Here is a 139,514-nt window from a genome sequence, read left to right as displayed (position 1 = left end):
GGCGTCAGGGCGGGTCACTGGGACTGCTTAGGAGCAGGAGCACAGGTGAGGGGCATGCTGGAGGTGGTGTCACCCATGGTGAGGCACCGGGGCAGGCTCATGTCTGGAGGGCATCTTGGAAGTAAGAGAGGTGGGCTGGGGGTGTGGAGGGCTGGGGAAAGGGCCACGTCGTGGGTCTAGAGGAGAGCCTGGTTAAAGAGCTTCTGGATGGGACATTAGGGGCGGGGCCGTGCGGGCAGCAGTTCAGCCGGCAGAGGGCACAGGCGCGGGTATCTCAGGGTGGGGCCACGGCCTTGCGGGGCGGTGTCTGAGGAAAGGGTTAGAGGGGCGAGAGCTGGAGTAAAACTATGCGGTCATTTTTCCGTGGGTGGAAAACCGGGACAAACAGGCGTGGGTGTGGCCCAGCTCGGGATCAGCTGTTGTGGGCATGGCCAAGCGCAGGGTTGTAGGGCAAGTAACAGGGCAGGGACGGGGCTAGCGCAGCGTGGGAGGTGACAGGTGTGGGTACCCCGGCGTGGTCCTCCCCGGTGTGGGCGTGGCCAGCAAATGCGGTGGGGGCGGGGGAGTGGGCGGGGCATCACTGTGGGTGTGTCCTGACGCTCGTTCCTCCCCGCCCCCCGCAGCACGCTGAGCGCGGACGCGGGCCCCGAGTGCTACGAGCTGCAGGTGTGCGTCAAGGACTACTGCTTCGCGCGCGAGGACCGCACGGTGGGGCTGGCCGTGCTGCAGCTGCGCGAGCTGGCCCAGCGCGGGAGCGCCGCCTGCTGGCTGCCGCTCGGCCGTCGCATCCACATGGACGACACCGGCCTCACGGTGCTGCGAATCCTCTCGCAGCGCAGCAACGACGAGGTGGCCAAAGAGTTCGTGAAACTCAAGTCGGACACGCGCTCAGCCGAGGAGGGTGGTGCCGCGCCTGCGCCTTAGCGCGGGGCGGGCGGCCGAGCGGCACTGCGCCTGCGCGGAGGGCGCTGGGCGGGGAGGGGCTTGCGCCTCGGTGGGACCTCCCCAGGGGCGGGGCTCGGGGGACTACACGCCGAGGGTGGGCTGCGCCTGCGCCCTTGACTGAGCTCTCCCTTTTGGAGAATTAGGAATGGAGGATGCCCCGCCCTCTCGGGAGGCCACGCCCAAGGGCGCGATGAAGGAAGAAGCCACATCCCCAACTTGAGGCCACGCCCCCAGCATCTAGGGGGCATTTTGAGCTGGGATGGGGGAAACCTCGTCCCCATGGAGGAGGCCACATCCCGGGGCTCTGGTACCGGGAGGCATAGCCTCCTGTCCCCTGGAAAAGCCATAAGACGGGACCCAGATCCCTGGGACCCCAGACCAATTGCCAAGTATGGAAATCTCAGCTCCCTCAAGGGGGGGCCCTGGGCAAGGGATAGAGCTCCCTGGAGGGCCCCTCTAGGTGACCTGGGGACTGGAGGGACCAGGATTCTGGTTGGAGGGCCCCGGAATACCGGAGTCCCTTTAGATGTTTGTGCAAAAAATAAATGGGGGGAGGGGGAGGATGGGATTTCAAAAGCACATGCGCCCTTGGGCGCCCAAACCCTGGGGGCCGAGGGGACGGCTCTGGGGCACCCACGCTGCCCCTACTTCCCTTTGGGAGTTTACCTCTCCCTCTCCCCCAACAAACCCAGTCCTCATATCATAGATTTCAACACATCCATTTGACAGATGGCAAAACTGAGGCTCAAAGAGCTGCTTGAGACTTGGCCGAGGTTCCAGGTGCCATACCCTCTATTCCTCTCCCTTAGGCCTGTGTGCCCCATGAAAGGGTGGGCTGAGATCGGGATGACCTGACACAGCTCCCTATTGCTGCTAATTCCCCCTCGGGGGCCTCCTCCAAGGGGTGGGAGTTCCAGGCCAAGACCCCTACTTTGCCTTTCCTTCTCCGGCTGCCAAGCAAGACCCCTGCCCTCAGCCCTTTCTCCTGGCACTCCATGGGGGATGCCATGAGGACCTCCCACCACAAAAGAGAATTTGGGATCCCCTGGTCCCAGGTTTCTCCACCCCTTCTTCCTTTCCCAGAATTTTCCAAGTAGGAAAGAACAGAAGGAGACCAGAAACTCTAGGGGGGAGAGAGAGAATGAGAGAGAGAGAGAGAGAAACCCAAACACAGTGAGAGCTTAGTCTCCAAGATCCTATTTATTGATTCAAACACCCAAGCCACAGGATACCTCAGATGGCCCTCTTGCCTGCTGGAAGCTCTTTCTCCAGTAAGCAAAGTTGCAGTGACTTGGCTGCAGTTAACCTCGTGCACACAGGACCTTAGGGGAAAGTTCAGTGTGGACCATGTTTGCTCTGGGATCTGCTTTTCCACGTGCTTGTATGGCATGCCTTTTTCTGCTGGATTGAGAAAGACAGGATTTTGCTGTGCTAGAGAGAAATGAAAACGGGGTGAGATGAGTACTGGGTTCCTGGAGGATGGAATATCATCAGATGGCGAGGCTGAGGTGAAGAATGAGAGGGAACCACTTACTAGAGAGAAAAGAGCTCCAGGCCTGGGAACAGCACGTGCAAAGGCCAGGAGAGGAGAACTGTTGAAACAAGGAGAAAGGTGGCACAGTTGGAGCTGAGCCAGCAAGGGGGATCATGAGGAGCCTTGGGGTTGGGGAGATCTGCAGAAGCATCAGACCAGGCAGGGCCTTGTACGCTGTCCTGAGGAGTTTCACTTTTATTCTAAGACAGTCGGGGAGCTCCAGGAAATGTTTAAGCTGGGGAGAGATTGGATTCCACCCTGTAAAAGCTGTTTTGTGAAGACTAAAACCAGTGAGGAGGGGTGGGGGTGCTTTGGGGACACTGAAATGGATTATTGGAAAGATTCTGAAGGCTGTATTGAAAAGACACCTGTAACTGTGGACATGGCTATAATCCCAGCATTTTGGGGAGGCCGAGGCTGGTGGATCACTTAAGGTCAGGAGTTTGAGACCAGCCTGGCCAACGTGGTGAAACCCGTCTCTGCTAAAAATACAAAAATTAGCTGGGTGCGGTGGTGCACGCCTGTAGTGCCAGCTACACAGGAGACTGAGGTGGGAGAATTGTTTGAACCCTGGAGGCGGAGGTTGCAGTTAGCCAAGATCACACCACTGCACTCCAGCCTGGGCAACAGAACAATACTCCGTTCCCTCCCCTCTAACCGCCCCCGCAAAAAAAAAAAAATCCTGCGCTTAGATGAGCTCCATGGCTGCTGAGTACAGTTGTCCCAGTTGCACACTGCCCAAGGGTTTGGGATCGCTAGGAGGGCCACGTGCAAATCCTAGACATTGAGCGTTGTATGTTTATGACCTTGGTTTCCTGACATGTGAATGGTCCAAGTGTCTGGAAGAAGTGGTGCCACTTTCTAATTTGCTTGAAGGTGTTGCATGTGCCCTAAATTCAGACAGATGCAGGTAACTGGAGGTTCTGAACCAAAGGTTAAAATGCAAATTCTCTTAAAGGATTGGGAAGCTGTAGCCAGGGATAAGCGTATGTGACTGTTACATGGGCTGAGGAGCAGATGTGAATTTCAGACCATGCCATGCCTGAGGGTGGGGGTTGGGTGGATGGATGATTCAGGGTTGTAACCTGTAGAGCCCAAATGGGAAGTGATCTGTGACCTGTGGTGAGGGTGATCTGGAAGATTTTTGGATGGCTGAAAAGAAATGGGGAAGTTGAGCTGCCTGAGAGAGCCAGGATATTTCCCAAAAGATTCCTTAGGAGTCTTTCTGGTCAAGACCTCCGTGTGTGTGTGTGTGTGTGTGTGTGTGTGTGTTTAGGGTTCCCCAGGAATGGCTCAGGCATGTGAAGGAAACAAGCTTCAGGGAATATTTGTTGAATGAGTTTTCCTGATTCCCAGGCTAGAACTGTTTTTGCAATTTCCACCCTCTTTTCTTTCCCTCCCAGAGAACTCCTATTCATCCTTTGAAACCCATCACGAAAACCCCTCTTGGAGAAAACCCTCCTTCCTTCCCCTCAGGACTTTCCCAGCCTCCGTCCCTCCTCCAGTCCAGCCTGATGCCATGGGACTGGGGTTTCTCTGTTCAGCTCTGTTTCTCCCAGACTGGGGTGTGAGGCCTCTCAGGACCCCCAACTTTACCTAGCACAGGCTGGGCACAGGTGGGTGGCAGGGAGTCTGTGCCTAGTGGAATTATGTGTTGGGGCAGGGTCAGTGCAAGAATACACATCCGCATGCGTGTCTGTCCATGTCTGTCCATACCAACCTTCCCCTTCCACACGGACCTGGGCACATAGGAGGTGTCTGAGCCTGACACATGGGACAGAGAGTGGACACGGCTGAGACACGTACAGAGACAAGACAAGACATCCAGGCGGCTGAAAGCCTTTTGAAATCAGGAAGTTCCTGTATTGGCAGAACAAAGCCCAGAGAGGAGCAGGGCTTTCCCCAACGCCACCCAGCAAGTGGCCACAGAGCCCAGCCTTGGATGACACCTCCAGGATTCTGAACCCTGGACCTCACTTTATGCAAGGAGCTGGCCGCAGATTTCCATGAATCAGGGAAACAGCACAAGAGGGTTGGCCTGTGCCAGGGCAGGGATTAAAGGGGTGACATTGAGGGATGTCTCAGAGTCAAAGTCCCCTGATCAAGGGGAATAGAGAAAGAGACAGAGGGTGAGATCACACCCTGATGAGAATGGACAGAGATATAGAGGTGGAAATATACAGAGAAAGAGAAATGCAGAGACCAGGGCAGGGGGTGTCAGGGGAAGTGAAGAGGGTGTCCTGAAGAAAGAAGGCTCTGTTCATTGTCACCAGTCTGTCCTCGAATGATTTGCATAAAATGAGGAGGTGCCTGGCCATGCCCCCAATTCCTCTCTCAGGCCCCAGAGCCTGAGACCTCACCACGCCCCCATCAGAGATGCAAAAAACTAAACACTCAACTAGAAATCCTTGGGACCTCTCTCGGCTGGGATCTTAGAGCCTTTCTGTCCCCGACCCCTACCCCATGTGCTGTTGATTTTGCAGATGGGGACAACCTGGGGCCTCCCGGAACTCTGCCACCCTGGGGAAGTTGGGGGGAGGGCGTTGGTCCCAGATCACAACCCCGTCTGCTCCCCAGAATCCTTTCCTAAGAATCGTTGAGGACCAAAGTTGTCTTTGCTGACACGTGTTGCTTTTCTCTTTGCCTTTTATTGTTTTAGAGAAAAATCAAGTTGACTGTGTCAAGTAACACCCCACCCCTTACCCCCGTCCAGCCATAGTGGCTCTCTGGAGACACAGGTCGTAGGCGGAGGGTCCCCTGATCATCCCTGACCACACAGCCAGGGGTATTTGACCCCTGTCCACCCCTGTCTCGTGCTCCCTCAGACCCCCACAAACCGGCCAAGCAGTCCGGGGAGGTTTCCCCTCCACACAACTTCTCTTAGCATGTGATTGCAGATGTGAAATCAAAACGTTGTTTGTTTATTGTTTTGTTTGGATTCCACCCCGTCGGTCCGGTGTCTGCACAGATGCCTTCATTTCTCTGTAAATACGTGACTTGGAACAAATGTTTAACACAAACGAGAAGTGGTCATGAATGCATGGTGTTGAGATGTTTTGCACTATTCTGACTTTTTGGTCTCTGTAAAAATATTTTATTAACAGCAGACATTAAAAAAAGAAAAACCACACACAGCCTCCGACACGTGGTCGCCTCCTCGGATTCCTTTATCAGCAAAAACAAACAACAACAACAAAAACTCTCACGTACATTCAGCACCTACTAGACGCAGACTCAGTAGAACACACTGCTTGCCAGTGAATGTGGCTCATCCACGACTGGAGTCATCCCCATTTTTTGTTTGTTTGTTTGTTTTTGAGACGGAGTCTCGCTCTGTCGCCCAGGCTGGAGTGCAGTGGCCGGATCTCAGCTCACTGCAAGCTCCGCCTCCCGGGTTCCCGCCATTCTCCTGCCTCAGCCTCCCGAGTAGCTGGGACTACAGGCGCCCGCCACCTCGCCCGGCTGGTTTTTTGTAGTTTTTAGTAGAGACGGGGTTTCACCGTGTTAGCCAGGATGGTCTCGATCTCCTGACCTCGTGATCCGCCCGTCTCGGCCTCCCAAAGTGCTGGGATTACAGGCTTGAGCCACCGCGCCCGGCCTGAGTCATCCCCCTTTTACAGAGAAGGAAACTGAAGTACGGAGAGATGAGATCTTGCTCAGATCACACAGCCAGGAAGAGATGGAGCTGGGATTTGAACATTTACAACCATTGCTCTTTTTTTTTTTTTTTTTTTCCTTGAGATGGAGTCTCTGTTGCCCAGGCTGGAGTGCAGTGGCACAGTCTCGGCTCACTGCAGCCTCTGCCTCCCAGATTCAAATGATTCTCCTGCCTCAGCCTCCTGAGTAGCTGGGATTGCAGGCGCTCGCCACCTTGCCGGGCTAATTTTTCTATTTTTAGTAGAGACAGGATATCACCATGTCGGCCAGGCTGGTCTCGAACTCCCAACCTCAGGTGATCCACCCCCTCAACCTCCCAAAGTGCTGGGATTACAGGCGTGAGCCACCGTGCCTGGCCATCTGTTGCCCTTAAGGAAGTTAAGATACAAATGCTAGGAATACATGCCGTTGATTCAACCCACATCCCCATGCTTGTTTGGTTTTGTTGGTTTTTTTGGGATTTTCTTGTTTGTCTGTTTTTGAGACAGGGCCTTGCTCTGTCACTCAGGATGGAGTTCGATGTCACAATCTCAACCCATTGCATCCTCGACCTCCCAGACTCAGGCGATCCTCCCACCTCAGCCTGCTAAGTAGTGTGTGCCACCACACCTGGCTAATTTTTGTACTTTTTGTAGAGACAGGATGTCGCCATGTTGCCCAGACTGGTCTTGAGCTCCTGGCTTTAGGCTATCTTCTCACCTCAGCCCTCCAAAGTGCTGAGATTACAGGCGTGTGCCACTGTGCTTGGCCATGTCTGTTTTAAATGTACCAGCTGGGAATCTCATTTCATAAACTCAAATGTGCGATGAATGAAACTCCATTTTCCAACAGCTGAATTTAATTTCTGTTTTGAGTCCCCATCCCACAAGGAAGCAGAAATGGAATCTGATTCAGCCCAGTTTCCTCGGTAAATTCCGCAATTCACCTCCTAATGTCTAGGGTTATTTCTACATTTGAGTGGACAGGACAGGGGCTGCGGGATCCACCACCAGGAGTGGGTTCAGTGAGTGCTTTTGTTTGCAAGTAACAGCCAACAGGACTAAAACTGGGGCCAGAAAGTGGCTTACACCAGGAGTTATCCAGCACACAACAATCCTGCTTCTGAGGGACTTCTTCCCCTCTGAGAAACTTGCACGTGGGGGTGTGGTATCTTCTCAAAGAAGAACAGCATATAGCTGGGAAAACGGGACAAACCACCGCTGTCTGCATCGTGTCCGCAGAGGCAGCCTGCTGGTCTTTGAGTGCCCCTGCTCGTTTTTGCTGCATGAACCAGCCTGCAGGGCTTAGAGACCGAGCTGTTCCTGTACCAAAGTGCATAGGCTACGCGCTGTGACTGATGTGGATCTATTTGCCCCTCGCTACAAAAAGCTTCCAAGTCTTTGATCTTGTGTCCTTTAGTGGGTGGGACCCATCGTGTTACCCATAGGGCTTGGGGACTGAGGCTCAAGACTGCTTGCTGGGAAATGTAACCCCTTTGTTCCAGAAAGGTAGAAGGAGTGGAGAATGGTCATTCGGGCTTAATGTAAAGTTTCTGCAACCCAACCCAATTCCCAGACTCATTTTGGTTACGATCAACACAGGGGTCAACAAAATTTTCTGTAAAGGGCGAGCTAGTAAATAGATTTGCTGTGCGTGCCATGCTGTCTCTGTTGCAACCAACTCGGCCATTGTAGCCATGACAACATGCAAATGATGGGCGTGATTGCATGCCAATAAAACTTTATTTAGAAAATCAAGCAGATATACTCAAACCTTTGGACATGCGTGTTCAGAACAGCACTATTCACAATAGCCAAAAGGTGGAAAAAACTCAAGTGGCTACCAACAAATGAATGAATAAACATAACATGTGGTCTATTCATACAATGAATATGATTCAGTCATAAAAAGGAAGGAAGCAGCTGGGCGTGGTGGCTCACGCCTGTAATTCTAGCACTTTGGGAGGCTGAGGCGAGCGGATCACCTGAAATCAGGAGTTCGACACTAGACTGGCCAACATGGTGAAACCCTGTCTCTACTAAAAATACAAAATTAGCCGGGCATGGTGGCAGGCGCCTGTAATCCTGGCTACTCGGGAGGCTGAGGCTGGAGAATCATTTGGTTTTGGTGCTTCCTGCTTCCTGTCTCTATGTGTTCCCAGAAAGGGGTCCCGATCAAGACTCCAAGAGAGGGATGTTAGATCTTGTGCAAGAAAGAATTCAGGACGAGTCCATAGAGTAAGTGAAAGCAAGTTTATTAGGAAAGTAAAGGAATAAAGAGTGGCTACTCCAGGCCTTTGAGAACCAAAGGAACCAGAGGTACATTTCCCAGCAAGCAGTCTTGAGCCCCAGTCCCCAAGCCCCATGGGTAACACGATGGGTTGCACACATTGAAGGACACAAGATCAAATCATTTGGCAGAGGTTACAGTGAGCCAAGGTTCTGCCGTTGCACTCCAGCCTGGGCGACAAGAGTGAAACTCCGTCTCAAAAAAAAAAAAAAAAAAAAAAAAGGAAGGAAGCACTGATCCATTGATCCATGCTACAACACGACTGAACCCCAAAACCATCATGCTGAGTGAGAGAAGCCAGACACAAAGGCCACATAGTGTGAGATTCCATTGACATGAAATGTCTAGAACAGGCAAATCCGTAAATCAGAGGCGTTTGAACCACAGCAACTCCATCTTGCCTAGCGGCTGGATAAAATGAGGCTGAGACCTACTAGGCTGCATTCCCAGACAGTCAAGGCCTTCTCAGCCACAGGATGAGATGGGGGTCGGCACAAGATAATGACCTTGCTGATAAAACAGGTTGAAGTAAAGAAGCCGGCCTGGCTGGGCGCAGTGGCTCATGCCTGTAATCCCGGCACTTTGGGAGGCCGAGGCTGGCAGATCACAAGGTCAGGAGATCGAGACCATACTGGCTAACATGGTGAAACCCCATCTCTACTAAAAAACACACACACACACAAATTAGCCGGGCGTGGTGGCAGGCGCCTGTGGTCCCACCAGCTACTCAGGAGGCTGAGGCAGGAGAATGGTGTGAACCCAGGTGGCGGAGCTTGCAGTGAGCGGAGATCGCGCCACTGCACTCTAGCCTGGGCGACAGAGCGAGACTCCGTCTCAACAACAACAACAACAAAAGAAGCTGGCCCAAAGCCACCAAAACCAAGAATGGCGACAAGAGTGACCTCTGGTTGTCCTCGCTGCTACACTCCCCCCATCACCATGACAGTTTACAAATACCATGGCAATGTCAGGAAGTTACCCTATTTGGTCTAAAAAGGGGAGGCATGAATAATCCACACTTCGTTTTGGATATCATCAAGAAATAACCATAACAATGGGCAAGCAGCAGCCCTCAGGGCTGACCCCTGTATTGATCATGACCAAAATGAGTCTGGGAATTGGGTTGGGTTGCAGAAACTTTACATTAGGCCTGGATGACCATTCTCCACTCCTTCTACCTTTCTGGAACAAAGGGGTTACATTTCCCAGCAAGCAGCCCTGAGCCTCAGTCCCCAAGCCCATGGGTAACACAATGGGTCCCACGCACTGAAGGATACAGGATCAAAGACTTGGGACCCTTTTGTAGTGAGGGGCAAATAGATCCGCATCAGTCACTCTAATGGCTCTATGGAGTAGCCTTTTTTTTTTTTTTTTTGAGACGGAGTCTCGCTCTGTCGCCTAGGCTGGAGTGCAGTGGCGCAATCTCAGCTCACTGCAAGCTCCGCATCCTGGGTTCATGCCATTCTGCCTCAGCCTTCCAAATAGCTGGGACTGCAGGTGCCCACCACCACGCCCGGCTAATTGTTTGTATTTTCAGTAGAGACAGGATTTCACCTTGTTAGCCAGGATGGTCTCCATCTCCTGAACTTATGATCCGCCTGCCTCAGCCTCCCAAAGTGCTGGGATTACAAGTGTGAGCCACCGCGCCCAGCCTGGAGTAGCCATTCTTTATTCCTTTACTTTCCTAATAAACTTGCTTTCACTTACTCTACGGACTCGCCCTGAATTCTTTCTTGCATGAGATCCAACATCCCTCTCTTGGGGTCTTGATCGGGACCCCTTTCTGGGAACACATAGAGACAGGAAGCAGATTGGTGGTGCCAGGGGCTGGGGGAGAGGGAGTGGGGAGTGACTGCTGATAGAAACGAGATCACCTTTGAGGGGGATGAAAATGTTCTGGAACTTGATAAAGGTGATAGTCGTGCAATATTGCGAATGTGCTAAATGCCACCAAATTGGACGTTTTAATATAGTTAATTTTATGTTGTCTGAATCTTACCTCAATTTAAAATTTTTTTTTTCCAGATTCTTGTTCAGCCAAATAATTTTTGGGGTTTTTGATTTGTTTTAATGCAACCACCAGAGCCGGCGCCAGAGGAAAAGGCAAGTAGGCAAGATAAAAAGGAAACTTTATTACGTAGCCAATGTCAAGAAAGAGGAAGCGAGGTTCACCGGTCTCCGGCTGCGGAGGCCAAGTCGCTTGGGCATTCTCGGACAAGGTTCCTGGGTCCCGCGTATGAGGAGGGGCCGAGGAAGTTTGCGCCACGCGCCTGCCGGGAGCGGCTTTTCTGGGAGTGGGAGGGCAATAGGCGGGACACGGGCGTGTCGGGGGGCGTTCTGTAGGTGCGACCAGGTAAATCTCGGTCTCTTCGGATTGATGTCACCTGGCACATGCTCGATTGATCTGCACCTTCCCGACCGGCTACATTTTTGCACGTGGGAAAAGTTGGTGATGAAGAACCCGGAAGTGCGCCATCTTAGTCACCTTTGTTCTTTGTTTCCCCCTCCCTTCCTCCAGTTTTGTTTGTTTTTGTTTGCTTGCTTGCTTTGAGAGGGAGACTCCTTCTATCACCCAGGCTGGAGCGCAGTGGCATGATCTCCATTCACCGCAACCTCCACCTCCTGGGTTCAAGTGAGTCTCCTGCCTCAGCCTCCCGAGAACCTGTGGTTACAGGCATATGCCACCACACCCAGCTAATTTCTGTACTTTTATTAGAGGCAGGATTTTGCCATGTTGGCCAGGCTGGTTTTGAACTCCTGACCTCAGGTGATCCACCCGCCTCGGCCTCCCAAAGTGCTGGGATTACAAGCATGAGCCACGGTGCCCAGCCTCAAATCTGACTTGTTTTTAAAAAATTTGGGGGAGCTGAGTGCAGTGGCTCATGCCTGTAATCCCAGCACTTCGGGAATCACCAAACATGATGAAACTCCGTCTCTGCTAAAAATACATTAGCCAAGCATGGTGGCAGCATGCCTGTAATCCCAGCTACTTGGGAGGCTGAGGTGCAAAAATGGCTTGAACCCAGGAGGCGGAAGTTGTGGTGAGTTGAGATCATACCACTGCACTCCAGCCTGGGTGACAGAGAGAGACCTCATCGCAAAAAAAAAAAAAAAAAAAAAAAAAAAAAAAAAAAAAAGGCTGGGTGACATGGCTCACGCCTGTAATCCCAGCACTTTGGGAGGCCTAGGCAGATGGATCACCTGAGGTCAGGAGTTTGAGACCAGCCTGGCCAACATGGTGAAACCCCATCTTTACTAAAAATACAAAAACTAGCCAGGTGTGGTGGCACATGCCTGTAATCCCAGCTACTCCGGAGGCTGAGGCAGGAGAATCGCTTGAACCCGGGAGGCAGAGGTTGCAGTGAGCTGAGATCGCACCATTGCACTCCAGCCTGGGTGACAAGAGTGAAACTCTGTCTCAAAAAAAAAAAAAAAAAAAAAAAGGGCCGGGCGCGGTGGCTCACGCCTGTAATCCCAGCACTTTGGGAGGCCGAGGCAGGTGGATCACAAGGTCAGGAGATCGAGACCATCCTGGCTAACACAGTGAAACCTCGTCGCTACTAAAAATACAAAAAATTAGCCAGGCATGGCAGCAGGCGCCTGTAGTCCCAGCTACTAGGGAGGCTGAGGCAGGAGAATGGCGTGAACCCAGGGAGGGGGAGCTTGCAGTGAGCCGAGATTGCGCCACTGTACTCCAGCCTGGGCAACAGAGTGAGACTCCGTCTCAAAAAAAAAAAAGTCCGATGTCAGATTTGGCCCTCATCCACAGTTTGCTAATCCCTGAACTGACCCCATTGTTCTTCAACTTTTTCCCCTGCTTCTCCTCACTTCTCTCAACCTCAGACTAAACTCCTACACTATTCTCATGCCCATCACTATCCTTCACTCTCACCTGAAACACCCCCACCCCAATCACCCTCTCATCCTAACCCCATTTGGCTCTTGCCTTCTTCTCCCTCCACCAGCCAACCTGGCAGAACCTCCTGGGAACTTCAAAAAGAGGCATATTCCATTTCCTGCAGGGTGTAACACAGTTATGTCCTTGATGATCTGTCTGAGATTACATTTCATTATATAATTGGTTATATTGCATGATAATTACTCTGCTCCAAATCCTGCAATTACATGTAATGATGACTGTGATTATGCACCCTACAGTTACACCGTCGTCCCTATCATCATTGTAACATATGCTAATAAACCATTCATGGCAGGTTGACATCAGCATCTGCCCCTGTCCCACCCCATTCCAAAGCCCCAGCTACACGCACAGGTCTCCCTGCAGCTGGGCACACCCAAGGTGTCCACCCAAGTTCAAGTATGGAAAACAAAAGGGACCAGAGTTGTCTTGGTTTTCCTTCCCCTTCACTCTGCCAGCAGCCAGATGTGGAACCAGTTGGGGTTTCAGCATTCCCTTGTTCAGTGACAACCTCGGGGAGCTTTGGAAAGCCACTTCTTCAAGGTCGTCTCTGTAAAACCAGACTCAGTCCTGATCCTTTGTACCCAGAGGTGGCAAACTTTAGCCCCTGGGCCAAATCTGACCCAACTCTGGTTTTTGCAAATAAAGTTTTATTGGCACACAGCCAAGCTCATTCATTTATGTATTGCCTGTGGTTGTTTTTCAGGCTGCAATGGCAGCATTGAGTCATTGTGAATTTCGTGTATCAAACCCCTTTCTGTTGAAAGACCTCAAGTGGTTTCTGTTTTCCCACCTTGATCCATGACTGATACACTGTACTATGATACGTCACTATGTATCACATGACTGATACATCCATAGAGTCAGACACAATGGCAGCCCCTCCAAAGGATACTGTAGCAGTAGGCCTAAATAATGTCCCCCCAGAAATATCTACGTGTGTTGCTCAGAACCTGTGGATGTTACTTTATTTATTTGAGATGGAATTTAGCTCTGGTTGCCCAGGCTGGAGTGCAATGACGCCATCTCAGATCACTGCAAACTCTGCCTCCTGGGCGCAAGTGATTCTCCTACCTCAGCCTCCCAAGTAGCTGGGATTATAGGCGCCTGCCACCTTGCCCAGCTAATTTTTATATTTTTAGTAGAGACGGGGTTTTACCATGTTGGTCAGGCTGATCTTCAACACTTGACCTCAGGTGTTCCACCCGCCTTGGCCTCCCAAAGTGCTGGGATTACAGGCTTGAGCCACCGCGTCTGGCCCTATGGATGTTAGTTTAAATGGCAAAAGGAACTTTGCAGATGCAGATGTGATTATTCTTTTTTTTTTTTTTTTTGGCAGGATCTTGCTCTGCTGCCCAGGCTAGAGTGCAGTGGTGCAATCATAGCTCACTGCGGCCTCGAACTCCTGGGCTCAAGCAATCCTACTGCCCACCACAACCTCTCTCATAGCTGGGACTACAGGCCCGTGCCATCATGCGCAGCCCTGCAGATACGATTAAGTCAAGGATTTTGAGATTATGGAGAGATTATCCTGGATCATCTGAATGGGCTTTAAATGTAATCACAAGTGTCCTTAGAAGAGGGAGGCAAGAAGGTTAGGTGAATACACAGAATTGAAGGGATTGGAGTGGCTCGGATTGACACGAGAAGGGACCACAAGCAAACGATACCAGTGGGGCCTTTCGGCCGGAACCGCCGTCTTCCAGTAATTTGCCCAGATGACAAACACAAAGGGAAAGGAGAGGCACCTGATATATGTTCTCTAGGCTTTTTAGAAAACATGAAGTTGGCCGGGTGCGGTGGCTCAAACCTGTAATCCCAGCACTTTGGGAGGCCGAGACGGGCGGATCACGAGGTCAGGAGATCGAGACCATCCTGGCTAACACGGTGAAACCCCGTCTCTACTAAAAAAAATACAAAAAACTAGCCGGGCGAGGTGGCGGGCGCCTGTAGTCCCAGCTACTCGGGAGGCTGAGGCAGGAGAATGGCGTAAACCCGGGAGGCGGGGCTTGCAGTGAGCTGAGATCCGGCCACTGCACTCCAGCAGGGGCGACAGAACGAGACTCCGCCTCAAAAAAAAAAAAAAGACACACACAAAACAAGAAAACATGAAGTTGTTCCTTAGGCCATGTATATGTGAATCTATAAGAAAGGTGATACTGTAGACATCAAGAGAGTGGGTGATATTCAAAAAGGAATGCCCCGCAAGTGTTACTGTGGCAAAACTGGAGGAGTCTACAGTGTTCCCCACCATGCTGTTGGCATTGTAAACAAACAAGTTAAGGGCAAGATTCTTGCCAAGAGAATTAATGTGCGTATTGAGCACATTAAACACTCTCAAAGAGCCGAGACAGCTTCCTGAAACGCATGAAGGAAAACGATCAGAAAAAGAAAGAAAGCAAAGACCGAGGTACCTGGGTTCAACTGAAGCGCCAGCCTGCTCCACCCAGAGAAGCGCACGGCGTGAAAGCCAGTCGGAAGGAGCCTGAGCTGCTCGAAACTCTTCCCTATGAATTCATGACATAATAGGAGTTAAAATAAATAAATAAATAAAAGGCCAGGCGGGGTGGCTCACGTCTGTAATCCCAGCACTTTGGGAGGCCGAGGCAGGCATATCACAAGGTCAGGAGTTCGAGACCAGCCTGACCAATATGGTAACACCCTGTCTCTACTAAAAGTACAAAAATGAGCCCGGCATGGTGGCCTGCAGTCTCAGCTACTCAGGAGGCTGAGGCCGAAGCAGTGCTTGAACCTGGGAGGTAGAGCTTGCAGTGAGCCAAGATTGTGCCATTGCACTCCAGCCTGGTTGACACAGCGATATTCCGTCTCAAAAACAAATAAATAAATAAATTAAATAAAATAAAATGCCTCTGGACTATGAAAAAGTTTCTCTTCATTGAGTAGAAGTGTGGTGTTCTCCCCCCAAAGAAATATTTAAAGCAAATTTTAATTGTGTCCTAATTCATTATATAATGTCTTCACTATTCAAATTTAATGTATTTCTTGCTGAAAGATGTGAGGTAGCTTTTTATGCAACAAATTACTCAATTGGTTAGAAATTGGCCAGTTATTATGTATGAAATATTTGTACTGGCTTGAAGATAGTCCCTCTAAATCATCAAGGAAGAAATAAAATAATTTACAAAAATAAATGGAACGTAATATATTCCATTACAGTTAAGCTCAAGATCCAGAGTTTGCTTTTGAATTCTAAAAAAATATATTGTTTAAAGCATTAAAAAAAAAATGCCAGTGGGGATGGGGTGCGGTGGCTCATGCTGGTAATCCCAGCACTTTGGGAGGCCAAAGTGGGAAGATCACCTGAGGTCAGGAGTTCAAGACCGGCGTGGCTAAAATAGTGAAACCCCGTCCCTACTAAAAATACACAAATTAGCCAGGCACGGTGGTGGGCGCCTGTAATCCCAGCTACTCAGGAGGCTGAGGCATGACAATCACTTGAACCTGGGAAGCAGAGGTTGCAGTGAGCTGAGATTGTGCCACTGCACTCCAGCCCCAGCCTGGGTGACAGAGCTAGACTCGATCTCAAAAAAAAAAAAAAAAAAAAAAAAAAAAAAAAAGATGCCAGTGGGTTTCAGAAGCCAGAAAAGACAAAGAGAGAGATTCCCCCCAGATCCTCCAGAAGAAACCAACCCTGGCTGGGCGCGGTGGCTCAAGCCTGTAATCCCAGCACTTTGGGAGGCTGAGACAGGCGGATCACGAGGTCAGGAGATCGAGACCATCCTGGCTAACATGGTGAAACCCCATCTCTACTAAAAAATACAAAATCTAGCCGGGCGAGGTGGCGGACGCCTGTAGTCCCAGCTACTCCGGAGGCTGAGGCAGGAGGATGGCGTAAACCCGGGAGGTGGAGCTTGCAGTGAGCTGAGATCCGGCCACTGCACTCCAGCCTGGGCAACACAGTGAGACTCCGTCTCAAAAAAAAAAAAAAAAAAAGAAGAGGAAACCAATCCTGCTGACTTGAATTTATTTTTACTTACTTGTTTTTAGAGACGGGAGCCTCACTGTTACCCAGACTGATCTTGAACTCCTGGGCTCAAGCGATTCTCCTGCCTTGGTCTCCCGAGTAGCTGGGATTACAGGGTAGCTGGGATTACAGGTGTGTGTCACTGCACCCGGCTTGATTTTTTTTTTTTTTTTTTTTTTTGAAAGAGAGAGTCTTGTTCCGTTGCCCAGGCTGGAGTGCAGTGGCCCCGATCTCAGCTCATTGCAACCTCCGCCTCCCGGGTTCAAGCAATTCTCCTGCCTCAGCCTCCTGAGTAGCTGGGATGACAGTGTGCGCCACCATGTGCAGCTAATTTTTGTATTTTCAGTAGAGATGGGATTTCGCCATGTTGGCCAGGCTGGTCTCGAACTGCTGACCTCAAGTGACCCACCCACCTTGGCCTTCCAAAGTGTGGGATTACAGGCGTGAGCCACCGCACCCGGCCTCAGCTTGATTTGACATTAGCCCAGTGAAACTGTCAGAATTCTGGCCTTCAAAACCATACGCTAATTCATTGATGTTGTTTTGAGCGACCAAGTTTGTGGAAATGTGTTAGAGCAGCAACAGGGAACTAATGTAATAGCCAGTGGACCAACTGAAGGGTGTTCCCATGAATAACAATCACTTCACAATTAAAAACAGCATTCATAAAATAAAGGTACCAGGTGCAGTGACTCATGCCTGTAATCCCAGCATTTTGATAAGCCAAGCGGGGAGGATTGCTGGAGCCCAGGAGCTCAAGACCAGCAACATAGCAAGAACCCCATCTCTACAAAAAATAAAAAATTAGCTCGGCATAGTGGCTCATATCTGTAGTCCTGGTTACTTAAGAGGCTGAGGTGGGAAGATCACTTGAGCCTGGGAGGTTGAGGCTGCATGCAGTGAAGTGTGATTGCACCATTGCACTCCAGCCTAGGCAACAGAAGGAGACCCTGTCTCAGAAATAATAATAAAAATTTTACAAAGACGGCCGGGTGCGGTGGCTCATGCCTGTAATCTCAGCACTTTGGGAGGTCAAGGCGGGCGGATCACGAGGTCAGGAGATTGAGACCATCCTGGCTATCACGGTGAAACCCCGTCTCTACTAAAAATACAAAAACAAAATTAGCCTGGTGTGGTGGCGGGTGCCTGTAGTCCCAGCTACTCGGGAGGCTGAGGCAGAAGAATGGCGTGAACCCGGGAGGCAGAGCTTGCAGTGAGCCGAGATTGCGCCACTGCACTCCAGCCTGGGCGACAGAGCGAGACTCTGTCTCAAAAAAAAAAAAATTAAATTAAATTTTACAAAGTCAAGAAGTACACATTGTGTGTGTGTGTGTGTGTGTGTGTGTGTGTGTGTGTGTGTGTATTTAGAAAGCTCCAGAAGGAAGTATGAGGGTCTCCTGAAGGTGCGGAGGTCAAAGGCAACACCAGAGTTAGGTAACTGTGTGGGGGCCTTCAAAATAAAATTCAGTTCCCAGGCACCACCTCCAAGTTAGTTTTGTTTGTTTGTTTTGAGATGGAGTTTTGCTCTTTGTTGCTCAGGCTGGAGGGCAGTGGTGCGATCTTAGCTCACTGCAACCTCCACCTCCCGGGTTCAAGCGATTCTCCTGCCTCAGCCTCCAGAGTAGCTGGGGTTACAGGCATGTGCCACCATGCCCGGCTAATTGTTTTGTATTTTTACTAGAGACGGGGTTTCACCATGATAGCCAGGATGGTCTCGAACTCCTGACCTCAGGTGATCCGCCTGCCTCGGCCTCCCAAAGTGCTGGGATTACGGTTGGGAGCCACCGCGCCTGGCTGCCTCCAAATTCTAACCCTTTAGTCTGTGAGCAGCGCCTGCAAATCTATGCTTTATTCAGATACATTTCATAGAAAAGGAAGCTTCACTTTCGTGCCACAGAGGAGACCTTTCTAAGGACTCATGTCCCCAAGAGGCTGAAAGGAATAGGGTACAGGGATTCTTTTTTTTTATTTTTGATTTTTTTGACACGGTCTCACTCTGTAGCCCAGGCTGGAGTGCAGTGGCACAATCACTGCTCACTGCGGCCTCGACCTCCTGGGCTCCAGCAGTCCTCCTATTTCAGCCTCCTGAGGCTGGGGCCACAGACACGTGACACCACACACTGGCTAAGTTTTTCTATTTTTTTTGTAGAGACAGGGTTTTCCCCAGGCTAGTCTCAAACTCTTGCGGTCAAGTGATCTGCCTGCCTCAACCTCCCAAAGTGCTGGGATCACAAGCATGAGCCACCATACCTGGCCAGGTACCGGAATTCTCAATCTCAGCACTATGAACATTCTGGACTGGAACATTCTGTATGGTGGGGTGACCTGTCCATTGTAGGATATTTAGCTGCATCCTACTGCATAGGATGTACAATGTAGGATGGTGTTAGCATTGTGTAGGATGTTTAGGGGACAAACATCCTGCCAAATGTTCCCAGAAGAACAAAATTGCCCCTGGTTGAGACTCACGGGGTTAAATAAGACTCACGGGGTTAAATAACTTCCCTGCAAAACATGAGAAAAAAATGTTTCACAGAAGGGGCCGGGTGCGGTGGCTGATGCCTGTAATCCCAGCACTTTGGGAGGCCGAAGCGGGAGGAACACCTGAGGTCAGGAGTTTGAGACCAGCCTGGCCAACATGGTGAAACCCTGTTTCTACTAAAAGTACAAAAACTAGCCGGGCATTGTGGCAGGTGTCTGTAATCCCAGCTACTGGGGAGGCTGAGGCAGGAGAATTGTTTGAACCCAGGTTGGGGGTGGAGGTTGCAGTGAGCCGAGATCATGCCACTACACTCCAGCCTGGGTGACAGCGTGAGATGCTGCCTCAAAGAAAAAAAAATGTTTCACAGAAGGGACCGTTTAATAAACATGGATAATTCACTCTGGCCAATAGATGATGAATAGCTAGGATTCAACAAGAAAAAGAAATATGGTAGCCTCTACTGAAACTTGAAGTGCACATCCCAGTTGACTCAGCAATCCCACTTGTCTCGATTTACCCAATTGAAATTTTAAAATCCAGTAGGAAACCAGGAGCCGAGGCTAACGCCTGTAATCCCAGCACTTTGGGAACCAACACAGGTGGATCACTTGTGGTCATGAGTTCAAGACCAGCCTGGCCAACATGGTGAAACCTCATCTCTACTAAAAATACAAAAATTAGCCAGGTGTGATGGCAGGCGCCTGTAATCCATTACTCAGGAGGCTGAGGCAGGAGAATCACTTGAACCAGGCAGGCAGAGGTTGCAGTCAGCCAAGATCGCACCACTGCACTCCAGCCTGGGTGACAGAGTATGACTCCGTCTCAAAAAACAAAACAAACAAACAAACCACAAAAAAACAAAAAATCCAGTAGGAAAGATGTATTGTATAATGCTATTCACTGCAGGAAACAACAGGGAATATTTTCTATAACAATACAAAAAGAGCTGGTAGATGTTAACCCCATTTTGGAAAGGATGTCCACAATAGTTGTTAAATTTAAAAATAAAAGTTGTTTTTTAAAAATTAGGTACAGTTTGATCCCATGCTTAGGAAATAAAAATGCGTTCCATAAAAAATAAAAAGGCAGGTTGCAGCAGTTTCTGTAACATGGACCACCTTTTTTTTCAATGCATCTATATTTATACCATGCAAATGAGGAAGGCTGGAAAGTTTTTGAAAATGTTAGTTGTGGGCCGGACGCGGTGGCTCAAGCCTGTAATCCCACCACTTTGGGAGGCCGAGACGGGCGGATCACGAGGTCAGGAGATCGAGACCATCCTGGCTAACGCGGTGAAACCCCGTCTCTACTAAAAAATACAAAAAACTAGCTGGGCGCGGTGGCGGGTGCCTGTAGTCCCAGCTACTCGGGAGGCTGAGCCAGGAGAATGGCGTGAACCCGGGAGGCGGAGCTTGCAGTGAGCTGAGATCCGGCCACTGCACTCCAGTCCAGGCAACAGAGCGAGACTCCGTCTCAAAAAAAAAAAAAAAAAAAAAAAAAAAAAGAAAATGTGTGATTTACTTCTTGCTTTGTCAGTTTGCTTAGCTGTAGGTTCTGATTGCACACCATCTGTGTTAGCTTTTTTTTTTGTTGTTGTGTTTTGTTTTTTGAGACAGGGTGTTGCTCTGTTGCCCAGGCTGGAGTGCAGTGGCGCGATCTTGGCTCACTGCAACCTCCACCTCCCAGGTTCAAGTGATTCTTCTGCCTCAGCCTCTGAGTAGCCAGGACTACAGGCGCTCACCACCATGCCTGGCTAATTTTTTTACATTTTTAGCAGAGACGGGGGGGGGGGGGGGGTTTCACCAAAATGGTCAGGCTGGTCTCGAACTCCTGACCTCGTGATCCGCCAGCCTCGGCCTCCCAAAGTGCTGGGATTACAGGTGTGAGCCACGGTACCTGGCCTGTATTAGTTTATAAAAGTCTCGGGTATATTCTTGCATACCCTCAGGATGTAACAATCCTGAGGATTTATAAGCATTTGACCCAGAAAATCCAAATGCGATTGGGCATGTTGCAACGCCCAGCCCTCTCTCCCTGGGTTGGGACTGCTCTTTCCCTTCTTGTCTCACTTCCCTACTGGCCCATGGCAAGTTCCTGGGGTCACTGATAACGTAAGTGCCCTTCAATCCTCATCTTGGGGTCTGTTTCGGGGGACCCAAACCATGACAGCCCCTCTCCTCATCTGAAGTCATCTGCGACGATCCTGTGGTTGGTCCAAGATAGAATGAAGTTGGCCACCTGTCCCTGGGCTATTTCAGGGAAGTTTTCTGGTTTTGTTTGTTTTATAGAAACAGGGTCTTGCTCTGTTGCCCAGGCTGGAGTGCAGTGGTGTGATCATGGCTCACTGCAGCCTCAACCTCCTAGACTCAAGAGATACTCCTGTTTCAGCCTCCTGAGTATGAGTAGCCAGATTACAGGTGTGCCCTACCATGTCCAACTAATTTCTCAATTTTTTTGTAGAGATGAGGGTCTCACCCTGTTGCCCAAGCTGGTCTTGAGCTCCTGACCTCAAGCAATCCTCTCGCCTCCTCAGCCTCCCAAAGCATTGGGATTATAGGAGCAAGCCACTTCACCTAGCCTAATCCTTTTTTTTGAGATGGGGTCTCATTCTGTTGCCCAGGTTGGAGTGCAGTGGCAAGATCTCAGCTCACTGCAACCTCCACCTCCCGGGTTCAAGCGATTCTCCTGCCTCAGCCTCCCAAGTAGCTAGGATTACAGGCACCCCCCACTACACTAGGCTAATTTTTGTACTTCTAGTAGAGAGGGGGTTTCACCATGTTGGCCAAGCTGGTCTTGAATTCCTGACCTCAAGTGATCTGCCCACCTTGGCCTCCCAAAGTGCCGGGATTACAGGCACGAGCCACCATGCCAGGCCCCACTAGACAGCTTCCCTACTGCACCTGCCCTGGTTTCCTCCCAAATCTTGTTGGGCAGTCAGGGGTGGGGAATGTGGGCAGTGTTTTGGTGCCAAGCAAAACCCCACAGACTTCTGTGAAAACCAACCAGGAACATTTATTAAAAAAATAAGCAAGTTATCCCCAAGAGGGTGAAGCACCGCTGGCTGGTTCTGACATTCGATTCAGGCTGAAGGCATGGCAACTCCTCCGGCCCTTGCTGGGAAATGTCCTGCCCAGGCCACGGGCGGTGCCCCAGTGCAGCTGGGCCCCCAAAAAGCCCCCAAACACATGATCCCACCAAAGGCTTGAACACAGCAACTTCATCAAGCAGGCAGGGACCACACCTGAGACACAAGGGCAGGGAGGTAAAGCACAGGGGACCGGGGTTGGGCCAGGGACACCCAGTCCCTGTCTCCAACTGGCGCCCCCTCCAGGGGGGCTGACATGTGGTGTGGGGCCACCAGGACCTGTGGTTGCCCCTGGTGGGGGAAGAACTGCCCTCCCTCTTGGGTGGTCGGGGCATGTTGTCTGCACACAGCTCAGATGACCATGGGCACAGGAAGAATCAAACTCAGTCAACCATCCTTCAACCCAACTGGGAGTCTGTGAGGCCTGGCACACAGGTGCTCAGTAATGCTTGTGGCATGAAGTGAAGGAACCCCTCTTGTTCATCTCTGTGCCCTAGCACTTGGCACAGTGCAAAATGCAGATTGAACAACTGTCATCCTCTTTTGTATCACTAGTGCCCAGCACACAGTCAGTGCTCTTGAGGTGTGTGGAAAAGAAGCCAACTAAAGAGAAGTTCCCACACCATCTAGCAGTGAGGGGAAAAAGGAAAAACGTGAAAAGTACCTTGTTCACTCCCATTCCCATCCCACAGCTCAGCTCGCTGCACACAGCAGGTGCTAAGTGTACCGAATCAAGAACTTATCTTTGTGACACGAGTGCCAGGCACACAGTAGGTAATCAATATGTGCTTGAATAAATGGATAGAAGCATCTTATTTATCTCAATATTCCCAGAGCCTGGGCTGGGCGCAGTGAATCATGCCTGTAATCCCAGCACTTTGGGTGGCCGAGGCGGGTGGATCACTTGAGGTCAGGAGTTCGAGACCAGTCTGGCCAACATGGTGAAACCCCGTCTCTACCAAAAATACAAAAATTAGCCAGAAGTGATGGCGCACACCTGTAGTCCCAGCTACTTGGGAGGCTGAGAAACAAGAATTGCTGGAACCTGGGAGGCATAGGCTGCAGCGAGCCAACATCACACCACTGCACTCCAGCCTGGGTGACAGAGTGAGACTCTGCTCTTTAAAAAAAAAAAAAAAAAAAAAAAATCCCAGAGCCTAGAATGGCACCCAATACACAGTAGGCACTCAAGAAATCCTTGAATAAATTTTAAAAATGAATGTGTATCAGTAGTGCCTGATTCTTACTCTGATCAGTAACTGCTTGATGACTGAATCAATCGCTGATGGAGGGAATAATTATCCCTCATTCACTGCCATAACATGGGAACCTGGGATACAGCAGGTACTTAATAAGTGTTGGGCACATGAACAGATGAAGAGGGCTTGGTTCCTCCCAGTTCCCCAGGGCCAAGCCCTGTTGCTGGCATGCAGTAGGCACTCCATTAATGCTGCCTGCGTGCACGTGATTGCTTAGCAAGAGCTGGCTGGACACCACCCCACACGAGAGCCCTCTGTGGCCTGCCAAGGGGTCCAGAGGTGGCCCTGATGTCCTCAGTAAGCACCTGGATCCTGGGCCAGCGATGGCTGCTTTGGCTTTCTGGCTGCCACCCCTCAGAGTTCATCCCGGGCAGCACTGTCCAGTGGGGACTGCAGCACGTCTGAGTTCTTGGCCTCACGGCTCAGTGCCTGCTGCTCCCGCATCTTCTGGGACTTGGCGCGGTCCCAGTCGGTCTTGACGTGCTCGTTGTTCCATACCACTGAGGTCTCAGTGTCACTCACATAGCCATCGTCTCCTGTGTAGTGTGTAGGGTAGATGAGCAGCGGCTCCACGGAGAAGGCATGCAGGTTGCGGAGAGAGAAGTGGGCCTTGTACTCGGACCTGCGGGGAGGAGGAGGGGAGTGAGGGGCAGCAATGGCTTCAGGGGAGGGGACAGCTGGAGGAAAAACTGGAGGTGAAGAAGTCAGCGGGGATAGATTAAGACGTAAGTGTGCAGGGGATACAAATGGAGACAGATCTGGCGAATGGAGGGAGAAGTAGGCAGAAGAAGAGACATCTCCTCGGAGTCTGTGAGTCTCACGCCCCCACCCTCCCAGGACAGACCCACTGTGAGACCCCAGCCCAGCAGCCGCCTGCCCCTCTCACACTGGGTGCTTGTCGAACATGACGGGCAGGAACTCGTCCACAGGCAGCATCTTGGAGAGCGGCTCAGCAGCCAGCAGCTTGCGGGCGCCTTGCAGGGAGATCACGTAGGCCAAGGTCCAGTAGGAGTAGTCGGCCTCCACCAGGTTCCTCACGCGAGGCACAGCCTTCTCAGGGTGCTCCACCTGCATCCGCTTTCGGCCCACGTAGCTGGGGTGCAGGAAGGGGCCTGTCACTCTCCTCCCACCCTCCAGAGGGAGCTTGCCCAGAAAACCAGGGATCTAGTTACCCCGCCAGGCCCTGGGATGGGAGCGCGCTCAGCATGTTTGCGGAGCGCTGTGACTGGGTGGAGCGAATGCAGGAGCCCAGGGGTCTGGGGGTCATGGGGGTCATGGGAATTAGAGTTTTTCCAAAGGGTGTGAGGGAGCCGTGGAGGCTTTGGAGCTGGGGAGAGCAGGATCACGCAGACGTTCTCTGAGGCTGAAGCTGCTCTGAGTTCAGAGGGCAGTGGGGGTGGAGGTGGGTGAGATGCCCTGATGTGGGGAGCAGTCAGGAATGGAGGGGTGCAGTTACTATTCACACGGGGCAGTGTTCCCAGAATGTGGATTAGGGCACTGCACTTGGAAGGGAAAGAAAGATGGAGGAAAGGAGAGGACAAACCAGGCCACCTATAGGAGAGAAGAACGGCTCCAGTGCCGGAAACGTGGTGGTGGTACTCCCATCCCAGGGCTTGTCTAAGACCCAGGCGCCCTGGCCACGCCCCACACTCTTCGGCTACACCTCCAGCTCTGACCACGCCCTCCATGACCACACCCCCATGCTCTTCAGCCTCGCCCACAGGCTGCCCGGTCAAATTTTAGCCACACCCACTTCCACAGGCCTCAGTCAAATCTCTAAGCCCTGACCAAGCCTGCAGGCTGCTGGCCAGGTACCTTGAGTTCTGGGTAATCCTTCTAAGGCCCTTCCCTATATAGTCTACAGCCCTGACAGTGCTCTCAGGCCCAGGGATCACGTGAATCCTCCTGCTACATTTCCAAGAGTTGGCCACGCCCCACGCCTACCATCCTGACCACACCCAGACATACGGCTCTAGGCTCAGCTTCAGCGCTCTGGCCACACCCCTAGGATCCAGTTCCACTCCGCCTCGTAGCCCCACCTCTAAGCCCTGGTCATGTACCTAGGTTCCAGCTCCACGCCACCCTCAAGCCCCGCCTCTAAGCCATGACCCGTCCCCAGGCCCCAGCTTCACCCTGTCCCCAACCCCACCTCTAAGTCCTGGCCTTACCCCAGGCCCCAGCTTCAACCCACCCTCAGATCCCCACTCACATGAGGTCCCAGTCCAGGCCCTCCCGCTCCACATCCCGCATGAGGTTCATCAGGCGTCTCTTGAAGAAGATCTCAAAACGCAGGTCATCCTCAAACACAAGCGATTTCTGCAGTCCCCGGTCCACCACCTGAGAGAGGAAGCCCCGCCAGGTCGCAGGGAGGCCAAGGCCAGGCCTGACCCTAAAGCACAGAGCTCTGCTTTGAGAAGCTCTGAAAGACCAGGAGAGAAGACAGTGCATCTCCCCGCCTCTCCTAGCTCCAGGGACATCTGGACATCCAAACCTCTGCCTTCTGTCACCCATGATGGATCTCCGAAGAGGAAGGCCTCCCAGCCCCTCAAATGTCCACGCCTCATGCACCTCCCACCTTGCAGCCGCATGCCCCCATTTGGCTTCATGTTTGATGATAACAAGTTTTTTTCTTTCTTTTTTTTCCTCTTTTTTGAGACGGATTCTTGTTCTGTTGCCCAGGCTGGAGTGCAGTGGCTCAATCTCGACTGCAACCTCCGCCTCCTGGGTTCAAGTAATTCTCCTGCCTCAGCCTCCTGAGTAGCTGGGATTACAGGCATGTGCCACTACGCCCGGCTTTTACTTTTCTTTTGAGACGCAGTGTCACTCTTGTCGCCCAGGCTGGAGTGCAATGGCATGATCTCAGCTCACTGCAACCTCCGCCTCCTGGGTTCAAGTGATTCTCCCACCTCAGCCTCCTAAGTAGTGGGATTACAGGAGCCCACCACCACACTCAGCTAATTTTAGTATTTTTAGCAGAGTCGAGGTTTCACCATGTTGGCCAGGCTGGTCTTGAACTCCTGACCTCAGGTGATCCACCTGCCTCGGCCTCCCAAAGTGCTCAGACTACAGGCATGAGCCACCACGCCCAGCCATTTTTCTCTTTTTTTCTGAGACACAGTTTTGCTCTGTTGTCCAGGCTAGAGTGCAGTGGCACAATCTTGGCTGAATGCAGCCTTAACTCCTGGGCTCAAGTCACCCTCCCCCTTTAGCCTTCTGAGTAGTCAGGACCACAGGTGTGTGCCACCATGCCTGGCCCTGATGGCCCCAAGTTCGAAGCCCAATCAGACACCCTCCTCCAATCACAGCCTCTCCCTCTGAGGGTGGCTGAGGATGCCTGGGCTGGTGGGGTGCCCCTGGCACTGGGCAGGTGCTGGTTTAAAGTGGCTCTGTGGCCATGACTTCTATTACTAAACGTCAAGCATAGAGACCAGGCTGGGAGTAACGAGGATTTGTTTACAGGTCCCAGGCCCCAGACACTACCTGCCGCTCAAAAGGGCTTACCCCTCCCCCCAGCCTCAGTTTCCACATCTGCGCAATGGAAGGATGGCAGACACACCTGGGGTTGATACAGCTGGTGTGCCGCATCATTCACTAAAGAGACGCCATGGGTCCCATGGCTGAGGCTGGATGCCTGGCCAGGGCTTTGGGGAACTCCTTCAACCCCTTCCCGCTCCAAATCTCAGAGGTGATCTAGAGTCATAACTCTGGCCCTGCCCATCGCTCAGAACACACCTCCTTCCAGATGTTGTAGTGGCTCAGGAAGCAGCCCAGCTCACCCTTGGTGAGGGGCCGGCCGTGGTAGGGGTCCCGGTAGCCGGGCAGCATCTGGATCCCCAGCGCCTCCACCTGGCTGGTGTTCATGGCTCTGGAGGGGAGGAGGAGAGGGTCATGAAGAAGGCTCACCTTGCCTGCCATTCTGCCATCCCCAGCCATTCCACCACCCCCTGCGGCGTTGAGCAGCTGGTGCCCCTCTTGTAGCACTGGCACCCCTCCTGGACACATGGGGTCTCACTCGCCTGCACATGGTATACACTCATGGGCAAACCTGCTCTCCTCCTCTCCTGGGGTCTGACTGACTTACCCCTCCATAGTCCCCACCAGCACGGTCTACACTGGCAGCATGCAAACCTACCCATTCCCCTGGGTCAGGACTCACTTGCCTTCCATGGTCTACAACTGTGAGGATCTGCCCCTTCCCCCGGGTCCCATTCACTTGCCCTCCATGACGCCCACTGATGTGGTCTACACCTGTTTGGACACCACGCCCGCCCCCATCTGAATCACTTGCCGTCTACCAGCGAGGTCTACACCCACATCCACGTGTGGACCCGCTCCCCTACCCCCAGGCCTCGGACTCACTTGCCGTCCACGGCCTCTACCAGCCGGCACTCGATCTCCTGTGCCTGCAGCGCCCGCAGCATGCGCTCCCGCCGGTCCTGCCGCCGCCTCAGGTTGATCATGAAGACCTGCAGCCCGGGGAGCCCCCAGACAGATCAGCCCCTGCAGGCAAGGGCCCTCCACCCCCACCCCGCCTCCAGGGAAGGCCCAGCCCACCTCGTCAAAGCCCATCTTGTCTGGTGTCTTGGTGGGAGCCGAGATGAAGCGGGAGGGCTCCGCTGGCGGGTGCTTCACTGTGGGGCACAGACGTTGAGGAGTCGCTGGGGTGAGGGGCCTCCTACCTTTCTCAATAGGCTTTCCCCACCGGCTCCATGGCTCCCAGTCAGACTAGCTAGGCCCACAAAGTCGACCTGGCTCCGCCCACATCAGTGCTGCTCTCCAGGAGCCCCTCCCATGTCATTGGAACCCTGCACAGCAGCCCAAAGCCCTGGCCACACCCCAGGCTCCAGCTTCGCCCCGCCCCCAGTCCTGCCTCTCAGCCCTGGCCACACCCCAAGTTCCACGTTCACCCCGCCCCCAGCCCCGCTACTCTGCCCTGGCCACGCCCCAGGCCCCAGCCTCACCCCTCAACCTCCCCCGGGCCTTGTCTCTAAACCCTGGCCTTGCCCCAGGCTCCAACTTCACCCTGCCCCTCCCCAGCCCCACCTCTAAGCTCTGGCCACGCCCCAGGCTCCAGCTTCACCATGCACCCCCACCCAGCTCCACCTTTAAACCCTGACCATGCAACAGCTTCGCTCGGACCCCCAACCCCGCTTCTAAGTCCTGGCCATACCGCAGGCCCTAGCTTCACCCTGCCCCAGCCCCGACTCTCAGCCCTGGCCACGCCCCAAGCTCCAGCTTCACTCCGCCCCCAGCCCCGCCTCTAAGCCCAGGCCATGCCCCAGGCTCTAGCTTCACTACGCCCACAGTCCCGCCTCTAAGCCCTGGCCACGCCCCATGCTCCAGCTTCACCTTTAGAGGTGGAGCTGCACCTCTAAGCCCCTGCCAACGCAAAGAACCCCCATTCCTACCTCAGGCCCTTTGCACATGCTTGGTCCCTGCTTGAAATACCCTTCCCTTCCCTGCTCTGTATCCTTACTTTTCAGCTATGATGCCCTGGGCATGGGGGTCACCCTCCCCGCTCCCACCTCCCTAGGCTGAGCTAGGCCTCCTCTGGGCCCCAACAGCACCTGGACTTGCACCACCAAAGCCCCCATCCTTGCTGCCCTAAACCCCTGGCCCTGTGCCTGTCTGTTGTGAGCCCCTTGGGAAGGATACCAGGTATGTCTGCTAACACTGGGCCCCTAGTGCCCAACACAGGGACTTGGCACACAGCAGACACTCAGTAATTGCTTGTAGAATGAACCAAGAAATGATGGCATGCTGTGTATTCTTGACTGGCCTGGGCCTCAGCTTTCCTAAACTATAAAATGGGTCAATAAGCCCCTGAGAGGTTTCACGAAGAGATGTCATGAGATCACGTACTATGTCATGGGGTGAATTATGTCTGCCCAGTGCCAACCACCAGTACCCCAGGGTATGATCCTATTTGGACACAGGGTTGTGAACAGAGGTCGAGTTAAAATGAAGTCATTAGGGTGGGCCCTAATCCATATGGCTTGGGAGGCTGAGGTGGAAGGATTGCCCAGGTGTTCAAGGCTGCACTGAGCTATGATGGTGACACTGCAGCCTGGGTGACAAAGTGAGACACCGTCTCAAAAGAAAAAACAAAATCTCCCCCAAACACAAAGGACAGGGTGCTATTCCATCTTGAGCCACCAGGGGGAGCCGCAGATAGACTCGTTCAGAAATCGGTAAGGCTGGGGAAACGGAGCCCGGGGGCAGAGGCCTCACCCCTCCCACCCAGTCTCCATCTACGCAGTGGTGGGAATGGCAGTGGCGTTGGCAGGGCTTTCTGAACCCAGAGCAGGGCGAGGCCCATATTAGAAATGGCTGAGATGGGAGCACCATCCCAAGGCAACCGCAATTACAGCTCAGCCCTGCGTGCTCCTCCAGTTGTAGAGGGACAGCTGCTGGTTTCATAGCTTATGGATTTTTTTAAATTTTTATTTATTTATTTATTGATACAGGGTCTGGCTCTGCTGCCCAGGCTGGAGTGCAGTGGCGCAATCATGGCTCACTGCAGCTTTGACCTCTTGGGCTCAAGGGATCCTCTTGCCTCAGCCTACCGAGTAGCTGGGACCACAGGTGTGCGCCATCACACCTAGCTATTTTTTTTTTTTTTTTTTTTTTGGTAAAGACAGGGTTTCAACATGTTGCCCATGCTGTTCTCAAACTACTGGGTTCCAGGGATCCGCCCGCCTTGGCCTCCTGAAGAGCTGGGATTATTATTTATTATTATCATTATTTTTGAAGACAGAGACTTACTCTATTGCCCAGGCTGCGGTGCAGTGGCAAGATTATGGCTCACTGCAGCCTGCAGCTCCTGGGCTCAAAGGATTCTCCCACCTCAGCCTCCTGAGTAGCTAGGAATACAAGTATGTGCCACCATATCGGACTAATTTAAAAAAATTTTCTTTTCTTTTTTTTTTGAGACGGAGTTTCACTCTGTTGCCAGGCTGGAGTGCAGTGGCACGATCTCGGCTCACTGCAACCTCCATCTTCTGGGATCAAGTGATTCTCCTGCCTCAGCCTCCCGAGTAGCTGGGACTACAGGCATCCGCCACCACGCCCAGCTAATTTTTTTTTGTATTTTTAGTAGAGACGGGATTTCACCATGTTGGTCAGGATGGTCTCCATCTTTTGACCTTGTGATCCGCCCGTCTCGTCCTCCCAAAGTGCTGGGATTACAGGCATGAGCCACTGCACCCGGCCAAAAATTTTTTATAGAGAGATGGGGTCTCACTATGTTGCCCAGGCTGATCTTGAACTCCTAAGCTCAAGCAATCCTCTCACTTTGGCCTCCCAAAGTGCTGGAATTACAGGTGTGAGTCGCCACGTCCAGCCTATACACGCAGTTCTTTAGTGAAAACTTGCTGTCCTCTCAGTCCTCACATCCTCCGCAGCTCCTGTCAGGGGGAAGGTCCCTTCCTCAGCCTGGTCTCTGAGGCCATCTACCCTGGCCCTGGATACCAGCCCCAGGGGCCCAATGACCTTGCCGGTTCCCTAGGTTCACGTCCCTTCCAGCCTCTCGGTCTTTGCCCACGCTACCACCTCCCGCTGCAATCCCCTTTCTGGTGAACTCCTACTCAGCCTGCCCCTTAATGCCACCTCCTCCAGGAAGCCCACCCGACAACCCCGAGCACGCTGTGTACAGCTGCCTGCAAACCAGCACTCTGTAAGAGCAGAGACAACTCTCTACCTCGTTCACATGTGCCCTTGCACTCAGCACCCCCTACAGGGACTGGCATCAGCCTGGCACTCAGTGCTCACAGGACAGATTCGAGACATCAGTGAAAGGTAGGCAACCTAGCCCCTCCCAGGGCGGTGTGCAGGCAGACTCACCCATGACCTCCAGCTGCACGTGCATGAAGCTCTCAGCCTCATCCTGGAGGGTGCTGTGGGCGCGCAGCGGTACTGGCAGGAAGCCGTACTCCTCCTTGTTGCACACATACATCTGCACCTCTGCAGTGGGCAGGGAAGCAACAGACACATGTAAAAACAGGCCAGGCCCAGTGGCTCATGCCTTCCATCCCTGGGCTTCAGGAGGCCAAGGCAGGAGGATCGCTTCAGATCAGGCATCTGAGACCAGCCTGGACAACAGAGCAAGACCTCATCTCTACAAATAATTTCTTTCTTTTTTTTTTTTTTAGACAGAGTCTCACTCTGTCTCCCAGGATGGAGTACAGTGGCACTCTCTTGGCTTACTGCAACCTCCACCTCCTGGATTCAAGCAATTCTCCTGACTCAGCCTCCCAAATAGCTGGGACTACAGGCTTGTGCCATGCCACCATGCCTGGCTAATTTTTGTATTTTTAGTAGAGACAGGGTTTCACTATGTTGGCCAGGCTAGTCTCAAACTCCTGACCTCAGGTGATCCACCCACCTCGGCCTCCCAAAGTGCTGGGATTACAGGTGTGAGCCACTGTGCCTAGACCAAATAATTTTTTTTTTTTTTGATATGGAGTCTCACTCTGTTGTCCAGGCTGGAATGCAATGTCATGATGTCGGCTCACTGCAACCTCCACCTCCCGGGTTCAAGTGATTCTCCTGCCTCAGCCTCCTAAGTAGCTGGGACTACAGGCACATGCCACCATGCCTGGCTAATTTTTTGTATTTGTAGAGACAGGGTTTCACCGTGTTAGCCAGGATGGTCTCGATCTCCTGACCTCATGATCCACCTGCCTTGGCCTCCCAAAGTGCTGGGATTACAGGTGTGAGCCACCGCGCCTGGCTCTACAAATAATTTTAAAATTAGCTGGGAATGGTGGTACCTGCCTATGGTCCCAGCTACTCAGGAGGCTGTGGCAGGAGGATCACTTGAGCCCAGCAGATTGAGGCTCCCGTGAGCTATGATAGCGCCACTGCACTCCAGCTTGGGCAACAGGGCAAAACCCTGTCTCAAAAACAAACCAAACAAAAAAACAGTAAAAATGCATGTTGAGGCACAAAAAGGAAACAGTTTGACAAAATGTGAGTTAAGTTACTTCCTTCTACATCTATCCTTTTCTGGATGGTTTGAACTTTTTTATGAGTGTGTTATCTTTTTTTTGAGACAGAGTCTGGTTCTGTCACCCAGGCTGGAGTTCAGTGGCACCATCTCGGCTCACTGCAACCTCCGCCTCCAGGGTTCAAGCAATTCTCCTGCCTCAGCCTCCCAAGCAGCTGGGATTACAGGCACTTGACACCACGCCCAGCTAATTTCTGTATTTTTTTTAGTAGAGATGGGTTTTCACCATGTTGGCCAGGCTGGTCTCGAAATCCTGACCTCAAGTGATCCACTGAGACCAGCCGAGTGTGTATCTTTTTTAGACTAAAAAACTCAACGATGCTCTTTTAATTTTATTTTATTGTATTTATTTTTTTTTTGAGACAGAGTCTCGCTCTGTTGCCCAGGCTGGAGTGTAGTGGTGTGATCTTGGTTCACTGCCTCCTGGGTTCAAGCAGTTCTTGTGCCTCAGCCTCCCGAGTAGCTGGGACTACAGGCACTCACCACCACGCCCAGCTAATTTTTGTATTTTTAGTAGAGACGGTTTTCACCATGTTGACCAGGCTGGCCTCAAACTCCTGACCTCATGTGATTCACTCGCCTCACCCTCCCAAATTGGTGGGATTATAGGCGTGAGCCACTCTGCCTGACCAACCAATAGATCTTAAAGAGCTAGGGAATGAAGCTAACCAGTAAAGCCAGGGCTGGAGAGAGACTGGGTCCTGGAGACATTATCTGAACACCTAGATACAGCTGTATCTGAAGTCAGCCCTGCACTGCATTGTTTGTGTTCTGTGAATCTTCAGTGTGCTCTGAACTGGCTTAGCACAAAACCCAAAGAACCAGCCAGATGCCCCTGCAATGGCAGACCTCTCACGTACGTACCTGCCTGCTTGCAGGAGAAGGCGAAGACGATGATGTCGTCAAAGGACCAGGTGTAGTCAGGGTGAGGTGGGTAGAAGGCCAGGTTCCTGGACGCTGCCTTCCGCAGGTCGATCAGGAAGGTTGAGTGCACCATGGGAACTGCAAAGCAGCCCCGGCGGTCTCGCTTGCGGATGGGGATGTAGGCAGGTGTGCGCTTGTAGTAGCCCTGTGGGGAGACAGCGACAGTTTTGCATAGCTGTCTTGGAAGGTGAGGATGGAGGCCCATGATAGCGGGTGGCATGGAACAGGACCAGACGGAGAGCCAGGCACAGCAGTGTGTGCCTGTGGTCCCCCCAGATTCAAGCCCAGTATGGGACCTGTGGCCAGGCCTGGCCAATAAGAAAGAGCCTTGTATCTCCTTCAGTAATGAGTAATTACTCCAGTAATTATCCTTCAGCTTCAGTAATGAGTTCAGAGGTAGTGTAGAGGAGACTAGCGATGGCCCAATCAGAATCGATGACGGCTGGACGCTGCTGAGATCACTCTCAAGCTGTCTGAGAATGAACCCACCCAAAGGATGGAGAAAGACAGTTATCCAAACACCTGGATCAAGCCATGCCTGAAGTCTCATCCTGACACCACCACTTGCTAGCTGTGTGAGTTTAGGCAAGTCACTTCCTCTCTGTTTCTGTTTCCACCTCCGGAATAGCAGGGTGGCGGACAATCAAAGACCCTCTATTCTTCCCTCCCGTCTGGCCTCAGAGGACTGTTTAAAGATTATCATAATGAGTTTTTGTTTCGTTTTGTTTTGTTTTTGAGACCAAGTCTCACTCCATCACCCAGGCTGGAGTGCAGTGGCGCGATCTCAGCTCACTGCAACCTCCGCCTCCTGGGTTCAAGTGAGTCTCATGCTTCAGCCTCCCGAGCAGCTAGGAGGACAGGTGTGTGCCACCGAACCTGACTAATTTCTGTATTTTTTTTTTTTTTTTTTTTAGTAGAGATGGGGTTTCACCATGTTGCCCAGAGTGGTCTCAAACTCCTGAGCTCAGGCAATCCACCTGCCTCAGTCACCCAAAGTGCTGGAATTATAGGTGTGAGCCACCGTGCCCAGTTTCCATGATGATTTTTGTAAAACACACACACAACAAGGTTGTGTGACAGTAAGTTTCACTCTAGCCACAAACTCACCTGCTCAGCCCAGACCCCACAGTCCCCAGGCACTCACTCTACCTGGGAAGTCATTCCACACCAGAAGTTGGAGTACGCAGCCCGGGAATCCAGCATGGGGGCGACCACCGTCTTGTTCTCAGCAATGAGCAGGCTCAGTGTGTCAGGGTTGAGGATCAGGTTGTCCGCGTCTACAAACTGCAAAACACCCCACACAGCATCAGCATGGGCTGCCAGAGTGACTCCAGGTCAGCCTACCACTCAGAACAGCTGGGGCAAAGGCCAGAGCCCTGGGGGTCTGGCAAAGACCTTCTGGAAGCACCCCCACACCGGCTGAAATGAAGCAGGGACCCCATTTGGGGAGCCTGCAGGATCCCCTGGATCATGGAAATAAAGCAAAGGTCTTGGGTTCCTTCAAAGAAAATTCTAGGCACTGTGCTAGCCCTGAGAAGTAAATGAACAACCGGAGCAACAAGGTAGCAAAACATTTTTTTTTTTTTTTTTTTTTGAGACAGAATCTCACTCTGTCGCCCAGGATGGAGTGCAGTGGTGTGGTCTCCGCTCACTGCAACCTCCACCTCCCGGGTTCAAGCGATTCTCCTGTCTCAGCCTCCCGAGTAGCTGCGACTACAGCCGTGCACAATCATATCCGGGTAACTTTTTGTATTTTTAGTAGAGACGGTGTACCGTCAAGTTGGCCAGACTGGTTTTAAACTCCTGACCTATGTGATCTGTCCACCTTGGCCTCCCAAAATGCTAGGATTACAGGTGTGAGCCACCATGTCTGGCCTAGTATTTTGCTTTTTCTTTCTTTTTGTATTTTTTAAAGATGCTATATTTTTTATAGCATCTTGCTCTGTCACTCAGGCTGAAGTGCAATGGTGCAATCGTAGCCCACTGCAGCCTGGAGTTTCTGGGCTCAAGTGATCCTCTCATCTCAGCCTCCCAAGTAGCTGAGAGTACAGGCATGCGTTACCATGCCTAGGTAATTCTTTTATTTTTATTTTTGTAGAGATAGGGTCCCTCTACATTGTCTAGGGTGGTTTTGAACTCCTGGGTTCAAGTGATCCTCCTGTCGCAGCCTACCAAAATGCTGGGATTATAGGTGTGAGCCACTGCACCTGGCCTAAAATTAAAAAAAGAAATACATACATACATATATATAGAGAAAATCACACACAGAAAATGATTAGATCTGGATGTTTCCCCTCTACTAGGATGTAAAGACACAAAAGTCACGCTATATCACAGAACCACTAACATGTTTTTTGGGTTTCTTTTTTTTTTTTTGAGATGGAGTCTTGCTCTGTCTCCCAGGCTGTGGTGCAGTGGCCGGATCTCAGCTCACTGCAAGCTCCGCCTCCCGGGTTTACGCCATTCTCCTGCCTCAGTCTCCCAAGTAGCTGGGACTACAGGCGCCCACCACCTCGCCCGGCTAGTTTTTTGTATTTTTTAGTAGAGACGGGGTTTCACCATATTAGCCAGGATGGTCTCGATCTCCTGACCTCATGATCCGCCCGTCTCGGCCTCCCAAAGTGCTGGGATTACAGGCGTGAGCTACCGCGCCCAACCGGGTTTCTTGTTTTTTTGTTTTTTTTTGAAATGGAGTCTCCTGTTGCACAGGCTGGATGGAGTGCAGTGGCATGATCTCAGCTCACTGCAACTTCCACCTCCCATGTTCAAGCAATTCTCCCTTAGTCTCCCAAGTAGCTGGGATTACAGACACATTCCACCACGCCAGGCTAAGTTTTGTATTTTCTGGTAGAGACGGGGTTTCACCAGGTTGGCCAGGCTGGTTTCGAACTCTTGATTTCAAGTGATACACCTGCCTTGGCCTCCCAAAGTGCTGGGATTACAGGCGTGAGCCACCGCGCCCAGTCTGGATGTTTTTCTTTTACTGCTGGTCCACAGAGATGCTTGCTGTTACCCAGGCAGTATCGTTTAGAATATTGGATCAACTGCCATAAACAACAACAACAACTAGAATTCCAGTATCCCCTGGCAACGTGGGAACACCATTTCCACATGGCGACCTTCAGTTGCAGAGGGGAGTTGGCTGGCTCTTAGGACAAGACCTGTGGTCACGTTACATACCCCATCCGGTCCCTCTGGATATTTGAATCTGTGACCTTTGAATATTAATGCAGAACAAACAGCCAGATCACTGTGGCAGTTCCTCAAAAAGCTAAACATAGAATTACTACATGATCCAGAAATTCCATTCCTAGGTATGAACCAAGAGAATTGAAAGAAAGGACTCAGACAGGTTCTTTGTTTGTTTGTTTTTGAGACAGAGTCTTGCTCAGTCACCCAGGCTGGAGTACAGTGGTGTGATCTCGGCTCACTGCAACCTCCACCTCCTGGGTTCAAGTGATTCTCCTGCCTCAGCCTCCTGAGTAGCTGGGATTAATTACAGGCATGCGTACCACCATGCCCAGATAATTCAAACAGGTCTCTGTACGCTCATGTTCATGTCAGAATCCTAACAGTCAGGCCAGGTGCAGTGGCTCACACCTGTAATCTCAGCACTTTGGGATGCCAAGGCTGGCAGATCACATGACATCAACAGTTCGAGACCAGCTTGGGCAACATGGTGAAACCCCGTCTCGGCGAATCACAAGGTCAGGAGATCGAGACCATCCTGGCTAACACGGTGAAACCCTGTCTCTACTAAAAAATACAAAAAACTAGCCGGGCGAGGTGGCGGGCGCCTGTAGTCCCAGCTACTCGGGAGGCTGAGGCAGGAGAATGGCGTCAACCCGAAAGGCGGAGCTTGCAGTGAGCTGAGATCCGGCCACGGCACTCCAGTTTGGGCGACAGAGCGAGACTCCGTCTCAAAAAAAAAAAAACAAAAAAACAAAAAAAAACCCCGTCTCTACTAAAAATTACACACAAAAAAAATTAGCCAGGCATGGTGACACATGCCTGTAATTTCAGCTACTCAGAAGACTAACGCAGGAGAATCGCTTGAACCCAGGAGGCGGAGGTTGCAGTGAGCCGAGATCATGCCACTGCACTGCAACCTGGGTGACAGAGCAACACTCTGTCTCAAAAAACAAACAAACAAAAAAAGAATCTCGACAGCCAAAAAAGGTGGAAGCGACTGAAGTGTGTCCATCAATGGATGAAGAGATCAACACAGTATGGTCCACCCAGACAATGGAATAAGAGACAGCCATACAAAGGAAGAAAGCACTGATCCAGGCTGTAATGAAACTTTAAAACTCGATGCTGAGTGAGAGAAACCAGACACGAAACGCCACGTAGTGTGACATTCCATTGATGTGAAATGCCCAGAACAGGCAAATCCACAGACAGGAAGCAGATTAGTGGCTGCTAGGGCCTAGGGGAGGGGAATGGGGAGTTGAGGAGTGACTGCTGATGGGGTTTTCTTTCTGGGGAATGAAAATGTTCTGGAATTAGAGGTGGTGGTTGCAAAACAAATAAATATATATGTGAACTGACTTCAATTAATACAAACAAGAAATAGGATAAAGTGAATCTCTCCAGGAGATACAATTAAAATTTAGATGCTGGCCAGGGGCGGTGGCTCACACCTGTAATCCCAGCACTTTGGGAGGCTGAGGTGGGCGGATCACGAGGTCAGGAGATCGAGACCATCCTGGCTAACACGGTGAAACCCCGTCTCTACTAAAAAATACAAAATAACTAGCCGGGTGAGGTAGCGGGCGCCTGTAGTTCCAGCTACTCGGGAGGCTGAGGCAGGAGAATGGCGTGAACCTGGGAGGCGGAGCTTGCAGTGAGCCGAGATCTCACCACTGCACTCCAGCCTGGGCGACAAAGCGAGACTCCATCTCAAAAAATAAAAAATAAAAATAAAAATAAATTAGCCTGGCGTGGTGGCAGGCGTCTGTAGTCCCAGCTACTCGGGAGGCTTCTGAAGCAGGAGAGTCACTTGATCCTGGGAGGTGCAGGCTGCAGTGAGCCAAGATTGCGCCACTGCACTCCAGCCTGGGTGACAGAGTGAGACTCTGTCTCAAAAAAAAAAAAGAAAAGAAACAGGAAAATATAATTTTGTGTCAAAAGCCACTTTGAGTTTTGAACCAGCACTTGGAGCTCCACCCCGGTTTGCTGAGGGAAAAAAGCTAAAGCCAGGCAACCTCAAACCACAAAAGCAAAATCCTAGAGGCAGGACAAGGCAGCTTTGTGCCAGAAGGCTCTGGAAGGCTCCAGATCCACCTCTCTGCCTTGCTAGTTCTGACACCGCCAGGCAAGATGTCCCCTCCCTCTGTCAGCCTCTGTTTCCTCACCTATAAAATGGTCTGATAAGCCACCAAGCAAAAGAGTCCCCTCAAGAGCTCCATCCATCCTCCCTGGACGTGGCACTGTCCCCGTTCCTCTCTCCCTGGCACCTTCAAATCCAGTGCCAAAACAGACTGTCTCCTTCACCTCGTGACACATCCTGAACCCCCTGCCTTTCTCCACGGCCCCCACCCCATGCAGGCCTGTCCATCAATCGCTGGTACCCTGCTCGGGCCTCTATTCCGGCCTCCTGCTAGTGTGTGTGGCTTCTGCTGCCCGCAGCAGCCACAGTGGCTTTTTTTTTTAGATGGAGTCTCACTCTGTCACCCAGGCTGGAGTGCAGTGGTGCAATCTCAGCTCACTGCAACCTCCGCCTCCCGGGTTCAAGCGATTCTCCTGCCTCAGCCTCCCAAGTAGCTGGGGTTACAGGCGTGCGTCATCACACCAAGCTGATTTTTGTATTTTGGTAGAGACAGGGTTTCACCATGTTGGCCAGGCTGGTCTCGAACTCCTGAACTCAAGCAATCCAGTTGCCTCGGCCACTCAAAGTGCTGGGATTACAGGCATGAACCACCATGCCTGGTCCACAGTGGCTTCTGAAAATCTTACATCAGAACACAGACCTCCTCTGCCCACACACCCTCCATGGCTCCCCATTCCCCTCCAAGTAGACACCAAGTGCCTCCACTGGTCTGTGTAGCTGGACCTCTAGCCACCACTGTATCGTAGTCACTTTGCTCACTTGATTTCTCTCTGTTTTTTGTTTGTTTGTTTGTTTGTTTGTTTGTTTTAAGAGATGGGCTGGATGTGGTGGCTCACCCCTATAATCCCAGCACTTTGGGAGACCGAGACGGCCGGATCACCTAAAGTCAGGACTTTGAGACCAGCCTGGCCAACATGGCGAAACACCATCTCTACTAAAATTACAAAAATTAGCCAGGCATGATGGTGGAGGCCTGTAATCCCAGATACTCAGGAGGATGAGGCAAGAGAATCGCTTGAACCCAGGAGGTGGAGGCTGCAGCAAGCCGAGATTGTGCCACTGCACTCCACCCTGGGCAACACAGTGAGACTCTGTCTCAAAGAAAAAAGCAAATCAGGAGAATATAGGAAAGTATGAAGGCTGAAATAACATTTGGGGTGAATCATAGAAAATTGTGTAATGGATTCAGTGTATATTATTTGGGGGATGGATGCCCCAAAATCTTTGACTTCGCCACTTCACAATCTATGCATGTAACAAAATTATACTTGTGCTCCATAAGTTTATACAAATTAAAAAATAATAGTAATATTCAATCAATAAAGTTTTTTTTTTTTTTTTGAGAGAGTCATTCTGTGGCCCAGGATGGAGTGCAGTGGTACGATCCCGGCTCAAGAAAAAAATAAAAAATAAAAAGATTCAACTGTTCCCTTCCCCATGAGACAATGTCCCCGCAGGAGGAAGTGCAAGTCAGGCCTCAGCAATTCAATGTGGCCACCACCCCCCAGCCCCTGACTCCTTCCGGCTGCTTCTTGGAAGTGACCCAAAGGTTTGGCCATTACAGATGATGGTGATAAAAACAGACGTGACACGGTCAGGTGCTGTGGCCCATGCCTGTAATCCCAGCACTCTGTGGGGCCGAGGCAGGAGGATCACTTGAGCCCAGGAGTTGGAGACCAGCCTGGGCAAAATAGCCAGACCCCGTCTCTACAAAAATATTTTTTGTTATTTTTAAAAAATGTTTATTTATTTATTTATTTATTTATGAGACGGAGTCTCACAGTGTCACCCAGGCTGGAGTGCAGTGGCACAATCTCAGCTCACTGCAACCTCTGCCTCCCAGGTTCAATAGATCCTCCTGCCTCAGCCTTCCGAGTAGCCAGGATTACAGGCACCTGCCACCAGTCCTGGCTAATTTTTGTATTTTTAGTAGAGACGGGGTCTCCCCACGTTGACCAGGCTGGTCTCGACCTCCTGACCTCAAGTGATCCACCTGCCTTGGCCTCCCAAAGTGCTGGGATTACAGGCGTGAGCCACCATGCCTGGCTTCTACAAAAATAAAAATAAAAAATTAGCCAGGCATAGTGGTGGGTGTCTGTGCTCCCAGCTAGTCGGGAGGCTGAGGCAGGGGAATTGCTTGAACCCAGGAGGCAGAGGTTGCAGTGAGCCGAGATTGCGCCACTTCACTCCACCCTGGGCACCAGAGTGAGTCTCTGTCTCAAAAAATAAAAATAAAAAAATAAAAATGGACTTGACCCAAGCGTCCAAACACGGGACAACTGGGGACATAAAAGCCCATTCATTCCTGGTGCTAAGGATCAAATGAATCCCAGCTCCTCCTCCACTGACCAACCATGTCACCTTAAGCAACTCATCTCCCCTCTCTAAGCCTCAGTTTACCCTTCTGCAAAATGACGTTAAGGATGGTCCTGGCATCCTGCTGTTCCGCCTTCCCTGGGGATACCCAGACATGCCCGTGATCCACAGCCGGCCGGCTCAGAAACTTACCAGGATGTAATCAGCCCACATGTCTCGAGCTGATTTCAGGGCTGCCTGGCGCAACTTCATGACATGCTCGTAGCGTGAGTCAGACCAGTGTTTCGGGCCTTCCTCGTCTGGGTAGGACCTATGGGGAGGCAGCTGTGATGTGGACATCACAAGGCACCATCAAAGCCTAGCAAGGGCCTGAGCTGCCTTCGGGGTACTCAGAGCTTCCTGGAGGAGGGGACATGTAAGCTGATCTGAGGGATGGGAAAAAGGAAATGAGGAGGAAAGAGAAGTGGGGAGAATGTCCCTGGCCGGAGGTACAGCCTGTGCAAAGGCCTGGAGGGAAGAAAGCCCGAGGCACACTGGAGGGAAGGAAGGAAGCTCAGAGTGGGGCCCAGTGCAGTGGTCCCTTCCTGCGATCCCAGCACTTTGGGAGGCAGAGGTGGGAAGATCGCTTGAGGCCAGTGCTTCGAGACCAGCCTGGGCAACACAGTGAGACCCTATCTCTATAAAAAATACAAAAACATTAGCTGGGCATGGTTATATGTGCCTGTAGTCCCAGCTACTCAGGAGGCTGAGGTGGGAGAATAGCTTGAGCCCAGGAGGTAAAGGCTGCAGTAAGCTGTGTTCACTCCACTGCACTCCAGCCTGGGTGATGGAGTGAGACCCTGTCACAAAAAAAAAAGAAAAAAAAAAAAAAAAACCCAGAAAGGAACTGGGTGGGGGCGGGGAGTCCATGCTGCCCAGGGCCTTAGGGAGTAGATAAACAGCAAAGTCAGTGCTGGGACCAAGACTGAGTCAGTGAGCCAGGGAACAAAGCAGTGGGCGTCCCCAGAAGAAAAAGAGAGTGAAGGAATTCTAGGTGCAGGGAACACCTTGGGCAAAGGTCTCACAGGAGGATTATGGCCTATTTGTAAAGATGAGGGAGGGTCAGAGTAGCTTAATGCTGCCTGGGCTGGAGAGGCAGGGACTGAGGGCCTGTTATTCTGTCCTGGGACAATGGGGAGCCATAGAGGGTGTGTGAGCAGAGGCAAAGCCCAGTCAGACTAGGAGCAGGGGAAAGGCGCTCACCTGGGCTCCTCCGCCGGCCGCCACTCCACGGAATGGTACAAACTCTTCACAGCCACCAGCCACTCCCGCAGCACAGTTGACGTGTTATCCATGTTGTGGTCCGTAGCCACCCTGAAGGGAGAGGGAACAGGCAGCGCAGTTGGGGAGACTGAGGCAGGACCAGGCAGCAGCGAGGCAAGTTGAGGACCACATCCCCAACTGGCCTCCCACCAGCCATGCACCCCTGGCCAGGTCACTTCTCCCTTTCCTTTTTTTTTTTTTTTGGACACAGTCTCACTGTGTCGCCCAGGCTGGATTGCAGTGCAGTGGCGCGATCTCGGCTCACTGCAAGCTCCACCTCCCGGGTTCACGCCATTCTCCTGCCTCAGCCTCCCGAGTAGCTGGGACTACAGGTGCCTGCCACCACGCCCAGCTAATTTTTCTTTTTTTTTTTTTTTTTTTTTTTTAACAGAGACGGGGTTTCACCGTGTTGGCCAGGATGGTCTCGATCGCCTGACCTCGTGATCTGCCCACCTTGGCCTCCCAAAATGTTGGGATTACAGGCATGAGCCACCGCGCCTGGCCCTTTCCATGTCAGTTTCCTCATCTGTAACATGGGGGTGGGAACAGGACCCAGTTTACTGGGAAGTGGAAGGATTAAACAAGCTAATTTTGGAGAGACACATTAGTGATTGGCTGTTTTATTACTGAGCATCTAGGATCTTGCAAACCACATTCACTAACAAATATACGTAACTTAATTTTTTTTTTTTTTTTTTTGAGACAGAGTCTTGCTTTGTTGCCTAGGCTGGAGTGCAGTGGCACAATCTTGGTTCACTGCAACCTCCGCCTCCCAGGTCCAAGCAATTCTCCTGCCTCAGCCTACCAAGTAGCTGGGATTACAGGTGCATGCCACCACGCCCAGCTAATTTTTGTATTTTTAGTAGAGACGGGGTTTCGCTGTGTTGGCCAGGATGATCTCGAACTCCTGACCTCAGGTGATCCACCTGCCTCGGCCTCCCAAAGTGCTGGGATGACAGGAGTGAGCCACCGCACCTGGCAATTTTTTAATATATATATCAGGCCAGGCACAGTGGCTCACACCTGTCATCCCAGCACCCTGAGAGGCCGAGGTGGGTGGATCACCTGAGGTCAAGACCAGCTTGGCCAACATGGCGAAACCCCATCTCTACTAAAAATACAAAAATTAGGCCAGGCACAGTGGCTCACGCTTGTAATTCCAGCACTTTGGGAAGCCGAGGCGGGCGAATCACTCGAGGCCAGGAGTTCGAGCGTAGCCTGGCCAACATGGTGAAACCCTGTCTCTACTAAAAGTACAAAAAATTAGCCAGCTGTCGTGGCAGGAGCCTGTAATCCCAGCCACTCAGGAGGCCGAGGCAGAATTGCTTGAACCTGCAGAAGAATCACTTGAACCTGGGAGGCGGAGGCTGCAGTGAACCGAGATCGAGATCGTGCCAATGCACTTCAGCCTGAGCAACAAGAGCGAGACTCGAGTCTCAAAAAATAAATTAAGGCCGGGCGCGGTGGCTCAAGCCTGTATTCCCAGCACTTTGGGAGGCTGAGACGGGCAGATCACGAGGTCAGGAGATCAAGACCATCCTGGCTAATGTGGTGAAACCCCGTCTCTACTAAAAAATACAAAAAACTAGCCGGGCAAGGTGGCGGGCGCCTGTAGTCCCAGCTACTTGGGAGGCTGAGGCAGGAGAATGGCGTGAACCCGAAAGGCGGAGCTTGCAGTGAGCTGAGATCCGGCCACTGCACTCCAGTTTGGGCGACAGAGCGAGACTCCGTCTCAAAAAAAAAAAAAAAAAATTAATTAATTAATTTAAAAAAGTATTTAAATTAAAAGAAATAAATTAAAAATTTTTTTAAATTAAAATAAAAATAAATTTATTTTAAAATTAAAAGAAAAGTAATTTTTAATTTTATTTAAAATTAAAAATAAAATTAATTAAAATTAAAATAAATAAATTTTTTAAAAAATTCAAAAATGAAATGTATATATCACAAACCAGCTGGGTGCAACAGCTCATGCCTGTAATCCAGTATGTAATCCCAGCTGAGGCAGGAGAATCACTTGAGCCCAGGAAGGGGAAGTTGCAGTGAGCTAGGATTGCACCACTGCACTCCAGCCTGGGCGACGGATGTAAAGCCCTATATAAAACAAAAAAGTGTATCTCAGCAGGGCGCTCACGCCTGTAATCCCAGCATTTCGGGAGGCCGAGGTGGGGCAGATCATGAGGTCAGTAGATCCAGACAAGCCTGGCCACAATGGTGAAACCCCGCCTCTATTAAAAATACAAAAATTAGCCAGGCATGGGACGCGTGCCTGTAATCCCAAGCTATTCAGGAAGCTGAGGTAGGAGAATCACTTGAACCCGGGAGGTGGAGGCTGCAATGAACTGAGATAGTGTCACCGCACTCCAGCCTAGGCGACAGAGCAAGATTCCATCTTAAAAAAAAAAAGAAAAAAAAAAAAGCATATCTCATCTCACCCCTACCCTGCCTTCCTTCATCTTCTCCCGTGAGCCACACCACTTCAGTGGGCTGCAGTCATTTATTCATTCAACAAACATTTGTTAAGTACCAATTGTGTATTTGGATTACCCAGACTGGGAAATCGGGTGGAAGGAAAAGCAACATTTGGGAGTTTAGTTTGACCTTAGTGCCAAGAGTTAATTCTACCCAATAAATTAAGTTGACAATAACACCAGCAATGAATAACACCAGCAATGATAGTAATCATAATAAAATCACTGAGAGCCAAGCCCATGCCAGACCCAAGGACTCCACATCCATTAACTGGTTAATCTTCAGAGACAAACCCAAAAAGAGAATTATATTAATACACTCATTTTCTTTTCTTTCTCTTTTTTTTAGAGGCAAGGTCTTACTCTGTAGCCCAGGCTAGAGTGCAGTGGTGCAATCATAGCTCACTGCAGCCTCAAACTCCTGGGCTTCAAGCGATTTTCCCGCCTCCTGAATAGCTGGGACTACAGGCACACACCACCGCACCCGACTAATTTTTCTATTTTTTCTAGAGACGGGGTTTTGCCATGTTGGCAAGGCTGGTCTCGAACTCCTGAGCTCAAGTGACCCGCTCACCTTGGCCTCCCAAATTGCTAGGATTACTGCGTGAGCCACAGCGCCCGGACCCATTTTCCATTTGAGGAAACTGAGGCAGGGAGTGAGAAGTCACCAAAGACTTCTTCAGAGCTCTGCCCCGTTCCCTCCCAAGAAAGCATCCACTTCCTCCTGGGCCATCTGGTCCTGGACTCCACCCACGCCGATCCGAGGGCAGGGGTTTGACTGGGGCCTGGAGTCGGGCTGAGTTCAAGCCTAAGGGCAGCAGCAGGCACAGAAAGGCTTTCTGTTAGATGTGGCCCCTGGCAACGCCCCAGTGGGGGGCTCCGGGCTCAGTCCTTTGGAGGTGTACGTGCTCCAGAGGGAGTTAGAACGAGTCACAGTCAGTGGGACCGGATCTGCCCTAGTAGGGTCCAGCAGACAGGAGCGGTGCCCAGCCCACCCCAAAGGAGCCAGCAGGAGGAACTCGGTCCCGCTTGTCTTAATGTGGGGAGGGCTGTGTCTGGCTCCATGGAAGGACAGCAGGCAGGGAGCACGCGTGGGCCCATCCCGATGGGGCAGCGGGCAGAGGCATGCGTAGAACCGTCCCGATGGGGGTAGAGACCAGAAAGCACGCGCGGACCCGCCCAAAAGAGGACAGCGGGCAGGGGCTCGTGTGAACCCACCCCAAAGGGGACAACGAGCAGGGGCTCTCGTGGACCCGCCCGATGGGGACAGCGGACAGCGGGCTCGGCTCACCATAGCGCAGTGCGCTCCCGCGGGTGCCGCAGTCGCTCGAGTGCACCCAGCGTGGTGGGCAAAGCGTGGGCCGCGTTTCGCGCCAACAGCGCGATGAGCACGCGCGGCGCCTGCAGGGGCGACTCCGGGTTCCAGCGCTCCTCGGGGAAGTAGGCGTCTGCGCCCGGCTGGCCCCCCGGCGGCAGTGGCGCCAGCAGCAGAAACAGCAGCGCCTGGAGCGACTGCTCGCGCCGCCGGCCGGCGCGTGGGGCCGCCGCCATCGCGCCACGCGTCTCCTTTAAGTCGTTTTTCTGCAGGAGGACTCTGGCCGCGCCTTAAAGGGGTCATTGAGGCCCCGCCCGGCCGCGCGCCTTGAAGGGGAGGAGCGCGCCTGGCGTGAAGGCCAGGCCCCGCCTCCAGACGCTCTCCGAGACCCAAAGCCCGGAGTGACGTCACCTGCAGCCCTACCCAGGACGCCCCGCCCCCGCACCCACGTTAAAGGCACAGAGCGCTCGGAGCGCGTGGAAGGGAGGTTAGGGGTAGCTTTAGGGTTAGGAACCCGCGCTTTCTCCAGGTGCGTCCTACCACCGAGACCTCCGCCTGATGCGCCACCCAACTTCCCCATGTATAAAACCTGGGCTGTGCCACCAAGCGGACTTGGCTACTTAGGACCTGGTTTGGGACCCAAGAGACCTTAGCCTCAGTTTCCTCTGCTGCAACGTGGGTTTTGCCATCCTGGTTTTGGACCTCACAGGGATGTCATTGAGGGTTGTGGAGAATAAAGGTCATGACGTCCACAGACCTGGCGTCACATCCAGTCCCCGCCCTGGGCTTACTGTGTGTGAGCCTCAGTCTGTCCATCTATAAAATGAGATCATAGAGACCCTACAGGGATGGCGTGAAAATGGAGCCAGAGCATAATAACGGACCGTTCTGAGCATAAGTTCTTCCAGAGACAAAGGCTGTGTTTTCATTGAAATGCTACCAAGGGATTGTTTTCCAATACTCTAGTGCCGTATTTTCAAATTGATTGACTTAGTACCACACTTTTTTTTTTTTTTTTGAGACGGAGTCTGGCTTTGTCGCCCGGGCTGGAGTGCAGTGGTGCAACATAGCAAGACCGTGCCTCTATTTTTAAAAACAATAAAAACTTTAAAAAATACATCTGAACATTATCATTATTATTATTATTTTCACAGAGAGGGTCTTACTCTGTGGCTCAGGCTAGAGTGCAGTGGCATGATCATGGCTCACTGCAGCCTCAACCTCCTGGGCTCAACTGATCCTCCTACCTCAGCCCCCAAAGTAGCTGGGACTACAAGTGCACTCAACCACGCCCAGTTAACTTTTAAATTTTTTGTAGAGATGGAGTCTCCCTATGTTACCCAGGCTCCTCTCAAACTCCTGGTGGGCTCAAGTAATCCTCCCGCTTCAGCTTCCCAAAGTGCTGGGATTACCAGTGAGCCATCATGCCCGGCTAAAACTTAATTTTTAAGAATGATACAGGCCAGGTGCAGTGGTTCATGCCTGTAATCCCAGCATTTTGAGATGCTGAGACAGGCAGATCACTTGAGGTCAGGAGTTCGAGACCAGCCTGGTCAATATAGTGAAGCCCCATCTCTACTAAAAAAAAAAAAACAAGAAATTAGCCCGTCATGGTGGCACTTCGCCTGTAATCCCAGCATTTTGAGAGGCTGAGACAGGCAGATCACTTGAGGTCAGGAGTTCGAGACCAGCCTGGTCAATATAGTGAAGCCCCATCTCTACTAAAAAAAAAAACAAGAAATTAGCCGGTCATGGTGGCACTTCGCCTGTAATCCCAGCTACTCAGGAGGCCGAGGCAGGAGAATCACTTGAACCCAGGAGGTGGAGGTTGCAGTGAGCCAAGATCGCATGACTGCACTCCAGCCTGGGTGACAGAGTGAGACACCGTCTCAAAAAAAAAAAAAAGTAAAAACAAATTTACACTGTGGACTTGACGAGGAAAGGTCTTTTCATGTTAAGTAAGAAAAAGGGGTGACAAGATACATCCCATCCCATCTGGAAGGATTTAGACCCAAGGGCAAACAATGGTTTTCTCAAAAGGGGCAGGATGACAAATTCTTATAGCTGCAATTGTTCCAGAATTAACATCTACATCCCGTCCAGGGTAAAAGGAAGACAGCTAAGGAAGCCTATGAAGGGCACATGTATTGTGCAAATGTATTTCAGAAGGTGGGGTTGAAGGGAAATAGGTGGAAAGGTCAGGAATATCTCATTGTCTTGAGGTAGGCTGAAAACTCCAGACAGAATGGGAGGAAATAGTCTCCGTGGGGTGTGAAAGTCCCTCTGCAAGCTGAACCAAGAATACAGGGGAATCCCTGTGGAACCCACTCTGGAAGCAGCTGCAAGACAGCGGAGAGGCTGCCAGTGTCTAGTTAGCAGATGACTTTTCTGGCAAGCAGAGGAAGTCGGTAAAAGCTTGTCTCCCAGCCAGGAAACTTGATACCAAGTTAAGAGTTGGAGCTAGGAAACAAACCCAAAAGGCTCACAGCAAGGAGAGAAAAAAAAAAAAAAAATCTGTAACCTGTATCACAAAGCCTTCATATCCTTCAGATATAAAGAGTTATTAGATATCAATAAGAAAAATACAAACACTCCCGAAAAGTAGAAAAAAGCTATGAACAGGCAATTCACTGAAATTAAAAAAAAAAAAAAGGAAAGAAAGAAAAACTACAAACATGTAAATGGTTAAGCAACATATTTGGATTTTGTTTTTTGAGACAGGGTCTCACTCCCATTGCCCAGGCTGGAGTGCAGTGGTGATTGCACCTTGACTTCCCAGGCTCATGTAAATCTCCCATGTCAGCCCAGCTTCTATTTATTTATTTATTTATTTATTTAGGCTGGTCTCAAACTCCTTGGCTCAAGCATTCCACTTGTTTCAGCATCCCAAAGTTCTGGGATTACAGGCATGAGCCACCACTCCCAGCTGCTAATTGTGTATTTTTCATAAAGATGAGGTCTCACTATGTTGGCCAGGCTGGTCTTGAACTCCTGAGCTCAAGCGATCTGCCTGCCTCAGTCTCCCAAAGCCTCAGTCTCCCAAAGGATTACAGGTGTGCACTACCGTGCCTGGCCATAATAAAATTTATTCGTAAGTTCAATTTAGTCAAAGAAATTCAAAATAAAATAATGAGATTTCTCTGTGTGTCTAATTGGCATAGCTTTTTTCTTTTTATGAAAAGTCCTAGTGTTTAGAAAGGATTTGGAGGCTGGACACAGTGGATCACTCCTGTAATCCTAGCACTCTGGGAGGCCGAGACAGGAGGATTGCTTGGGTCCAGGAGTTTGAGACCAGCTTGGGCAGCATAGCGAGACCCTGTCTCTATTATCTAAAAAAAAAAAAGGCTGGGCGCGGTGGCTCATGCCTGTAATCCCAGCACTTTGGGAGGCCAAGACGGGCGGATCACGAGGTCAGGAGATGGAGACCATCCTGGCTAACACGGTGAAACCCCGTCTCTACTAAAAAAATACAAACAACAACAACAACAAAAAAAACTAGCTGGGTGAGGTGGCGGGCGCCTGTAGTCCCAGCTACTCGGGAGGCTGAGGCAGGAAAATGGCGTAAACGTCAGAGACAGAGCTTGCAGTGAGCCGAGATCGCACCACTGCACTCCAGCCTGGGTGACAGAGCGAGACTCCGCCTCGGGAAAAAAAAAAAAATTAGAACAGGTGCAGTGGCTCACACCTGTAATCCCAGCACTTTGGGAGACTCAGGCAGGCAGATCACTTAGGGACAGCAGTTCGAGACTGGCCAACATGGTGAAACCCCATCTCTACTAAAAATACAAAAATTAACTGGGCACAGTGGCGGGCGCCCGAAATCCCAGCTACTCGAGAGACTGAGGCAGGAGAATTGATTGAACCCGGGAGGCAGAGGTTGCAGTGAGCCGAGATCCTGCCACTGTACTCCATCCTGGGCGACAGAGCAAGACTCTGTCTCAAAAAAACCAAAACATTAAAATAAAGGTTTGGAGAAAATTCACAAATAAATGCTGCTGCTCGGAGTATAAAATGGCACAGTTTTCTGGAGGTGCAGGGGTTACAAAAGCCTAAAGATGGCTCATCTGTTTTGGCCCAGAAATTCCACTTGTAGACATTTATCCAATAGAAACAAGGTAGGTGTGGGTGAAGATTCAGCTCCGGAATGTTCCTCGAGAAGGCGGTGGGCAGAGTGGCTGGATCTGGGCACCAGAGCCTGGCTGCCTGGGACAAGTCCCTCCTTCCCGCTCAGCCTCAGTTTCCTCATCTGTATAATGGAAAATAAACAGACATCAAAAATCAGACATGTCAGATGCCTGGCATGTAATAAGTGCTTAAAAAATCAGAGTTAATAGAAATGTTGGCTGGGTGCAGTGGCTCATGCCTGTAATCCTAGCACTATGGGAAGCCAAGCCAGGTGCCTGACCTCCCTATCACCTGAGGTCAGGAGTTCAAGACCAGCCTGGCCAACATGGTGAAACTTCATCTCTACTAAAAATACAAAAATTAACTGGGCACAGTGGTGGGCGCCTGTAGTCCCAGCTACTCGGGAGGCTGAGGCATGAGAATCGCTTGAACCCAAGAGGTGGAGGTTGCAGTGAGCCGAGATCGCACCATTGCCATCCAGCCTGAGCAACAAAGAGCAAAACTCCATCTCAAAAAATAAAAATAAAAATAAAGAAATGTAGGCTGCGCGCAGTGCCTGTAATCCCAACCCTTTGGGAAGCCGAGGCAGGCAGATCACCTGAGGTCAGGAGTTTGAAACCAGCCTGGCCAACATGGTGAAACTACTAAAAATACAAAAATTAGCCAGGCGTGGTGGTGGACGCCTGTAATCCCAGCTACTGGGGAGGCTGAGGCAGGAGAATCGCTTGAACCCACGAGGTGAAGGTTACAATGAGCCAAGATGCTGCCACTGCACTCCAGCCTGGTGACAGAGCGAGACTCTGTCTCAAAAAAAAAAAAGAAAAAAAGAAAGAAAAAGAAATGTATAAGCAATCAAAAGATGAAAGGGTGGATAGAAAAGAAGGTTCTCGGAAAAGGAGCTAAAAGCAGCTCCTAAACCTCCCGGACAAAGGTGAGGGGCACCAGGTGAGGCTACCCTGGTGGACAGCCCTCTGTTGAAGTGACAAACACATATACTTTAAATTCTGAGGTTTCCCATTGCGGGATTTGCCCACAGGAACCTGTACTTGCAAAAACAAAACAAAACAAAACAAAACAAAACAAAACAAAAAAATATGTACAAGATTATTCCCTGTGGCACTGGCTGTTAGTATGGAAGACTAGAAACCAAATGCCCGTTGGTTCTGGTTAAATAGATTTAGGAACCCATCTACAATCCCTTACATCCAATTGCAAATCCTTAAATATTCTGACACTCAGAAGTTTGTATTTGTTTGTTTTTTTGAGACAGAGTCTCTCTCTGTGGCCCAGGCTGGAGGGCAGTGGTGCCGTCATAGCTCAATGCCGCCTCCATCTCCAGGGCTCAAGTAATCCTCCCACCTTGGCCTCCCGAGTAGCTGGAACTACAAGTGCATTCCACCACACCCAACTAATTTTTAAAATATTTGTAGAGATGGGGTCTTGCTATGTTGTCCAGGCTGGTCTCAAACTCCTAGGCTCAAGCAATCCACCTATCTTGGCCTCCCAGAGTGCTGGGATTATGGGTATGAGCCACTGTGCCTGGCCCTAGAAGTCTTTCTAGGACTGGGCTGGGCGTGGTGGCTCACGCCTGTAATCTCAGCACTTTGGGAGGCCGAGGTGGGTGGATCACTTCAGGACAGGAGTTCGAGACCAGCCTGGCTAACATGGTGAAACCCCATCTCTACTAAAAATATAAAAATTAGCCAGGTGTGGTGGCAAGTGCCTGTAATCCTAGCTACTCTGTGGGCTGAGGTGGGAGAATCACTGGAACCCCCGAGGGGGAGGCTGCAGTGAGCTGAGATTGTGCTACTGCACTTCACCCTGGGAAACAGAGTGAGACTCCGTCTCACAAAAAGAAAAAAAAAAAAAAAGATGTATTTCTAGGACTGTTTAACTATTTATCCAAGTTAGTGTAAATATCAATCAGTTTCTCTGTCCCAGATCAGCTAGGAAGTGTATTAGTTAGCTATTGCTGCATAAAAAAATTGTCCCCCAAATTATGCCCATCTTGCAAGCTCTTGCTGGTGGTAAACCTAAGGCACCCATCACTACAATCTCCCTTTCCAAGTTGGCAACAGGAAGTAGCCATTGGGAGATGCCCCCTAAATCCTGGGATTAGATGGGATACAAAAGCTGGGTGTGGTGGCTCACATCTGTAATCCCAGCACTTTGGGAGGCTGAAGCAGTCAGATCACCTGAGGTCAGGAGTTTGAGACCAGCCTGGCCAAAATGGTGAAACCCCATCTCTACTAAAAATACAAAAATTAGCCGGGCAGGGTGGCATGCGCCTGTAGTCCCAGCTACTCGGGAGGCTGAGGCAGGAGATTCACTTGAACCTGGGAGGAGGAGGTTGCAGTGAGCTGAGATTATGCATTCCAGCCTGGGCGACAGAGCTAGACTCTGTATTAAAAAATAAATAAATAGGCCGGGTGCGGTGGCTCAAGCCTGTAATCCCAGCACTTTGGGAGGCCGAGACGGGCGGATCACAAGGTTAGGAGATCAAGACCATCCTGGCTAATACGGTGAAACCCCGTCTCTACTAAAAAATACAAAAAACTAGCCATGCGAGGTGGCGGTGCCTGTAGTCCCAGCTACTTGGGAGGCTGAGGCAGGAGAATGGCGTAAACCCGGGAGGCGGAGCTTGCAGTGAGCTGAGATCGGCCACTGCACTCCAGCCTGGGCGACAGAGCAAGACTCCGTCTAAAAAAATAAATAAATAAATAAATAAATAAATAAATAAATAAATAAATAAATAAAAGAGACGCGACAGAGCTGGACTCTGTCTCAAAAAAAAAAAAAAAAGAGAGATGGGACACAAATTCACCACAATCTCAGCTCCCAAGGGCTGAGCTCACATGCATGTCACAGCCTGGGCTTAGAGGGTTCCTCTGTAGCTCAGATACACTCCACAACTTCCCACTGCATTTGTTCACGAGCTTGGCCAGCCTGGCTGGTTAAGGAGACGAGGTATATTCTGTTCCATCCATGAACCCACATGCACGACAATCCCATACACCCCATGTGGGCCCCCACCTCCCCACCCCCAGCCATCACTGGCATGTTTCAGAAGCCTGTGGAGTTCCCCACCTGCTCCTTCCTGTTCCCATGGGACCTCCAAGCAGCCGTCCAGAGTGCAGGATACATCATTGGCACCAAGGGTCTTTTTCAATTCTGAAATGAGACGAACTCTTGGACACACCTGGGGAATCCCAGGCATCAAGGGGCTTCCCTGCATTTTCCCAGAGAGACTATGAATATCTCAAGCAGAAATCCTAGACGTGGCTCTCACATAGACCCTCTCTTCAAGCCCGCACCCATGGCAGACATTGCTAGCCGATCCCTGCACCCTTCACCGAGCCTGGACACTGCCAGTCCCACCTCCCGACATGCTGCTGTAGGCAGACATCACAAATCAGTATCAGGACGGACCCACTTAAGGACACATAAAATCTCTAGGAAGAGAAACTCATTGAGGTCACCTGTTTCTGGATTTAATTCTGCAGTCAGAAAATAGGTTTCTTTTTCCTATTTAAAACTTCTACTATTTTAAGGAAGCTCCGTTTTTCTTGTTTGGATGCTCACAGACACATCCTCTCCCTCATTCCCTGACTCCCAAGAACCCACCATCTATGGGGGTGTCTCCCAAGTCTCTGACTTCACCTTTTTTTTTTTTTTTCTGAGACAGAGTCTCACTCTGTCACCCAGGCTAGAGTGCAGTGGCACAATCTCACCTCACTGCAAGCTCCGCCTCCTGGGTCCATGCCATTCTCCTGCCTCAGCCTCCCGAGTAGCTGGGACTACAAGTGCCCTCTACCACGCCGAGCTAATTTTTTGTATTTTTAGTAGAGACGGGGTTTCACTGTGTTAGCCAGGATGGTCTTGATCTCCTAACCTCATAATCCGCCCACCTTGGGCTCCCAAAGTGCTGGGATTACAGGCATGAGCCACCGTGCCTGGCTGACCTCACCTATTTAAAATTTTTTTTTTTTTTTTTTTTTTTTTTTTTTGAGACAGAGTCTAGCTCTGTTGCCCAGGCTGGAGTGCAGTGGTGCGATCTTGGCTCACTGCAACCTCTACCTCCCGGGTTCATGCAATTCTCCTGCCTCAGCCTCCCGAGTAGCTGGGACTACAGGCATGCGCAACCACACCCAGCTAATTTTTGTATTTATAGTAGAGACAGGGTATCACCACGTTGGCCAAGCTGGTCTCAAACTCCTGACCTCCAGTGATCCACCTGCCTCGACCTCCCAAAGTGCTGGGATTACAGGCGAAAGCCACCGTGCCCAGCTGCTGACCTCACCTTCTATGTCTGTTCTTTCTCTTTCCTTCAAATGAGGGCTCTTTGAGATTCCCTTCTGTTCTCCGCACACCTTCCCTGGCTTGTGGCCCCCTCACCTTCACTTAGTGACACCTGAAGCCCAACACCTCTGACACCTCCAGCTCCCACCTCCACCTCCCTCCTAGTCTCTGTCCCCTTGGCTGCTGCCCTTGCTCAGGCCTGTCCTTTGGTCCCAGAACCGGGGCCTCAGCCTCCTCCCTCACTTCCAGTCTGGCTTCTGTTGACCTCTGCTCACACACCCTCCATGGCTCCCCACTGCCTACACAATAAATCTAAATTCTTCCGCCTGTCATTCAAGGCCCTGCACGTCTTCCAGCAGCCTCCAGCCTCCCACTCCGTGCCCTTGTGCTGGCCGCATGGATGGTGACATTCCCTGAATCCCCACTGCATCCTGTTCACCCCCCAATCAGTGCATACATCTCAGTGATCATGGGCATTAAGTAATTTGTGAATGAACTCAGGAAGCAGGAGGGAGAAAGATGTTTCTGGAGCTCCTTCCCAGCTCAGGAGCTCCTCAGAGGCCAACTCCAACTCTGTAAACCTCTAGGGCCTCAATGCCAGCCCAGAGAAAAACAGGGAGTGGTTGTTAAATGAATAAATTTAAATGTCTATCCGTAGTTTGTTGGTTTTAAGATGGAGTCTCTCACGCTGGTAATCCCAGCACTTTGAGAGGCTGAGGCAGGCGGATCACGAGGTCAGGAGTTCGAGACCCGCCTACCCAATATAGTGAAACCCCGTCTCTGCTAAAAATACAAAAATTAGCCAGGTGTGGTGGCATGCACCTGTAGTCCCAGCTACTCGGAGGCTGAGGCAGAATAATGGCTTGAACCTAGGAAGATAGAGGTTGCAGTGAACCGAGACCACACCATTGCACTCCTGCTTGGGTGACAGAGTGAGACTCCGTCTCAAAAATAAAATAAAAAATAAAAGAAGGAGTCTCAGCCGGGCGCGCTGGCTCACGCCTGTAATCCCAGCACTTTGGGAGGCCGAGGCGGGAGGATCACAGGGTCAGGAGTTTGAGACAAGCCTGACCAACATGGTGAAATCCCATCTCTACTAAAAATACAAAAATTAGCTGGGCGTGGTGGCATGTGCCTGTAGTCCCAGCTACTCAGGAGGCTGAGGCAGGAGAATCGCTTGAACTCAGGCATCAGAGGTTGCAGTGAGCCAAGATCATTCCACTGCACTCCAGCCTGGGCAACAGAGCGAGACTCTGTCTCAAAAAAAAAAAAAAAAAAAAAAAAAGACATAGTCTCGCTGTGTCGCCAGGCTGCAGTGCAGTGGCACAATCTTGGCTCATTGCAACCTCCACCTCCTGGGTTCAAGCGATTCTCTTGCCTTAGCCTCCCGAGCAACTGGGACTACAAGTGTGTGCCATCATGCCCGGCTATTTTTTTATATTCTTAGTAGAGACGGGGTTTCACCATATTGGGCAGGCTGGTCTCAAACTCCTGACCTCAAGTGCTGTGCCCACCTCAGCCTCCCAAAGTGCTGGGATTACAGGTGTGAGCCACCACATGCAGCCTCTATTGGTTGTTTTTGAACTCTGCCTCCTTCTTCTCATCCTGAGAACTCCTATACATCCCTCACAGCCCCAATCCAATGGCCCTTCCTTCAGAGAGTATCCATCCCTGGCCTTCTGAGTTCCTCTACCCTGGACCCCCTCTGGCCAAGTCCTGACTTAAGGTCAAATGGCAAGTAGTCACAGGAAGTGAGAGTTGATGGGGCCCTGGTGGGGCTCAGTACATACAGCCAGGGGATGCCAGACTCCTCTGAGCCATGGCAGGGCAGGACTCACCTCGGTCAATCCTCTGCAGCAAGCAGCCCCGGATGACGTCCTCATAGATGCCCTCAGTGGTCAGAGCCTGGCTGCCCATGGCAAGGACATCCCCCTCAAACTCAGGCAGCTCCTGGAACCATGTTGGGTTAGGGGCTCGGCTGGAGAGGGGGGCCCCTCTAGAAGCCTACAACACAGGCTTCTGCCCTAGCCCTGGGCCTGATTAGCTGTGGGGTTGGGCGCAGGGGTTGGGCCTCAGTTTCCTTATCTTTATTTTTTAATTTTTTTTATTTTAAAAATAAACAGGCTGGGCGCAGTGGCTCACGCCTGTAATCCCAGCACTTTGGTTGGCTGAGGCGGGCAGATCACGAGGTCGGGAGTTCAAGACCAGTCTGACCAACATGGTGAAACCCCGCCTCTACTAAAAATACAAAAATTAACTAGGCATGGTGGCGGGTGCCTGTAATCTCAGCTACTTGGGAGGCTGAGACCAGAGAATCGCTTGAACCTGGGAGGCAGAGGTTGCAGTGAGCCAAGATCACACCACTGCACTCCAGCTGGGATGACAGAGCAAGACTCTGTCGAAATGAAATGAAATGAAATGAAATGAAATGATTAGTCTTGCTGTGTCACCCAGGCTGGAGTGCAGTGGCCCAGTCATAGCTCACTGCAGCCTTGACCTCCCAGGCTCAAGCAATCCTCCCACCTCAGCCTCCAAAGTAGCTGGGACTACAGGCATGCACCACCACACCCGGCGAATTCTTGCATTTTTTGTAGAGATGGGGTCTCACTATCCCAAAGTGCTGGTATTACAGGCATGTGCCACCACGCCTGGCCTCAGTTTCCTTATTGTTAAAATGGACTCAGTGGCCCATATTCTCTAGCATTGTGGAAAGGATTCATGGGATTAATTAGGCACAGCAAATCACACCTCACAGGGAATAGTATGAGTGTCTCAGCTGGGACTTCCTCAACTCCCAGCCACTTCCTCTAGAGGATTCTGTTTGTACCCATATCAGACACCCACCTGGTGCCCATGAGCCCTGTGTGCCCAGGCACCTAGGACTCCCCCTGACCTCCTTCCCACTCTCCCACTCACTGAGCTTCAGCCACACCCACCTTGTCACTGTTCCTCCAATACACCAGGCACGGTCAGGCCTCAGGGCCTTTGCACATGCTGTGCCCTCTGCCTGGAATGCCCTTCCCGGGACATGGCCCGTGCCTTCATTTCACAGGGAGATCCTTCCTAACCCTCTGGTAACTCCCTACCCAACCCTTATCCACACTCTCCATCTGCCTCCTCCCTCCACTGATGCCCATGTCACCTGGTGATATGAGATGTGTGGGACCTATCCCAGCTCTTCCGTGGCAGACATAGGGTAATGAGCCTCGTCATAGGTGAAGCAGAGGGCACTGTGGCAGCCCAGAAAAGCCACCTGACCCAGCTCCAGGGCTCAGGGTGTGGAAGTCCCTTTTTTTGAGACAGGCCCTTGCTCTGTTGCCTGGGCTGGAGTGCAGTGGTGCGATCCTAGCTCACTGCAGCCTCAACTTCCTAGGCTCAATTGATCCTCCCACCTCTTGGCCTCCGGAGTAATTGGGATCACAAGCACACGCCACCATACCTGGCTAACTTCTGTATTTTTATAGAGATGGAGTTTCACTGTGTTGTCCAGACTGATCTCCTGGCCTCAAGCAATCCCCCCACTTTGGCCTTCCAGAGTGCTGGGATTAAGGCGTGAGCCACGGCACCTGGTCAAATGGTCTCTAATGACCAAAGAGCATTCTTTTTTTTTTTTTTTTTGACACAGGGTTTCACTCTGTCGCCCAGGTTGGAGTGCAATGGCACGATCTTGGTGCATTGCAACCTCTCCGTCCCGGGTTCAAGTGATTTTCCTGCCTCAGCCTTCTGAATAGCTGGAATTACAGGTGCCCGCCATCACGCCTGGCTAATTTTTTGTATTTTTAGTAGAGACGAGGTTTCACTATGTTGGCCAGGCTGGTATTGAACTCCTGACCTTGTGATCCACCCTCCTTGGCCTCCCAAAGTGATGGGATTACAGGCGTGAGCCACCGCGCCCGGCCTCAAAGAGAATTCTTGCCCACTTTACGTGGATGCATGGTGATGCTGTCAGACCCTCCTGCATGCTTCCCATTAACTCACCTTTTTGCAGCTTGGCTCGAGTTGGCTGAGCACAAAAGGTAAAAAGATGCAGAGACCCCAGCCTCGGATGAACCTCCTCTGCGCCAACCCGCCGTCGGATTTGAATTTCTGCACAACATACCCAGCGGCGCCTCTGTTCAGTGTTCGACCATCTGAGCACCCAGGCCCACTGCCACCCTGTGCCATCCCGTACCCACAGACCACACCTTCAGCACGCGCCCCCTGACTCTCTCCAGCCTCTGGGCAGCCTGGTCACAATTGAGGGCCATGGTCAGACACTGGTCAGCCAGCTGCAGGAAGGTGGCCACAGCGTCAGCCATGAGCTATAGGAGGAGATGTCGTGATGACCCCAGAATCTGTGCTCCAGCCTCCTGGGCCCTACTCCAGCCCAGCTGACCCCTTCTCAGGATCCAGCCTGCCCCAACCAGCCACCTCTGCCCAACCTCCTCCTCTTTGTCCCAGGAAACACCTTTCCCCTCCTCTCAGAACCTGGGGATTGTCTAGTCTGTGGGGTACTATGTGCAAACTAGCGGAAAGCCCCTTCCCTCTGGGGGATGGTGCCAGGGTGCCTAGAATAGAGACCAGAGAGCCAGCCAGAGTTCAGCCTCCTCTGTTGAGCACTTTTGTGCAGTGCACAAACTGAGCAACTGTGCCAGGTGGTACTAGATCATCTCACTCTCTATCTTCTTCTGTCACCATGTCCAATAGCAGGTCCCACCTCAGACTTCAAAACACTTCTTGCTTCTCCCCACTGACATCTCCCATCCTGGTGCAGGCCTCCCCCCTGCCTCCTCTATTCCTGCCCCCAACAGCCTGTGCTCCCTACAGCAGGCAGAGCTTCCTAAACCTTAAATCCAGCCATGCCCTCCCCCTGCTCATATACCTGCTCTGGCTCCCCATTGCCCTCAGGAAAGAGTTCACCCCTTAGCCCCACACTCAAGGCACTGTGCCATCTGCCCATCCATCTCATCGGCCTATCTTCCCCATTTCTGAAAAATTGCTCCACGTTCCCCAAATGCAGACAAGTGCTCTCAATACTATTCACTTGGGACTGGTGGCAGCCCCATTCCTCCCACTGCTGCCCCATGTTGGAAGTCCCTTCCTCCTGAAAGTCCTGTCAACCCCAGAGATGGATCAGGAACGTCCTTGGCTCTCCCTGTACATCCCGCCCCAGCTCTGTCCACCACATGTGGCTGCTGCCTGGTCACGGGCTCATGTCCCCATGAGACTGGCAGCCCCACCGAGTTGCCTCAATCACTGTGGTCTCTCCAGGACACATTTAGCAGGGTTTCAGTGGAGGCTGTCTTCACAGCCTGGCCTCCTCCCAGCCTCCTGCTCACCCTTACCTGCTGTGCAAGATCTTGGGCCCCAAACACGAGGCTCTGCATCCCCAGAAAGCCAAACGGTGCTGCCAGCTGCCCCAAGCGCCCGTGGCTCCGTTCAGCCTCACGGTAGCATGTCTGCATCAGTGCCAAGTCCCATGGCATCTCTCCAAATGAGTAAACCTGTGCTCCCGGAAGCAGTTTTGGGAGGAAAATGCCATCAGCTGATTGCAAAGGGCCAAGGACCCCATAGCCGATTCACCAAAGGAGAAATACAAATGAAAACACATTCCGCCTCAGTTGTCACCAAAGAAACTCATAATAAAGTAGCGGTGGGCTGAGCATGGTGGCTCACACCTGTAATCCCATCACTTTGGGAGGCCGAGGCAGGTGGATCACTTGAGGTCAGGAGTTCGATACCAGCCTGGCCAACATGGTGAAACCCCGTCTCTACTGAAAATACAAAAATTAGCCAGGTGTGGTGGCGTACACCTGTACTCCCAGCTACTCAGGAGGCTGAGGCATGAGAATCGCTTGAACCCGGGAGGTTGCAGTGAGCCAAGATCACACCACTGCACTTCAGCCTGGGTGACAGAATGAGACTCTGTCTCTAAAATAAAATAAAACAAAATAAAGTAAAATAAGTTGCAGTGAGGCATGGTGTCATGGACATAAAATGATAAAACCTAAAAAAACTATAACAAGCGATGCTGGCACAATTGAGAGAAAATGAGTACATTTCCTGGCCCTGGATCTATGAATACCACCTCATGTTCTCTCTGTGCTGGGCCCTGGGACTGCAGATATGAAATACTCTAACCCAGTCTCTGCTTACAAATTAGGGGAGACAGAGTATAGAAATCACCCACAGTGGTATGAACGTGAGGCTGTGATAAGAGAAGCACAGGCTACTATAAGACATAGAGGGGACCAGGGACAGTTCCTGGAGAAGGTGATTAGGAAATGGAGGCTTAAGAATGAGTTGAAGGTTGCCTGGCACATAGTAGGTGCTACTGTATGTATGTATGTATTTTAGGTGCTACATGTATATCAGATGCACTGAGGTGACCTGCCTTGAACAGAATTCTCTGGGTTGTTGCCCTGCAGGGGAATGGGAGGAGGTTGGGGGGATGACCTCAGACTGATTTTGTTAAATTGCCACTTTTCTCATCCAACTCCTTTCGCCTCACGTTTTAAACTGTGCTCCATGGCCAGTGCTGTGGCTCACGCCTTAATCCCAGCACTTTGGGAGGCCAAGATAGGCAGATCGCTTGAGCTCAGGAGTTTGAGCCCAGCCTGGGCAACAAAGCAAGACCCCCATCTCTACAAAAAAATTTAAAAATTAGCTGGGCATGGTGGCGTGCACCTGTATTTCCAGCTACTTGGGAGGCTAAGGTAAGAGAATCGATTAAGCCCGGGAGGTCAAGGCTGCAGTGAGCTAAGATTGTGCCACTGCACTCCAGCCAAGGTGATAGAGCGACACTCTGCCTCAAAAACAAAAAACAAACAACAACTGTGCTCCAGTGACCATAGCATGGTGATGGGTCCACAATAAGTAAAAAGCAGCCTAGAACAAATTCAGAGAAGATTTTCAACAGGAAAGACTCAAGTTAACACATCACCCTCTGGCTCACTGAACCCCTACCCACGGGAGCTCACCTCCCTGCGCAGCTGCGTGCCCGAGGGGCTCTGGCGCAGGCGGCGGGACAGTCGGTCCATGCCTTGAGCCAGGAGGGTCCGCACCGCCTCGAGCGAGGCTTCCATGGTGCGCAGCAGGGTCTGCACGACCCGGGGCAGCTGCGGGTCCACCTCCCGGTGCAGGCACGACTCTAGCGGTCCCCTGATATCCGCTGGGAGTGGAAGACAGTGGTCTGGAGTCCCCTCTGCAAGGTGCCTCACAGATGGGGATGTGCAGGGGCCCTAGTTCAGCAGGGCGAGGGGGACTCGAGCAGGGACGCTGGGCGCCCTCTTCTACCCATTGTGATGATGAGAAAACAGCCTTGGAGAGGCGGGCCGAGTCAGGATTCCCACCTAGGTCTTTGTAGGGGCCACCTTGGCCCACCCTGCCCATGTATCAGCCTTTACCCCTGCCCCTCCTCCGCTGTTCTACTTCCCAGGCCAGCCCACTCGCTTTGGCCCGGCTTAGGTCCTCAACTCCTGCAGCCTCAGCCTCAAGGCCACGCCTATCCCCCGCTGAGGCCCCTCCCATTTTGTATCCACGCAGCCCCATCAGGACCTGGTGTCCTCGGGACAGACTCTAGGCCCCGCCCCCAGCGCCTCGCCCACAAGACGACGCCCACTGTCTCGCCTAGGTCCCGCCCCTTCCCCACCCTTTCCCTTCCACATCCTATGCTTGGCCCCGCTCCTCTCTGACCACGCCCCTTATTTCACACAAGGCCTAGCCCATTATTCGCTTAGATCACGCCCTTTTTTCCCCCAGCATTGCCTCGCCCCTCCCAGCCCAGGTCCCGCCCCCGAGTCTCACTCCGCAGTCGCCCCGCCACACGCGCCCGCTGCCTCAGTAGCTGGTCCACGTCCGGGCGGATCGTCTTCTCCAGGGATGCAAGCAGCTCGTCCTTTTCGGGCTGGAAGGCGCAGAGCCCGGCAGAGGCCCCGGCCAGGACAGCTGCGTGAACGGCGTCTAGAAGCTGCCCAGACCGGTCGAAGGGACCCCACGCAGGACAGGAGTGCGGGACAGAGCCAAGACACGGGGCAGGGATGGGGGTCAGAGAGACCGGGAGCGAGTTTAGGCGACAGTCGTGGGAGGGGAACCCGAGCGCCCGGATCCCGCCCCCTGTCCCAGGTCCGGACGCAGTGCAAACCTCGGTCCAGGCCCAGGCGCGGGCGCGGCCTGACCCCCGCAGGCCAGGAAGGGTCTGGGCTCGCAGCGCGGGAAGTTGCTCCCGCATCAGCACCGCGGTCAGCACCTGCGGGAGAGGGGGCCATGGGCGCCGCATTAGGCCGGGAGGGGGCCTGGGGGTCCCGGGTGCGGCCTCGTGGGGCACTAACCTCGGCGTCTGAGCCTAGGGTCACGTCGTCGTCGCCAAAGTGGCCTTGGTGCTGCCGGTAGAGTCGGACGGCGTCCAGGAAGGCCCGGGCAGCAGGGGCCTGGCTTCGCTGCAGGACTGAAAGGGGCTGCTCCTCAGTGCCTGCTGGTAGCCCCCCTGCCTGGCTCCCCTGCCTGGCTCCCCATGGCCCGGGGAGGAAGCCCTCCGCCTGGCCAGGTCCCCAACACCTAAGTCTTACCCATCTCTGGAACTTTGCATAGGCAGTGCCGTCCACAGGGAACACATTCCCCCAGGACCGCCAACTTTGTTCAACTTAGAAGGAATCCTCTACTGGCAGCCACAGTCCTGTGACCTGCAGTTCAGGCCATACATACTGCAGCCACTAGCTGCTCCGCTAGTTGCATCGTTTGTGAAGTCAACAACCTGCCCAACTGTGTGTGTCAGTCCTGCTGCTCCCCTACTTTTTCTTTCTCTTTCCCTTCCTCCCTCCCTTCCTTCCTCTCTCTCTCTCTTTCTCTCTTTCTTTTCCTTCTCTTTCTTTTCTTTTTCCTTCCTTCAGTTCTTTTTCTTTCTTTTCTTTTCTTCTCTTTCTCTCTCAAATGGGGGGTCTCTCTGTTGCTCAGGCTGAAGTGCGGTAGCATGATCATAGCTCACTGCAGCCTCCAAGTCCTAGGCTCAAGTGATCCTCTCACCTCAGCCTCCTGAGTAGCTGAGACCACAAGTGCATGCCACCACGCCCAGATAATTTTTGTATTTTTTGTAGAGATGGAGTTTTGCCATGTTGCCTAGGCTGGTCTTGAACTCTTGGTGTCAAGTTGGAAGTTGGGATTACAGGCGTGAGCCACTATGCCTGACCTATTCCACTTCTTCACCTGGCTGGCCCCTCATCTTTTTTTTTTTTTTTTTTTTGAGACAGAGTCTCACTCTGTCACCCAGGCTGGAGTGCAGTGGCCCAATCTCGGCTCACTACAAGCTCTTCGCCTCCTGGGTTCACGCCATTCTCCTGCCTCAGCCTCCCGAGTAGCTGGGACTACAGGCACCCACCAGCATGCCTGGCTAATTTTTTGCATTTTTAGTAGAGATGGAGTTTCACCATGTTAGCCAGGATGGTCTCTATCTCTTGACCTTGTGATACTCCTGCCTCAGCCTCCCAAAGTGGTGGGATTACAGGCATGAGCCACTGTGCCCGGCGGCTGGCCCCTCATCTTTTATAGACCCCAGCTTCCCCTCATCTGGGAAGCCTGCTCTAACCCCCATCCCTCAGGCTGAGCTCCTATAGAACCCTGTGTGTCTCTGTTACAGCCCTAGTCACTCACAACTGCCTGGAGTTCCTTCCGGCTCCCCCAACAACCCATTTTCTTTTCTTTCTGTGTGTGTGTGTGTGTGTGTGTGTGTGTGTGTGTGTGTGTGTGTGTGATGGAGTTTTGCTCTTGTCGCCCAGCCTGGAGTGCAGTGGCGCGATCTTGGCTCACTGCAGCCTCCACCTCCCAGGTTCCAGTGATTCTCCTGCCTCAGCCTCCCAGGTGGCTGGGATTATAGGTTCCTTCCACCATGCCCAGCTAATTTTTGTATTTTTAGTAGAGACAGGATTTCGCCATGTTGTCCAGGCTTGTCTAGAACTCCTGACATCGGGTGATCTGCCTGCCTCGGCCTCCCAAAGTGCTAGAATTACAGGCATGAACCATCACACCTGGCCTAACAATCCATTTTCTGGGTAAGGAAAGTGAGGCCTGAAGAGGTCCCAAGCCAACAGAGGCTGAGCTGTCTGACCCCAGACCATTAGCCTCACAAATGTCTGACCCGTCCTGAGACCCACCTGTGCCCCGAAGCCGGATGCCACCCTGCAGGGCCAGCCTCCAGGCATGCTGTGCCTCCCTGGTGGCTGCAGAGAAGCAGAGGTGCCGGCGGAAGGGGTGCTGCAGGAACAGCGGGAAGCTCACAGGCACTTCCAAGAGGGAGTCAGGCTCTTCCTGAGTATGGTCTTCTGAAAACAAATGGGAGGTCGCATCTTCTAGATGTTCATTCACTAGGAGAAAATACCCCTGAAATGCATACAGCAGTCCCTGGCATGGGCAGTTGCTTGATAAATAGGAACCACACCATGATACTTGCTCCCATCCTTATTCCAACAGCACTGGGCGGGGCACAGTTTTGGGGAAGGCAGGGTCACCTTCTTCCATTGCATGCCCAAGGCAGACATCACCAATCCATCCCAGCATTGTTTTCCAGCCTCAGCATTCTTAATACAGTCCTCCTGGCAGCCACCACCAATCCATCCAAGCTGGGATGTTATCTGAGCCTGGCTTTAAGTGGGGTTTTGGAGTCAATCAGGCCCGGGTTCCAACGTGACCAAACCACTTTCATTTTCTTTCTTTCTTTTTTTAACAAAAGGGACAGGGTCTCACCATGTCACCCAGACTAGTCTTGAACTCCTGAGCTCAAGTGATCTGCCCGCCTCAGCCTCCCAAAGTGCTGGGATTACAGGTTTGAGCCACTGTGCCCAGCCTGGCCAAGCTACTTTCTAGCTCTACGACTAGGGCACACATTTCTATGAGCTGTGATTTTCCTGCCCAAATGGGGTTAACAGTGATACTGATGACCTAGAATTCTTGACGAGACAAAATAAGTGAATTCAGCTTTGGTTAATTTATTTGGGGGCCAGCTGCGGTGGCTCATGCCTGTAATCCCAGCACCTTGGGAGGCCAAAGTGGGAGGATCCCTTGGGCCCAAGAGTTCCAAACCAGCCTGCACAGGTATTTTTTATTAAAAACATAAATACGGAGGCTGAGGCAGGAGAATGGCGTAAACCCGGGAGGTGGAGCTTGCAGTGAGCTGAGATCCGGCCACTGCACTCCAGCCTGGGCGACAGAGCCAGACTCCGTCTCAAAAAAAAAAAAAAAAAAAACATATATATATATATATATATATGAAAAGAAATATTTAGGGTCTCCTAAGTCTCCAGTGTTTTGTTCCACTTTCCAGGATGATATACACAGACTGTGATAAAACCCAACAATCCAGGCCGGGTGCGGTAGCTCCTGCCTATAATCTCAGCACTTTGGGAGCCCGAGGCAGGCAGATCACTTGAGGTCGGGAGTTCGAGACCAACCTGGTCAACGTGGTGAAACCCTGTCTCTACTAAAACACAAGAATTAGCTGGGTGTGGTGGCACGTGCCTATAGTCTCAGCTACTCAGGAGGCTGAGGCAGGAGAATCGCTTGAGCCTGAGAGGGGGAGGTTGCAGTGAGCAGAGATCACGGCACTGCACTCCAGCCTGGGCAACAGAGCAAGAGTCTGTCAGAAGAAGAGGAAGAGGAAGGAGGAGAAGAAGAACAAGCAGAAGCAGAAGCAGAAGAAGAAGAGGAGGAGGAGGAGGAGGAGGAGCTGGGACTACAGGCATGAGACACTGCACCTATCCCAGATTTGGCTGTTTTTATCATTTGCTATTTTGATTCTGGTCCCATGACCTAACTCTCCCTTTCACCCTTGCAAGAGTGTTTGTTTGTTTGTTTGTTTGTTGTTTGTTTTCCAAAGCGGGGATGCTCACCCGGGGCAACACTGACCCCCGGAAGACACTTGGCAATGCTGGAGACGTTGGTGGTTGTCGCACCCAGGGTGGGGGCTGCTGCTGGCATGGAGTGGGTGGAAGCTGGGGATGCTGCTTAACGCCCTGCTGTACACGGGTTGCCCCCACCGCAGAGAATGATCTAGCCCCACATGTTAATGATCCTGGGGTGGAGAAACCTGTTCCTGGGAATCCCGGGACTCTTACCCAAGGAGTCCGAGCAGAGAGCGTCTAAAAGGCGGAGATATTCTCGCTGGGAAGTCAGGAGTGTGTATCCCGTCAGGGCTGTGGAGCCAAGGGGGTGACCCCCGTTTTCATATTCCTACAAAAGGCACCCAGAGAATCAACATGGGACAGGTCTGAACGGTGGCTTCTGTGTCCCAACTGTACTATCAAGGGAAGATTTCAGATGAGCTGAAAAATTCTCTGCCCCTCCCCACTCCTCCCTCCCTCTCCTTTCCTCCATTCCTCCCTCTGTCTTTTTTTTGTTTTTGAGATAGAGTCTCACTCTGCCGCCCAGGCTGGAGTGCAGTGGCATGATCTCAGCTCACTGCAACCTCCGCCTCCCGGGTTCAAGCAATTCTCCTGCCTCAGCCTCCCGAGTAGCTGGGATTACAGGCACCCGTCACCACACCAGGCTAATTTTTGTATTTTTAATTGAGACGGGGTTTGGCCATGTTGGCCAGGCTGGTCTTGAACTCCTGACCTCAGGTGATCCACCCCGCCTCGGCCTCCCAAAGTTTTGGGATTACAGGCATGAGCCACCGTGCCCGGACCTAGGTTTTGTATTTTTAGTAAAGACGGAGTTTCACCATGTTGGCCAGGCTGATCTTGAACTCCTGGGCTGAAGGGATCCACTCACCTCAGCCTCCCAAAGGGCCGGTATTACAGGCATAAGCCACCAGGCCTGGCTCTCCCTCTCTTTTTTTCCCTCCTCTCTCCATCCATCCTCCCTCTGTCCCCATGACTTCCTCCCTTCCTCCCTCCTTCCCTTCCTTCCTCCTGTTCCTGCCCTCTCTCTCCCTCCTTCCCTTTCCCCTTTCCCTTTTCCCTCCCTTCCTCCCTCGGTCCCTGAGCTCCCAGCACCCACTGACTCCCCATGTGCTGGGCCAGTCCCAAGTGCTGTCTGAGGACCTTCCTGTTGAACCCTCAAAGCCCTACGTGGTGTGAAACATCATCATCCCATTTCACAGAAGTGAAAACAGTTTCAGAAAGGTAGTGATCGCTCCAAGCTCCCCAGCCAGAAAACAGAGCGGTCAGAGGCATGACTTGCAAAGGCTCCAAGAGGTTGGAACCACAGCTCTGATACTGACCACGATCCTATCCCTGGCCTGGGTCTCAGTTTACCTACGCAGCACAGCAGGGGATGGGACGAGATGGTTGCCTATAACAGGCCAGACACATAGGGGCCCAAGATTCATCCTGGGTGACTGATAGAGGTGGGGCTATGCTGAGAGATGGACCCCACAAACCTCGAGGCTGGTGGGAGTGGGAAGGAAGGACCCAGAAGCAGAAAGACCACGTGCCAATCACACACCTCCTTGTGGCTGAACCACTCCAGGCGGCCGTCCCCACGCAGAACACAGAAGATTGGCTGCCACCGGGGTGGGTGGCCCCGAAGCTGGGTCAGGGGTCCTCGGTGCTCACGGACTCGGGGCAGCTTCTGCAGGAAGAGGGACCAGTGGGTGTCAGGGGGCTGTGGGCTGATGTCCCTGTGGCACGACCACCCAGACAGCTCCCGCTGTATCCTGGGATGATGCTCAGGTCCCGTAATGCCCCAGACTGGACAGGGAGAGTCCCAGGCGGGAAGGGGCTCTGTGTCCACAGCTCCTGGAGCCCCCCACCCTGGGTGGGCACAGCTGGGAGGTGGGGCGTTCCAGAAAGGCAAAAAATCACAGGCCGGATTGGAGCATGGGACCTAGCATTAGTAATAAGCATGGATCCCAGGTTCAGATCACACCTCTGCAGTGTGACCTCGGGCAGGCCATTTGGCCTCTCTGTGCCTCAGTTTCCTCATCGGTCAAAGACCCGTCTACCAAGAGGGCGAAGACTGAGTGAGTTGTGTGGGGCACGCAACTTCATGGCTCCAGAGACATCTGGAGGCCAGGCGCAGTGGTTCACGCTTGTAATTCCAGCACTTTGGGAGGCTGAGGTGGGGAGATCACTTGAGTTCAGGAGTTTGAGACCAGCCTGGTCAACATGGTGAAACCCCATCTCTACTAAAAATACAAAAATTACCCAGGCATGGTGGCAGGCGCCTGTGGTCCCAGCTACTCGGGAGGCTGAGACATGAGAATCGCTTGAACCTGGGAGGTGGAGGTGGCAGTGAGCTAAGATCGCGCCACTGCACTCCAGCCTGGGAGACAGAGCAAAACTCAATCTAAAAAAAGAGTTACTCCATTCCACATCATGATATGCTAACTTGTTTGGAATATTCTATCACCTATCAGATTGTGAACCCCAGGGGTTACGGCAGGATCTGTCCTTGTCACTGGACAAGGGCTGTGTGTCTTCATGCCCAGCCCATGATGTGGCATGAATTACATGCTCAGTGAATGGTTCTGTGTGTGTGTGTGTGTGTGTGTGTGTATTTTGACAGAGTCTAGCTCTGTCACCCAGGCTGGAGTGAAGTGGTGCAATCTGGGCTCACTGCAACCTCCACCTCCCAGGTTCAAACGATTCTCCTGCCTCAGCCTCCCGAGTAGCTGGGACTACAGGTGCGCACCACAGGGTCTGGCTAATTTTTTTTTTATTTTGTATTTTTAGTAGAGATGGGGTTTTGGAGTTTCACCATGTTGGCCAGGCTAGTCTTGAACTCCTGACCTCTGGGGATCCGCCTGCCTCGGCCTCCCAAAGTGCTGAAATTACAGATGTGAGCCACCTTGCCCGGCTTCTCAGTGAATGTTTATTCAAACGATGAATATTTAAAGTCACCCTATGGCAATGGCAAAGGCCTGAGGTTGGAAGCATGGCCTAGGGAGGGCTCCTCCAGGACCCTCTCCCCACACTCAAACGTCCTCCGCCCCTACAACACCCACTTTGCTGCGTAGCAACTGGCTTCCAGCCGGCTCCTGAGGGCCCAGCTCTCGGGAGATCTGCCGCAGGATAGACGCTGCCAGCTGCCCGCGGTAGCAGGGCAGGAAGTTCCTCATCAGGGTGTCCACCTGACCTGCAGGGACAAGGAGACAGTGAACTCAGCAAATTGAATCTGCCCAGGAGACCTGCTTGGGGAGGGCAAAACAGACAGGGAAGCCACCTGGGGGCTCCTACAGTCATCCTGAGCTGCCGGACAAGTTGCCACCAAATTCCATTTGCCCTTCACCCTCCGTGCCTCTTTCCATCCATGTGGCTGGATGAGGGAGCTTCTTTATTTTTATTTTTTGAGACGGAGTCTCGCTGTGTTGCCAGGCTGGAGTGCAGTGGCACTATCTCGGCTCACTGCAAGCTCCGCCTCCCAGGTTCACGCCATTCTCCTGCTTCAGCCTCCCGAGTAGCTGGGACTACAGGCGCCGCCACCTCGCCCGGCTAATTATTATATTTTTAGTAGAGATGGTTTTGTCGTTGTTGTTGTTTTGATGCAGGCTCACTGTTGTCAGGCTGGAGCGCAGTGGCACTATCACAGCTCACTGCAACCTCCACTTCCTGGGCTCAGGTGATTCTCCCATCTCAGTCTCCCAGGTAGCTGGGACTACAGAGACTACAGGCGCCCACCACCACATCTGACTAATTTTTCTATTTTCAGTAGAGACGAGGTTTCACCATGTTGCTCAGGCTGGTCTTGAACTCCCGGCTCCTTCGCTTGTGTTGTCCCCTTTTTTTTTTTTTTTTTTTTTTTTTTTTTGGAGTAAGGGTCTCTGTCCCCCAGGCAGGAGTACAGTGGTGCAATCTCAGCTCACTGCAGCCTTGACCTCCTGGGCTCAAGTGATCCTCCCACCTCAGCCCTACTCCAGTAGCTGGGATCTTGTGCACATGCCACCATGCCCAGCTAATTTTTTAAAAAATTTTTGTAGAGACAGGGTCTTGCTGTGTTATCCAGGCTGGTCTCAAACTCCTGGCCTCAAGCAATCCTCCCACCTTGGATTCTCAAAGTGCTGGGAATACAGGTTGAGCCACACCTTCACTGAGAGCTCATGTACCATGTAAGCACATGGTTTGCTGAGCTTTGACACAATCACACATCCGTGAAACCCTCACCACAATCAAGATAATGAGCGGATCCATCACACCCAAAAGTGTCCCCATATGCTTTACCCAGGGAGCTTTTCAAAAGCTTTTAAAGCTCCAAAGCACACAAGGGAACTTTCTGTGAGTGATGGAGGTGTCCTGTATCCTGATCTATCTAGGAAGTGGTCACATGGGGCACTACCATAAGGCATGTACACTTGACTGTACATAAAACATACTTCCATTTTGCTGCCCGGAATGTGGACCCAATGGCTGGAGCTCCAGCGGCCATTCTGTGTCATGAGGCTATCTCGGACACAGGAATCCACACACGGCAGAGCCATGAGATGGAAGGACTTCAGGTGTCTTTTACTAGCCTGCCTGCCTCCACACCTCTCAGATTGAGGGGGAAAAAAATCCTTATCTTGTTTAAGCCACTATCAGGGAAAAAAAAAAATTCTCAGTGCTACATAGAGTAACTCTTTGAATCCTTACAATGCCCCCATGAGCTAGGTATTGTTGCTATCTCCATTTTACATATAAGAGAATGAAGCCCAGGGAGGTGAAGTCACTTACCAAAGGGCACACAGCAAATGAGGGAATGATCAGGGTGTGAATGTGAATTGTTTCTTTGCAAGATACATCACTGGTCTTAGCACATGCTGTTTCTCCTGTCCAAAATGCTCTTCTGGTATCTCCTTCCTACCAACGCCATCACATCCCTCCAGCCCCGGCTTGATCATTGTCTCCTCAGCGGGCAGTCACCCACCTCTGCTCTTCCCCATACTCGAGGAACATGTGAGCTCTCTCCCATCATTCTCACCACACAATTTTGGGTCACGACTTGACCCAAAACCAAAAAAAACACTGTTCCAAGCTGCTGCATAGAATGTAGACCCAATGGTTGGAGCTCCAGCAGCTGTTCTGTGCCATGAAGTCACCTTGGGCACAGAAGCCCCACATCGCAGAGCCATGAAATGGAAGGTGTTTAGACCATGAGCCTGCAAGGGTAAGGACAATACCAACCCCACAATGTCCCCAGCACCCAGCAGGTGGTCACCCCGCATGTGAGGACAGAGGGACCTGAATGGCACTGAATCTGGCACTGGCCCCTCTTAGTCTCAAATTGGGAACTGAGCCTCCATCCCCAGGGTCCTGCTGAGGGGCCTGCTGGTCCCTGCCCACTCAGGAAGACATCCCTCAGGGCCTGGCTGGGTCTGGGACACCCTCCACTTGGCTCCATGCCTCCCACCTGAACCTCTGCCCTAAATCAGGTCACCAGATTTACCAAATAAAAATAGAAGACACAGGCTGGGCACAGTGGCTCACACCTGTAATCCCAGCACTTTGGGAGCCTGAGGCGAGCAGATCACCTGAGGTCAGGAGTTCGAGACCAACCTGGCCAACACAGTGAAACCCCATCTCTACTAAAAATACAAAAATTAGTCAGGCGTGGTGGCACATGCTTGTAATACCAGCTACTTGGGAGGCTGAAGCAGGAGAATCACTTGAATCCTGGAGGTGGAGGTTGCAGTGAGCCAAGATTGCACCACTGCACTCTAGCCTGGGCAACAGAGGGAGACTCCATCTCAAAAAAAAAAAAAAAAAAAAAAAAAAAGATAAAGGGGTGATCGGTTTTCAGTATAAGTGTGCACTATGCAAAATTTGGGATATACTTATACTAAAAATAAGATGCAGGCCAGGCACAGTGGCTCTTGCCTGTAATCCCAGCATTTTGGGAGGTTGATGTGGGAGGATCGCTTGAGCTCAGGAGTTCAAGACCAGCCTGGGCAACATAGTGAGACCCTGTTTCTACGAAAACAAAAATAAAAAAATTAGCCAGGTGTGGTGGTGCACGCCTGGGGTCCCAGCTATTCGGGCTGAAGGGAGAGGCTCACTCAAGCCCACAAGTTCAAAAGCAAACTGGGCAACATAGGAACACCCTGTCCCTATTAAAAAATAATAGTAATAAAAAAATAAAATAATTAGCTGGGCATAGTGGTGCACGCCTGTGGTCCCAGCTACTTGGGAGGTGGAGGCGGGAGAATCGCTTGAGCCCAGGAGGCCAAGGTTGAAGTGAGCCATGATCATACCACTGCACTCCAGCTTGGGGAACAGACAAGATCCTGCCTCAACAATAACAAAAGATTCACTGTGAGAAATTTACATTAAGAAGGCATCCTGTGTGTTTGACAGTCCTAGGTCTGAACTCCAACCCCATCTGCTGCATGGAGCATGTGGATGCAATGGCTGGAGCCCCCACTCACCCCGACTCCCACCCCATCCCCATCCCGGCTGCTCACCCCTTAGGTGCTGCCGCTGCTGCTTGTCCAGAGGGCTCGAGGGTCGCCCGCCCATGCTGCTGCCGTCTCCTGGGGCTCTCCTTCCCCTTCCTACGACCACCGCCTGCGTTCCTCAGTTCAGGGGCACCTGGGTGGCGGGTGAGAGGTTTGGACACAGTGGGTTCAGAAGCCCCACCCCGGCCCCACCCCATGCTGCACCTGCGTCCTCCCCACTCCCTTGGGGCCAGTGTTGCCCAGAGCCAGTGGTTTCTGTAGAGGCTGTGGGGACAGCCCCGGGGGTAGGTTGTGGGGTGTGGGAGAAAGAAAATCATAGCTCATCTCGGAGGAGGGTGGCAGGGCAGACATCTGGCAGGACCGGCCAGCAGTCACCGTGTATAGGGGCTGGGGGCTGGAACAGGGGGATGGGCAAGGATGGGACATCTAGTTCCTGGTGGCACACACACCCCCACCACTGTGCCTACCCTGTGCCTGGCGAGGCTGGACCCCAGAGAGGATACAGCCCTGGCCCAGCTCCTAGGTGTCCCCAGGCCAGGAGACAGAGCTGGACAGGCACTCCCAGACTGTCTCTGGGGTCAGTGCTGGGGCAGGGGGCAGATGTCAAGGTCTTAGAGGATGGGGGGGTCTGGCAGGGGTGAGCAGAGACTTGGGGGGCATTGAAGCTTCATCCTTGATTCCTTCCTCAGGCCAACACTGTCCCTCCTACCGGTCCATCACCTGGACTCCATTTCTTTTTCCTTTTTTTTTTTTAGAGACAGAGTCTTGCTCTGTCGCTCAGGCTGGAGTGCAGTGGCACGATCACGGCTCACTGCAGCCTGGAACTCCTGTGCTCAAGTGACCCTCTCGCCTCAGCCTCCAGAGTAGCTGGGCCCACAGGCACACGCCACCACCATGCCTGGCTAATTTTTGTATTTTTTGTAGACACAGGGTCTTCCTATGTTGCCCAGGCTGGTCTCAAATTTCTGGACTCAAGTGATCCACCTGCCTTGGCCTCCCAAAATGTTAGGATTACAGGTGTGAGTCACCACACCTGGCACAGTTCACTTAAGTGTCTCTTAAAGGTGTCCTTTTTTTTTTTTTTTTTTTTGAGATGGAGTCTAGAACCGTCGCCCGGACTCAAGTGCAATGGTGCGATCTTGACTCACTGCAACCTCCACCTCCTGAGTTCAAGCGATTCTCCTGCTTCAGCCTCCCGAGTAGCTGAGATTACAGGCGCCCGCCACCACACCCAGCTAATTTTTTGTATTTTCAGTAGAGACGGGGTTTCATTATGCTGGCCAGGCTGGTCTCGAACTCCTGACCTCGTGATCCGCCCACTTTGACCTCCTAAAGTGTTTTTTTTTTTTTTTGAGACAGAGTCTTGCTCTGTCGCCCAGGCTGGAGTGCAGTGGTGCGATCTCGGCTCACTGCAAGCTCCGCCTCCCGGGTTCACGCCATTCTCCTGCCTCAGCCTCCTGAGTAGCTGGGACTACAGCTGCCCGCCGCCACCACACCCGGCTAATTTTTTTTTTTTTTTTGTATTTTTAGTAGAGAGAGTTTCACCGTGTTAGCCAGGATGGTCTTGATCTCCTGATCTCATGATCCGCCTGCCTCGGCCTCCCAAAGTGCTGGGATTATAGGCTTGAGCCACCGTGCCCGGCCTTTTTTTTTTTTTTTTTTAAGATGGTGTCTCACTCTGTTGCCCAGGCTGGAGTGCAGTGGCATGATCTTGGCTCACTGCCACCTCCGCCTCCTGGGTTCAAGTGATTTCTGGCTAATTTTGTTTTGTTTTGTTTTGTTTTGTTTTGTTTTGTTTTGTTTTGTAGAGATGAGGTTTTGCCATATTGGCCAGGCTGGTCTCAAACTCCTGACCTCAGGTGATCCTCTCGCCTCAGCCTCCCAAAGTGCTGGGATTACAGGTGTGAGCCACCTCACCCAGCGGTGTCCCTTTTCTCGGGCCCAGACCCCATCTCCAGCACCCCCAAATCCTCAGTGCTGACCTCCCGAAGCTGTCCCACTGCCCTCTGAGAAAGCACCACTGAGGCCCCAGCTTCATCGCTCTGAGCGCTTTGCTCAGCCCCCTGTAGCTCCCGAAGCCCCCATGTCCCTCTGACCCCCGCGGTCTTGTCCAGTGCCTGAACTCTTGCTCCTGCCTCCTGCAAGTGGTCGTCCAAGCTTCACCCCTCAGGTGAAGAGACCAGATACCAGCCCCTTGGAGAGCCTTCCCAGTGCCCCTGGACTGGTTGGGCACGACCTTTATGTTCCAGCATTTCACCTTGGTTTGGTTAGTTGGGTGTCTCCACCCCTTCACCTGTTTTGTGCCTGGCACAGAGCAGCCCTCGATGTTTGCTGAATGAATGCATGAATGAATGAATGAATGAATGAAGGGAGGGCATGCAGTCTACACTCCAAGCTGAAATGTGATCAAATGGAGCCATCACAGGTCTTCTGATAAGGGGAGTGTCAAGCACTGAGCTGTGGATCCAGCGTTGGCTGGGGAGTGGGGTAGGTCCCTGAAGACCTCTCAAGGACACTGAACACTTCCCAGCAGCCAGGGGCTCCAGGCTGGAGGAAGGAAAGCCCAGAGCGTGGCCCCTCAGATGGCAAGATCCCCAGGGAGCCCCTGAGGCAGGCGGGCAGCTCATCAACGAATAGAGAACACGTGTCCCTCAATGTCCATTGCTCCTATTGGCTTCAGTAGTAGAATTCTTGATCATAACAGAGCCCATGGCTGTCCAGTGGAGACTCATCTTCCAGACTTCCCTGCTGCTGTGTGGGGCTGTGCAACCCAGGCTGGCCAAAAAGGAGTGAGCAGAAGTGTCTTGGGTGAATCCTGGGAAGCTTCTTCATGCTAGGGCTGGAATGTGGACACAATGGCTAGAGCACAAGCAGCCACCTTGGGCCATGAGGCAGAATCCAGCTGATGACAGGGCAAAGTAATGATGTAGAAGGAGCTAGGGTTCCCAAAGAATGTGTGGCATTGCTTTACCAGCCCTGAACAGTGTCTCTCCAGAGAAAGAGCTAAACCTCCATTTTGCCTAAGCCTCTAGTAATATCTGAATATAATCTTCACTAACACCCCAGGATTCATTTCTTCTTTTAAAAAAAATTTATGTTGGCCGGGCACGGTGGCTCAAGCCTGTAATCCCAGCACTTTGGGAGGCCGAGACGGGGGGATCACGAGGTCAGGAGATCGAGACCATCCTGGCTAACACGGTGAAACCCCGTCTCTACTAAAAAAATACAGAAAAACTAGCCGGCCGAGGTGGCGGGCGCCTGTAGTCCCAGCTACTTGGGAGGCTGAGGCAGGAGAATGGCGTCAACCTGGGAGGCGGAGCTTGCAGTGAGCTGAGATCTGGCCACTGCACTCCAGCCTGGGCGACAGAGTGAGACTCTGTCTCAAAAAAAAAAAAAAAAAAAATTTATGTTTTGGCCAGGTGCGGTAGCTCACACCTGTAATCCCAGCACTCTGGGAGGCCAAGGCAGGCGGATCACGAGGTCAGAAGATCGAGACCATCCTGGCTAACACAGTGAAACCCCGTCTCTACTGAAAATACAAAAAATTAGCCAGGCATGGTGGCGGGTGCCTGTAGTCCCAGCTACTCAGGAGGCTGAGGCAGGAGAATGGTGTGAACCCGGGAGGCGGAGCTTGCAGTGAGCCGAAATTGCGCCATGCACTCCAGCTTGGGTGACAGAGCGAGACTCCATCTCAAAAAAAAAAAAAAAACATTATGTTTTTTTCAGCCAGTCATTATGGCTCAAGCCTGTAATCCCAGCACTTTGGGAGGCCAAGGCAGGTGGATCACCTGAGGTCAGGAATCCGAGACCAGCCTGGCCAACATGGTGAAACCCTGTCTCTACTAAAAATACAAAAAAAAGCTGGGCGTCATGGTGGGCGCCTGTAATCCTAGCTACTCAGGAGGCTGAGTCAGGAGAATCACTTGAACCCAGGAGGTGGAGGTTGCAGTGAGCTGAAATCGGACCACTGCACTGGAGCTTGAGCAACAGGGCAAGACTGTATCTCAAAAAAAAAAAAGAAAAAGAAAACCATCAGATTATGAGACTGACAAGGAAGAAAAAATGCAACATACAGGATGGGCATGGAGGGGTCACGGAGGTGATGTTACCAAAGACCTAAATGAAAGGAAGCAAGGAGTCAGGCTCTGTGGTTCATGCCTGTAATCCCAGCACTTTGGGAGGTTGAGGCAAGTGGATCACTTGAGGTCAGGAGTTCGAGTCCAGCCTGGCCAGTATGGTGAAGCTTGATGTTTCTACTAAAAATACCAAAATTAGCCGGGAGTGGTGGCGGGTGCCTGTAGAACCAACTACTTGGGAGGCCAAGGCAGGAGAATCATGTGAATCCATGAGGTGGAGGTTGCAGGGAGCTGAGATCACACCACTGCACTCCAGCCTGGACAACACAGCAAGACCGTGTCCCCCCAAAAAAGAAAGCGAGGGTCCAAGCCATGCAAAAAGCTGCAGGAAAGGAGATATCAGGCAGCGGGCTCAGCACAGGCCAAGGCCCTGGGGTGGGAATGTGCTCAGCGGGCTCCAGGAACAGCAGAAGTGGGTATGCTGCAGGGAGACTGAGTGAGGGGCTGATGTTGCTGGGGAGAGGGGGAGGTGAAAGGCGCCATGTGGAGCCTTGTGGGATGGGTGGATTTCACTCCAAAGGCAAAACGGAGCAGGAAGAGTTGTCACTCTCGGGAAGGGTAGGAGATGGTGACAGCTCCAGTCAGAACCATCTATGTGGGGTCCCTGCGCTGGCTGCTCAATTTCCCTTCGCTTCTCAGCCCTGTGCCCATGGCTCTGGGGGCCACGGCCACCTGCCCTCACCCAGGCCCACAGCTGAGCTTACACTCAGCTCTCTTTGCTGTTTACCAACCTCCTTCCGGTCAGGCCCCATCCCACTTCCTCACTCTCACATCTGAGTGGCCCACCGGGACAAGATGGTGAAGGAAACTTCACTTTCTGTGGTTTCGGCTCCACTCTCACCCCGCATAGCCGCCTCTGTGTAGGTTTCAATTCCCACCTCCTGTTCAGCAGGGTGCCTCCTCTGGATCCCCCAGCAGAAGCCTGTGTATGGCTGGGCAGCCCCCATGCACCCACCAGCCTCCCACACTGTCATCCCTGGGGCCCGGAGAAAGCTGAAGCGTGGGCCATGAGCAGATGCACTCTGGGAAAATGTGCAGGAGCCCAGCACATGGAAACTAGACTCTCTGGTGCTTTCAAGGCTCTGAGCAGGTCTGCAGCATGGCTGAATCCAGTGTGTGGCCCTGTCAGTGCAGTTGGAGCTCAGCAGAGGGTTGACTTATGTCCCCCAAAGGACATGTCTACATCCTGACCCAGGAAACTCAGCACGTGACCTTATTCAGAACGCTTATTCCAAATAAGCATTTATTTGGAACTTATTTGGAATACTCATTTGGTATCTTGAGCAATCCTAAATCCAATGAGAGGTGTCCTTTTAAGAAAAGAGGGCTGGGCACAATGGCTTATGCCTGTAATCCCAAGACTTTGGCAGGCTGAGGCTGGAGGATCGCTTGATCTCAGGGATTCACGACCAACCTGGGCAACATACCAAGACCCTGTCTCTACAAAAAATTTGTACAAGTAGCCAGGCATGGTGGTGCGCATCTGTAGTGCCAGCTACTTGGGAGGCTGAGGTGAGAGGATCGCTTTAGCTCAGGAGACGGAGGCTGCAGTGAGCTGTGATTGCACTACTGCACTCCAGCCTGGGTGACACACAGAGACTCTGTCTCAAAAAAATAAATAAATAGGAGGAGAGAACACACAAGAGAAAGAAGTCCAAGTAAAGACAGGAGACTGGAGTGACACAGTCACAAGTTAAGGAATGCTAAGGACAGGAGGGGCCTGGGATGGGCTCTGCCTCAGAGCCTCCAGAGGGAACCAGCCCTGCCATCACCTTGACCTTGGATTTCTGATCTCTACAGCTAAGAGAGAATACATTTGTGTGTGCTTTTTTTTTTTTTTTTTTTTTTAAGACGGAGTTTCACTTTTGTTGCCCAGGCTGGAGTGCAATGGCACAATCTTGGTCACTGCAATCTCCACCTCCCGGGTTCAAGCAATTCTCCTGTCTCAGCTACCCAAGTAGCTGGGATTACAGGCACATGCCACCACACCCTGCTAATTTTTGTATTTTCAGTAGAGACGGGGTTTTGCCATATTGATCAGGCTGGTCTCAAACTCCTGACCTCGGGTGATCCGCCCGCCTCGGCCTCCCAAAGTGCTGGGTGGAGTGAGCCATCATGCCCAGCTTTTTTTTTTTTTTTTTTTTTGAGACGGAGTCTCGCTCTGTCACCCAGGGTGGAGTGCAGTGACACGATCTCAGCTCACTGCAACCTCTACCTCCCCGGTTCAAGTGATTGTTGTGCCTCAGCCTCCCAAGTAGCTGGGACTACAGGTGCGCACCACCACACCCAGCTAATTTTTGTATTTTTAGTAGAGACGAGATTTCACCATGTTGGCCAGGCTAGTTTCAAACTCCTGACCTCAAGTGATCTGCCCACCTCATTCTCCCAAAGTGCTGGGATGACAGGTGTGAGCCACCTCGCCCAGCCTGTTGTCTTAGGAAATTCATCCATGGCGGCTATGCCCCAGGGGAGCAGGCTCCACCCTTCTCCCCACGATGAGGGCTGTGGATCAGAACCTGGGCCAGGGCGCCCTCAGGCCTGCTGCCATCAAAGACCACGAGATAGTGCAGACTTCCAGCAACGCTCCTTTTAATATCCGGATGCCCAGAGCCACAGCCTGTGTGTTAAGCCCCGGGCAGGGCTGGTGGCTGGATGCTGTTGTTTTCCAGCAGCAGCACCACCACCAGCTTTTTTAAAGGAGAACCGAGAGCGTGGCGGCCAGCAGGGGCCCAGCCCCTGGGGCCAGTGCGCCTGGTCCCAGCTGCAGCGTCCCTCTGGCCAGCTACAAAGTGGAATGCTTCTCGAAGGGTACGGTCAGGAGTCGGGCGGCCGCCTCGTCCAAGAACCAGCACAGTTTCCCGGTGTGGGGCTGGACCAGGGCGGCAGGCACCGGGTTTTCCTCCTGGTCCTCCAAAATGCGCTGCAGAAGAGGAAAGAAGAGTAAAGCCCTGCCTGCGCCCCAGGCGCCGCCCCTCAGCACTCTCCTGGCTCCCCTGCCAAGGAGAAATAAGACTCTTGTATCCTCAAAATGTGACGATGCCCAGCTCAGCTGTCCTAGTGCCAAACAGCAGGGACAGAGTCCCTTCCTTTCTATCCACTATAACTATTTTAATTAATTTATTTTTTTGAGATGGAGTCTCGCTCTGTTGCCCAGGCTGGAGTGCAGTGATGCGATCTTGACTTACTGCAACCTCCGCCTCCCAGGTTCAAGTGATTCTTCTGCCTCAGCCTCCCAAGTAACTGGGATTACAGGCAAGTGCCACCACGCCCGGCTAACTTTTTTTTTGAGACAAAGTCTCAATCTTGTTCCCCAGGCTGGAGTGCAATGGCGCGATCTCGGCTCACTGCAACCTCCGCCTCCTGGGTTCAAGCGATTCTCCTGCCTCGGCCCCCCGCATTGCTGGGATTATAGGTTCCTGCCACCACACCCGGCTAACTTTTGTAATTTTAATAGAGATGGTTTCACCATGTTGGCCAGGCTGGTCTAGAACTCCTGACCTCAGGTGATCCACCCGCCTAGGCTTCCCAAAGTGCTGGGATTACAGGTGTGAGCCACCGCGCCCGGCTGTGCCTTTTTATTCATAATACCTCGTGACTTTCTTTTCTCTTGATTAGCCTTGTCAGGAGCTTGTCTATCTTTTAGATCTACTTACCATTAAAGTTTAAAATATATTAACTAACTCATTAATTTCTGATTTTAATTTCACTTAGTCCTGCCACTGACTTTTGTAGATTTATATTATTGTCCTTTTTCTAGTTTTTCTTTTTTCTTTTTCCTTTTTTTTTTTGAGATGGAATCTCACTCTGTCGCCCAGGCTGGAGTGCAGTAGTGATCTCAGCTCACTGCAACCTCCACCTCCCAGGTTCAAGTGATTCTCCTGCCTCAGCTTCCTGAGTAGCTGGGATTACAGGCGCCCACCACCATGCCCAGCTAATTTTTGTTTTTTAAGCAGAGATGGGGTTTCACCAGGTTGGCCAGGCTGGTCTGGAACTCCTGACCTCAGGTGATCCACCCGCCTTGGCCTCTCAAATGCTGAGCTTATAGGTATGAGCCACCACGCCCAGCCTATTATTGTCCTTTTTCTAATTCTACAGGAAAGCACTTAATTTTTATTTCAATGATTTGCTACTTAATAATTTTTTTAAAATGCATTTGAATGCTATTAATTTACCCCTGAGTGCAGCTTTGGCCTCATCTCATCAAGTTCATTTCATAGCGGTTAATACTTAACTAGCCTTTAATTGTAATTTCCTTTTTTTTTTTCCTTGTTTTCTAATTGCAATTTCAAGTTCCTTTCAACCCAAGAATGACTGAGTTTTCTTCAGATCTGATGCTTCAGCACAATAATGTCTGAGGCCATTATCTGTCCCTGGGGCCCACATGCCCATGAACTTCCCAGGACTAGAACCCTCTGCTGTTACCTTCAGAACAGCTGCCTTGCCTTCTCCGGTTGCCACAAAGATGACAGTTCGTGCTGCATTCAGGACAGGTAGCGTGAGGGTCACACGCTGTGGCGGTGGCTTCGGGGAGTCACTGATGGGAGCCACAATCTTCTCCCGCTCCTTGGGGAGGAAGCCCAGGGATGGAGGCAGAAGGACAATGTCACTTCAGCTTCTTGGACACTTACATACACCAGGCCTGGTCCAGCCACCGTTCCATCCCATCCTAACAATCCCATGGTGGGTAGTTTAAGGTCCTTGTTTTAAGGGGCTGAACTGAGACCTGGAAGGGTTGAGCCCACCAGGCAGGTACGCTGGTGGAGGCTGACTTGAACCCCGGCTCTAGACACCCCACTCTGCAGGTGGCCCTCCCCCTGGAAGTCCCAGATGTTAGGGACTGGGCTCAGGACTAGGGCGGAACCCTGCATTGGAGTGCTCACCTGCAGGAGGGGGTGGTCTGGGAAGAGTGAGCAGGTGTGGCCATCAGGGCCCACCCCCAGGATTAGCAGGTCGAAAACTGGGATGGAGTCCCCTTGGAATGCCTGGGCGTAGGGAGAAGACAGTCTTGAGAGGTTGCAGGTGGCAGGGTCAGGGGAGACTCAGAGGACACAGAGACCGTTGTCAAATAAAAAAATACAAGTAGCTGTGGCTGGGTGTGGTGGCTCACACCTGAAATCTCAGCAATTTGGGAGGCTGAGGTGGGCGGATCACAAGGTCAGGAGTTCAAGACCAGCTTGGCCAACATAGTGAAACCCTGTCTCTACTAAAAATACAAAAATTAGCCAGGCATGGTGGCGAGTGCCTGTAGTCCCAGATACTTGGGAGGCTGAGGCAGAATTACTTGAGCTCGGGAGGCAGAGGTTGCAGTGAGCCGAAATTGCATCACTGCACTCCAGCCTAGGTGACAGAGTGAGATTCCGTCTCAAAAAAAAAAAAAAAAAAAAAAAACAAGGCCGGGCACAGTGGCTCACACCTGTAATCCCAGCACTTTGGGAGGCCGAGACAGGTGGATCATGAGGTCAGGAGATCGAGACCATCCTGGCTAACACGGTGAAACCCCGTCTCTACTAAAAAATATAAAAAATTAGCTGGGTGCGGTGGCTGGCGTCTGTAGTCCCAGCTACTCAGGAGGCTGAGGCAGGAGAATAGCATGAACCCGGGAGGTGGAGCTTGCAGTAAGCCAAGATCGCACCACTGCACTCCAGCCTGGGCGACAAAGCAATACTCCGTCTCAAAAAAACAAACAAACAAACAAACAAACAAAGAATGAATGAAATACAAGTAGCTGTAACACAGGAAACTGTGCTCAGCCTAGCCTGTGATCAAAGCCACACCCATCATATTTCACCAAGATGTGAGGACCCAGGCCTGTTACCTGGGCAACAGAGGCTGGGTGGCCTTCAGGCTTCCCAGGGCAGGGCTGTGGCCTTGAAGAGGGGATTCCTCAAAGGGATCTGCCAGTTATCCCTGGGGCAGTTCCTGCTGGTGACAATCAGAAGGCCGCTCTGTTGCCTGGGGTGTGGCCACTTCGTGGATGTGACTCCCTTGCAGCTGCTCCTTGGGGCTCACCTGTCTCAGCTTCTTGGCGTAGTCCTCAGCCGCCTCCTCCACAGGCAGCTCGGGGTTAATGGTGATCACCTGGCTTTCTGGGATCGGCAATCTGGAGAGAAGATGCGTCTGCAGCCAACAGAGGGACAGTGTCACCAACAGTAACGTGACCACCTGGATCCTCCAGGGAGGCTATGACATTACTATTGTAACACTCATTTACAGATGGGGAGACTGAAGCATGGGGAGGCTGGCGCATTTGTGCAAGGTCCTTCGGTTGGTGAGTGATACTTTGGTTGGTGAGTCACCTCTGGGATGCTGGAAGCCAAGATCCTAAGCCCTGGGTGATGCTGCCTCTCAGGGCACAGGAGGTTCAAGGACAAGAGGGAGCCCTGCTGCTCTTGGGGGGCTGGACAGGAGGGCGGTTCTCCTGGGTGAATCGAGATCATGGTGGTTCCTGCTGGGGCCAGCATTACAGGAGTCTTTCAATTCCGTTGTATTTGGGGGGTTTCCTGGCCACAGCCTGCACGTGTCTAGCCAGCCCATTGTCCTGTTTCAAAGCCTCCAGGGTCCCACAGCCCTTGGGATAAAACTCAGCCCCTCACCGCCCTCCATGGAGAAGGGTGACCTTCTTCATCCCCACCCTCCCTCCTGACGCTGCCTGGGAAACTCCTATACATCTCTCAGGCCACTTCCTCCGAGAAGCCACCCCCGCCTGCACCTGCCCCACTATAGGGAGTGGGGGCCAGGTTTGCCCAGGCCCAGCACTTGTGGACAACGCACAGTAGATGCCCTGGCCTGTGAATGGTGGAGGAGTTGGCAGCAGATTTAACTCAAAAGCACTTGGAGTCAGGCCTCCTGCAAGGAGAAAGCTGCAGCCCTATCCTGCTGAGATGCGCCCAGGGAGTCCTGATCTGCTCTGAGATGGCTTCCATGTCTTGGTGCCTCACTGTTGTGCAGAGTCTAGTCCAGTGAGCTGAGGCAATGCTAAGGTGAGCCACAAAGTAAACGCAGGGGCTGACTGCCTTGAATGCTGAGGAGTATGAGCTCCACATTGAGGGCACTGGGGAGCCAAGGAGGGTGTGTGAGCTGGGGAGGGACACAATCGTATCCATAGTTGGAAAGACCACTCTGCTTTGTCCAAGTTCCCTGTGTTAGTCTATGCAGGCTGCTATCACAAAACACCATAAACCTGAGGCTTATAAACACCAGAAAATGGCCAGGCATGGTGGCTCATGGCTGTAATCCCAGCACTTTGGGAGGCTGAGGTGGGACAATCAGTTGAGCCCAGGAGTTTGAGCCCAGCCTGGGCAGCATAGTGAGACTTCATATTTACTTAAAATAAAAAATTAGCAGCCTCAAGCGGTGGCTAATGCCTGTAATCCCAGCATTGTGGGAGGCCGAGGCGGGCGGATCACCTGAGGTCAGGAGTTCGAGACCAGCCTCACCAACATGGAGAAACCCTGTCTCTACTAAAAATACAAAATTAGCTGGGCGTGGTGGTAAATGCCTGCAATCCCAGCTACTTGGGAGGTTGAAGCAGGAGAATCACTTGAACCCGGGAGGCAGAGGTTGCGGTGAGCTGAGATCGTGCCATTGCACTCCAGCCTGGGCAACAAGGGCAAAACTCCAACTCAAAAAAAAAAAAAAAAAAATAGCTGGGCCTGGTGGTGTACACCTGTGGTCCCAGCTAATGAGGAGGCTGAGGCAGGAGGATTGATAGAGCCTAGGAGTTGAAAGTTGCAGTAAGCCATGATCGTGCCTCTGCACTCTAGCCTGGGCAACACAACAAGATCCTATCTCGAAAAAAGAAAGAAAAGGAAAGGAAAAGGAAAGAAAGTATAGGAAGGAAGGAGGGAGGGAGGGAGGGAAGGAAGGAGGGAGGGAGGGAGAGAGGGAGGGAAGGAAGGAAGGAGGGAGGGAGAGAGGGAGGGAAGGAAGGAAGGAGGGAGGGAAGGGAAACAGGGTCTTTCCAGATGTAATTAGTTAAGAACAAGTCATAGTGGATTAGTGTATGTCCTAAATCCAATGACTGGCATCCTTATAAGATGAGAAGACACACAGAATCCGAGAAGGCCATGTGCAGACAGAGGCAGGAACTGGAATGATGTGACCCCAAGCCAAGGAACGCCCAGAGCCCCCAGAAGATGGAGGAGAAAATGAAGGATCCTCCCAAAGAGCTTTCAGATGGGGCATGACCCCATCAACACCTTGATTTCAGACTTCTGGCCTCTAGAACGGTGAGAGAATAAATTCCTGTGGTTTTAAGCCGCTCTGTTTGTGGTCATTTGTTATGTAGCCCTAGGGAACCAATACAATTCCCCTCACAGAGAACTGGCAGAAGGAGCAAGTCCAGATTTGTTCCCATCACACAGCCTTGGCCTTGGCTGAGCCCTCTTGCCACAGCTTGACCATGGCCAGCTCCTGCACATGCTCCAGCTCTCAGCTCAAATGGCACCTTCTCAGGACCCCCCACCCCATAGCCCTTGATGAATGCCCACTCCCTATTCCCTAGCACTCTGCAGCATTTCACATTTATTTATTTATTTATTTAGAGACATAGTCTCAACTGTCGCCCAAGCTGGAGTGCAGTGGCACAATCTCAGCTCACTGCTCCTACATTCAAGCGATTCTCCTGCCTCAACTCCCGTAGCTGGGATTACAGGCACGCGCCACCACACCCAGCTAACTTTTGTATTTTTAGTAGAGATGGGGTCTCACCATGTTGGCTAGGCTGGTCTCCAACACCTGACCTCAGGAGATCCGCCCTCCTCGGCCTCCCAAAGTGCTGGGATTACAGGCACAAGCCACCACACCCGGCCAAAAACCCGCTTTTTTTTCCTTTAAGACAAAGTCTCGCTCTGTTGCCCAGGTTGGAGTGTAATGGCATGATCTCGGCTCACGCAATCTCCACCTCCCGGGTTCAAGCGATTCTCCTGCCTCAGTCTACCAAGCAGCTGGGATTACAGGCACGCACCACCACACCTGGCTAATTTTTGTATTTTTAGTAGAGACAGGTTTCACCATATTGGTCACGTTGGTCTCAAACTCCTGACCTTGTGATCTGCCTGCCTCAGCCTCCCAAAGTGCTGGGATTACAAGCGTTAGCCACCGTGCCCAGCCAATTTTTGTATTTTTTTTTTTAGTAGAGATGGGGTTTTGCCACGTTGGCCAGGCTGGTCTCGAAATTCTGACCTCAGGTGATCCACCCACCTCAGCCTCCCAAAGTGCTGGGATTACAGGCGTGAGCCACCACGCCCGGGCAAAACCCGCTTTTTAATGATGCTCTTGGAAAACACACACAGGAAGGTGGAAGTTAAATGTGTACCCAACTATGAAGTCAGATGAGGCAGGGTCACACCCTGGCTGCCCCTCTGGTCACTAGATGCCTTGGGCAGGTAAACTCTCCTCTTCTGGCCTCAGTTTCTCCATCTGTGAAATGGGTGTAACATCTCATAGGCTGTGGTACGGATTCATGAATTGATGCATATAAAGCATTCAGTAAGCCTTTTTTCTTATTAATAAAAAACCCACAAACCCATCATCAGCTCAAGATTCTATGCAAAGAGAAGACGACACACCCAGCATGGGGTGTCCCTTGACGCTGCCAGGCTCAGGTGACTTGAGGTTCCTGGTCTTTGAGCCCGCCCCTCCCACTCTTCTTCCCTCGGCCAGACCAAGGCTCCTCCAAGCCTCAGTTTCCCTGTCTATAAAAAGAGCGCGTTCCTCTGATTCTATAGAATCCTTAGGCTCAAGGCCAAAGATAAAGAGCCTGGAAGCAGAGCCATCAGAGCGGCAAAGCTGCCCAGGGATCCTCGAGAACTCGCCGGGGTTAGAGATCATGACCCTGAGACTCAGGCTCTACACCTGATTTCCTCGTGCCCCCGTCCGCTAGGGGGCTGAGTTACGGGCATCGTATTGACAGGGGCCACTCGGATTCCATTCCAGGCCCTTGCCCGTGCCGTTCCCTCTGCCTGGCCACCGGATGAAGCATGAAGACGGACTACAAGTAGACCATTTCTAGCCCTGCCCAGATAAATGCAGAGGGCGCAGTGAGATCCTGCGGGATCCACCGTAGGCGGAGTTCAGGCGGAGGGCGAGCCCAGTCGGCAAGACCCCCAGCGGCCCCCGTAGCCGAGGTGCAGGCAGTGGGCGTGGCACTCTCGGCATGACACCCCAGGAGCCCCGTAGCCGAGATGCAAGCGGTGGGCGCGGCCTTTTTGGCATGACCCCCAGCGGCCCACGTAGTCGAGGTGCAGGCAGTGGGCGCGGCCCTCTAGGCGTGACTCCCAGTGGCCCCCGTAGCCGAGGTGCAGGCAGTGGGCGCGGCCCGCTCGGCGTGACTCCCAGCGGCCCCCGTAACCGAGATGCAGGCAGTGGGCGCGGCCCTCTCGGCATGGCCCCCGGCGGCCTCCGTAGCTGGGGTGTAGGTGGCAGCTGTGGCCCTCTCGGCGTGACCCCCGGCGGCCCCCGTAGCTCTCACCCGGTAGAGGCCGTACGTGCTCTCGGCGTGATCGAAGGGCACGAGGCGCTCGTCGCAGAAGCCCAGCGTCCAGCGCGCTAGGCTGACTGGCCCGGCAGGGGCGACGGCGGCGGGCAACTCGCGGGCTAGCATCGAGACGAGGCTCCCGCCCGACAGGCCGAGCGCGAAACGGGCGCGGGCCCCCGCCAGGCAGCATGCTGCGCGCTGGGCCACCAGCTGCGCTAGCGACGCACCCAGCTCCTGGGGGCTCGAGAACACCGAGATGAGGCCCGGGGCCGGCGCGGCCATGGCGAGGGCGGCGGTGGGGAGGCGGAAGCGCTCCCGACGGCCGCTAGTACGCCTGCGCAAGGGCCGGCCCTACCGCTTGTCTTCGAGTACTTTGGGCGATTGCCTTTGGTACATGCGCAATGAGGCAAGTGAAGCACCACGGCGTCGGTCCTGGCCCTACCCATTGAATCTTTATCTGCTGTGCCTGAGCCCAAGTGAGTTCGGGAAGCCAGTGCCTGAATGCTCAATCTTGCGGTATCAGGGAGGGCCAGAGAGGGGAGCTCAAGAAGAGGACGCCCTTTCGAGGTGGCAGGGATTTTCTGGAGGAGGGCGTATTTTGACGAGTTTTAAAATTTCTGCACCTTTAAACATATTTATCTTGTTGCTAGTTGTTGTCCACCCCCGTTAATTAAAATATAAGCCCTATAAACTTAGGGATATTGTTTTTTTCACTTAATGCCTCGTAAGCTTCCTGAACTATGCCTGGCACAAAGTAGGGTATGAGGCCGAGCACAGTGGCTCATGCTTGTAATCCCAGCCCTTTGGGAAGCCGAAGTGGGCGGATCACCCGAGGTCGGGGGTTCGAGACCAGCCTGGCCAACATGGTGAAATCCCGTCTCTACTAAAAATTAAAAAAATTAGCCGGTGTAGTGGCGCGTGCCTGTAATCACAGCTACTCGGGAGGCTGAAGCAGGCGAATCGCTTGAACCCCGGAGGCGGAGGTTGCAGTGAGCTGAGATCATGCCACTGCACTCCAGCTTGGGCGACAGAGCAAGACTCCATCTCAGAAAAAAGTAGGGGATGAAAATATGCTTGTTGAATTTTTTTTTTTTTTTTTTTTTTTTAACTTTTTCCAGAGGGACGGGCTCCATATGTATATGGTCTAGGCGGGTCTTGAACTCCTGGGTTCAAGCGATTTTCCCGCCTCAGCCTCCCAAAGTAGTAGCGTTCAGGCAAGAGCTACTGTGCCTGTCCATGCCTGTTGAATTTCTTCAGCTAACGCTCCTAATGTGCTGTTGTGTACCTCTGAGTGCCCAGAAAGGCCTCCAGTCGAGTTCTTGCCTGGACAGAGGGCTGGAAGTGGAAGAAGGCCTGGTGGACCTGGGGAGGCAGGGCCACTTTTGAGAGTGGGACATTTCAGTGACGTGTGTAAGCACAGTTCAACTCACACAGGTAGTGGATTTTAAAATCAGTAGCAAATTAAGAAAACGATTCCATTTACCTTAGCATCATAAAGAATAAAGCAGGAATAAATTTTTTTTTTTTTTTTGAGAAGGAGTCTCTCTCTGTCACCCAGGCTGGAGTGCAGTGGCCAGATCTCAGCTCACTGCAAACTCCGCCTCCCGGGTTTACGCCATTCTCCTGCCTCAGCCTCCCGAGTAGCTGGGACTACAGGCGCCCGCCACCTCGCCCGGCTAGTTTTTTGTATTTTTTTTTTTTTAGTAGAGACGGGGTTTCACCGTGTTAGCCAGGATGGTCTCGATCTCCTGACCTCGTGATCCACCCGCCTCGGCCTCCCAAAGTGCTGGGATTACAGGCTTGAGCCACCACGCCCGGCCAAGCAGGAATAAATTTAATGAAAGAAGTACAAGACCTTGTTCATTGAGAGCTGTAGCTGGGCTTGGTGGCTCACACCTGTAATCCCAGCACTTTGGGAAGCCAAGGCTGGACCTGGTGGCAGCTGCCTGTGGTCCCAGCTACTTGGGAAGCTGTGGTGAGAGGATCACTTGAACCCAGGAGGCTAAGGCTGCAGTGAGCTATGTTCCTGCCACTCCACTCCAGCCTGGGCAATAGAGTGAGACCCTGTCTCAAAACAAGCGAAAGAACTAAAACTTTGCTGAAAAAAATATTAAAGATGATCTAAATAAATGGTAAGACTTCCACGTTCATGGATTGGAAAGCATAATATTGTTAAGATGGCAGTACTCCACAAATTGGTCTATAGATGCAATGTAATCCCTTTAAAATTTACAGTGCTTTTGTTGAAATTGACAAATTGATCCTAAAATTCATAATAAATTGCAAATGACCCCCAAATAGCCAAAACAATCTTGAATAGGAGGACTCATACTTTCTCATTTCAAACTTACTAAAAAAAGTAATCAGAACAGTGTGATATTGGCATAAGGACAGACATATAAATAAATGATTGGAACTGATGCAGAAATAAACCCATACATATATGGTCAACTCATTTTTGGCAACTGTGCCAGGACTATTCAAAAAGAAAGGAGGGCTGTGTGTGGTGGCTCACACCTGTAATTCCAGCACTCTGGGAGGCCGAGGTGGGCGGATCACCTGAGGTCGGGAGTTCAAGACCAGCCTGACCAACATGGAGAAACACCGTCTCTACTAAAAATACAAAAAATTAGCCCGGCGTGGCAGCGCATGCCTGCAATCCCAGCTACTCAGGAGGCTGAAGCAGGAGAATGGCTTGAACCTGGGAAGCGGAGGCTGAAGTGAGTCAGATTGCACCACTGCACTCCAGCCTGGGTGACAGAGCGAAACTCCGTCTAAAAAAAAAAAAAAACCCAAAAAGAATTCACTTGCTCACCTGCACACAAGGGTCACCCACTCAGTGCCCTCTCCCAGCAAAAGCTCTGCCACCTCCTGTCCCGAGATAGAGACAACAAACAGGAGGCCAACATTATGACACGAGAGGGGGACAGCAGAGGTGAGAGTCAGTTGAGAGTATAGTAGTCCCCGCTTAGTCAAAGTTTCTTTCCGAGGTTTCCACAGTTCAAACATTAAATGGAAAATTCCAGAAATAAGCAATTCATAAGTTTTAAATTGCGTGCTGTTCTGAGGAGCATGATGAAATCTTGGACTGCCTTGCTCCGTCCCTCTCTGTCGCGCCCAGGGTCATGAATCACCCCTTTGTCCAGCAGATCCATGCTGGACACACCAATCCCTCCACGCCCACTCATTGGTCACTTAGTAGCCTCCTGGTTATGAGATAGAAAAACCAGTATAAATTGGGCACGGAGACTCACACCTGTTATCCCAGCACTTTGGGAGGCCAAGGCAGGAGGATGGCTTGAGCCCAGGAGTTATAGACCGGTCTGGGCAATACAGTGGGACCTTATCTCTGCAAACAAATAAAAAAATCAGCTGGGCGTGATGGTGCACATCTGTAGTCTCAGCCACGCAGGAGGCTGATGGATGATTGCTTGAGTGTGGGAGGTCAAGGCTGCAGTGAGCCATGATCATGCCACTGTACTCCGGTCTGGGCAACGGAATAAGACCTTGTCTTAAAAATAAATAAATTAGGCCGGGTGCAGTGGCTGACGCCTGTAATTCCAGCACTTTGGGAGCTGAGGGGGCGGATCACGAGGTGAGGAGATCGAGACTCATCTTGGCTAACACGGTGAAACCCTGTCTCTACTAAAAATACAAAAAATTAGTCCCAGCTACTTGGGAGGCTGAGACAGGAGAATGGTGTGAACCCAGGAGGTGGAGCTTGCAGTGAGCCGAGATCGTGCCACCGCACTCCAGCCTGGGAGACAGCAGGACTCCGTCTCAAAAATAAATAAATAAATAAATAAAATTAAAATTAGAAAGGGAGGAAAGGATGAAGGAAAGAAAGGAAAGGAGGGAGGGAGGAAGGGAAAGAAAAAGAGAAGGAAAGGAAAGAAAGGAAGAAAAGAAACATATTTACGGCTCAGTATTATGGTCAGTTTCAGGCATCGATTTGGGGTCTTGGAACATATCCCCCAGGGATTGGGAGGAATACTATATAGACTCCTGAGCTTGGAGTCCTGGGTTCGAATCCCAGCTCAGATGGCCACCCCAGCAGGCCTAGCGACTTTCACCCAGAGCTCTCACAGCAGCCGGCCTGTACACGGAAGAGGACACTCCCAGGGCAGCCACAGGTGCCAGGACACACCGTGATCGGAGCCATCCTGCAACACCTGCAGGAACTCACAGGCAGATTGGCCATCCCTCCCCTGCAACCACAGAGGCCAGTGCAGGCCTGTGAGGCCCAGACCCTGCAGGGAGGTGCCTCCCCCTCAGCAGGCCAGCGAGAGGGCCGAGTGCCCCTACCCCAAGGTCCCTTCGGTCTTGCAGATGGGGCCGCATGGTACGAGGTCCCGCCTTCTTTTTTGTTTTTTGAGACAAAGTCTCGCTCTGTCACCCAGGATGGAGTGCAGTGGCACCATCTCGGCTCACTGCAACCTCCACCTCCTGGGCTCAAGCAATTCTCCTGCCTCAGCCTCCGGGGTTGCTGGGATTACAGGTGCGCACCACCACGCCTGGCTACTTTTTGTATTTCCTTCCTTCCTTCCTCCCTCTCTCCCTTCCTTTCTCCTTTTCTCCCACACCACCACGCCTGACTACTTTGTGTATTTCTTTCCTCCCTCTCTTTCCCTCCTTCCCTCTCTCTCTTTCTATTTTGAACCAGAGTCTCGCTTTGCCACCCAGGCTAGAGTGCACTGCAACCTCTGCCTCCTGGGTTCCAGCGATTCTCCTGCCTCAGCCTCCCGAGTAGCTGGGATGACAGGTGTGAGCCACCAAGCCCAGCTAATTTTTTTGTGTGTGTTTTTAGTAGAGACAGGGTTTCACCATGTTGGCTGGTCTTGAACTCCTGGGCTCAAGTATTCACCCACCTCAGCCTCCCAAAGTGCTGGGATTACAGGCATGAGCCACTATGCCGGGCCGGCCGAGTCCTGCCTTCTGAAACTCAGCAAGAGTTCTGTGCCACGTGGGGACACTCAATGAATGGGCTCCCAGCAGGCACCAGATGGTCTTCAGGTTTATTTCTTAAATCAATTAGGAAATAAAACCACAGTGCCCAGGGAAGTTCGAATGAGACGCCATGGTGTCTCTTGCCATGGCCCCACCACTCCAGGGGCCAGGGGGTGCTGCTGGAGGGAGGACAGATGGACAGGCGACCTGGGTGGCCGGCCCCAGAAAGGCTGGCATGGGTGTCCGAGATGAGTCACTAGCGAGGCCAGTAGGGCTGTCTGGGCCGTCCTGGTGGGATTGTCTGGGACATCGCCACCAACACAGTGTCAGAGCCATCAGTGGGGACATTGGAGGGGCCACCATGAGCTGGGAGATATTTTAACAGGCTAGAACCCCTGAGGCTTGAGAGGCCAATCCTTGGCAGGAGACCTCCCCTGACCCCTCTGCTGCCTCTCCTGTGGGATCCTCCGGTAGCCACAGCACATGAGGACACCCAGGAGGCCTCCTCCTAGGACAGGAAGCAGCCGGCTGAGCAGCCACCTAGTGCAGGGTTCGGAGACCTCCAGCAAGAGCTCCATGGAGATGGCTAAATGGGGACATCAAGGCAGGGGCTGACAGTGGCGACATCCAAGCGGTCACAGTCAATTCCGGAAGCTTTCAGGGCATCAGGAGGGGAAGGTGGGGCTGGGGAAATGCGACAGGAACAGGGAAGTGCAAAAGGCAATTGGCCTAGCCTGGGAGATGTTTCCAGTTGGCCTGGGGGACCCCCAGTTCCTCCATTCAGCAGGGAGGGTGGAGGGCCTGCTTGGAAGTCACATGGAGCTGCAGCATCTGGAACCCAACAGCCGCAGGAGGCCTGGACCGGGGCTCTGTAAGGCACAGCCGAGAGAGAGGTGGGGAGGCCCCAGTCTGAGTCCAGGGCCCAGGGGAGATGATTCATGCAGCCCCCGAGAGCAGCTGGGCCCTGCACAAGACGCAGCTCCCAGGACATGCGTGTTCCACTCTCAGCAGAAGAGAGGAAAAAGGAAAGGCTGGGCCCGGTGGCTCACGCCTGTAATCCCAGCACTCTGGGAGGCCGAAGCCAGCGGATCACCTGAGGTCAGGAGTTCAAGACCAGCCTGACCAACATGGTGAAACCCTGTCTCTACTAAAAATATAAAAATTAGCTGGACGTGGTGGTGGGTGCCTGTAATTCCAGCTACTCAGGAGGCTGAGGTGGGAGGATCACTTGAACCCAGGAGGCAGAGGTTGCAGTGAGCCGAGATCCCACCACTGCCCTCTAACCCGGGCAGCAGAGCAAGACTCTGTCTCAAAAAAAAAAAAAAAAGGGAGGGGGGGGAGAAAAAGAGGGAAGACTTAAGGCCAGATGGGGACAGGGATGGAAGGAGACAGAGGCCGAAAAGCAGGGAGGGGAGACAGACACAGGGTCACCAAGGCAGCAGAAAGGCATGGGTTCCTCTGAGGTTCCAGTTTCTCCATCAAGGATGGGCCCTGCCAGGTACAGCTTGGCCAGGTGGGTGTGTAGGAGGTGACCACCCCTAGGCAGGGCTGTCTGGCTCAAGCCGGCCTTTCCCACCAGGCCCGAAGTTTCTGGCCAGTAGGGAAACAGCTTCAGAGGGAGAAGGCGCCCGAGCAGATGCGAGTGTAGACCACCTCGTTTAAGGGCAGGTAGTGGCCCTGCTTCAGGTCCAGGAAGAAGAGCTGGTCCGAGGTCTGGCGCGGGTCAAAGCCCTCTCGCTGCAGCCTCGTCTTCTGGATCTTGAAGGTGCCTGTAGTGGGGATGGGGGCAGATAAGGACTGAGCAGGTGGCTTCTGGGAGGCCTCAACTCAACATCCTCTCCTGAACCTCTGGGCCTCCCCACAGGCTGTCGCCTGGGCAGGAATGTTCTTCCCCATTTTGCCTGCCTGATTCCCCCTTGTCTGTCAGATCCTGGTTTCATGCCCCCTCCTCCAGGGGGGACTCCCTGACCACTCCTCACCAGAGCAAGAAACTGTGCACCCTGCCCGGTCATGTGTCCATTTGCCACATGACAGGCAGGGCTGTGTCTATTACACAACGGATCAGAGTTTAGCAACTTACATCCTGTGGGCCAAATTTGGCCCTCCACTTGTTTTTGTAAATAAAGTTTTATTGGGGCTGGACACAATAATGGCTCATGCCTATAATCTCAATGCTTTGGGAGGCCAAGGCAAGAGGGTCACTTGCGCCCAGGAGTTTGAGACCAGCCTGGGCAACATAGACCCTGTCTGTACAAAAACAATTTTTCTTTCTTCTTCTTTTTTTTTTTTTTTTTTTTTTGAGACATAGCCTTGCTCTGTCACCTAGGCTTGAGTGCAATGGCATGATCTTGGCCTACTGCAACTTCCACCTCCCGGGTTCAAGCAATTCTCCTGCCTCAGCCTCCCAAGTAGCTGGGATTACAGGAGCATGCCACCATGCCTGCCTCATTTTTGTAATTTTAATAGAGACAGGGTTTCACTGTGTTGGCCAGGCTGGTCTCGAACTCCTGACCTCAAGTGATCCTCCTGCCTCAGCCTCTCAAAGTGTTGGGATTACAGGCGTGAGCCATCGCACCTGGCCAACAATTTTTTTTTTTTTTTTTTTGTAATTAGCCAGGTGTCATGGCATGTGCCTGTAGTTCCAGCTACTTGGGAGGCTGAGGCGGGAGAATCACTTGAACCCGGGAGGCTGAAGTGAGGTTGCAGTGAGCCGAGATCATGCCACTATACTCCAGCCTGGGTGATAGAGAGAGACTCCATCTCAAAAAAAAAAAAAAAAAAAAGAAAAGGAAGATACACTGACTATTTCAGAATGCATAGTGGCAGTGGAAGTAAGGAACGGAAATAAGTAACTACTAAAATAAAACAGCAGAAAGGACCTGCGTGAGCCCACAGTGCTAGCTGGCCATGAACCCTTGTGTCAGTCCCAGGACAGTGTCCTGCACTAGCATGAATAAGTAAATGGTTTGGATACGATTTGTTTGTCCACACCAAAAATCATGTTGAAATTATTTATTATTATATTTTTTTTCTTTGAGACAGTGTCTTACTCTGTCACCCAGGCTGGAGTGCAGCGGCACCATCTCGGCTCACTGCAAGCTCTGCCTCCCGGTTCAAGCAACTCTCCTGCCTCAGTTTCTCAAGTAGCTGGGATTACAGACACGAACCACCACACCCAGCTAATTTTTTTGTATTTTTAGTAGAGAGACGGTTTCACCATGTTGGCCAGGCTGGTCTCGAACTCCTGACCTCAGGTGAGCCACCCGCCTCTGCCTCCCAAAGTGCTGGGATTACAGGCATGAGCCACCGCACCCAGCCAGATATTCTTTTAGAGCAACACGAGATGGACCAAGACACGAATCAACAGACATGCTGATGGATGAAGAGAGATGTTGGGGTGGGGGAGACTCGCACCTGTGGTGTCCACCTGGGGCAGGAGGCGCAGGAAGATGGGCCGGGCATAGGGTGCCAGCACCTTCTGCAGTTCCTGGTACATCGCGTTGGGGTCCAGCAGGCTGTGGGGGTCTGCGATGGCTGCCATCCCTGCCTTACCCTCCACTCCTGGAGGCAGAGGTTCAGCTGAGGCCACCGCACCCCTCATCCTCCCCACCAACAGGACCAAATACACTGTCAAGCAGTAGCCCCTGGTCTCTAATTTCCAGTCTCTCCCCACCTGGGCTGACATTTATGGAAGCAGCACACATTTTATGGAGCTCCTGCTTGGCTTGTTGAAGCCCTGAGACAGGTGGGCTTTCATGATCCCATTTTCTGGATGACAAAACTGAGACTCAGCATCCCCCAGGTGAACTGGCTCCAGATCCAGTGCTTCCTCCTGGGCTGCCATGAGCAGTTGTCCAGGTTGTGCACTGCCCAAGAGCACCTGTACCTCCAAGCCCCTTTTGGCTGAGCTCCCTTGGAACCATGCCTCAGGACCACCCCCTGCAACCCCAGCTTGCCTGGAACAGCCACCCCATAGACGGCCACGTCTGTCTGGCCCAGCAGGCGGCTCAGCACGCCCTCCACCTCGGTGGTGGAGACATTTTCCCCTCGCCAGCGGAAGGTATCCCCACTACGGTCCCGGAAGTACATGTAGCCCAGCTCATCCATCACTAGCACGTCACCTGGCAGAGGGGAAAGGGGGCAGATGGGTAGCGGATCCCCATCCGCACAGTCAGTCACCCAGGCCTAGCAGGCTGCGCACCTGAGAGGTAGGCGCTGTCGCCCTTGCTGAAGACGCTGTGGGCGATCTTCTTGCTGGTGGCGCTCTCGCTGACATAACCGTCGAAGCGGCGCAGCGGGTCCTGTTGGTTGATCTGGCCCACGAGGAGGCCAGGCTCCCCTAGGGAGGAGGCCACGCTCAGGCTGTGCTAGGCAGGCAGCACGTGGGGACCCAAGTTCCTGGGGGGGACCACGCGGGGGCCCTGCTCACCGGCCTGGCAGGGGATGCAGAGGCCCTGGGCATCCCGCAGCAGCTCCATCGTATCCTCATTTACCTTCACCAGCCGGATGGGGTACACGTGGGGCAGGATGCGGCTGTTGAAACCACAGGAGCCAACCTGGGATGGGGTGAACCGAGTTGGAAGGAGCCAGGGATATGCGGGGTCCTTCTCACTAACACTTTGCCTGCCTTGCCCCGGGGCTTGGAACTAGCACCTCCAGTGTCACTTTAAGCTCTGTGACCTCGGCTGATCTGCAAAAGCAGGGTAGTAAGTGCCGCCTCCAACTCAGGGCCCCTCCTCCCACTTTCCCAGCCTGCATTCAGTCAAGAGAAGACCTGCCGCTGGCACCCACTTCCTAGGCCACAAAACCGTCCATGCTGGCAGGAAGTGGATGCCTCAGTGTGGGCCCTACAGCTACGTGAGATACTGCAGAGCTTCCCCTGCTGCCTGCCACCCTGCTTGGCATGGTTCTATGAACGCAAATGCTCATCCAACATGTTTGAGCCACTACACCCTGTCTGGTGTGTTTCTTTCTGCCTTTCCCCTTTCCCACTTTTTTTTTTTGACAGAGTCTCACTCTGTCGCCTAGGCTGGAATGCAGTGGTGCAAATTCGCTCACTGTAACCTCTGCCTTCCAGGTTCAAGTGGTTCTCATGCCTCAGCCTCCTGAGTCTGGGATTATGGGCGCATACCACTGAGCCCAGCTAATTTTTTTTTTTTTTTTTTTTTGAGACGGAGTCTTGCTCTGTCACCCAGGCTGGAGTGCGGTGGCCGGATCTCAGCTCACTGCAAGTTCCGCCTCCCGGGTTCACCCCATTCTCCTGCCTCAGCCTCCCGAGTACCTGGGACTACAGGCGCCCGCCACCTCGCCCAGCTAGTTTTTTGTATTTTTAGTAGAGACGGGGTTTCACTGTGTTAGCCAGGATGGTCTCGATCTCCTGACCTCGTGATCCGCCCGTCTCGGCCTCCCAAAGTGCTGGGATTACAGGCTTGAGCCACTGCGCCTGGCCATTTTTTTTTTTTTTTTTTTTGTATTTTTAGTAGAGACGGGGTTTTGGCATGTTGGCCAGACTGGTCTCAAACTCGTGACCTCAAGTGATCCGCCTGCCTCGGCCTCCCAAGGTGCTGGGATTACAGACGTAAGCCACCGTGCCTGGCCTGGTGTGTTTCCTATGCAGGAATCTGAGCTACATGAGCAAAAGTATCATGTAGCTGGCCATCCAACACCAAGCACAGTGAGGAAGGAGCATTGTTCTTGGCATTGGGGACCCAGTCCCCATGGCACTTGCTGCTTTCTTTCTTATTTTTTTCCTTTTTAGAGACACAGAGTCTCACTCTGTTGCCCAGGCTGGAGTCCAGTGGTGCAGTCATAGCTCACTGCAGCCTCAATCTCGTGAGCTCAAGTGATCCTCCCGCCTCAGCCTCCCTAGTAGCAGTGACTACAGGCACCCACCACCATGCCTGGCTAATTTTTTATTTTTTGTAGAGAAGGGAATCTCACTACATTGCCTATGCTGGTCTCAAACTCCTGGCCTCAAGTGATCCTCCTGCCTCGGCCTCCCAAAGTGTTAGGATTACAGGTGTGAGCCACCGTGCCTGGCCAATATTTGCTTTACGATCATTATTATGGTCTGCTCTTGGCCTTGGATGGGAGGCGCTTGGGAAAGGAGAGGGAGATTCATGCAAGCGCAGAATGGAGATGATTAATAGAGTAAGTAGTTGCTAATTATGAAGGTATGTGTTTGCTGCTAGTTGGGAGGCTGAGGCAGGAGGATCGCTCGAGCTCAGGAACTGAAGGCTACAGTGAGCTATGATCACACGGCTGCACTCCAGCCTGGGCGACAGAGCGAGACTCTGTCTCAAACAAAGACAGCAACAACAAAAGTAACAGCAAGGTGCCCAGAGCCCTGTTCTCCTAACTGATCTCCACACGCAGAAACTGAGGCTCAGAAAGGCTGAGGCACTTGCCAGGGCGCACAGCCATACCTGTCCTCCAACTCTCCTGACTCAAGGATCACAGTCACATGACTATCTGTGCAGGCTGGAGGATTCTTCCTGCATGCCGTGCATTGATCCTCTGGTGGTGCACTGGCAGTCCCAGGAACTCTCCTTACGCCCGTCCTGCGCCCGCCTTGGCGGAACCTTCCGCGCTAGTCTAGGCTGCTTTATGGATCCCAGGGGCCCCAGGAAGAGAAGGCAGTGGCCGTCCCTGAACTCCGAGACCTGCCCCGGGGCCCTGCCGGTGCGCACCTTGCCGTCCATGTTGGCAATGCTGCAGTTGCACTCGGTGGCGCCGTAGAACTCCCCGATCTGGCTCACGCCGAAGCGCTGCGTGAACTCCTCCCAGATGGCTGGACGCAGCCCGTTCCCCACTGCCAGGCGCACGCGGTGTCGCCTCTCCGTCTCGCGCACCGGCTGCTTCAGCAGGTAGCGGCAGATCTCACCGATGTACTGAACCACCTGGGGGGCGGGGTGAGGAAGTGGGTGATGGGACCGGCAGGCGGTGGGGAGCCCAGATCAGAGGAGAGACCCCGAGACCGCCCCACCCAGGGAGCTAATCCTGTGAGCGAAACAGCTTAAGGATGATAGCTGCAGAATCGTCCACACTCCATTAGGGTTCACATTGACTCCTAGGGCTCCTTCAGTCTCTTGCAAAGGACCTAGGATGCAGGGTTTTTTTGTTTGTTTTTTTTTTTTTTAAGTTGGGGTCTCCCTGTGCCGTCCAGGCTGCTGGAGTGCAGTAGCGTGATCAGGGCCCACTGCAGCCTCGAACTCCTGGGTTCAAGTGATCCTCCAGCCTTAGCCTCCCGAGTAGCTGGGACTACAGATTTTTTTGTAGAGATGGGGGATCTCGCTCTGTTGCCCGGGCTGGTCTTGAACTCCTGGCCTCAAGCAATCCTCCTGCCTCAGCCTCCCAAAGTGTGAGATTCCAGGTGTGAGCCACGTGTGCCTGGCCGGAGGCAACTTCTATCCAAGCAGATGCAGTCAGTGTCTTCTTCCCCCTCTCCCTACCCGCACCCCTTCATGGCCCCTCAATTCTGCCAGACAGCTTCCTGGAGATAACACATCCCTGTCTTAGCCTCAGCAGGCACACAGGGCAGGACTAGCAGGAGAGTTGACACCCCGCAGGGCAATCCTCGGCCTGGAGCCTACACTGTTACCTAGAGCCCCCTGGCTGAGCCTGGGCTGGCCAGAGCGTCACCCCTGGGCAGACCACTCCCAGGTGCACGCACTATGCTGCTCTGCATCTAGACAGAGCCTCAGGTGCCCACGGAGCCACCTGCTCATGGGCTCCCCCTGCAGGACATCTTCCCTCCCTGCCACACATTCTCCAGCCCTGCAAGGGCTTCCTGGGGTCATCCGCCAGATGCTCCACGGTGCCTTTGAGTTCTCCTCTCCAGGTGGGCTTAGGAATGACTGTCCCCGCGCCCCGCCCCCCCACTTTACAGATGGAGAAACCGAGGCTCACAGATGGCAGGGAACTGGAATGAGATCACAGAGCTGGGAAGTGGCAGAATCTGATTTGAAGCCAGGCATCCCGGCCCTAGAGTTGGAAGAAAACAGTTGCATGCCAGGGATTACCCACTACATGGATCATAACAGCTGCAAATGTGCTCTGGGCTTCCCGCTCACTCACAGGATGAAACCCACATTTCTTCCTGTGGCCAAGTGGATCTGGCCCTGCCGCCCCTGCTGCCTCCTCTCCCTCCATCTCTGCTGAACACTCTGCCTCTTCAGGGACTTTGTACACGCTAGCCTTTTGCCTGAAGCAGTCTTCCCCCAGATGCATTTGCCTGAACTCTTCGGTCTCAGCTCAAACGTCACTGAGGCATCCCCTGTGCCCCCAGCTGAGCCCCTGAGAGGGTACTGACTAAATAGCTGATGATTAAAACAGTATGATCAGCAGACACCACCGCCATGCTCTGAGCTGGGCTTGGAGATGAAGGTACTGAGGCCCAGAGAGGAAACACAGTGGCACCCGAGATCACTGGCTGCTGACCAACAGTGGGGACCTAAGAAGGAGGGTCCTCTCCCTCCATTCTCAGACTTGGGCCACTGCCTTAGGTGTGGTGCAGTCCACACCATCTCCAGGAGAGAACCTGGCCAATCAGCCCAGCCCCTCCTCAGCTAATATGACTGGTTTAAGAATGGGCATATGGTTGGGCACGGTAGCTCACGCCTGTAAACCCAGCAGTTTGGGAGGCCAAGGTAGGCAGATCACTTCAGGTCAGAAGTTTGAGACCAGCCTGGCCAATGTAGTGACACCTCATCTCTACAAAAATACAAGAAAATTTAGCCAGGCTTGGTGGCATGTGCCTGTAATCCCAGCTACTCGGGAAGCTGAGGCAGGAGAATCTCTTGAACCCAAGAGGCAGAGGTCGCAGTAAGCCAAGATTGCTCCGTTGCACTCCAGCCTGGGGACAAGAGCGAGACTCCACCTCAGGAAAAAAAAAAAAAAAAAGCAAGGATTTTTATAGACAAGCTAGCAAGTAGGCTGTATCTGATCTAAATAGACAGCGAAAAACCGGTGAGGACCAGGTGTGCCATCCACATAGGGTACAAGTCTCTGGTAGCCCCCAACCCAATCTCTTATTATGCATGTGGGTAGCTACTCCACGTTGCCTATTTCTTTTTTATTTGAAAAAAAAAAAAAAGAGTTCTTGGTAGAACTTCCCTTCTAACAAGAAGCAGCCCAAGAAATCACTTATTTTCTAACCAAAAGCAGCCTGGAAGATCAGGCTGCAAACAGATAAGGAAGCTGGAAGCTTGCACAGGGGGGATGCCAGTAGCTGCACCGACAAAAAGGGCTACCCAGGGCTGGGCAGGGTGGCTCACGCCCATAATCCCAGCACTTTGGGAGGCCAAGGCGGGTGGATCATCTGAGGTCATGAGTTTGAGACCAGCCTGGCCAACATGGTGAAACCCCATCTCTACTAAAAATACAAAATTAGTCAGGAGTGGTGGCACACGCCTGAATCTCAGCTATTCAGGAGCCTGAGGCAGGAGAATCACTTGAACCTGGGAGGTGGAGGTTGTAGTGAGCCAAGATCACGCCACTGCACTCTGGTCTGAGCAACAGAGTGAAACTCTGTCTCAAAAAAGAAAAAAAAAAAAGGAAAGGGCTACCCGGGGCTGGGGCTGGGGAGGCAGCCACCACCATGGGGGCTCCACCTTCCCTTTCTTGTTAGCACATGTACAGTAAGAAAGAAATAAGCAACAAAAGCTGGGTGCTGTGGCTCATGGCTGTAATCCCAGCAGTTTGGGAGGCTGGGGCAGGCAGATCACCTGAGGTCAGGAGTTCGAGACCAGCCTGGCCAACATGGCAAAACCCTGTCTCTACTAAAAATACAAAAAATTAGCCAGGCTTGGTGGTGGACCCCTGTAATCCTAGCTACTCGGGAGACTGAGGCAGGGGAATCACTTGAACCCAGGAGGAGAAGGAGGTTGCAGCGAACCGAGATCACATCACTCCATTCCAGCCTGGGAGATGCAGCAAAACTGTCTCAAAAAAAAAAAAAAAAAAAGTCAGTAAGCTTCTAGATTATAACCTGCTGCCCCCATGAGAATGGCTACACTGCAACTGCTTTTACAGATAACACAGCAGCAAGCAGTTTCCCTATGCTGCAATCAGGAGATGTAATTTCTGAATCCAAATAAATGCATGCTCTTGTTTTCTCCTTGTGTCCTTGTCAAACATCATGTTTAGAGATTCTGTCCTCTGGTTTGGTTTGGTTTTTCTGTTTGAGATGGAGTTTCACTCTGTCGCCCAGGCTGGAGTGCAGTGGCATGATCTTGGCTCACTGCAACCTCCACTTCCTGGGTTCACAGGATTCTCCTGCCTCAGCCTCCCAAATAGCTGGGACTACAGGCGCCTGCCACCACGCCTGGCTAACTTCCCATCCTGTATTTCTTAAAGAGCCTCTCAATGTTCACTGTGTGCCTTATTTGACACAGAAATTCCACTTCTAGGAAACTGACAGAATGAGCTTTCAAGGGCCCGGAGATAGTAAGTAGCAACCAATGCAAGATGGTATGTCAAGGACAAAGAGAGACCATCAGACGTGACGGGCTTCCCAGTGGGAGGACACCTGCACTACCCATAAGGAACCTTTGCCAAAAACGTTGAGTTTGAAGCCGATAAAATATATAGACCTGTGATTCTCAAGCGGGGACCATTCTGTCCCCCAGGGACCCTTAGCAATGTCTAGACACATTTTAATTGTCACGACTTGGGGGAAAGGGACTGCCACTGGCATCCGGTGCGTGGAGGCCAGGTATGTTGCTAAATATATGCTACAATGCACAAGACACCTCCCACCCCAGGGAATGATCCAGCCCCAAATGTTAAGAGTCAAACCTGGTCTGGACACTATCTCAATTTCTGTAATAAACTGCAAGAGGGAAGAGAGACAGACAGAAAGAGAAAAGGCACCTACATATGAAATATTTCTTTTTCTCTTTTCTTTTTTTTTTTTTTTTTTTTTTGAGATAGGGGCTTGTTCTGTTGCCCAGGCTGGAGTACACTGGCACAATCACGGCTCATAGCAGCCTTGACCTCCTGGGCTCAAGCAATCCTCCCACCTTAGCCTCCCAAGCAGCTGGGACTACAGGCACAACCCACCACAACCAGCGAGATTTTCAATTTTCTTGTAGAGATGAGGGACTCGCTATGTTGCCCAGGCTGGACTCCAACTCTTGGGCTTAAGTGATCCTCCCACCTCGGCTTCCCAAAGTGCTGGGATTACAGGCATGAGCCATTGTGCTTAGCCAAGAATTCTTACAAGACACGTCAACCAGTCATAATGCTGGTTGTGTATTTAATTATGGAAATAAGAAAAAACACATTTTTGACATCGTGAAACAGGATTGAGCCACTGCCCAGATTCCTGATGACACTGATAAATCACTGTCACTTAAAAACAATCCTTACCAGACACAAAAGGCTACAGTGTCTGACTCCACTGATCTGAAATGTCCAGAACAGGCAAACATAGAGGCGGGAAGCAGATTAGTGGTTGCCAGGGGCTGGGGGTGGAGGAATGGGGAGTAACTGGGGATGGGATTTCCTTTGGGGAGCATGAGAATGTTCTGGATCTAGATAGACATGGTGATTGTATATTATAAATGCCACCAAATTATTGACCTTTTTTTTTTTTAAAGATGGAATCTCACTCTGCCACCCAGGCTGGAGTGCAGTGGCATGATCTCAGCTCACTGCAGCCTCGGCTTCCCAGGTTCAAGCGATTCTCCTGCCTCAGCCTTCCAGGTAGCTGGGATTATGGGCGCGCAGCATCATGCCCGGCCAATTTTTTTTTTTTTTTTTTTTTTTTTTTTTTTTGAGATGGAGTCTTGCTCTGTCGTGCCCAGGCTGAAGTGCAGTGATGCAATCTCGGCTCACTGCAACCTCTGCCTCCCAGGTTCAAGCGATTCTCCCACCTCAGCCTCCCAAGTAGCTGGGATTACAGGCACCAACCACCACGCCAGGCTACATTTCTGTACTTTTAGTAGAGATGGGGTTTCACCATGTTGGACAGGCTGGTCTCAAACTCTTGACCTCAAGTGATCTGCCCACCTCAGCCTCCCAAAGTGCAGGGATTACAGGCGTGAGCCACTGTGCCTGGCCAAATTATTCACTTTAATATGGCTAATTTATATGAATTTCACTTTAATTTGAAAAAACACATACTCATCTTTCAAAGGTTATACTGAAACAGCTACACAGGAAACATGATGCTGTCTGAGGGATGCTTTATGCCATTGCCGAGGGGAGGATGTGGGGGGGGGGAGGGGCAGGACAGGGTATCTGATGGCCCCTGGGTCCAGCTGAGGGGTGCACCAGAACTCTGTATACTTTTCTGTCCACTTTTATGTGTATTTGCTACTCTCTATAATTTTTTTTAAAAGATACTTTTGGGCTGGGTCCAGTGGCTCACACCTGTAATCCCAGCACTTTGGGAGGCTGAGGTGGGTGGATTGCTTGAACCCAGGAGTTTGAGAGCAGCCTGGGCAACATGGCAAAATCCCTTCTGTACAAAAAAAATTCAAAAATGAGCCAGGCGTGGGGGTGCGCACCTGTAGTCCCAGCTACTTGGGAGGCCGATGCTGGAGGATCACTTGAGCCCAGGAAGTCGAAGCTGCAGTGCGCCATGATGGTGCCACTGCACTCCAGCCTGGGCGACAGAGTGAGATCCTGTCTCAAAAAAATATATGATAATAAACAAAATAAAAATATACTTTTGCATTTCAACATGCAGATTCGTAATTTTCCCAAGACTAACCCCGCCCGCCCGCCAACCAGAACCGAAACTCCTTAAAAGCAGAGCCAAGCACAGCTGTGGACCTTGTGGTGTACCCCAGGATGCTCAGCCCGGAGCCCCCAACCCCTGCTCAACTGTGTGACCTGGACAAGTGGTTGAACCTCTCTGGGTCCCATCTGTCCAAGCTGCATCTGCCAACTTGCCACAGTCCCTGGACAACCTCACACCCAATCCTTCCCGGCCGGCCTTGCTATTCCCTCGGGGCTCCATACCTGTTTCCTGTACCTCCCACCTGTATTTCCTGTATCCTGCTCCCGGTTACAGCATTGAAACCCTCAGCCTGGTATCCTCTCACCATGGAGGGGAAAGGAGAATTCCCGCTTTTAACCTCTGCCTGCTCTCCTCTCCGGGACAGCAGATGCCTCCACCTCTGACTCATGCATTCCTCACCTGGAAGCCCCAGCCTCATCGCCCTTCCCGTCCCAGGGTCTCAATTCTCTACAGTCAGTAGCAGGGAAGACCCACAGGGCACAAGGCATGGGGAAGGCATTGCCTTAAGGAACGCAGGCACCCTGGGCCCAATCCCAGCCGCATTACAGGCCTCAGTTTCCCCAGCTGCAAAATGGGTCCACCCTTCAAGCAGTTATAGGATTGCATTGAGTTTACACATGGAGGGTTTAGCCCTGGTCTGGACACAGAGCAGGCACTCAGGAAACACTGCTTGCCCTCTCTGTCCCCATCCTGGACAGTCATTCCCTACAACCCGCTCCCCACCCCACCCCCAGAGACGGGGGAGCAGGTTGCGCCAGCAGGTGGGCAGGAGAGCGCACAGAAGGGAGTTAAGGGAATAGAGCCTGGTCGGGGGCGGGGCCTGACCAGGAGGAGGTGGGGCTTTGCTGGGAGGGGAGGGGCCTCACCAGGAGGTGGTGGGGCCTGATTGGGAGGAGGTGAGGCCTGGCTGGGAGGGGCGGGGTCTAGACAGAACAGGGCAGGGCCTGACCGTGCAGTTATACTTGATGCAGTCGTCCCAGAAGCGGCTGGCTGAGAATTTCTTGCGGAGGACGACTGTCAGCCCATAGATGAGACACTGCCCCACGCCGATGATGTTTCCTGCAGAGGGTGGCCTCGGTAAGGGGTCCCCCGCCCCCACCCACCGTTCCCTACCCAGGCCGCCCCGTAGTACCTGCAGAGTGGTACAGGGGCAGGCAGTCATAGAGCACGTCAGCCGCCTGCATGCGGTAGGCGTGGTGGCCGAAGGCTGCCATGCGGTAGTACCTGCAGGGGGAGGGGGAGCCGGGAGGGCAGAGGCTGGGACCTAAATCCCCCAGGGTACAGGCATGGGGAAGCATGCTGGGTGTGGACTCAGGCAAAGCCAGCCCAGTTCGCATGGGTTCACAGGCTGGCAGGAAGGAAACACGCAACGAACAAGTGTTGGTTGTTAGGTGTCACGAGGGATGTAACAGGGTCAAAAGGCATAGAGGGGCTGATGGTGACGCAACCAGGGGGGTTGGGGAATCCTGTCTGGGGAGGTAAAGTGTGATCTGAGACCCAGCAAGAAAGAGCTGTGGCGGTGAGCTATGGAAGAGTGCCCAGGCACAGCACAGCAAGGGCCCTGAGGCCGGAAGGAGTGTATGGGTCTGAAGAGTTTGGGGGGCTGAGGAGTGAGCAAGGGGTGAAGGGGAGGAAAATGACATCAGGGAAGTGGCAGAGGCCACACGATCTGAGAGAGGTTTTTTTGTTTGTTTTGTTTTTATTCTTGTTGTTGTTGTTTTTGAGAGGGAGTCTTGCTGTGTCACCCAGGTTGGAGTGCAGTGGCATGATCTCAGCTCACTGTAATCTCCGCCTCCGGGTTCAAGCGATTCTCCTGCCTCAGCCTCTTGAGTAGCTGGGATTACAGTCATGTGCCACCACGCCCGGCTAATTTTTGTATTTTTAGTAGAGACGGGGTTTCACCACGTTGGCCAGGATGGTCTCGAACTCCTGACGTCAAGTGACCCGCCTGCCCCAGCCTCCCAAAGTGCTGGGATTACAGGCGTGAGCCATCGTGCCTGGCCCGAGAAAGGGTTTTATTCTGAGGGTCATGCCAGGTGCAGGGAGGACTGGGGCAGGGGAGGTCTGATTTAGGATTTTCAACCCTCCTGTAGCTGCTGACAGGAGCTGGGCTATCGTGGGTGGAGGAGAGTGGGGGGAGCAGGGGTAGCAGGAGGAGCCCGAGGAGGGGCTAGCACAGGTCCAGGTGGGGGGCATGGAAAAAAGTAGACAGATGGAGGGGACGAGTTTTTCTGATGGGATGGATGTGGTGAACAGGTGGGAGGATAAGAGGGGCCCCAGAGTAGTGGGCACAGGGCAACCGGGTCCCAAGATGGGTGTGAAAATGGGTGTGATGCTTTTGTCCAGCCCCAAGCAGTTACCAGGGTTGCAATGAGTTTACACATGGAGGGCTTGGCCCTAGTCTGGACACAGAGCAAGTGCTCAGGAAACACTGGCTGCCCTCTCTATCCCCAGGGTAAGGTGGAGATGCCCACAGGAGCTGAGGGGCAGGTCGGGCTGGCAAGATAGCCTGGGTCACTCTCAGCAGCTGAGGGCATTATGCCTGTGGGCCCCTCACCTGCTGTGCACGACAATAGCAGCCTTGGGCAGCCCAGTGGTCCCCGACGTGTAGATGTAGAAAAGACGATCTGTAGGAGATACAGGTGTTAGAGACCGGGCCTGAGCATTAGGGGTGGGGCCTGGAAGTTGGGGGCGGGGCCTGGGAGGGTAGGGAACCAGGAGATAGGGCAGGGGATAGGGCAAGGGTCCCACCCTTGACTCACCGTCCATGCCTTTGCTGGGGATCTGTGCCAAGGGGGCAGTAGAGGCCTCCTTCAGCAGCGGGTCCAGGAGGTGGGTGTCCGGCAAGATGCCCTCGGGCCCCAAGTCTCCAGAGCAGAACTTGATCAAACTTTTCCCCAGATGCCCGCTCACTTCGGCCACAGCTGTGGTCCCCAACATAGGGATAATGGTCACCGCCGGACAGGCCCCCTCCCGAGGCCTGGGATGCACCAACTCCCTGCCCGGGGCATACCCAGACCGTGCACCTCATGGCCACGTCCAGGGCGGCCGTCTTCCGAGGCCTGGGGCGCAGCATCTCCCCGCCCGCCCGGGGGCCAGTCCTGGGTCCCCGCCCACCTGACGCCCGCGCCTGGCCTCACCCGCCGCCATTTCTCCTCCAAAGATCAGGGCCTTAGCGCCCGAGGTGCCCAGGCAGAAGGCCAGGGGCTCGCGCCGCAGGTTCACGTTGAGCAGCGCGGCCTCCATGCCTGCCTTGGCCAGGCCCAGCCACAGCCCCACAAACTCGGGCCGGCCCTCCAGGAAGACGGCCACCACATCGCCCGGTGCGAAGCCCAGCTGGAGGAAGAGGTTGGCTACCGCATTGGAGTAGGCGTCCAGCTGCACGAAGGTCCAGCACTCGCCGGTCCCAGCATCCACCAGCGCCAGGCGCTCGGGCTGTCGCTGCACCACCGCCTGAAAGATGCGCGGGATGGTGTGGCCAGCACGCTGGTGCCGCCGCAGCTCCAGGCGCACGCGGATCAGCACAGAGAGACCGCTGGGAGGGAGGACGGAGGGGACAGCGTCACTGGTGCCCTGCCCGGCCTGGACTTCGGGAGCTTCAGCCTCCCCCCTGGAGGACCTCAGGACAGCCAGGGGCTTTGATGAGGTCTATGGTGAAACTTTTGGTGGCTGGGTCTCTCAGGGGACCAAGGGCAAAGGCCATTTACCAACCAGTCAGGAAGTAGGTAGATTCTCAAAGCATAATAAACCAGTCACCCTGTCCTCCCCCATACCCCAGCTGGCTTGGTGGCCCTGGGGGAGCTGGGACCTGATCCCATCCTCCTTTCTGTCCCCTGGGAAGTCTGGAGCACCTGACACCATCCCCCACTGCCCCCAGCCTGGACTCTTCATGCTCAGACCACCCCAACCAGGACCCCTGGGGTCCAGCCCCGAGCTGGGTAGCTGCTTCGCCCCCAGGTCACTGGGTGGCACCAGGGACAGATGGCTGAAGCATCTAGCATGTGCCCCCAACTGGGGAGGGAGTGCCCCTGCCCCAGGTAGGGCCAGGAGATGTGCCAGTGGATGGGGGGTGTAGGAACAAATGCCAAGCCCAGATGGAGGGTTCCAAGTTCCCCTTCCTCACTCGCTAGTAGATATAAGGGGCAGAGACCCCAGGGAACTGCAGAGCCCCCAGTGAAAGGAGTCAGGTCCCTGAATGACTGTGTGGAGGCAGGCAGGCCACCACTTGCTATTAGATGAATGAGAATAAAATGTTTTTTGTTTTGTTTTGTGAGACGGAGTCTCACTCTGTCACCCAGGCTGGAGTGCAGTGGCGCAATCTTGGCTCACCCTCCGTCTCCTGGGTTTAAGCAATTCTCCTGCCTCAGCCTCCGGAGTTGCTGAGATTACAGGCACCCACCACCATACCTGGCTAATTTTTGTGTTTTTAGTAGAGACGGGGTTTCATCATATTGGTCAGGTCGGTCTCAAACTCCTGACAGGTGATCCACCAGCCCCGGCCTCCCAAAGTATTGGGATTACAGGTGTGAGCCACCATGCCCAGCCAAGAATGAATTTTAAAAGCAAACAAACAAACAAACAAGAAATGCTTTAGGCCGGGCGCGGTGGCTCACACCTGTAATCCTAGCACTTTGGGAGGCCGAGGTGAGTGGATCACCTGAGGTCAGGATTTCGAGACCAGCCGGGCCAACATGGTGAAACCCTGTCTCTACTAAAAATACAAAAAATTAGCCAGGTGTGGTGGCAGGCGCCTGTAATCCCAGTTACTCGGGAGGCGGAGGCAGGAGAATTGCTTGAACTCAGGAGGTGGAGGTTGCAGTGAGCCGAGATTGCGCCACTGCACTCCAACCTGGGCAACAAGAGCGAGACTCTGTCTCAAAAAAAAAAAAAAAAAGAAAGAGGGCCAGGCACGGTGGGTCACACCTGTAATCCCAGCATTTTGGGAGCCCAAGGCGGGTGGATCACCTGAGGTCAGGAGTTTAAGACCAGCCTGGTCAACATGGTGAAACCCCGTCTCTACTAAAAACACAAAAAAAGTAGCCAGGCATGGTGGTGTGCGCCTGTAATCCCAGCTACTCAGGAGGCTGAGGCAGGAGAATGAACCCATGAGGTGGAGGCTGCAGTGAGCTGAGATTGCACCACTGCACTCCAGCCTGGGCAACCGAGCAAGATTCGGTCTCAAAAAAAAAAAAAAGAAAAAAAGGCACTGCTCATCCCTTCAACCAATAAATAGAGCAGCCAAGATAATCATTCTCAGCTATACGTGGTAGCTCACACCTGTAATCCCAGCACTTTGGTAGGCCAAGGTGGGTGGGTCACTTGAGGCCAGGAGTTCGAGACCAGCCTGGCCAACATGGCAAAACACTCTCTCTACTAAAAATACAAAAATTAGCCGGGCGTGGTGGTGGGCACCTATAGTCTTAGCTATTTGGGAGGCTGAGCCATGAGAATTGTTTGAACCCAGGAGGTGGAAGTTGCTGTGAGCCAAGATTGTACCACTGCACTCCAGCGTGGGTGACAGAGCAAGACCATGTCTCAAAAGAAAGAAAAAAAAAAGATGATCATTCTCAGTGTTTATCAAGCACCTACTATCTGCCATGCCTTGTGCTAACCTTACATCCATCCTCCAAAATAGGTGCCTGAGATCCCATCTGTCAAATAACGAATGAACTGCGGGCTCAGAGTGGGGAATTAACACGCCCAAGGTCACAGAGCAATTTGAGGACAGAACCCAGAAACGAAGCCCCCTCACAGGGTCCCTCTGATCCCTGGCAGACTTGCTACAAAGCATTTATCAAGTGTTGGCAATGTACCCAGTGGCAGGCCAAGTGCCCATGAGGCACACAGCAGGTGCCCAATGCCTGCATCTTTTTTTTTTCCTTTTTTTTTTTTTTGAGACAGAGTCTCGCTCTTGTTGCCCAGGTTGGAGTGCAGTGGCGCAATCTCGGCTCACTGCAACCTCCACCTCCTGAGTTCAAGCAATTCTCCTGCCTCCGCCTCCCGAGTAACTGGGATTACAGGCGCCTGCCACCACACCTGGCTAATTTTTTGTATTTTTAGTAGTGACGGGGTTTCACCATGTTGGCCAGGCTGGTCTCGCACTCCTGACCTCAGGCAATCAGCCCACCTCGGCCTCCCAAAGTGCTGGGATTACAGGCATGAGCCACCGTGCCCGGCCTGGAGCACCTATTATACACCCAATTCTGCTCTAAGGGCTTCCTGTGAGTGAATTTGACAGAGTACCCCAAGAACCCCATGATGGGGTACAAATGTTACACCCATGGGGAGAGGGGCGTTATTGAGGGAGTAACCACAGGAAACAGCCCCTGCCAGTAGGCTACCCGTCCAGAGGCAGCACAACAACAAGAAACAGGAACTGAGGCTATAGCTGGTCACTGTCGGACTAAACACGAGGGCTAGATGTGGGAACACGAGGATTCACCCCCAGCCTCCCGGTCTCTTGGTCTCGCTCATTCTCTCTCAAGGACGCCCACACCGGCAGGCAGTGGATTCCGGTACTTGGTTCCAGCCACATGCCTGGGCAGCCCTGCCTGGCAGCTGCTCAAGCCACCCCCAGCCTGGGGACAATGAGCCCACTGTCCAGCTCTGGGCCCAGGACTCCGGGGCGGAAGAAATCAACAAGGATGAATACGATCAGATTTCATGCAGGAAGTACAGGACACGTTAGGAGAGTCAGGGCAGGGTGCTGAAATAGTTTTTGAAGCCAAGGTCTAAATGTAGCACCCCCACCACTCCAGTGTGGCACAGTGGCTAAAGAGTACATGCTCTGGAGTCTTGTGCCTCCTCAGCTGTGTGTTCCTGGGCAAATGACCTCCCCTCTCTGTGCCTTGGTTCTCTCACATGTTAAATGGGATTTGTCAGCATCCCTTCATTTTTCAAGACAGAGTCTTGCTCCCTCACCCAGGCTGGAGTGCAGTGGGGCAATCATGGCTCACTGCAGCCTTGACCTCCTGGACTCAAGCAATCCTCCCACCTCAGCCTTCTGAGTAGCTGGGACCACAGGAGAGCCCCAGTTCCCTAGCTAATTTTTTGTGTGTAGAGATGGAGTCTCACCATGTTGCCCAGGCTGGTCTTGAACTCCTGGCCTCAGGCAATCCTCCCATCTTGGGCTCCCAAAGTGCTGGAATTACATGCATGAGCCTCTGCACCCAGCCTCCATCACTTCTGATGTATTTTATTCACTAGAAGGGAGTCACTAGGGTCGGGCGCGGTGGTTCAGCCTGTAATACCAGCACTTTGGGAGGCCAAGGCGGGTGGATCGCATGAGGTTAGGAGTTTGAGACCAGCCTGGCCAACATGGTGAAACCCCCTCTCAACCAAAAATATAAAAATTATACAGGTGTGGTGGCGGGCACCTGTAATCCCAGCTACCTGGGAGGCTGAGGCAGGAGAATCGCTTGAACCCGGGAGCTGGAGGTTGCAGTGAGCCGAGATCGCACCACTGCACTCCAGCCTGGGTGGCAGAGTGAGACTCCGTCTCAAAACTCAAAAAAAAGAAAAAAAAAAAAAAAAAGCAGGGCTCGGTGGTTCACACCTGTAATCCAAGCACTTTGGGAGGCCCAGGCAGGCGGATCACCTGAGGTTGCGAGTTCGAGACCAGCCTGGCCAACATGGAGAAACCCCGTCTCTACTAAAAATACAAAATTAGCCAGGTATGGTGGTGCATGTTTGTAATCCCAGCTACTCAGGAGGCTAAGGCAGGAGAATCACTTGAACCCGGAAGGTGAAGGTTGCAGTGAGCTGAGATCACACCATTGCACTCCAGCCTGGGTGACAGAGCGAAAATCCGTTTCCAAAAAAAAAAAAAAAAAAAGAAGGGGGTCACTAGGTCCAGCCCACACTCAAAGGTCACTAGGTCCAGCCCACACTCAAAGGGAGGGGACCATGCAAGTAGGAATAGGAGGAGACAGGGATCCCCGGGGCCATCTTCAAAGCTGCCACCCACAGGCAAGTATGTCAAGCCATGTCAGGAACTCAGAGTGGACCCACCTCCTCCCCTGTCCCCAGGGGAGACAGAACCAGGCATGGACACCCACAGGGCCCATGGGAGCAAAGCTGGAAAGGCGGGAGAGATGGGCCTGGGTGAACTCAAGAAGGAAGGGATGGCCTTCCACCTACCCTAACAAACATGTCCTGAGCTACTGCTGTGCGCCAATCCTGAGTGGGGCACAGGAACAAAGTGGCACCGAGACTGACACAGTCTCCTTCTGTGCCCCTATAGGGCCCACAGTCTAGAAAGAGGCCCAAGATTAAAAGGCAAGAAAACAGGCCAGATGTGGTGGTTCACAGCTGTAATCCTAGCAGTTTGGGAGGCTGAGGCAGGAGGATCTCTTGACCTCAGGAGTTCAAGACCAACCTGGGCAACATAGCGAGACCTCTCCTCTACAAAAAATAAACAAAATCTGCCGGATGTTGTGGCACGCATCTGTAGTCCCAGCTATTTGGGAGGCTGTGGTGGGAGGATCATTGGAGCCCAGGAAGTTGAGGCTACAGTGAGCTGTGATCACACCACTGCACTCCAGCCTGGGTGACAGAGTGAGACTTCATCAAAAAAACAAGAAACGTCTAATCCCAAAGCAAAGAAAGAAAAGAAAAGAAAACAACTAAAAACACTGGGTTAAATGAGTTAAATCTTTTGTTTTGTTTTGTTTTTTTGAGATGGAGTTTTGCTCTCGTTGCCCCGGCTGGAGTGCAATGGTGCTATCTTGGTTCACTGCAACCTCCGCCTCCTGGGTTCAAGTGATTCTCTTACCTAAGCCTCCCAAGCAGCTCGGAATACAGGCGTGCACCACCACACCTGGCTAATTTTTGTATTTTTAGTAGAGACGAGGTTTCACCATGTTGGCCAGGCTGGTCTCAAACTCCTGACCTCAGGTGATCCACCCACTTCGGCCTCCCAAAGTGCTGGGATTACAGGCGTGAGCCACTGCACCCAGCCGAGTTAAATTTTTATTAATGTAGCAACAAAGTGACCAGAAAATAAGGACCAACCAGAGGCCAAAATGTCATTGTAGCCCCAGGAGGGGGACAGCTTAGGTGTCAGACAAGGCAGGTTTGAGTCTGATAAGACCTCAAAGCATGCCCATTCAATGTAAAGGTGAATTGGAAATCAAAATAAGATCTTTCCTTAACATACACACCTTAGGAGTTAAAAGGAAATTTGGTATCTCAGGCCTTGCTGTTAGGAGGAAGGGGTGAAATCTCAATCGATGACTCATAACCTCACATGAGTGTGCAATTCCAACCATACAATCTGGGTGTCTGAAAGTCCTCAAGCAGACAACATGGTTCAAAGCAGTTCACACTGGGTGCGGTAATCCCAGCACTTTAGGAGGCTGAAATTGGGCAATTGCTTGAGGCCAGGAGTTCAAGACTAACCTGGGCAACATGGCAGAACCACATCTCTACAAAAAATACAAAAATTAGCCGAGTGTGGTGGTGTGCACCTGTCATCCCAGCTACTCAGGAGGCTGAGGTAGGAGAATCGCTTAAAGCTAGTTGTTCCAGACCAGACTGGGCAATATAGTGACACCCCATCTCTATAAAAAACATTCTTTTAACTATCCAGGAGCGGTAGCAGGTGCTTGTAGTCCCAGTTAGTCAGGAGGCTGAGGCGGGAGGATTGCTTGAGCCCAGGAGATGGAGGCTGCTCCAGCTTGGGCAACAGAGGGGACACCCTGTCTCAAAAAAAAAAAAAAAAAAAAAAGGTGGGGCGAGGCATGGTGGCTCAAGCCTGTAATTCCAACACTTTAGGAGGCCAAGGCAGGTGGATTACCTGAGGTCAGGAGTTTGAGACCAGCCTGGTTAACATGATGAAACCCCATCTGTACTAAAAATACAAAAATTAGCCAGGCATGGTGGCACATGCCTGTAGTCCCAGCTACTCAGGAGGCTGAGGCATGAGAATCACTTGAACCTGGGAAGTGGAGGTTGCAGTGAGCCGAGATCGCACCATTGCACTCCAGCCAGGGCGACAGAGCGAGACTCTTGTCTCAAACAAACAAACAGACAAACAATAGATAAGAGGTAAGTGCAGCTGGAAGGGTGACAAGAGGGAAGAAAGCGGAGGCTGGGACATGGTCAGGGACCTCGTGTGCCATGCTCAGGAGTATGGCCTCAATTCTATTTATTTATCATTATTTTTTAGATGGAGTCTCACTCTGTCACCCCCAGGTTGGAGTGCAGTGGCGGGATCTCCGCTTACTGTAAGCTCGACCTCCCAGGTTCATGCCATTGTCCTGCCTCAGCCTCCTGAGCAGCTGGGACTACAGGTGCCCACCACCACACCCGGCTAATTTTTTGTATTTTTATTAGAAATGAGGTTTCACCATGTTAGCCAGGATGATCTTGATCTCCTGACCTTGTGATCTGCCTGCCTCGGCCTCCCAAAGTGCTGGGATTACAGGTGTGAGCCACCGTGCCTGGCCAGTATGGCCTCAATTCTAAGGGCAACAAGAAGCTATGGGAGGGTGCTGAGCAGGAAAATTCAGCAAAGGTTCCCAGAGGGAGAGCCGGCCCTGGCTAAAAGGGGCCCAGTATGTTCTATTTCCTCCGTTCCTGGATAGTATGTTCTAGGCAGCTTGAGCTTGACACTGCAAGTCTTTCTGAAGACCAGGAGAACATATGGATGGGGGGAGTGGCAGGTGGGCAGGGAACAGATGGTAGGACCTTGAGTGCCCAGCTAGGGGCTGAGTCTTCCTTCTGCCAAGCATGGGTTGGCTGTGGAAGGTGTCTGAGCAGAGGGCACAGTCAGATTTCCACATCAGAACAACCAAGGGGCCGGGGGTAGGGGGCCATGGCATGGAGAAGGGGTGAGTTTTAGAAAGTTCAGAACCAGTCAACTTACGGTGGGATCCTTCCCATCTCCACACCCTCTGTGCCCTCCTTACAATGGGTTCAGTCCCTCTTGCAACTCCGTCTTACGAGGAGCTGTGAAGGTGTTGAATCCTGCCCCGCTAGCCAGGGCTCACCTGCTCCCACGTGGTGCTGTTCCTGAGATCTGCTCTGATAGGAACCCCCAGCAATGCCTGTTTCACCCCAGAAGGACCCCAGTGGCTCGTTTGAGCAAGCCCCTCAGAGACACGGCAAAAACCCTCCAACGATCCTTGCACAGGACACCAGAATCTGCCCCTCTAGCATGAACCCAGTGTCCCGGTCTCCAGAATACACCCCCAAACAAGACCTGGAATACACAGCAGCCTCCCTACACACTCCGAACAACTCCCAAACCCAAAGACCCACACAGACCCCACAATCTCAAACAGTGCCCCAGCTGGAAACGGTCCCGAGGAAATACACACCTTCAGAAACCCGGCAAGTCCTTTATAGACTTCCTAAGCAGCTCGCTCACCCCTCAGAGAAAGCCCTCGATAGATCCAAAGTGTCTTGGCAACCCCCAAAGACTATCTATTGGGTCGTCCCTGTGAGCCCCGGTGACCTACTGGAGAGCCCCTTGAAGTCTCTCACAGTTAACAAGGCTCCAAAGAGACCCCTACACCGCCACGGCTTTCCAGTCAGCCCCAGCTCCCTGGAACTTCCACCAGCAGCCCAAAGACCCCCAAGTTGCCCCCCAAGCCCCCTGAGATCATCTCCTAAGCAGCCTGCAACGCTCCAAGTACCTTGGAGGCTACTCATCTCCCTCGAGAAATCCTTAAAGTGTCCCCTGTAGCGCCCTCAGAGCCCCCCAACTGGTCACCCTCTCAGGCCCCGCCCCTCGGCCCAGCCCCACCCCCAACCTACAAAGCACCCTCAGCTCTCCGGACCCTCCAAGCTGTGCGCCCCCAGAGCCCTCAGCCCCACTCCCGGCCCTGGCCGATCCCGTCAACACTCACAAGAGGTCTCGCCTCGCGGTCTTGCAAACGATGCGAAGGAAGCGCCAGCCGCCGCTGCCCACGTACACGCCGAGCGCCGCTACCGCGCTCCAGGTCCATGGCAGCCCCAGCAGCCACAACAGCGCCAGCGAGACCACCGAGGCCGCGCCCGCACCCGGAGCCCGCATCCTGGGGAGACAGAGAGCGCTGAGGCCACCGGCCACTCCGGCTCCGCCCCACGACCGCCCCCGCCCCTACGGCGAGCCCTGCCCCCAGGCCTCGGCTCCGCCCCGCCGCGAGCCCGGGGAGGGAGCTCCAGGTCAGACTCCGCCCCCAGACCTGGGATTGGTCAACTCCTCAGGCCAGGCATCGCCCCCTTTCCAGGCTTTAACACCCGCCCGCTAACTAGGAACCAGACCCCGGCCCCAGGCCTGGGATTGGCCAGGTCCTGGCCAGGCTCCGCCTCGGACCCTGGGTCAGCTCTATTCCATATTTTTGAGTCCATCCTTCCTTGCCAATCTTACCACAGTCCCCGCCCCCAGAGCCAGCAAGTCCACCCTGTCGGTCACTGTCCGGCCTCGCCATATGCCTGCATTTAGCCTCTATCCTCGATCCCCGAATTACCCTTCACGTCCTGTCCCCTTTCCTCCTGGTCCTGCCTCTACCCCGTGGCCTTCTCTCCACTCACGGGCCCCCGCCCTTAGGTTATACTTCTAGCCCCGCCCACAGGCACAGGCCCTCTCCCCCCGGTCCCGCCCCTCTCAGTCAGGCTCCACCCCCTAGGCTAGATTATATGGCCCCATCCAGAAGCACACACACCCCCCGCCCCTCCCGGAACTAGACCCCTCCCATCCGTTCAAGCCCCACCCCAGTTCCGGGCCTAGCCCATGCTCCCAGGCTCAGGTTCTATCCTGGTCACTGGCCCCGCCCTCAGGCTTCGGCTCGTCGCCACCTCCTGGGTTTCACTCTGGCCCCCATAGGACCTAGGCCCCGCCCCTCTTCCCACCTGTCTACCTCGAAGCCGCTCATCCCGCAGAGCTGAGGCGGGCCCTCTTCCAGGAGCCACGACCATAGAGAGGCAACCGGACCAGAGAGGCGAAGGTCAAGGAGACATGGGGGCTAGAACGGCCCGCCAGGGACAGCCGCTGTCTCCATGACAACCAGGCCTTGCCCCGCCCCCCTCTCCTTTTAGGAAACACACGTGTCCTGCAGCTGTGGGGCATGGCTCGCAAGATAGCAGGACCCGAGCCCTAGATGGCGTGCAGACTCTCTACCCTCGGGGACCGAAAAGATCCCAGTCCACACCCACGGCCCCCGTGGGCTGAATTCTTGCCCCAGCTTGTCCTAAATCCAAGCCCCAAAACCTCTTTCGGTCTTAAAAACACATTCCAGGGCCCCGGGGGAGTGCTCAACTCACACCGTGGGGGCCTCAGAAGTCTCTAATTGTAAACACCGTCGCGGTCTTAAACACGTGTAATTCAAGGACACAGCTAATTCTTAATCCATGTCCCGAAGCCTTGTCGATTAAGTCTCAACGTCATACCCCAGGATCCTGGGGAGGACAAAATCCACATGCTAGGTCCCCATCCTTCCTAGAAGCACCTACAGGCCCTTTACTTGCACCCCAGGGTCCTAGATGCTCCCTTGGGCGCCTGCCAGCGCTGGCCTGGGGGCACCCACAACCCTGTTCTCTGGCTGACCTGAAGCTGCAATTGGTGCCTTCAGTCTCCCGGAAGCTCAGGCAGGAGGCAGGCAGGGAGTAGGAGGCTGAGGCCGGGGACTCTTTGTTTCTGCAGACTCCTGGACCCTTCTTGGGTGTGCTGTGCCCACTGTGCAGGCTTCTGCTTTGGGGTCCTTTCCTTCCAGCTCCCTCTCCTCTGCCCCACTGCCAACTCCACCACTGCTTGTTTTCTGCCCTGCTTGGCCGACCTTTCCAGCGTTCTCCTTGGGAGGCGGCCCAGGCCTGCTTCCAATGTATTTGGAGGACAAGGCTGGGCAGGAGCTCACCCCCTATGCTGCCATTGGTCCCTGCTGGCAGCAAGGTGGCTGGAATGGGGGATCACGAGGAAGATCCGGAGGACAGGCCCAGAGCCAGCCACTGGCCTGCTGCTTTCTGGGCCTGGAAGAGTCAGCAATGGCCAATAACTACAGTTGCACTCTTACCTAGCCAGGGAGCACGCTGTGATCATCCCAGTTGACAGGTAAAGAAATTGAGGGCAGGCTGGGGCGCGGTGACTCACGCCAGTAATCCCAGCATTTTGGGAGGCCAAATTGGGTGGATCACTTGAGGCCAGAAGTTCAAAACCAGCCTGACCAACGTGGCGAAACCCTGTCTCTACTAAAAATACAAAAATTAGCTAGGCGTGGTGGAGCACACCTGTAATCCCAACTACTCAGTGTTAGGCAGGAATCTAGACCCAACATGGTGGCATTACCCCGCATAGCAGGCCTTTTGTTAAAGACTCCCTTCACCCTTGTACACACCCGCAGACTTACATGCATCAGAGTTCCGGCTGGGCAACCACACTCCCCCATGACCTGCAGCTCACCTGCATTCCACAAGTTCGTAAACAGCAGTTTCGGTTAACAGTTTCCAAAGACCCCTTCCTCGTGACCCTTACTCAACTCCTGCCCTAGTAGTTTCAAGACCCCCCAGGCCCTGTTTGCACAACCAGCTTCCCTACCTCTCGGGCTATAAAAAGCCCCTACACTCCTCCCTCAGCGCGACTTCCTCGGCCCACGCCTTTGGACCGAGGAACCTTGCCTGCAAGCCCTAACTAAAAGGCTATTCTCACTGCCATTTGCCTTGTGTCTTCATTCCCGGTTTGGCTCCAGCCTCAGTTTACCTTTACATTTAGTGCCGAAACCCGGGAGGAGACCCCTCTCTGGACCCCTGCTAGGTCGGGCAGGCTCTCCTCTCCCCGAGCCAGGATCCCCTCCTCAAGCCTGGAGCCATCTCACCAAATTTAAGACTCAATTCGATCACTGCTGGGTAAGTTTTCCCCCGGTCCTGACAGCTCCCTCCAGGAGTCCCTGTCGGAAACGTGCGGCCACGTCAGGGGCTCTCTCTGGTCAGCTGTGACCTCAGCATTGGGGACTAGGAGACGTCCAACCTCCCCAGAAGCCACCGTACCCTGCACTCTGCCTGGCAGTGAGAGGACGCTCCCATTGCCTCTGGACTGCCCGCATAAGACCATGGGAACTACCCAGTCCAAACCAAACTGAGAATCTCCACTGGGGTGCCTCTTGACGAATCTCCAGACTTTAAGTCTCAGCCAAGACATAAAACGAAAGCGGCTCATTTTCTTCTGCACAATACCATGGCCGCAATATAAATTGGATAATCAGTCTCAGTGGCCTGCAGAAGGCACTCTAGACTTTAACATTCTCACAGATCTGACCAACTTCTGCAAGAGACTAGGCAAATGGTCTGAGATACCCTATGTTCAGGCCTTCTAGGACTTGCGTTCTCGCCCAGATCTCTGCGCCCAATGCTCGTTAGCTCAAGTTCTGCTCGCAAAGTCTCTTCCCTCGAGCAAGGAGAAGGATGATTCCTCCTCTTTTTCTGAGCCTCCTGACACCCTATCCTGGCCACCCCTCTGGTCTCCTGCCCAACCTCCTCCTTACCCTGACCCACCGTTATCTCCGTCCTCATCAATGCCTCCCCAGCCTTCTCCCCCTCCTGTGCCCTTACCAAACCTGACAGATTCTGTCTCCCCTACCTCCACCTCCTCCCCTTCCTTGCCTGTCTCAGCCCATACTCGGTCCAGAACTGACCTCCTGTGTCCCTTACGAGAGGTGGCAGGTGCCGAAGGAGTAGTCTGGGTCCATGTGCCGTTTTCATTGGCAGACTTGTCTAAGGTTGAGGAGCGTGCAGGCTCCTTTTCGGCCAATCCTACTCGTTATATCAAGGAGTTTAGGTATCTATGCCAGGCATATGATCTCACCTGGCACGACCTTCATGTCGTTATGACCTCAACCCTGTCTCCTGAGGAGCAGGAACGCATCCTAGCGGCAGCCAGGCAGCATGCTAATCAGGTTCATTTAACTGACCCTGCCATGCCAGTCGGCACCGAGGCAGTGCCCTCGACTGAGCCCGACTGGGACTATCAGGTAGGGCAAGCAGGCCGCTGCTGCCGAGACATGATGGTTCAGTGCCTTCTTGCCGGCATGCAGGTAGCCTCTAACAAATCAGTCAACTTTAACAAACTAAAGGAGGTAGTCCAAGGTGCAGATGAAAATCCGGCTGTTTTTCTTAACCGGCTGACTAAGGCACTTATTCAGTACACCCGCCTTGACCCTGCCTCCCCTGCAGGAGGAACCGTCTTGGCCTCATATTTCATTTCTCAGTCGGCCCCTGATTTCCAAAAAAAAATTTTTTTAAAGGCGGAGGAAGGCCCTCAAACTCCCATCCAGGACTTAGTCAAACTGGCCTTCAAGGTCTACAACTCCAGGGAGGAAGCAGCTGAGGCCCAATGACAGGCCAGGCTAAAACAGAAGGTACAACTCCAAATCCAGGCCTTGGTAGCAGCCCCGAGGCCGGCTGGCTCCAGGAGCTCCCAGAAAGGAGGTACTCCCCGAGCGCCATCTGGTGCCTGCTTCAAGTGAGGCAACGACGGCCACTGGGCAAGTCAGTGCCCTAACCCAAAGGAGCCAACTCGCCCCTGTCCGAACTGTCAGCAGATGGGCCACTGGAAGTCAGACTGCCCCGAACTAAGGACGGTCACTGCGCCTCCACGTGACAACCCTCCTCCAGGTATTGGAGGCGCCTTCCAGCTCGTCGACACTGATGAAGATTGAAGAGGCCCAGACTTGGGGACCCCTCTCACTCTCGCTGAGCCCAGGGTCATGCTCCAGGTAGTGGGTAAGTCCATATGCTTCCTTATGGACACAGGGGCTACCCACTCTGTTTTGCCTTCCTTCAGTGGCCCCAGCCACCCCTCCACTGTCACAGTCATGGGAATTGACGGCACTCCCTCCACCTACTGCCAGACTCCTCCTCTGTCCTGTTGCCTGGATGGCTCCCTCTTCTCGCACTCATTTCTTATCATTCCTTCATGCCCAGTCCCCTTGTTAGGACAAGATCTCCTCTCCAAGCTAAGGGCCTCAGTTCATTTCCGGCCCAACCCCTCCCCACACTTCGCGTTCCTCTTCCCCCTCCTCTCACCTGACGAACCCCGCCTGGTTGACCCCCCCACTCCCGTTTCCAGTCCCCATTAACCCTAAGGTGTGGGACACCTCCACCCTGATCATTGCCCAGCACCACACTCGGGTCCGCATCTGGCTAAAAGACCCTTCTAAGTTTCCCTCTAGGTCCCAGTTCCCTATCTCCCTTGAACACCGACAGGGACTAAAACCCATCATCATGTGCCTACCCCAGCAATACATTGTAGTCCCCGCCAACTCACCATGCAATACTCCTATCCTGCCTGTACGGAAAAGCTCTGGAGCCTATCGCCTCTTGCAGGACCTACGCCTCATCAATGAGGCAGTAGTCCCCACCTTTCCAGTTGTTCCTAACCCATATACACTTTTCTCGCACATTCCCTCCGATACCACTCACTTTATTGTCCTTGACCTAAAAGATGCCTTCTTCACCATTCCCTTACATCTGACTGTCACTTTCTGTTTGCTTTTACATAGGAAGATCCAGACACTCATATTTCTTCCCAGCTGATCTGGACTGTCTTCCCTCAAGGGTTCCGAGATAGCCCCCACTGGTTGCGGTACCTTTACCCAGCCCTTTTAACTCCTCTAACCTAACCCCCTCCTTTCCCCTTCCTGGCTGAACACTACATCAATGAGTCAGGACTAGTAGAAACCAATCTCCTCACTCTAGAAAAGATTCGGGAAAGACTCCACCAGAAAAACCTTGGATCAAGGCCCTCACTTAGGTGGTGGCAGTCGTCTGTGGCCAGTTAAATCCTACCCTTTCTAAGCCCCTTACTAATCATTGGCTTCTTGCTACTCATAGCTCCCTGTGTTGTCCGCTTCATCCAGGACCACATGAAAGAAGTCTCCCAGGTCACTTTCAATCACATGCTGCTCCACCCCATACCCGAGTTCCGACCTCTGAAGAACCCTACGACGACCCATACCAGCAGGAAGCAGCCAGATGAACACGTCACCCCATTTTCTTATTAGAAAGAGGTCGGAATGTTAGGCAGGAATCTAGACCCAACATGGCGGCGTTACCCCGCATAGCAGGCCTTTTGTTAAAGACTCCCTTCACCCTTGTACACACCCGCAGACTTACATGCATCAGAGTTCCGGCTGGGCAACCACACTCCCCCATGACCTGCAGCTCACCTGCATTCCACAAGTTCGTAAACAGCAGTTTCGGTTAACAGTTTCCAAAGACCCCTTCCTCATGACCCTTACGCAACTCCTGCCCTAGTAGTTTCAAGACCCCCCAGGCCCTGTTTGCACAACCAGCTTCCCTACCTCTCGGGCTATAAAAAGCCCCTACACTCCTCCCTCAGCGCGACTTCCTCGGCCCACGCCTTTGGACCAAGGAACCTCGCCCACAAGCCCTAATAAAAGGCTATTCTCACTGCCATTTGCCCTGTGTCTTCATTCCCGGTTTGGCTCCAGCCTCAGTTTACCTTTACACTCAGGAGGCTGAGGGAGCAGAATTGCTTGAACCTGAAAGGCAGAGGATCCAGTGAGCCAAGATCACATCAGTATACTCCAGCCTGGGTGACAAAGCAAGACCCTGTCTTAAAAAAAAAAAGAGGGAGGGAGGGAGGGAGGGAGGGAGGGAGGGAGGGAGGGAGGGAGGGAGGAAGGAAGGAAGGAAGGAAGGAAGGAAGGAAGGAAGGAAGGAAGGAAGGAAGGAAGGAAGGAAGGAGAAGAAGAAAGGAAAGAAAGAAAGAGACTGAGGACTGGAGCTATCATGCTAACTTGGAGTTGAGATTCATTCATTCCTAAATGTCAGTTGAGTGTTCCCTGTCCCTCCTCCTCCCACTTTTTCTTCCCTAAACTTCCCCTCCACCTTTCTTGTGCTCTGATTCTCTCTTCTCTTATCCCACTTCCTCCTTCTTTCTCCCTCCTTCTCTTCTTTCTGCCCTTTTCTCTCCTCCTCCCTGCCCTCCTCCTCTCTTCCCTGCTTCCTCTTTTTTCCTTTCCTCCGTTTTCCCCCTCCATCTTACCAGTTTGTTTTGAGATGGAGTCTTGCTCTGTGACACAGGCTGGAGTGCAGTATCTCAATCTTGGCTCACTGCAACCTCCGCCTCCCGGGTCCACGCGATTCCTGCTTCAGGCTCCCCAGGAGCTGGGATTACAGGCATATGCCACCATGCCTAGCTCATTATGTATTTTTGGTAGAGACGGGTTTTCACCATGTTGACCAGGCTGGTCACAAACTTCTGATATCAAGTGATCTGCTTGCCTTGGCCTCCCAAAGTGCTGGGATTACAGACATGAGCCACCACACCCAGCCAAGGGTTCTAGTTTCTAAAACCTACCTTGGGAAAGAGGGATTCTAGTTTTTTTGGCCAGCCTTGAGGGAGAATAGATCTGAGACACAAGAGGGCAGGAAAAGGTCAGAGAAAAACTTCTGCTTCATTATGGGGTCCTTCCTTCCTGCCTTCCTTCTTTCCTCTTTTTCTTTCTTACTTTCATTTCTTTCTTTCCGTCTATCTGTCGGAGTCTCGCTCTGTCACCCAGGCTGTAGTGCAGTTGCCTGATCTTAGCTCACTGTGACCTCTGCCTCCCAGGTTCAAGCAATTCTCCTGCCTCAGCCTCCTGAGTAGCTGGGATTACAGATGCACACCACCATGCCTGGCTAATTTCTGTATTTTTAGTAGAGACGGGGTTTTGCCATGTTGGCCAGGCTGGTCTTGAACTCCTGACCTCAAGTGATCCCCCGCCTGGGCCTCCCAAAGTGTTGGGATTACAGGCGTGAGCCACTGAGTCCAGCCTGGGTATTATTTTCTGAGCCCCCTAAAGCACCACGGGTATACAGCAGCCTCTGCCACCTGTTGTTTTCCTAAAATACAAAATCTCCTAATTCCCAAACACACCTGTCCCCAGGGATTTCAGATGAGGGATTGGGGACCGTCCTATCCCCAGGAAACTGAGATGTGGACCAGGGAGTAAAACTCAGGCTTCTGGGCCAAACTGCTCTGTGCCCCTTTCTAACCAGGTGGCCTCGGACTGGTCACCTCTGTGGGCAGCAAGTCACCCAGGTGCCGAGGCAAGAGACTGAGGGCACAAGCTGTTCCAGTATAATAAAGAAAATATATAGAATAAGAATAGTTATACCAGAAATAGAATATAGATATGATTATACATGAATGTTAATCATTAGTTTGTAGCATTACTCTTTATTCCAATATTATAATATCTGTTCTACAATTATAACCTAGGAAAAACCAGGCCATACAGGGATAGGAACTGAAGGGACATGGTGAGAAGTGACCAGAAGACAAGACTGTGAATTCTCTGTCACGCCCAGACAGGGCCACTAGAGGGCTCCCTGGTCTAGCGGTAGCACCCGCGCCTGGGAAGGCGCCCATTACGTAGCCTACCAGGAAAGGGAGTCTTCCTTTCCCCAGGGGAGTTAGAGAAAGCTCTGCTCCACCACCTCTTGTGGAAGGCCTGACATCAGTCAGACCCACCTGCAGCCATCTGGAGGCCTAAACGTCCTCCTGTGATGCTGTGCTTCAGCGGTCACGCTGTTTCACTTTCATGTTCCACTCTGTACAGCTGGCTCCGCCCTCTACATAGCAGTAGCAACATTAGTGAAAGTATTAAAGTCTTTGATCTTTCTGAAAACAGTGTAGAATAAATAATGACGTAAGCTGACCTCTCTCTCTCCCCCACCTAAAAGGGAAAGACCCACGTCCAGTGGACACGTGACTCACATGACCTTATGGATCATTGGCGATGACTCACACTCCTTACCCCGCCCCTTTTGTCTTGTATCCAATAAATAACAGCCAGCCTGGCATTCAGGGCCACTGCCGGTCTCAGCCTCTTGGTGGTAGTGGTCCTCCGGGCCCAGCTGTCTTTTCTTCTATCTCTTTGTCTTGTGTCTTTATTTCTACATCTCTTATCTCCGTAGGTGAGGAGAAAAATCCACAGGTAGCCAGGCGCGGTGGCTCAAGCCTGTAATCCCAGCACTTTGGGAGGCCAAGACGGGCGGATCACGAGGTCAGGAGATCGAGACCATCCTGGCTAACACGGTGAAACCCCATCTCTACTAAAAAAAAAAATACAAAAAAACTAGCCGGGCGAGGTGGCGGGTGCCTGTAGTCCTAGCTACTCGGGAGACTGAGGCAGGAGAATGACGTAAACCCGGGAGGCAGAGCTTGCAGTGAGCTGAGATCCGGCCACTGCACTCCAGCCTGGGGGACAGAGCGAGACTCCCTCTCAAAAAAAAAAAAAGAAAAAAGAAAAAAAGAAAAACCCACAGGCCCTATAGGGCTGGTCCCTATATCTGGTGCTCAACGTAGATTTCTCTCTCGCTGTGTGAAGTTGCGCTTCCAGCGCGGAAGGCAGCGAAGGATTTCCACGACAGATTCCTAAGGATTGCGGTCAATAAGTTTGGTGGTAAGCTTGAGAGCTCAGTGTACCCCGGGGACACCATATTACAAGCCGGTACTAAGTACTCAGCTTATTTTAACTTTATAAAAACCGTCCTGTATTATCTCAACCCTGTCCCTGTTCTGCCCCGCTGTACGGCTCTCAACCTTCTGGCTGCTTGGCCTGGTAATGAGGCCTTCAACCCTAACACTCCGCAGCCTAGTTTTTCATTTCTCATGCCTGTTTCTCTTTCGACAAAACAGACTCCCTTGAAGCCTGGGTCTGTCTCCGTAAATCAGGCTCCCTTGAAGCCTGGGTCTCTCTCCCTAAATCAGGCTCCCTTGAAGCCTGGGTCCCCCTCAGTAAATCAGGCTCCCTTGAAGCTTGGGTCTCTCTTGGAAAATCAGCCTCCCTTGAAGCCTGGGTCTCTCTCCGTAAATCAGGCTCCCTTGAAGGCTGGGTCCCTCTCGGTAAATCAGGCTCCCTTGAAGCCTGGGTCTCTCTTGGAAAATCAGGCTCCCTTGAAGCCTGGGTCTCTCTTGGAAAATCAGGCTCTCTTGAAGTCTGGGTCTCTCTCTGTAAATCAGGCTCCCTTGAGCCTGGGTCTCTCTGGGAAAATCAGGTTCTCTTGAAGCCTAGGTCTCTCTGCATACATCAGGCTCTCTTTTTTGTAGGGGCCAGCCCTACAGGGTCTGTGGGTTTTTCTCCCCGTGTGTGGAGACGAGAGATCGTAGAAATAAAGAGACAAGACAAAGAGATGACAGCTGGGCCCGGAGGACCACTACCACCAAAACGCCAAGATCGGTAGTGGCCCCAAATGCCTGCCTGTGCTGTTATTTATTGGATACAAAACAAAAGGGGCAGGGTAAGGAGTGTGTGTCATCTCCAATAACTGATAAGGTCACATGAGTCATGTGTCCACAGGACAGGGGGCCCTTCCCTGTTAGGTAGCTGAGGCGGAGAGAGAGAGGTCAGCTTACATCATTATTTCTTCTAAGCTCTTTTCAGAAAGATCAAAGACTTTAATACTTTCACTAATTTTGCTACTGCTATCTAGAGGGCGGAGCCAGGTACACAGAGTGGAACATGAAACAGGAGCATGACTGCTGAAGCACAGCATCACAGGGAGACGGTTAGGCCTCTGGATAACTGTGGGTGGGTCTGACTGATGTTAGGCCCTCCACAAGAAGTGGTGGAGCAGGCTTCTCTAAATTCCCCTGGGGAAAGGGAGACTCCCTTTCCCCGTCTGCTAAGTAGTGGGTGCTTTTCCTTGGCACTGACACTACCACTAGACCGCTGTCCGCTTGGTAACGGTGTCTTCCCAGATGCTGGTGTTACCGCTAGACCAAGGAGCCCTCTAGTGGCCATGTACGGGCATGGCAGAGGGCTCACACTTGTCTTCTGGTCAATTCTCACCGTGTCCCTTCAGCTCCTATCTCTGTATGGCCTGATTTTTCCTAGGTTATAATTGTAGAACAAGGATTATTATAATGTTGGAATAAAGAGTAATTGTTACAAACTAATGATTAATGATATTGATGTCAGGCCTCTGAGCCCAAGCTAAGCCATCATATCCCTGTGACCTGCACGTGCACATCCAGATGGCCTGAAGCCACTGAAGATCCACAAAGGAAGTGAAAATAGCCTTAACTGATGACATTCCACCATTGTGATTTGTTTCTGCCCCGTCCTAACTGATCAAGGTACTTTGTAATCTCCCCCACCCTTAAGAAGGTTCTTTGTGATTCTCCCCACCCTTGAGAATGTACTTTGTGAGATCCACCCCCTGCCTGCAAAACATTGCTCCTAACTCCACCGTCTAGCCCCAAACCTATAAGAACTAATGATAATCCACCACCCCTTGCTGACTCCTTTTTTGGACTCAGCCCGCCTGCACCAAGGTGAAATAAACAGCCATGTTGCTCACACAAAGCCTCTTTGGTGGTCTCTTCACACGGACACATGAAACATTTGGTGCGGAAGACCTGGGTCAGTGGGACTCCTTCGGGAGACCAATCCCCTGTCCTCACCCTCACCCCATGAAGAGATCCACCTGCGACCTCGGGTCCTCAGACCAACCAGCCCAAGGAGCATCTCACCGATTTTAAATCGCATAAGCGGCCTCTTTTTACTCTCTTCTTCTCCAACCTCTCTCACTATCCCTCAACCTCTTTCTCCTTTCAGTCTTGGTGCCACCCTTCAATCTCTCCCTTCTCTTAATTTCAATTCCTTTCATTTTCTGGTAGAGACAAAGGAGACACATTTTATCTGTGGACCCAAAACTCCGGCGCCGGTCACGGACTCGGGAAGGCAGCCTTCCCTTGGTGTTTAATCATTGCGGGGACGCCCGATTTTTCACCCACGTTCCGCTGGTGTCTGATCTCCGCGGGGACGCCCGATTATTCACCCACGTTCCGCTGGTGTCTGATCTCCGCGGGGACGCCCGATTATTCACCCACGTTCCGCTGGTGTCTGATCTCCGCGGGGACGCCCGATTCTTCACCCACGTTCCGCTGGTGTCTGATCTCCGCGGGGACGCCCGATTCTTCACCCACGTTCCGCTGGTGTCTGATCTCCGCGGGGACGCCTGCCTTGGTCATTCACCCACATTCCCTTGGTGGAAAGTCAATTGCGGGGACGCTGCTTTGGCTGCTCACCCACATTGCAGCCCAGGGCTGCTCCCCACCCCCTTCTCTGTGTTTCTACCCTTCTCTTTAAACTTGCCTCCTTCACTACGGGCAACCTTCCACCCTCCATTCCTCCTTCTTCTCCCTTAGCCTGTGTTCAAGCCTGTAATCCCAGCACTTTGGGAGGCCGAGACGGGCGGATCACGAGGTCAGGAGATGGAGACCATCCTGGCTAACACAGTGAAACCCCGTCTCTACTAAAAAATACAAAAATCTAGCCGGGTGAGGTGGCGGGCGCCTGTAGTCCCAGCTACTCGGGAGGCTGAGGCAAGAGAATGGCCTAAACCCGGGAGGCGGAGCTTGCAGTGAGCTGAGATCCGGCCACCGCACTCCAGCCTGGGCAACAAAGCGAGACTCCGTCTCAAAAAAAAAAAAAAAAAAAAAAAAAAGAACTGAAAACCTCTTCAACTCTCGCCTGACCTAAAATCTAAGTGTCTTGTTTTCTTCTGTGATACCGCTTGACCCCAGTACAAACTCGACAGTAGTTCCAAGTGGCCAGAGAATGGCACTTTCAATTTGTCTGTCCTACAAGATCTAGATAATTTTCGTCGAAAAATGGGCAAATGATCTGAGGTGCCTGACGTCCAGGCATTCTCTTACACATTGGTCCCTCCCTAGTCTCTGCTTCCAATGAGACTCCTCCCAAATCTTTCTTCTTTCTCTCCTGTCTTTCAGTCTCCACCCCAAGCTGAGTTCTTTGAATCTTTTTCTATGGACTCACCTGACCTCTCCCCTTCTCCCCAGGCTGCTCCTCGCCAGGCCAAGCCAGGTCCCAGTTCTTCCTCAGCCTCTGCTCCCCCACCCTATAATCTATCACCTCCCCTCCTCACACCCAGTCTGCCTTACAGTTTTGTTCCGTGACTAGCCCTCCCCGACATGTCCAACAATTTCCTCTTAGAGAGGTGGCTGGAGCTAAAGGGATAGTCAAGGTTAATGCTCCTTTTTCTTTATCCGACCTCTCCCAAATCAGTTAACGTTTAAGTTTTTTTGTTTTTTTTTTTTTTTGGAGACAGAGTCTCGCTCTGTCACCCAGGCTGGAGTGCAGTGGCCGGATCTCAGCTCACTGCAAGCTCCACCTCCCGGATTTACACCATTCTCCTGCCTCAGCCTCCCAAGTAGCTGGGACTACAGGCGTCCACCACCTTGCCTGGCTAGTTTTTTTGTATTTTTTTTTAGTAGAGACGGGGTTTCACTAGGTTAGCCAGTATGGTCTCGATCTCCTGACCTCGTGATCCGCCCGTCTTGGCCTTTTTTTTTTTTAATCAAATATAAGAACCCAGCCCAGTTCATGGCCCATTAGCAGCAACCCTTAGACGCTTTAACGCCGTAGACCCAGAGGGGCCAGAAGGCTGCCTTACTTTTTTTTTTTTTTTTTTTTTTTTTTTTTTTTTTTTGAGGCGGAGTCTCGCTCTGTCGCCCGGACTGGAGTGCAGTGGCCGGATCTCAGCTCACTGCAAGCTCCGCCTCCCGGGTTTGCGCCATTCTCCCGCCTCAGCCTCCCGAGTAGCTGGGACTACAGGCGCCCGCCACCTCGCCCAGCTAGTTTTTTTTTTGTATTCTTTAGTAGAGACGGGGTTTCACTGTGTTAGCCAGGATGGTCTCGATCTCCTGACCTCGTGATCCGCCTGTCTCGGCCTCCCAAAGTGCTGGGATTACAGGCTTGAGCCACCGCGCCCGGCCATGAGCCACCGCGCCCGGCCAAGGCTGCCTTACTCTTAATATGCATTTTATTACGAAATCCCCTCCCGGCATTAGCAAAAGCTCCAAAAGATTCCGGCCCTCAAACCCCAGAACAGGACTTAATTAACCTCGCCTTCAAGGTGTACAATAATAGAGTAGAGGCAACGTATTTCTGAGTTGCAATTGCTTGCCTCCACTGTGAGAGAAACCCCAGCCATATCTCCAGCACACAAAAACTTCAAAACTCCTGAACCGCAGCAGCCAGGTGTTCCTCCAGGACCACCTCCCCTAGGATCTTGCTTCAAGTGCTAGAAATCTGGCCACTGGGTCCAGGAATGCCCGCAGCCCGGGATTCCTCCTAAGCCGTGTCCCATCTGTGCAGGACCCCACTGGAAATCGGACTGTCCAAGTCGCCCAGCAGCCACTCCCAGAGCCCCTGGAACTCTGGCCCAAGGCTCTGTGACTCCTTCCCAGATCTTCTTGGCTTAGCGGCTGAAGACCGACGCCACCGGATCGCCTCGGAAGCCCCCTAGACCATCACAGACACCGAGTTTTGGGTAACTCACAGTGGAGGGTAAGTCCGTCCCCTTCTTAATCAATGCGGAGGCTACCAACTCCACATTACTTTCTTTTCAAGGGCTTGTTTCCCTTGCCTCCATAACTGTTGTGGGTATTGACGGCCAGGCTTCTAAACCCCTTAAAAATCCCCGACTCTGGTGCCAACTTGGACAACATTCTTTATGCACTCCTTTTAGTTATCCCCACCTGCCCAGTTCCCTTATTAGGCTGAGACACTTTAACCAAATTATCTGCTTCCCTGGTTATTCCTGGACTACAGCGACATCTCATTGCCATTGCCACCCTTCTTCCCAACCCAAAGCCTCCTTCGCATCCTCCTCTCATATCCCCCTCTCCTATCCCCCGACTTCAGCCCACAAATATGGGATACCTCTACTCTTTCCTTTGCGGCTGATCATGCACCGCTCATCATCTCATTAAAACCTAATCACCCTTACCCCGCTCAACGCCAGTATCCCATCCTGCAGCATGCTTTAAAAGGATCAAAGCCTGTTATCACTCGCCTGTTACAGCATGGCCTTTTAAAGCCTATAAACTCTCTTTACAATTCCCCCATTTTACCTGTCCAAAAACCGGACAAGTCTACAGATTAGTTCAGGATCCGCGCCTTATCAACCAAACTGCCTTGCCTGTCCACCCCGTGGTGCCAAAGCCATATCCTCTCCTATCCTCAATACCTCCCTCCACAACCCAGTATTCTGTTCTGGATCTCAGACACGCTTTCTTTATATTCCTTTGCACCCTTCATCCCAGCCTCTGCTTTCACTTAGACTGACCCTGACACCCATCAGGCTCAGCGAATTACCTGGGCTGTACTGCCGCAAGGCTTCGCGGACAGCCCCCATGACTTCAGTCAAGCCCAAATTTCTTCCTCATCTGTTACCGATCTCAGTATAATTCTTCAAGGAAACACACGTGCTCTCCCTGCTGATCGTGTCCGGCTCATCTCCCAAACCCGAACCCCTTCTACAAAACAACTCCTTTCCTTCCTAGGCATGGTTAGGTACCTCCGCCTTTGGATACCTAGTTTTGCCATCCTGACTAAACCATTATGTAAACTCACAAAAGGAAACCTAGCTGACCCCATAGATCCTAAATCCTTTCGCCACCCTCTTTCTGTTCCTTAAAAACAGCCCTAGAAGCTGCCCCCATGCTGGCTCTCCCTAACTTGTCCCAACCCTTTTCATTACACACAGCCAAAGTACAGGGCTGTGCAGTCGGAATTCTTACACAAGAGCCGGGACAGCGCGCTGTAGCCTTTTTGTCCAAACAACTCGACCTTACTGTTTCAGGCTGGTCATCGTGTCTCCGTGCAGTGGCTGCCGCCGCCCTAATAGTTGTAGAGGCCCCTCAAAATCACAAACTATGCTCAACTCACTCTCTACAGCTCTTATAACTTCCAAAATCTATTTTCTTCCTCACGCCTGACACATACACTTTCTGCTCCCCGGCTCCTTCAGCTGTACTCTCTTTGTTGAGTCTCCCACAATTACCATTGTTCCTGGCCTCGACTTCAGCCCGGCCTCCCACATTATTCCTGATACCACACCTGACCCCCATGACTGTATCTCTCTGATCCACCTGACATTCATTCCATTTCCCCATATTTCCTTTTTTCCTGTTCCTCACCCTGATCACACTTGGTTTATTGATGGCCACCAGGCCTAATCGCCACACACCAGCAAAGGCAGGCTATGCTATAGTATCTTCCACATCTATCATTGAGGCTACTGCTCTGCCCCCCTCCACTACCTCTCAGCAAGCTGAATTCATTGCCTTAATTTGGGCCCTATGCGTCAATTTTTTTTTTTTTTTTTTTTTTTTTTTTGAGACGGAGTCTCACTCTGTCGCCGGGGCTGGAGTGCAGTGGCCGGATCTCAGCTCACTGCAAGCTCCGCCTCCCGGGTTCATGCCATTCTCCTGCCTCAGCCTCCCGAGTAGCTGGGACTACAGGTGCCCGCCACCTCGCCCGGCTAGTTTTTCTTTGTATTTTTTAGTAGAGACAGGGTTTCACAGTGTTAGCCAGGATGGTCTCGATCTCCTGACCTCGTGATCCGCCCATCTCGGCCTCCCAAAGTGCTGGGATTACAGGCAACACGTCAATATTTATACTGACCCCATATCCTGCACCACCATGCTGTTTTATGAGCTGAAAGGTTTCCTCACTACACAGGGGTCCTCCATCATTAATGTCTCTTTAACAAAAACTCTTCTCAAGGCTGCTTTACTTCCAAAGGAAGCTGGAGTCATTCACTGCAAGGGCCATCGAAAGGCATCAGATCCCATCGCTCAGGACGCTTATGCTGATAAGGTAGCTAAAAAAGCAGCTAATGTTCCAACTTCTATCACTCACGGCCAGTTTTTCTCCTCATCTGGTCACTTCCACCTACTCCCCCACTGAAACTTCCACCTGTCAATCTCTTCCCACACAAGGCAAATGGTTCTTGTACCAAGGAAAATATCTCCTTCCAGCCTCACAGGCCCATTCTATTCTGTCGTCATTTCATAACCTCTTCCATGTAGGTTACAGGCTGCTAGCCTGCCTCTTAGAACCTCTCATTTCCTTTCCAGGGTGGAAATCTACCCTCAAGGAAATAACTTCTCAGTGTTCCATCTGCTATTCTATCTACTACTCCTCAGCAAGTGTTCAGGCCCCCTCCCTTCCCTACACACCAAGCTTGGGGATTTACCCCTGCCCAGGACTGGCAAATTGACTTTACTCACATGCCCTGAGTCAGAAAACTAAAATACCCCTTGGTCTGGGTAGACACTTTCACTGGATGGGTAGAGGCCTTTCCCACAGGGTCTGAGAAGACCACCGCGGTCATTTCTTCCCTTCTGTCAGAAATAATTCCTCGGTTTGGCCTTCCTACCTCTATACAGTCCGATAATGGACCGGCCTTTACTAGTCAAATCACCCAAGCAGTTTCTCAGGCTCTTGGTACTCAGTGGCGCCTGGTTTTACCTCAAACTGCCACCGTTAAGTCTCTAAGTGGATAGAAGATCTTCAGTGACAAAGTGCCCTCCGATACTTTCGCCCTAAAGTCCTATTCCTTACTTTTATACTCACTCTTATTCTTGTTCCCGTTCTTATGCCACCTTCTACCTCTCCCCAGCAATCTCCACCACACTATCAATCTCACTCTCTCCTAGCTGTTTCTAATCCTTCTTTAACAAACAATTGCTGGCTTTGCATTTCTCTTTCCTTCAAATTCGACCAGGCCCTGACTTACTCACTGCTTTAAAAAAAAAAAAAAAAAAGGTCGGGGGGGGACCCTGTATATATTTTTAAATGAAGAGTGTCGTTTTTACCTTAATCAATCTGGTCTGGTATATGACAACATAAAAAAACTCAAGAATAGAGCCCAAAAACTCCCCAACCAAACAAATAATTATGCTGAACCCCCTTTGACACTCTGTAATTGGATGTCCTGGGTCCTCCCAATTCTTACTTATTAATACCTGTTTTTCTCCTCCTCTTATTCGGACCTTGTGTCTTCCTTTTAGTTTCTCAGTTGATACAAAACTGCATCCAGGCCATCACCAATCTTTCTACACAACAAATGCTCCTTCTAACAACCCCCAGTATCATCCCTTACCCCAAAATCTCCCTTCAACTTAATCTCTCCCACTGTAGGCTCCCATGCCGCCCCTAATCCTGCCCAAAGCAGCCCTAAGAAACATCGCTCATTATCTCTCCATACCATCCCCAAAATTTTTCGCTGCTCCAGCACTTCACTATTTTGTTTTGCTTTTCTTATTAATATAAGAAGACAGGAATGTCAGGCCTCTGAGCCCAAGCTAAGCCATCATATCCCTGTGACCTGCACGTGTACATCCAGATGGCCTGAAGCCACTGAAGATCCACAAAAGAGTGAAAACAGCCTTAACTGATGACATTCCACCATTGTGATTTGTTTCTGCCCCGTCCTAACTGATCAAGGTACTTTGTAATCTCCCCCACCCTTAAGAAGGTTCTTTGTGATTCTCCCCACCCTTGAGAATGTACTTTGTGAGATCCACCCCCACCTGCAAAACATTGCTCCTAACTCCACGGCCTGTCCCCAAACCTGTAAGAACTAATGATAATCCCCCACCATTTGCTGACTCTTCGGACTCAGCCCGCCTGCCCCCAGGTGAAATAAACAGCCATGTTGCTTACATAAAGCCTCTTTGGCGGTCTCTTCACACGGACGCGTGAGACAATATATCATCATATCTATGATCTATATCTAATGTAACTATTCTTATTTAATATGTTTTCTTTATTATACTGGAACATCTCGTGCCCTCGGTCTCCTGCCTCGGCACCTGGGTGACTTACCGCCCACAACACGAAGCCGGTTTGGTGGTCTCTTCACATGGACGCAAGTGAAAGGAAACAGGACACTAAAACAAAGAGGGAGGCTCCTACCCCTCATGCTCAGTTGAATCTGGCTCTTTTTACACTAAATTTCTTTTTTTTTTTTTTCCTGAGAAGGAGTCTCGCTCTGTCGCCCAGGCTGGGGAGCAGTGGCACCATCTCGGCTCACTGCAACCTCCGCCTCCCGGGTTCAAGAAATTGTCTGCCTCAGCCTCCTGAGTAGCTGGGATTATAAGCACCTGCTACCACGCCCGGCTAATGTTGTATTTTTAGTAAAGACAGGGTTTCACCATCTTGGCCAGGCTGGTCTTGAACTCCTGACCTCGTGATCCACCCACTCCAGCCTCCCAAAGTGCTGGGATTACAGGCATGAGCCACCGCGCTTGGCCTTTTTATGCTAAATTTCTTAAACCTGGCAAGAAATCAACCTTTTACAACAGCAGAACAACAATTCGCTGGAAATAAATTTGATCCACAAAAAGGAAAGCGGGTATGGTGGAAGGATGCAGAAACCGACAAATGGGAATTAGGCACTGTGGTAACATGGGGTAGGGGTTTTGCTTGTGTTTTCCCAGGAGAAGGACAACAACTCATGTGGGTTCTCTCCCGGCAACTGAAATTACATTATAACTCCAAAGACGAAGTGAAGAGGGGCCAGCCCCTCCACACCTGTGGGTATTTCTCCAAGGACGAAGTGAAGGGGGCCGGCCCCTCCACACCTGTGGGTATTTCTCCAAGGACGAAGTGAAGGGGGCCGGCCCCTCCACACCTGTGGGTATTTCTCCAAGGACGAAGTGAAGGGGGCCGGCCCCTCCACACCTGTGGGTATTTCTCCAAGGACGAAGTGAAGGGGGCCGGCCCCTCCACACCTGTGGGTATTTCTCCAAGGACGAAGTGAAGGGGGCCGGCCCCTCCACACCTGTAGGTATTTCTCCAAGGACGAAGTGAAGGGGGCCGGCCCCTCCACACCTGTAGGTATTTCTCCACGGACGAAGTGAAGGGGGGCCGGCCCCTCCACACCTGTGGGTATTTCTCATCAGGTGGAACGAGAGACTCAGAAAAGAAATAAGACACAGAGACAAAGTATAGAGAAAGAACAGTAGACCCAGGGGACTGGTACACTCAGCATACGCAGGACCCGCACTGGCGCCGGCCTCTGAGTTCCCTCAGTATTTATTGATCATTATTTTTACTATCTTAGTGAGGGGAGTGTAGCAGGACAACAGGTGGGGAGAAGGTCAGCAGGGAAACATGTCATGAAAAAGTTCATGAAAAACATATCATGAAAAAGTTCAAGGAAAGGTACTGTGCCCAGATGTGCACATAGGCTAGATTTATGTTTCTCTTTACCCAAACATCTCAGTGTAGAAAACAGTAACAGCAGTATTGCTGCCAGCATATCTCATCTCTAACCACAGGGTGGTTTTCTCCTATGTCAGCATAGAACGAATGGGAATGGTGAGCTTTACACCAAGACATTCCATTCCCAGGGACAAGCAGGAGACAGAGCCTTCCTCTTCTCTCAACTGCAAAGAGGCCTCCCTCTTTCACTACTCCTCCTCAGCACAGACCCTTTACGGGTGTCAGGCTGGGGGAATGGTAAGCTCTGTCCTTTTCCATAAGGCCGTATCTCAGGCTGTCTCAGTTGGGGGGGAAACCTTGGACAATACCCAGGCTTTCTTGGGCAGAGGTCCCTGCGACCTTCCGCAGTGCATTGCGTCCCTGGGTACTCGAGACTGGAGAATGGCGATGACTTTTACCAAGCATACTGCCTGCAAGCATGTTGTCAACAAGGCACATCCTCCACAGCCCTAAATTCATTAAACTAGGATTTAATACAGTACATGTTTCTGTGAGCACAGGGTTGGGGCTAAAGTTACAAGTTAACAGCATCTCAAAGCAGAAACAATTGTTCTTAGTACAGATCAAAATGGAATTTCTTATGTCTTCCTTTTCTACATAGACACAGTAACAATCTGATAATCTCTTCTCCCCATAATGAAGAGCTCTCAGAAACAAAAAGCAAAGAGCCGTCAGAAATCGAAGGGCAAGGTTTGCCGCCTGACACATAAATTCCATGACCGATAATAGTGCATTCATGCCAGTGCCTAATGATGACAGGTTTCCAGCTCACCCAGAAGAAAGTATGCACTTTAATTTGTCAGCTGGCTACAAATATCCACCACTGTGCATTGGAATGTCGCCTGGCTGCTTAGTTTATTCTTATGAGAATTGGATGTGGACCGTACCATCCTCTAGTAATGATTCTTATCAAGTACATAATGTGTTCAGTAGCAATTCTTTTCAACTTATGACTGTTAACTTAATCCACATGAGGAATGGAGGGTTCCTGTCACTACTAAAAGCAATAAAACAAAAGGACTGCCAGATTGCTCAAAGGAACCTACAAAGGGACCTTTTCAGTGAATTCAATTGTACGGAATGATTATAATGCTCCCAAGGCCATAGTGTTCCAAAGTCTAGCTACGCCTTGCTTCCCAAAATGCTGAGATTATAGGCATGCACCATCACGCCGGCCCCTCTCTTCTCATAACAACATCAGTCATTGGATTTAGGGCCCACTCAGATAATCCAGGATGATGTCATCTCAAGATCCTTAACTAAGTAACACCTGCAAAGACTCCTTCTTCCAAACAAGGTCCCATTAACAGATTCCGCGGGTGAGGGCATGGATTTATCTTTCTAGGGAGAGCCTGCTGTAGTTCAACCCACTACAGCACGAGGAACGATGAGAGCATTGGTTCTCAACAGAAGCCACATGGACTGCAAAGATGAAAGTGTTTACCTCCTAGTCCTCTACAGACAGGCACAGAGCCCTGGGCTAGAGCGAGCTTTCTTTTTTTCGCTATTTCTTTCTCTTCCTTCCTTCTTTCCTTCCTTCCTTCTTTCCTTCCTTCTTTCTTTCTCTCTCTCTTTCTCTTTCTTTTGTCTATCTTCCTTCCCTCCCTCCTTCCTTCCTACCCGCCCTTTCTTTCTCTCTTTCCTTCCTTCCTTCCTTTCTCTCTCTCTCTCTCTCTTTCTTTTCTTTTCTTTCTCTTTCTTTCTTTCCTTTCTTTTTTTTTTGAGACAGAGTCTCACTCTGTCATCAGGCTGGAGTGCAGTGGTGTGATCTCCGCTCATTGCAACCTCCTCCTCCCAGGTTCAAGCGATTCTTCTGCCTCAGCCTCCCGAGTAGCCGGGACTACAGGCATGCGCCACCAAGCCTAGCTAATTTTTGTATTTTTAGTAGAGACAGGGTTTCACCATGTTGGCCAGGATGGTCTCGATCTCTTGACCTCGTGATCCACCTGCTTTGGCCTCCCAAAGTACTGGGATTACAGGCGTGAGCCGCTGCGCCCGGCCCCTTCTTTCTTTTTTATTGTTGAGACAGGGTCTCACTCCGTGGCCAAGGCTGGAGTGCAGCGGTGTGATCCCGGCTCACTGCAGCCTTGACCTCCTGGGCTCAGGAGGGAGAGCCTCCCACTCCAGCCTCCCAAATAGCTGGGACCACAGGCGTGAGCCACCACACCTGGCTAATTTTTGTAGAGACAGGGTTTTGCCACATTGCCTAGGCTGGTCTGGAACTCCTGGGGTCAAGCAATCTTCCTGCCTCGGCCTGCCAAATTGCTGCGATTACAGGCATGAGCATGAGCTACTGTGCCATACCTAGATCTGCTTTTATTTATTTATTTATTTATTTATTTATGTAGACAGGGTCTCACTCTATTGCCTGGCAGCTGGAGTGCAGTGGCATGATCTCGGCTCCCCACATCCTTGACCTCCCAGGCTCAAGCGATCCTCCAGCCTCAGCACCCTCGAGTAGCTGGAGCTACAGGAGTACCACAATGCCCAGATAATTTTTATATATATTTTTTTGTAGAGACGGGGTTTTGCTATGTTGCCCAGGCTACTCTCGAACTCCTGAGCTCAAGAGATCCATCCGCCTCAGCTTCCCAAAGTGCTGGGATTACAGGTGTGA

General features: G+C 52.3%; 5 protein-coding genes across 18 annotated transcripts in view; 1 reads left to right on the top strand and 4 right to left on the bottom strand.

Annotated features, from left to right (window-relative positions):
* UNC13A (unc-13 homolog A) overlaps positions 1-5,609 on the top strand; it is a 93,426-nt gene extending 87,817 nt beyond the window's left edge. Inside the window, exon 44 of the mRNA XM_010361438.2 lies at positions 624-5,609. Coding sequence (XP_010359740.1) covers positions 624-924 — 301 coding nt within the window. The 3' untranslated portion in view covers positions 925-5,609. The remainder of the gene's footprint in view (positions 1-623) is intronic.
* Positions 5,610-21,780: 16,171 nt separating this feature from the next.
* COLGALT1 (collagen beta(1-O)galactosyltransferase 1) lies at positions 21,781-46,157 on the bottom strand. The gene is made up of 12 exons (XM_010361439.2): positions 45,778-46,157; positions 41,956-42,066; positions 40,906-41,023; positions 34,215-34,349; positions 33,006-33,210; positions 30,977-31,096; positions 27,689-27,765; positions 27,494-27,600; positions 26,867-26,999; positions 25,344-25,471; positions 24,021-24,227; positions 21,781-23,756 (listed from the first exon to the last, which is right to left on the bottom strand). The coding sequence occupies exons 1-12, from the start codon at positions 46,035-46,037 to the stop codon at positions 23,489-23,491; spliced, it is 1,869 nt and encodes a 622-aa protein (XP_010359741.1). The 5' UTR covers positions 46,038-46,157; the 3' UTR covers positions 21,781-23,488.
* A 3,512-nt stretch (positions 46,158-49,669) lies between these two features.
* Positions 49,670-72,717, bottom strand: NIBAN3 (niban apoptosis regulator 3). Of its 6 annotated transcripts, none has more exons than XM_030937187.1 (15): positions 72,566-72,715; positions 69,137-69,267; positions 67,636-67,761; positions 66,306-66,420; positions 64,350-64,559; positions 62,535-62,650; positions 62,348-62,452; positions 62,011-62,173; positions 61,185-61,375; positions 59,550-59,708; positions 58,410-58,493; positions 58,204-58,311; positions 56,064-56,175; positions 53,014-53,097; positions 49,670-50,047 (listed from the first exon to the last, which is right to left on the bottom strand). In XM_030937187.1, exons 1-15 carry the CDS (start codon positions 72,618-72,620, stop codon positions 49,935-49,937), a joined length of 1,872 nt encoding a protein of 623 aa, XP_030793047.1. In that variant the 5' UTR covers positions 72,621-72,715; the 3' UTR covers positions 49,670-49,934. The 6 variants fall into 6 exon arrangements, 5 of the variants coding, with proteins under 5 accessions (XP_030793047.1, XP_030793046.1, XP_030793048.1 ...); XM_030937186.1 differs by having other exon boundaries at positions 58,410-58,526; positions 72,566-72,714; XM_030937188.1 differs by having other exon boundaries at positions 58,410-58,526; positions 64,350-64,517; positions 72,566-72,714.
* A 6,550-nt stretch (positions 72,718-79,267) lies between these two features.
* On the bottom strand, positions 79,268-87,502 carry PGLS (6-phosphogluconolactonase). Its single transcript, XM_010361441.2, has 5 exons — positions 87,167-87,502; positions 82,705-82,812; positions 81,576-81,677; positions 81,118-81,258; positions 79,268-79,615 (listed from the first exon to the last, which is right to left on the bottom strand). Exons 1-5 carry the CDS (start codon positions 87,452-87,454, stop codon positions 79,478-79,480), a joined length of 777 nt encoding a protein of 258 aa, XP_010359743.1. The 5' UTR covers positions 87,455-87,502; the 3' UTR covers positions 79,268-79,477.
* Positions 87,503-92,173: 4,671 nt separating this feature from the next.
* Positions 92,174-118,633, bottom strand: SLC27A1 (solute carrier family 27 member 1). 9 transcript variants are annotated; one of them, XM_010361442.2, is made up of 13 exons: positions 118,399-118,633; positions 116,720-116,887; positions 108,008-108,402; positions 107,630-107,791; positions 107,425-107,494; positions 106,000-106,091; positions 105,817-105,926; positions 98,809-99,018; positions 96,549-96,675; positions 96,321-96,458; positions 96,076-96,240; positions 95,534-95,680; positions 92,174-93,888 (listed from the first exon to the last, which is right to left on the bottom strand). In XM_010361442.2, exons 2-13 carry the CDS (start codon positions 116,884-116,886, stop codon positions 93,731-93,733), a joined length of 1,941 nt encoding a protein of 646 aa, XP_010359744.1. In that variant the 5' UTR covers position 116,887; positions 118,399-118,633; the 3' UTR covers positions 92,174-93,730. The 9 variants fall into 9 exon arrangements, with proteins under 9 accessions (XP_010359744.1, XP_030793041.1, XP_030793040.1 ...); XM_030937181.1 differs by having other exon boundaries at positions 108,008-108,320; positions 118,399-118,606; XM_030937180.1 differs by lacking the exon at positions 118,399-118,633 and adding an exon at positions 117,713-117,749 and having other exon boundaries at positions 108,008-108,320.
* Positions 118,634-139,514: the final 20,881 nt, after the last annotated feature.

Source organism: Rhinopithecus roxellana, chromosome 8 (genome assembly GCF_007565055.1).
Source record: "Rhinopithecus roxellana isolate Shanxi Qingling chromosome 8, ASM756505v1, whole genome shotgun sequence".
Lineage (NCBI taxonomy): Eukaryota > Metazoa > Chordata > Mammalia > Primates > Cercopithecidae > Rhinopithecus > Rhinopithecus roxellana.
Note: the sequence above shows the minus strand (reverse complement) of the source record. Positions and strands in the feature narration are given on the sequence as shown.

Coding starts and splice junctions, on each gene's coding strand:
- COLGALT1 (XM_010361439.2), bottom strand. CDS start 46,037: ATGGCGGCGGCCCCACGCGCCGGCCGGCGGCGCGAGCAGTCGCTCCAG. Junction 41,024..41,955: donor CGGCCGGCGGAGGAGCCCAG/GTGAGCGCCTTT, acceptor GCCTCCCCATAG/GTCCTACCCAGACGAGGAAG. Junction 24,228..25,343: donor GGCCTGGACTGGGACCTCAT/GTGAGTGGGGAT, acceptor CCTGCACCCCAG/CTACGTGGGCCGAAAGCGGA.
- NIBAN3 (XM_030937190.1), bottom strand. CDS start 72,620: ATGGGCGGGCGACCCTCGAGCCCTCTGGACAAGCAGCAGCGGCAGCAC. Junction 67,762..69,136: donor GCCAGTTGCTACGCAGCAAA/GTGGGTGTTGTA, acceptor CTCTTCCTGCAG/AAGCTGCCCCGAGTCCGTGA. Junction 62,453..62,534: donor CCCTAGGCTCAGACGCCGAG/GTTAGTGCCCCA, acceptor CCTCTCCCGCAG/GTGCTGACCGCGGTGCTGAT.
- PGLS (XM_010361441.2), bottom strand. CDS start 87,454: ATGGCCGCGCCGGCCCCGGGCCTCATCTCGGTGTTCTCGAGCCCCCAG. Junction 81,678..82,704: donor ACGCCAAGAAGCTGAGACAG/GTGAGCCCCAAG, acceptor CCCTACGCCCAG/GCATTCCAAGGGGACTCCAT. Junction 79,616..81,117: donor GCAAGGCAGCTGTTCTGAAG/GTAACAGCAGAG, acceptor CCTCTTCTGCAG/CGCATTTTGGAGGACCAGGA.
- SLC27A1 (XM_010361442.2), bottom strand. CDS start 116,886: ATGCGGGCTCCGGGTGCGGGCGCGGCCTCGGTGGTCTCGCTGGCGCTG. Junction 99,019..105,816: donor GCATCAAGTATAACTGCACG/GTCAGGCCCTGC, acceptor CCCGCCCCCCAG/GTGGTTCAGTACATCGGTGA. Junction 96,459..96,548: donor CTGCATCCCCTGCCAGGCCG/GTGAGCAGGGCC, acceptor CCTCCTCCCTAG/GGGAGCCTGGCCTCCTCGTG.